Here is a 144,179-nt window from a genome sequence, read left to right as displayed (position 1 = left end):
TACCCAGGTTGGTTTGGGGCTCCAGTTGGGGACTCACTGACCGATAGAGTGACCACTAGTGATCCTGGGAATAGATCAAATTAGTCTGCGTTTTCCTGGTATCGATTTTTGGTTCTTGTAATAAGGCATTTTGTGTTGGCTACTGATTTGGACTTGCTGAACCATAGTGTCTGCGTGAAGGATTCTTGTGTGTGTGTGATCTATGTTGCATGGTAAAAATTCTATGTTGCGTGCAGGACCTTCTATGGTGTAAACGCCTGTGTCGTGAAAGCGTGAGTGAGTCTCGGGAATCCCAGCAAAGCTGTGACTGTGGCGCGAGGTCTGTCCAGCCGCCCCTAGCCACCCAGAGTCTTCTGAGGTGGGCTAGAAAGCAAGGGGACTTTCCTCTTTCTGAAGTTTATGGTGTAAACGCCTGTGTTGTGAAAGCGTGAGTGAGTCTCGGGAATCCCAGCAAAGCTGTGACTGTGTGTGGCGTGAGGTCTGTCCAGCCGCCCCTAGCCACCCAGATTCTTCTGAGGTGGGCTAGAAAGCAAGGGGACTTTCCTCTTTCCCAAGTTTCTTGTATGATTGTGTGACCACTATGAGTGTGTGGACGTTCACGAGAGTGTGAACACTGTGAGTCTATGTAAATTGTATTGTTTGTGTGCAAAGATTGAATTGGATCCAAAGTGTGTGTTTGTAACCGTGGTAGTAGTTTATTGTGTTCTGTCATTGTAGATTCCTTTGTTCCCTTGTGGTGGGACCCTGACGGTCCTGAATAGTGTCCTTTACACCACGGTAACTCTCGTAAACCTATATTTTGTTCTAGAGGGTAAGTGTTGTGGTGAAAAGTTGTGGGTAGAGTTTGGCTGGAATTTCGAGCATCCTAAGTGTAAAATTTAGACTGGGATAAGAAAGAAAGGGCTGTGTTTGTGTACAAAAGAAGGATAAATAATAAATCAATAAATATGGGAGGGGGTCAGAGTGGAGGAATAATAAAGAAAAGTCCTCTGGGTTGCATACTTGCTCACTGGAAAGATATTGCTGGGACTGGAAGTACGGAAAGTAAAAAGACCCTTATCAAATATTGCAATCAATGGTGGCCGTTGTATAAGCTAGAAGGTCTAATGTTGTTTTTAAGAAGAGAAAGAAAATGGGATGAGGTTTCGTATGCAGATATGTTTTTCACCCTCCGAAACCACCCGGAATGGCAAAGGGACTGTGGAATGGTGCCCCCACAGGACCCTATGGTACTCGCGCTTGAGCGAGAAAACAACAAGGAGCTCAGAGGTAAACTGAGGCGGTGTTGTTCGGCATGTAGTATCGGACAAAGATGTACTAAGGCAAGTAAGATTCATCAGGCGCCAGAACAAGATTTAACTGATTTGTTTAAGCCTCCCCCTCGACCACAGGAACAGGATGCGGACTCGGACAGAGCTTCGACTCCCCCGGACAGTCCCGTATCTTCCCGTACTAGGAAGAAATCCGCTCCAACAGTTTTGCAAGCACCTCTCCGGGAGGCGGTGGGACCGGATGGTGGGACGATGTTAATTAAAGTCAATCAGACAGAGCCCTTCCGAGTCCCCATCTGAATTCCTGGATCGATTGAGGGACGTGATGCGCCGTAGCACACCGCTGGATCCTGGGTCAGAGGTAGGAATACAACAATTAATCTCCCTATTCTTGGGTCAATCCACAGGAGATATAAGATGCAAACTTCAGAAGTTACGCCCCACAGAAAGCAGGAATTTAGAAGTGCTGCTGGATGAAGCATGGAGAGTGTTTAGTAACAGAGAGGAAGAATATAGGCAAGGGCAAAAGAAGCTGATAGCTATCATGCGGGAGGAAAGGGAAAAAGGGATTAAACGGAACCTGCCTCGTGTGGGTAAAAATCAGTGTGCTTTCTGTAAGAATTTTGGTCACTGGAAGAGGGAATGCCCAAAGAATAAGAAAGGGGGCCAAAGGGCTCACACAGGAAGAACAATAGCCCACCTAGGGAAAGACTGACGGGAACCTGGGGAATCTACCCTAGCGGATCCACTGGTTATAATTAAGCTAGGGGAAAAACAAGAAAAAGTAGAATTCTTAATAGATACAGGGGCAACATACTCTGTTTTGAATCAAGCCTTGATGCCCCTAGGGAATGATTATGTTATGGTAAAAGGGGCGACTGGCCAAAGTAAAAAGGCATATTTTTGTAAGCCTCTAAAATACAAATTGGGAAAACAATGGGGCATCCACAAGTTTTTATATATGCCCAACTCCCCAAAAGCACTTTTGGGAAGAGATTTGTTGGAACAATTGGGAGCAAAAATCACATTTGAAAAAGGAGAAATTACTCTGGAGGTAAAAGATCAACAATACGTTCAAATATTGAGTCTAACCTTAACCAGTCTTCCCTCAGAAGGAAAAATTAACGAGGAAATCCTAAATCAAGTGTACCCGGGGGTATGGGCTACCGACGTACCGGGAAGAGCGAAAAATGCTCCACCGGTCAAAATTAAAGTTAAGAAAGACCAACAACCGGTAAGAATTAAACAATATCCCTTAAAGAAAGAAGATAGAGAAGGAATCCAGCCGGTGATAGAAAAATTTCTACAATTAGGACTATTAAAGGAGTGTGAGTCTGAATTCAATACCCCTATATTACCTGTTCGGAAACCTGATGGGTCATATAGGGTGGTCCAAGAGTTACGGGCGGTGAATAAGATAACTGAAGACCTCTACCCAGTAGTGGCGAATCCATATACCCTGCTGACTGCGTTAACACCTGATCTAATTTGGTTTACTGTCTTAGATTTGAAGGATGCTTTCTTTTGCCTCCCTCTCCACGAAGCCAGTCAAAAATTGTTTGCATTCGAATGGGAAAATCCTAAGAGTGGTCGGAAGACCCAGCTCACTTGGACGGTGTTGCCACAAGGATTTAAGAATAGTCCTACCATTTTCGGCAATCAGCTTGCGAAAGACCTAGAATCCTGGGAAACCCCGTCTGAGAAAGGAAAATTGTTGCAGTATGTGGATGATATCCTGATCGCCACCAGGACAGAGGAAGACTGTATGGCATGGACGGTGAGTCTGTTAAACTTCTTAGGACTCCAAGGATACCGGGTGTCCAAGAAGAAGGCCCAGGTAATGCAACGTAAAGTGAATTATTTGGGCTATGAAATTAGTGCGGGGCAGAGAACTTTGGGGCAGGCCCGCAAAGAGGTGATATGCCAAACTCAGAAACCCCAGACAGTAAAGGAGTTGCGGACCTTTCTGGGAATGACAGGGTGGTGTCGACTGTGGATTTACAATTATGGACTGCTTGTTAAACCACTGTATGCGCTGACAGCGACTGAGCAGAAACACCTTGAATGGAATAAGGAGGCTGAACAAGCTTTTGAGCGACTGAAAAAGGCTCTGATGTCAGCCCCGGCCTTAGGACTCCCAGATGTGAGTAAGCCGTTTCTTCTTTTCTCTCATGAGAAGCAGGTCATTGCCCTAGGAATATTGGTACAGGATCTGGGTCCGCATCGACGGGCAGTTGCCTACCTCTCTAAGCAGTTAGACGCGACTGCAAAGGGCTGGCCTGGATGCCTACGGGCGGTTGCAGCCATGATACTGAACATACAGGAAGCCCGAAAGTTTACTCTGGGCCAGAAAATGACTGTTTTTGTGTCCCATGCGGTGTCAGCAGTACTGGAAGCAAAGGGTGGGCACTGGCTCTCTCCACAAAGATTCCTGCGATATCAAGCTGTGATAGTGGAACAGGATGATGTGGAAATCGTGGTCACTAACATTGTCAACCCAGCTTCTTTTCTCAGTGGGAACACAGGAGAACCGGTGCATCATGACTGTTTGGAAACCATCGAAGCAACATACGCAAGCCGCGCAGACCTGAAGGATAGCCCCATAAAAAACGGGGAAAACTGGTTCACAGACGGGAGCAGCTATGCCTCGGATGGCAATCGACATGCAGGATACGCCACCACCACCAGTCAAGAGGTAATAGAATCAGGGCCTTTGCCCATGAACACCTCCGCACAGAAGGCAGAAATAATTGCCCTAACCCGAGCCCTGGAGTTGGCCCAGGGCAAAACTGTGAACATTTACACGGACTCAAAATATGCCTTCGGAGTTGTGCACGCACATGGAGCAATTTGGAAAGAAAGAGGCTTATTGAACTCCCAAGGGAAAAATATCAAACATGCAGAAGAAATTCTGAAGCTACTAGAAGCTGTCCAACTCCCTGAGAAAGTGGCAATTATGCATGTTAAGGCACACCAGAAAGTGAGCTCAGATTTGGAAAAAGGGAATGAGCTGGCGGACAGAGAGGCAAAACAAGTGGCCAAAACGAAGGTAAAAATAGAAGGGGCTCTAATTCCTGATAGGCAAATCTCCCTACAAGGTAAGCCAAAATATACCAAAGAAGATCAGAAACTTATTACAGACTTAGAAGGGTCATATAATGAAGAGGGGTGGGCTTATACCCCACAGGGAAGACTAATTATTCCCTCTTGTTTACTGTGGCACTTGATACGGGAGGAACATAGAAAAAGGCATTGGGGAACAGAGGCTCTGTATAAACATTTGATAAGAGAAATCGCGGCTAGAAACTTATATACCACAGTGAGACAGGTGACTCAACAGTGTGACCTTTGCCTCCAGACTAATCCAAAAAATACTCCCAAACCAGAAATGGGCCAGATTGGGAAGGGCAATGGGCCTGGACAACAATGGCAGGTTGATTTTACAGAACTTCCAAGAAAAGGGGGGTACCGATATTTACTGGTGTTAACTGACACCTTTTCAGGTTGGCCAGAAGCGTTCCCAACTAGGACAGCCAAGGCTCGGGAGGTAACTAAAGTGTTGGTACAAGAGATAATACCACGTTTTGGGGTTCCGGCAACCATATCCTCTGACAGAGGACCACATTTTGTCTCAAAAATAGTGCAACAAATCAGCCACCATTTAGGTATAGATTGGCAACTTCATACCCCGTATCGCCCTCAGTCGAGTGGCCAAGTGGAGAAAATGAACCACTTAATCAAACAGCAAATTGTGAAATTGGGACAAGAAGCAAACCTGACATGGCCTCAGTCTCTCCCTTTAGCCCTTTTGCGTATACGAACAAGACCAAGGGCGAGGGAAGGACTGAGCCCCTTTGAAATTTTGTATGGACGACCCTATGGAATACAAAAAGGGATATCTATGCAAATTGGGGACGAAATTATGACTCCCTACATGGTGGCATTGAGCAAACAGCTCAATAAAATTAGAAAGCATGTAATTGGGACCCGGAGAAGAGGTCTAGATGAACCTGTACATGATATACAACCTGGAGATTATGTATATGTAAAGTCTCTTGCAGAAAAAACCCTGGAACCACAGTGGGAAGGACCGTACCAGGTACTCCTCACCTCCTTCACAGCAATCAAGATCAGAGAACAGAGTGCCTGGATACACCACACCAGGGTAAAAAGAGCACCGAAGTCTACATGGAGGGTCACACAAGTACAGCCTCAAAAACTTATATTATCACGACGCTAGTCGTTATCCTGACAAGTAAAGTCGGGGCATGGGAAAGTAACACATTTCTGCAGCTCCATGAAAAAGTTGCTAAAGTCATGAATTGGTCTGACTGTTGGTTATGCTCGCATCTGCCGAAAAACATGGGGAGTGGACACCCTGTAACGGCCATGGTCTTCCCAAAAGGTCTCAAGGCTTTCCTAGGCATGTCTCCCGAGGCGTATGCAGAGATAAAACGGGAAGATCTTAATTGGCAGATAAACTTAAATTTATGGGACGAAACCCAAGGTGTACCGTGCATTCAAGAGTGCAATTTAGAAACTGCCGCACCACTTGCGGGGGAAAATAGCGCTGATCCAAGGTGTAAGGGGAAGACATTCGTAGGACAGTACCCCAATTGTACCAACTATCTTCCATGGGCAGGAGCTAAATACTTATGGACAAAAGACCAAGTCCACATGAATAAAAAAATCAAACTGATGGGATTCCCTGCCCCACGTGGTTGGTACTGGATTTGTGGACATACAGGATATAAAATCTTACCATATAATTGGGCTGGCCAGTGTACTATAGGGATCATAATACCTAACATTACTGTTACACGGAACCTGACCTACCTTAACACACCAAAATTCTTACACACACACGAGACTTTTTCGGCAGAGGCGTGGTAACAACCCCCTGATAGACAAGCCCACTGGCTTTCATAGTTTTATACGATGGCTTATTCCAGGGTTGGGAGTGAGTGAGTTAGAAAAGGCTTTAGTAAATATTTCTGCTACTATGGAAAGTCTCGGTACTGCAACAGGGGATGCGATTCAAGCCCTCCAAGAGGAGACTTCTTCCCTGAAAAAAAATGGTCCTCCAGAATAGGCTGGGTTTGGATATGTTGTTTGCCCAGCAAGGGGGATTATGTACTGCTATAGGTGAACATTGTTGTACATATGTAAACCAGGAGAAAAGGATAGAGAAAGACTTATCTAAAATCTGGGAACAAACTAAAAGTTTTCATGAAATAACCAGGGACAACATTTCCTGGGGGTTTGACTTATGGGAAAAGTTAACCTCTTGGCTACCAAATTTAACATGGCTGAAACAACTATTTTTTGTAACAATTATAATTATAGCTTTGTTCATAATCCTTTTTATAACAGTTCGGTGTGGCTTCTGGTGTTTCCAGAGCACGGGAAATTCCTATAGTAATTGGAAGAAAAACCAATTACGACAGAGGCTTGAGTCTAACCAATACTTTGAGAAAGTGCTAAATAAATAAACATTGTGCCAGAATTAGGTATAGTAAAAGAATTTACTAATTCTCTAGAAAAGGGGGGAATGAGAAGAGGGGCTAAGGAAACTTTAATAGATATGGCATTTATTGATTATTGCTGTGCATGCTAATACAAATGGCGCTTTATGCTTTGCTAACTAGCTATTGTAAAAACTACCCGAGGGGGGGAAGTCTTGCATTCCCCAACCGAGGGGCCTTGCTTTGTGCTTTGAACTCTTTATCTGAAGTGAGAAGTCCTGCACCTCCCGCACAAGGACAGTCCTGATAAGAACCAAGGGGCCTCCTTCAGGAGCCAGCTAAAACTGGCCAAATGACCTCTTGGAACTAATTGTAATACCTAAATGACCTCTTGGAACTAATTTTAATACGGAGCGGGGATAGCTCATGCATATGTATAGGCGTGGTTTTTTAACTTCATGCATATGTAACACTTGGTTGTATAAAATTCAAAGTGAATTGCCGCGCCAGGCGCGCACGATTTTGGCGGGACTACCTCCCGTGCTGCCCGGCACCGAATAAACATACCTACTTTACAATCTTACAGATTGTGGAGTCTGCTTTCCGCACGTCAGTTGTTTTTTTCAATTCTGGCTCTTCCGGCAAGGAAGGCATGATACACGGGGGAATGCATCCAAATTCTACCATCCCTTTGCTATCCTTAAAGGCTGCCGGCCGAACCGGGCAGACCACGGGAGCGCCACCCCCCTTCCCCTCCGCGCCGTCTCGAGTCCCTTCGTCCCCCTCCCCCTCTGCCTCCGGGGGCCGCTGTTCTTTAGCTGCTGATTGCAGCTAAAGTTGTAAGCCACAGTTCACGCTCCTCACGAGCCTTAGCCAGCAGTCTTTTCACTGAACCTAACGTCTGCAGCCGCGTCGCCACACCCCTCGCTCCGACCTCCCCTTCTTTCTGTAACTCTTTCCCCGCCGCCTGTAACCGCGCCGCTTTCATCACCTCTCCCGGCTTGTTAATCAAGCCCCTTTTCTGCATCCATTGGATGAACTCCGTCAACGGTGCCGTATGCACCGGACAATTCACATCTTTACCCAACGCCTTTAATACCTTCACTGTATCAGAGATGGATGCCATCCTAACAGCAGGCAGGCACGACCGCCGCGCGGCCCCAGCTCAAAACCGTCCGGACCTGTCACACGTCGGGGTCACCACTTGCCGGCTCTCTTGCCAGCAAACCAACCCAGGACGCACCGGAGCCCCGCCCCGGGGAAAGCAGGGCATCACACGGATACCGTCAAGCTAAGCCTTCAATGTAATGCTGCGCAACACAGGGTTAAATACCCGCACACCCGCTACGCACGCGAACGCACCCGCCCCCCTGCACCCATGGACCCATCCATGCCCGCCACGCACCTACCCCTACACTCATGGACTTATCCGTGCCTACCACGTACATGGACACACCTGACCCCTGCACTGATGGATTCATCCGCGTCCAGTGCGTGAGTCGCCATGGACCGCCCCTCCAGCGTACGTGCATCCCTTCTAACGTTACCCCACAGAGAGAATTGGGAAGGAAGGAAAACTCGTGGGTTGGGATGAAGACAGTTTACTGGAATAGCCAAGGAAAATAACAATAATAACAGAACATAAGGATACTAAAATATACAAAATGAACAATGCACAATTTCTCACCACCCAATGACCGATATCAGCAAGCAAAGGAGCAAAAGCGAGCCAGCAAGGTAGAGGGGGAATGATGCCAGCAAGCAAGAGAGATGAGAAGGTGGAATAGGGATGCAAAGGAGACCAAGGATGCCCCCTCCCGTGGACCACTCCCACTTATATACAGAGCGTGACATTTATAGCATGGAATACTCTCTTTGGCCAGTTTGGGTCAATTGTTCTGTCTGTCCCAGCCTCCTGCATCTGCACATTAGCAAGAGCTGGAAAGCCAGACAGTGTCCTTGGTCTCATTAGCAACAACTTGTATCATCAGGCTGTTTTATCAACATTCTTTACATCCAAAATCCAAAACACACGGGCTACTGAGAGGAAAATTAACTCCATCCCTGCTGAAACTAGGACAGTATCCACCCCTTATTCCATACCATTTATGTCATGCTTATACATATATATACACACACACACACACAGAGAGATATCATTCCCTCAGTCTATGGGCCATCCCTCCAAAGTCTGTTGAGTTCACTTAGTCCATGACTTTGGGCTCCATCTGTCCTAACAGTCTCTCAGGGCAGGAGAGATGGTGTGTAGTGTGGGGTTGTTGCATGCTACAGCTGGTACATCTGGCACGGCTGGTGTGTCATGCCCATGAGCTGTGAGTTGAAGATGTTGATCTCAAAGAAGTTGTTGGGTGCCAGTTCTGGTTCCATCACCGCTGCACGTCGCTCAGTTTCATCTAAGCTCGTTCTTCACTGATCAGGGTGATTCTTGTTGCAATACCTTTGATATGACATAAAAGAACTACCGAAATGATTATATACCATTCAAATTATTGGCTATTTTCACCTCAAATCAGATCTCCTTGAGGTACACATTGGACTTCCCCATCCTCCCGCATCACCCACCAAGTGCATCCAGGTCCTTGAGCAAAAGCAATCCCACGGGTGGGTTTGCCTTTGCCCAGGGGAGGAATAACCCAGACTGTCTTCCCCAACACATTCCTTAGATGCACCACAGGGACTTTATCCCCTTCTACAGTAGGTAAAAGTTCTGACTGGGCAGGGCCAGCTCAATTGGTGGATCCCTGAGTGTTGGCTAACCAGGTGGCTTTTGTTAAATGTTTGTCCCAATGTTTGAAGGTCCCACCACCCGTTGCTCTCAGTGTAGCTTTCAGCAGTCCATTGGACCGTTCAGTCTTTCCAGAGGCTGGTGCATGATAGGGGATGTGATATACCCGCTTGACGCCGTGACGCTTGGCCCAGGTGACTATAAGGTTGTTTCAGAAATGAGTCCCGTTGTCTGACTCAATTCGTTCTGGGGTGCCATGTCTCCAGAGAACTTGCTTCTCAAGGCCCAGAACAGTGTTTGGGGCGGTGGCATTGGGCACAGGATATGTCTCCAGCCACCCAGTGGTTGCTTCCACCATTGTAAGCACAGGGCGCTTGCCTTGGTAGGTTTGTGGGAGTGTGATGTCATCAATCTGCCAGGCCTCTCCATATTTGTATTTCAGCCATCGTCCTCCATACCACAGAGGCTTTAACCGCTTGGCTTGCTTAATTGCAGCGCATGTTTCACGTTCATGGATAACCTGTGCAATAGTGTCCATGGTCAAGTGCACCCCTCGAGCACGAGCCCATTTGTATGTTGCATCTCTTCCTTGGTGGCCCGAGGTGTCATGGGCCCACCGAGCTAAACACAGTTCACCCCTGTGTTGCCGGCCTAGGTCCACTTGGGAAACTTTAATCTTAGCAGCCTGGTCCACTTGCTTGGTTGTTTTGATGTTCTTCAGTGGCTCGACTCTTGGGTACGTGGGCAGGCATCTACGTGACATACTTTTACAACCAGCTTCTCTACCTGGGCAGCAATATCTTCCCACAGTGCGGCAGCCCAGATGGGCTTGCTTCTGCGCTGCCAGTTACTCTGCTTTCATTGCTTTAACCACCCCCATAGGGCATTTGCCCCCATCCATGAGTCAGTGCAGAGACAGAGCACAGGCCATTTTTCCTTTTCAGCGATGTCTAAAGCCAGCTGGATGGCTTTCACCTCTGCAAACTGACTCCATTCACCTTGGCCTTCAGTGTCTTTTGCGACTCATCATGTAGGACTCCACACAGCAGCTTTCCACTTCCGATGTTTTCCTACAGTACGACAGGACCCATCAGTGAACAGGGCATATCGCCTCTCATTTTCTGGTGGATTATTATACGGTGGGGCTTCTTCAGCACGCGTCACCTCTTCCTCTGGTGACATTCCAAAATCTTTGCCTTCTGGCCAGTTGGGGTTTCCTATTCGCGCTCGCTGTGTGATCAGTGCGACCCACTTACTCCACGTAGCATCAGTTGCATGATGTGTAGAGGGGACCTTTCCTTTGAACATCCAGCCCAGCACTGGCAGTCGGGGTGCCAGGAGGAGCTGTGCTTCAGTACCAACCACCTCTGAAGCAGCTCAAACTCCTTCGTATGCTGCCAGTATCTCTTTTTCAGTTGGAGTATAGCGGGCCTCACATCCTCTATATCCCCAGCTCCAAAACCCAAGGGGTTGACCTCGAGTCTCCCCTGGTGTTCTCTGCCAGAGACTCCAGGTAGGGCCATTCTCCCCGGCTGCGGTGTAGAGCATGTTTTTCACATCTTCTCCTGTCCGGACTGGCCCAAGGGCTACCGCATGAACAATCTCCTGGTTAATTTGTTCAAAGGGTTGTCGTTGCTCAGGGCCCCATTTAAAATCGTTCCTCTTTTGGGTCACTTCATAGCGAGGGCTTACAGCCATACTGCAATTTGGAATGTGCATTCTCTAGAAACCCACAATGCCCAGGAAAGCTTCTGTTTCCTTTTTGTCAGTTGGTGGAGCCATAGCTGTTATTTTGTTGACCACATCCATTGGAATGTGACGACGTCCATCTTGCCATTTTACTCCTAAAAACCGGATCTCTTGTGCAGGCCCCTTGACTTTGCTCCATCCAAATTAAATCATTTATAAGATTGGACTGAATATACAATATTTTTTTCAGATAGGGTAAACAGAATGATAGTACACCAAAAGGTTTATTCATAAAGCGGCTGTCCTCTGTTGTACTTTCTTTGCAGATTGATCACTAGGGAAATTTATGCAATAGGATCCAACACTCCATCATATTATTACATATATTATATATCTGTGTGTGTTGGTTTTGTTTTGGGGGGGGGGGAGCGGACTATAGTGGCAACTTCTGCAAGAAGCTCTGTTATGAGCCCATTTGTATGTTGCATCTCTTTCCTGATGGCTTGAGGTGTCATGGGCCCACCAAGCTAGAAATAATTCACCCTTATGCTGCCAGTCCAGATCCACCTCAGCCACTTCAATTCTAGCAGCTTGGTCCACTTGCTGGTTGTTTTGATGTTTTTCTGTGGCCCGACTCTGGGGTACGTGGGCATTTACATGAGGTTGTTTTGATTTTGTTTAGTGAGGGGGGCCTACGGTGGCAGCTTTTTAGTTTGCCCTTTTGTCTAGTGGACTCGGCCGGGCCTAAGGCAGATCCACAGCTGGCCAGGGCCAAGCCAATTGGTGACAGAACGTTCCCTGATAATGCCTCTGTGATAACGTATTTAAGAAGGGGAAAAATAAAAAAAAAAAATGTGAAGAAACTGAAGCGGGGGGCAGAGAGGGGGAGGCGCAGGACTTGTGGGCCTTGTGGCCCTCACCCTCTGGCCTCCCCCCAGGCGGCCGACTGGGCCTGATCCAGCCTGGCTGCAAGAGGAGAGAGGACATGTGAAGAGAACCTGAGAGACGTCTGCCTGAGCCGGTTGTGAAGAATTTCTCGTGAGAGGAATGGCTGCAGATGCCAAGGTCAGTGAAGAAGGAAGGGGAGGAGTAATGCTGCTCCTGGCCGGAATTCCCCTGCAGCCCGTGGTGCAGCCCATGGTGAAGCAGGCTGTCCCCCTGCAGCCCATGGAGGCCCAGGGAGGAGCAGAGATCCCCCTGCAGCTCGTGGAGGACCCCACGCCGGGGCAGGTGGATGCCCAAAGGAGGCTGTGGCCCATGGAGGGCCCGTCTGGGGCAGTCTGTTCCGGAGGGACTGCACTCCATGGAAAAACGACCCACGTCAGAGCAGTTCATGAAGGACTGTAGTCCGTGGGAGGGACCCCATGCTGGAGCAGGGGAGGAATGTGAGGAGTTCTTCCCTCAAGGAGGAAGGAGTAGCAGAAAGCAACAAGTGATGAAATGACCATAACCTTGTCCTGGTTCTGGCTATGATAGAGTTAACATTCACCTGAGCTGGGAGAGGAGCTGGAGCTGGTGGCCCCTGTGGCTGGGGGACACAGCTGGGACAGTTTCCTAATTAGCCAACAGCTGGGAGAGTTTCCCCAAATTGGCCCAAGGGCTGTTCCATCCCATGGGCCATCATGCTCAGGGTATAAGTGGGGAGGGTGCTGAGGGGAGGCTCCTGCTACTTGGGAGGGAGCTGGGCATCAGGGTGTGCTGTGAGCTACTGTACTGTATTTGTTTTCTGTCTCTGTTTTGTTTTCTTCTGTTATTTCTCTTAAATTTATTTTTTTTTTTTTTTTAAGCTCAACCTGTGAGTGTTTTGCCTTCTTTTCTTTCCTGTTTCTCCTTCCTGTCCCACTGGAGGGTGGGGGGAGTGAATGAGAGACTGCGTAACCTCCATTCCTTATTCCCCACCACGTGCTGCTTGGGGGAGGGGAAGGAGGTAGAGATAACTGAATATGAAGTTAAGCCCAGGAAGAGAGAGGGATGGGAGGAAGTTGTTTTTGTTCTTTTCCATGTTATCCTGCTGTGGTTTTAATAATAAACAAATAGTTTTCCCCAAGTGGAGTCTGTTCTGCCTGTAATGGTAACTTTAAGGATCTCTCCCTGTCCTTATCTCAAATGTTGAGCCGTTTTCTTATATTATCTCTCCCTATTCTCTCAGAAGGTGAGCAAGAGACTGCATAGCTTGATCCTAAGCGGGGCTAAACCACAACAATATGTAATACATATATACACACACATGTACATATATTACATATAATTACAATGGATGCTGGAGCAGTGTGAGGAGCAGCAGCAGTGGCGGTAGTATGGTGACCATCCAGCAAAAAGCCATGTTCTCTGCTGCTCCTGAGCTTTTAGCACCTGGTAGAATCAATGCAGCCACACAGACAGAACTCCTGTAAGAGCGTGCAACCACCCAGGTTTCAGGCTGCAGGATGTGTGTGGGGCTACTCCCAGTGATGGAGTGCAGTAGCAAGCAAACCTGTGAGACCTGTGCCTAGGTAGATGAACTGCTCTGCCTGATGGCTGAGCTGCAGGAGGAGGTGGGCAGACTGAGGAGCATCTGAAAGTCTGAGAAGGAGCTTGACCAATGGAGCTGTGCTCTGCCATCTCTGATGCACACAGGCCAACTCACCATGGCAGCTACTGAGGTAGGCCCAGTATCTGTTTTGTGCCAGGAGGAAAGTAGCATTACGAGGGATAGGGAGGCGTGGAAGTGGGTTACTGCATGGAGGTGTAAGAGGAACCCATCCTTACCCTCTCAGCTACCTTTACAGAATTGGTATGGGGCTCTGGGTATGGTAAACAAAGCGCATGATGAGACAGAAGAAGAGGAACCTGTGTAAGCACTCTTACCACGGTCAGATCAACAACTCCTCACATCAAGAGCCCCATTAAGACTGGTGCTGAGAAGAAAAAAATGATGAGTTATGGTCATAAATGACTCCTTCCTGAGCGGAACGGAGGCACCCATCTGCAGACCGGACCTTCTTTTCAGATAAGTTTACTGCCTCCCCAGGACCCAAATCAGGGATGTCACCAGACAACTAACGAGCTTAGTACAGCCTTCAGTCTATTACCCACTCCTGCTCTTTCACATGGGTACTAATGGCATTGCAACAAGAAGTCTAAGGTCAATCAGAAGAGACTTCAGGGTCCTGGGAAGACAGCTAAAGGATTCAGGAGTGCAGGCAGTGTCTTCCTCAATTCTCCCAGTAATGGGGAGAGATATTGGAAGAAACAGGTGTGCCCAAGACATCAATATCTGGCTCCAGGACTGGTGCCTCCACCAGAACTTTGTTTTTCATAAGCATGGAAGAGTCTTTGAGACTATAGTGATTTAATCCCAGCTGGCAGCAAAGCACCACCCAGCTGCTTGCTCATTCTTCCCCATGTGGGATGAGGCAGAGAATTGGAAGAGTAAAAGAAAACTCATGAGTTGAGATAAAAACTGAATGGATTCGATGGCCTGGCACATCAGACCCACGAGAGTAGAAGGCTCCAGTAGACACTGGTGCACAGTGTACCCTAATGCCATCAAGCTATAGAGGGGCACAACCCATTTGTATTTCTGGAGTGACAGGGGGATCCCAACAGCTGACTGTACTGGAGGCTGAAGTGAGTCTGACTGGGAATGAGTGGCAAAAGCACCCCATAGTGACTGGCCCAGATGCTCCGTGCATCCTTGGTCTAGATTACCTCAGGAGAGGGTATTTCAAAGACCCAAAAGGGTACCGGTGGGCTTTTGGTGTAGGTGCTTTAGAGATGGAGGAAATGATACAGTTGTCCACCTTGCCTGGTCTCTCAGAGGATCCTTCCGTTGTGGGGCTGCTGAGGGTTAAAGGTGCCAATTGCTACCACAACTGTGCACTGGTGGCAATATCACACCAACTGAGACTCCCTGGTCCCCATCCATGATCTGATTCGTCAGCTGCAGAACCAGGGAGTGATCAGCAAGGCTCGCTCACCCTTTCACAGTCCCATATGGCCAGTGCGAAAACCTAGTGGAGAGTGGAGACTAACAGTGGACTATCATGGCCTGAATGAGGTTATGCCACCACAGTAGGTTCAATATGAGTAGACATGTATTATGTGGAGTGGCTAAGGACTCTGGACCCATCTAGTTTGGAGAAAAGGAGACTGAGGGACAACCTCATCGCTCTCTGCAGCTTCCTGAGGAGGGGAAGTGGAGAGGGAGGTGCTGATCTCTTCTCCCTGGGATCCTGTGACAGGATGCGGAGAAATGGTTCAAAGCTGCGTCAGAGGAGGTTCAGACTTCACATTGGGAAACATTTATTTACTGAGAGAGTTGTCAAACACTGGAACAGGCTTCCTAGAGAGGTGGTCACTTTAGTACACAAATTTGACAAGGGGTTGTTTTATGCAGCCTTGTTACTTAAACTGGAATTTTAATCTGTTGAAGTTCTAACACACTGAACTTGACAGTGACTTGCTCTTGTCAGAGATATCCCATCTAATTTGCATCTAACTAGGGTTGGTTTTCCTTTCCATCACTTTTTGTCATAACATCTGTATTAATTTTGCTGTCTCCATGACAGTACTTGAGATATACTGAGCCTTTCCCGACATTTCACTATAGGCATAGAAATGCCCCTGGGAACATCTGAGATACTCTTTCTCTTCTACTTCCTTTCTGCTTGTTTGAAAACATAAGTGAGCATAGCTCAGTTTTCAACAAAAATTAAAAGGACCAAAACTATGTTTTTCTAAATTATACTTTTGCAGCTGTCAAAGAGGAAACTTTGAGTACCATTGATACTGAGTCACATGGAAATGAACTAGGTCACTCCTCAGCTAAAGAAACATATCCAACTCCTCATATAGAACTAGCTTATAATCTTCATAGTGGTTTTACCTGCAATCAAAACAGAAGGAATAAAGAAAATAAGAAAACAAGAAAGGCTTAGTTCTGTTTCATTTAGCCTCTTACATGTATTTCTAGTGTTTGTATAAGCCTTCTTGCACTTTTTAAGGTATATACCTCTGAGAATCAGAAACTTAATATCTCTGGTTTATTATTTGAGTTATTTTATAGCCAGCATTCCACTTGCTTTCTCTCTTTGCTCAAAAACTTAAAAGCTTAAAATTGTCACTGTTAAGTCTGATGATGCCAGTTCCATCAGGATCTCATTAAAACAAACAAATCCGAGAGTTTACTCATCAGTTAAAAGTGATGCTTTCCATTTAGAAAAAGAAACTCTGAGCCTCTGAGTTCAGAGTCTTCTGCTTATTCCTTAAATTATAAAGGTATTCCTACTTTCTTAACTTCAATTTTAGAAAAAATCTGGTTGTTTTTTCCTTCTCTTTTTGCAAGATGCCTATCTTTGAAACGTCTTTAAGATAAGGTGTCGTGGTTTTGTTAGTGAGGGGGGGGCTAAGGTGGTAGCTTCTGTAGGAAACTGCTAGAAGTCGCTCCCCTTTGTTCAGTGGACTCGACTGGGCCTAGGGCGGACCCGCTGCTGGCCAAGGCCGAGCCGATTGGTAGCAGAATGTTCCGTGATAACGCCTCTGTGATAACGTATTTAAGAAGGGGAAAACAGAAAAAAAAAAAGAAGAGGAGAGAAGATGTGAAGAAGCTGAGCGGGGGCAGAGGCGCAGGCCTCATGGGCCTTGCAGGCCTCACCCTCTGGCCTCTCGCCAGGCAGACGACTGGGCCTGACTCGGTCCAGCCCGGCTGCAAGAAGTGAAAAGGAGATGAGAAGTGAATAAGATGTAAAAAAAGATCCTGAGAGACATCTACCAGCCTGTTGTGAGGAACGGCTGCAAACGCCAAGGTCAGTTCAGAAGGAGGGGGAGGAGTAATGCGGCTCCTGGCCAAGATTCCCCTGCAGCCTGTGGTGACGACCATGGTGGAGCAGGTTGTCCCCCTGCAGCCCATGGAGGTCCACGGAGGAGCAGAGATCCACTTGGAGCCCGTGAAGGACCCCATACCGGGGGAGGTGGATGCCTGAAGGCAGCTGTGGCCCGTGGAGGGCCCGCTGGGACAGCTGTTCTGGAGAGACTGCACCCGTGGAAGAGATGACCCACGCCGGAGCAGTTCCACGAAGGACTGTGGCCCGTGGGAGGGACCCCACAATGGAGCAGGGGAGGAATGTGAGGAGTTCTTCCCCCGACCATGAAGCAGCGGCGTAAAACAACGTATGATGAACTGACTGCAACCCCCATTCCCTCTTCCCCCCTGTGCCGCTCGGGGCGGGGGGAAGGTAGTAGAGATAATGTTAAGCTTGGGAAGAGGGAGGGGTGGATGGAGGTTATCTTGTTCTCTGTCTCATTCTCCTGCTATTTGTAGTAATAAATGAATAGTTTTCCCCAAGTCGAGTCTGTTTTGCCTGTGACGGTAACTTTAAGGATTTCTCCCTGTCCTTATCTCAAACCTCGAGCCGTTTTTCCTTATATTTTCTCTCCCTATTTTCTCGGAAGGTGGGGGGAGTGAGAGAGAGACTGCGTAGTCTGGTCCGATCGGGGCTGAACTACGACATAAGGATTACATCTTTCTTTTATAGCTTGTCTGAGGCTAAGTTAACAAATACCATAATAATTCCAGAGCGTTCTTTATGTCCTCCCTGCAGTCTGTAATAATAAAGTGATCTTTCTGTTTCAGAGGACCTGGCAGCCCTTCTGCCTTTGTCTCCTAACTAGTCCTCTTTCATTCATTTAGGCTTCCCTTTACAAGGACCACTCTTTTGTGGTGCTGAGTGATGTATGACCTTGTCACACCAGCCCCATGTATTTACTATATAAAATAGCTAGGATGCCAAGAACTACAAATCTATTTCAATACAAAGGACAGCAGCATCTCCAGTATATATTTATTTGCTTAAATTAATACAATACATACATACTATTGAGCCAGAAAGCCAGAAACTAAATGTTCACAGATAGTTGGTCCATTTATTTTTTGAGTTGGAGCTTTAAATAGGAATCCAGTGTTCTATGTGAAATAAATATACACCTGCCTTGGTTTAACCTCAGTCAGCAATCGAGTACCACGCAGCCACTCACTCACTCTGAGAGAATCAGGAAGAAAGGAAAACTTGTGAGTTGATATGAACACAGTTTACTAGGATAGCAAAGGAAGATGATAATAATAACAAAATATAGGGATGATAAAATATGCAAAATGAACAATGCGCAATTTCTCACCACCTGACTACCTGATGACCGATACAGCCCGTTCCGAACAGTAATCACGGAAACGAAACCAAAAAGCAATCCCAAAACGATCCGAAGCAGTGAGCAAAGGAGTGAGAGAGTTGCCCCCCAGCCAACTCCCACTTATATACCGAGCATGATGTCTATGGCATGGAATACTCTCTTTGGCCAGTTTGGGTCAACTGTACTGGCTATACCCCTCCCAGCTTCCTGCACCTGCACATTAGTGAAACCTGGGAAGCTGAGAAAAGTCCTTGGTCTCTTCAGCAACAACTCATAACATCAGTGTGTAGTATCAACATTCTTCACATACCAAATCCCATACTAAATCCAAAACATAGCAGCTACTGAGAAGAAAATTAGCTCCATCCCAGCTGAAACCAGGACAACACAACATCATTTGCAAAATCTGCTAGGAGTACAAAATGTTAACTCTGTTACATCTTGTTCAACTAAGCAGACATAACTTAGTTTCAAAACTGTTAATAATTATTAAAAACTTATTGGAATAATAAATATAGTACTTATATTACTTCTTAACTGTACACTCATAACAGCAGAGTACAGCAGCACCGTATGAAGAGAGAAATCAGAGAATAGCCACTAAACTAATACAGAGTTATAAAAATGTGAGAGTGGTAGCTTTCTGGTAATTTTCCAATAACATGTTTTATAGGACACAGCACAGGATAAATTTCTATTCTAATATTATGATGAAGCGTTTTATCCTTTGAGCTGCTGAACACATAGCACCTGTCTTTGCCTTCACAGACTGGAGGCTGTCCAGCAGTCAGGAGAACTCAGGTTCACAAGGAGATGGTGGCCAGACTCAAAACAGCTCAGTCCAAGATTACCTACAACTTCACTTTCTCAGTAAATACATTGTATTTCTTTACCTTCAAATTTTATTAACCCAACTTTTGACTTTTCATCAACCTACTCTGTTCTGTACAGTGTCTTCTGTATAGAATTATCCCCGCTGCCTTTTGCAGCAGAAAAGCCTCTAATTTAAAAACCATGTACCTTCACTTGCCCAGACTCGTTATAGTGTTGCAAATTTGCCATTCCTCAGCAAGGCTTCTTGAGCATGTTTGGAAAGCATCTCAGTTGTATGAGTTTGTGGTCACTCTTATTTGCTCTTATGCTCTCCAAAAGGATAAAGTTAGGCTTCATATAATAATGCAGGGAAATTGTATGGATGTGATTTATTATAGAGACTGGTCTTTAATTTAATATGTTATCACAAGCTGAAAAACCAAATAGCAGAGAACAGTCAGATACTTTTTTTTTCCACAATATTGTAAGAAAAAGATAGATAGACTCAGATTAGGAAGGAGAAAAAAAGAAAATGAGTGTCCCAAGGACACAGGCAATGTCTCTCTCTGTAGGACTTCTGGGCCTCTATTCAAAGCAAAATAAGGAAGCTAATCCTTAGAAAATGGGAAATAACGTGGTTATGAGAGCAAATTTCTATAAAGCATTTTCAAAGCTATTAAAAAACAAAGGCTGTTAGTATCTGTTCCCAAAATGGTGCCAATGTAAATAGTGTGAAAATAACTTATGTTTGAAAAGCAAGAGGCTTCACAATGAAGGCTGTTATTTCACTTTTAAACTGTCCCTTGGGGCCTCTTTATAAGTGTCTTAGACACAGCTGCATTATGTTCTGCAGTAGGGAGGACTATCATCTAATCCTTTTGCTTGGGTCACTTGGCACTGCCTCCTTATCTCAGTAATAGTTTTGTTTGCAATTCCTCTGGCTGGTCACTTAAAGTTTTAGGTGAATTCTTTACTACCCTAACATGAATTTGCTGTGGGTGCATGTGAATTACATTAGTGTGGCTATGTGACTGGGCACAATCTCAAGGCCTCATTGTAACAAAATATTCTCCAATCTCTAGGAAGAATGCAAGAAAAGGGATTTATATTATGAGTTATTCCCAAATAGCATTGCTATTCTGAGGATCTCTACTCCTTTCTACCTGGCTCTATGTTGTTGACAGTTGCTTTTGCTCCAATGAGAAGTGGGATTGTAGAAGTAGGTAAATTGGCTGCAGTGAAGGTGTAGTTGAAAGTGCTTGGGTTAACCATTCAGACAACACAGAATTGTTGGCAGTGAGTTCTTTTCTTGAGGAAATCTCTTACATGTTCCCTTATGAGGTCTGTGAGGGAATTCTGTACTGCATACTTCCAGTAGACATCATTTTTGTGGTTATGATGTTATCTGCTGGGAACTGAGCTCTGCTGAAAATGTCTCCTTTGTTCCATTTGCCTGGAATGCTCTTGATGTGTAACCATTTGTCTCTTTCTTGATAAGGATTCTCTAGCTGTCCTGTTACACTTTCCAATTTATAGACAGCAGAGCTATAGAAGGGCTGCATGCCTTTCTGCTCTAGCCACTGCAGAAGTGAAGTGACTTGCTAAGTTCAACTCATCTGCATGACCCCCACCATAGAAATTGCAACCAGGTTTGACTTTTATTATAAGAACTTATATGGCTACAAATGTGGAGTGGACTGATCTTGAATAGTTCACAGCTGGGAACTACTGAGAGACATTTCTGAGAGTCAGTGACTGACAGCTCTTGGCTGTATACGTTCTAAAATAGGAGGTCTTGTCAGGCAGAGGCAATATATTGCCTAGAAGGTAACTGAAGGACTTGTTCCCACTTCTAAAAGACAGTCTCCTAGACTGAATTAATGATTAATTTCTACCTGATCATTTCCTTTCTAGACTGAGAAAGAATGCGGTTGTAGACATTATTCTTGAAACTTTTTGATTTCTTCTACTTGACCACAATGTTTTCCTTGAAAGATGGCTCCTTTTTCAAGAGGAGTTATCTTGCAGTGGAAGCAAGGAAGTTGAATGTATATGGTAAAACAGTTCATAACTGAAAAAAGCATGGCTATGTACCTCTGAAATATACGTCATTTTGATCATTCATTCTAGTCCTAAAGTGACCTACATTCCATATCAACTTCATATATCCTTTTTATTTTAAAAAAGTATGTACATCAGCTGTAGAGTTAATTACATTTAGATGAGTGACTTGTACGTTAATGCTTCTTATATCAATATCTTTCTCTGCTCTTCAGTCAGAATCTTTATTATGCTGTGCTTGAGCCCTGAAAAATGAAAACATCTTCTGCAACCTTAGACTACATAAACTCATTTTTATATGATGAATAAGGACTATTGCCCTGTGAATGCTGATTAACTGGTAGGTGCAGAATTATTTCTGTAAGGGAAGGGGTTTCTTATAATCACAGAATCATAGAATGGTTAGAGTTGGAAGGGACCTTCAAAGATGATCTAGTCCAACCCCCCCCTACAAGGAGCAGGGACCTCCCCGACTAGATCAGGTTACTCAGAGCCCCGTCCAACCTGGCCTTGAACGTTTCCAGGGATGGGGCTTCCACCACCTCTCTGGGCAACCTGTTCCAGTGTTCTGGAAGCTCAACATGAGCCAGCAATGCGCTCTTGCGACCCAGAAGGCACAGGATAAATTTCTATTCTAATATTATGATGAAGTGTTTTATCCTTTGAGCTGCTGAACACATAGCACCTGTCTTTGCCTTCACAGACTGGAGGCTGTCCAGCAGTCAGGAGAACTCAGGTTCACAAGGAGATGGTGGCCTTTTGGGTCACTTCATAGCGAGGGCTTACAGCCATACTGTAATTTGGAATGTGCATTGTCCAGAAACTCACAACACCCAGGAAAGCTTCTGTAGATAGATAGATGATAGATAGTATTAGAAATAGAATGGAGTACAATGTGAGCAGTAAGTATTTAGGACCAAATCTCGACAGAATGTTGTAGTTGTCATATGTTGAAGAAAAGGCAATTTTGTCTCAGAATTTGACTCATACTCACCTTAAAGCTAAATTTCCCTATATCCAGTGGCATTCTGAAGGTTGTTTCATAAGTTCCCGCACCAGCAAAAAGCCTGACTGGAGACAGATTGTGCATTATATTTTAGAAATATTGAAAGTCTAGACAGAGGTTAAGTTGCAGCCAAAAATGTAAAGAGTGAGCAGTTCGTATGAATACAAATGAGCAGGACAGAGTAAAGCCTTTTATAAGTTTTAGAATTTAAAACACACAGACATGCAGATATTTATTAATTTGCTAGCTTGGATGACTAATAATTGTAAAGATAAACTTGTGAATTAACCCCATTCAACTTCCCCAAAAAGGAACTTAAGGTTCCATTATGGCCCCTGAGCAGTAATTGCAGCCAGAGCCAGGCAGCAGCTCCAAACCCATGTAAACAGAAGAAAAAAGCACATAAAGTTATAATTTCTGTTGAATTCTCTCTGTTATAGCTTTCCTAAGTAGTGTTAACCAGTAGAGCAATGTTTTCCCATTAAGTAATGTTGAAGATTGCAACTACTAGGAAAAAAAAAAACAGATTTTTTTTTTTATTAGGCTTACAACCATACTCAGAGTGACCATGATCCCTTCTTTGAGAGCTGCTAACTTTGTGGTTATTACATCCATCAACCTGAATCCTTCCTTTATGGTGCACGTATTTATTCCTTTTTGAATCAAAATAAATACAGCAGAAAAAATAATTATGAACTACATCTTTAAGGAATAATCTTGACATGCCATAACCATAGCTGTTTTACTAGAGAGAGATTGCTTATAATTAGAATAATTTGAATTGTTGAATTTGATCTCAGTTTAAATCAGCAAGCAAGAAACCTTAATTCAAATAAAATACTCTAATCATATTTCATGTTTATAATTTTATTTATCTTTCTAAATAAAGCCTTATTGTTGTTTTCCGGTAACCCTTTAAGTCATTTTGATTTTCTTTGGAATGATTATGTTGAACTTGGAACCATTTTTTACTGACCAAGAAAACCATCGTGAATGTACTTATAAGGTTAATGGGTATTTATTTACAGATTTAATTTATATATTTGATTATCTTCTAAAAAAGAGAAATGTATTTACCAGAATACTATTTTTCATTGATGTAGACCACTCTTGAGAAAGAAACTTGAATGAAAGTATTACTATTCTGAAAATGTACACATTTTAATGATTATGTAAATGTTAATTATATTATATATAATATAGAAAGCATTAATCAGAACATGTTTTGCATTTAAAACTTATGAACTACAGGAAATCTTGTTTGTATTTGGTGAAATTAACAGATTCTTGATTTCAGGATTTTAGTATTTATAGGTGCCAGTTTTTATTCTTTTATTTAGAAGAGATAAGCATGCATTCCTGCTGTTTTCAGTCACAAGTTACTCATTATTGAGCTGGACTAAACGTAACATAGGAGAATAAGGAATATATTATAATTGCAGTTGTAGAAGTGGAAACAGTGATTAAAAATTCTGGTTTCAGTTGCTTAGCTAGTGAAATTGTCTAGTCTATGGTATCTTGCTGGTAAAATTAGCTGTAAAATACATGTTTCTTGAGGAAATAAGATATTTAATACAGGTTCTTGAATTCAATTTTTTTTAGTGACCAGTTTATTTCAAATAGAAATTCTGTTGATTTTTTTTATTAACTTTAACTTACTGAGTCACACTACTCAGTAGCACAGGATTGTGATGTGAGCAAAAGTGAGGTGTCTGAGTTTCGACTAGGATGGAATTAATTTTCCTCTCAGTAGCTGATGTATTTTGGATTTCAGATGTGAAGAATATTGATAAACACACTGATGGTATGCATCGTTACTAATGAGACCAAAGACACTGTCCGGCTTTCCAAGTCTCCCTAATGTGCAGGAAGCTGGGAGGGATATAGCCAGAATAATTGACCCAAACTGGCCAAAGAGTGTTTCATGCCATAAACATCACACTCACTACTTAAGTGGGGGGGTGAGCCAAGAAGCTGCCTCTTTTTTCTCTCTCGCTGTTCAGAATCGTTCCGGGATTGTTTACAGTTCTTTTTTTCATTCCATGATTGCTACTCGGGATGGGCTGTATCAGTCATTGGGTCATTGGGTGGTAAGAAATTGTGCGTTATTTGTTGTTTTGTTTGTTTTGTTTTTAAAAATTATTGTATTTTTTCTCTTAGTATTATTATAATTATTATATATGTATATATTATTATCTTTTCTTTTGCTATCCTAGTAAACTGCCTTTATCTCAACCCAGGAGTTTTCTTTTCTTCCTGATTCTCTCCTCTATCCCCTGGGGGAGGAGAAGGGTGACTGAGCAGCTGTGTGGTACTTGATTGCTAACTGTAGTTAAACCACGACAGTTCTTTTGGCGCCCAACGCGGGGCTCGAAGGGTTGAGGTAACGACAGATCTGATCAGAGTGTGTTAAAGTTGTTACAAGTGCTCATTATTTTTATTTAAGAGTCCCTGGTCACAATGTTGTACTACGTGTTCGCACGGCTGTGTGATGTAAGTCCTCAGCTGCAGCACATCGTTCCTGTGGTGCTGTTTATCACTTCTCGGAAATGGATGAGAATTCTCATTTTGTTGTACTGGGCACTACTGGCTTATGGTATGATGACATCACTGGTCATGAAATCAGTCTGGTCCTTGTTTTTGGCATTGCTGGCAACTCCATACTTCAGATGCCATTTTGCAAGAATTATTAGTAATCGCACATTTTTCTTTTTCTCCTTGGAGAAACCAATCTATGGGGAAGTCAGGGGAGGATACCTTCCCCTACTCCTTTACCTTCCCTTTTTCCTTCAAGCGAGTCACATCAGCTGTTGAGAATTTTGAATATCCTAGGGATGTGCAAGCCAGCATACTCCTATTGCTATGTCTCCTGAATGTGTTCCAGAGTTTGGTTAGGATTAAACAACTATTTCAAAATATCACCCGGAGATCTGCCTCGAGGTTGGAGGGGCAGGGGTGGCATGGCATGTGGGAGAATACAGGCAGGTACCTAGAGAACTTCTCACCTCCAATGGTCTGGAACTTCACGCCCGAACAACTACAGAAGCCTGATGGAGTGATCAAATATTTGAAAGGAAAATGCCACGGCTATTGCCAAGAGGCACAACTTATCGCTTTGTGTTGGGCACTGGCTAGTATCTATCAAACACTGCTCAGCATTATGCAGCACCCTCAGGAAGAAGGGAGGAAAAATCAACCGACAGATACTGTGGCTACTCCAGCTCCTGTGACAGACACCACTGCTACCCCAACCCCAGCTACTGGCACTGCAGCTACTCCAGCCTCCGCAACAGACACCGCAGCTACTCCAACCCCAGCTACTGGCACTGCAGCCGAATCAGAGAACCAACACATGTCGGTATCGGTCGCCCCTATACAGAAGAATAAATCTTGGAAGCGAAAGTCAGCTCATTTAGTAAGGGATGAGGAAAGACCAGGACCATCATGAGCAGAGGAGGAGAAAGAGGAACTCATAAACGAGACTGAAACCACCTGATCACTATCCCTGAGTGAGCTGCAAGATATACGAAAAGATTTCAACCAGCGTCCAGGCGAGCACCTTGTCACCTGGCTGCTCCAAGTGCTGGGGTAGTGGGGCCAGTAGCCTGGAATTAGAAGGTAAGGAAGCCAAACAGTTGGAATGTCTTTCTAGGGAAAGGGGCATCAACAAAGCGATTGGAAGAGGTGCACAAGCTTTCAGCCTCTGGAGGCGACTCCTGTCAAGTATGAAGGGAAGATATCCCTTCAAGGAAGATGTCACCTATCACCCAGGCAAGTGGGCCACCATGGAGAGAGGTATCCAGGACCTAAGGGAATTAGCTCTGCTGGAAGTCATTTATAGTGACCTAGACAGTGAGGAGTCACCCCAAGATCCAGGTGAAGTCCGGTGCACACGGCTCATGTGGTGGAAGTTTCTACGGAGCGTACCATCATCATATGCCAATTCATTGGCAGTACTGAATTGGAAAGATGGAGAGGGACCAACAGTGGATGAATTGGCTAGTCAGCTCCGGCAATATGACGAAACTCTCTCTTTCTCCCTCGTCTTGGCTGTGGAGAAACTGTCTCGGGAGGTCCGGCAATTCAAAGAGGATAGGTCCAACTCCCTGCCCATACAGACCAGCATTTCAGCTACTAGGAGTAAACACGTCCCTGCTCAAGAGAGACGGTATATGCAGCGAGGTACCCTGTGGTTTACCTTGTGTGACCAAGGAGAGGACATGAGGAAGTGGGATGGGAAACCAACCTCGGCCCTAGAGGCATGGGTACGTGAGCTGCAAGAAAAAACAATCACAAAAAGAGGTTCTCCCAGGAAAATTGCTACTCCAGTTTCCAGTGGACAGGCGTCAATATCACACCAGTTGAAACTCCCTCATCTCCATCCATGAGCTGATTTGTTAACTGCAGAGCCAGGGAGCAATCAGCAAGACTCGCTCACCCTTTCACAGTCCCATATGGCCAGTGCGAAAATATAGTGGAGAGTGGAGACTAACAGTGGACTATCCTGGCCTGAATGAGGTTATGCCACCACTGAATGCTGCTGTGCCAGACATGCTAGAACTTCAGTATGAACTGGAGTCCAAGGCAGCCAAGTGGATATCGCCAATGTGTTCTTCTCCATCCCTTTGGCAGCAGAATGCAGGCCACAGCTTGCTGTCACTTGGAGGGGTGTGCAGTACACCTGGAATTGACTGGCCCAGGGGTGGAAACACAGCCCCACCATTTGCCATGGGCTGATCCAGGCTGCACTGGAAAAGGGTGGAGCTCCAGAACACCTGCAGTACATTGATGACATCATTGTGTGGGGAACACAGCAGAAGAAGTTTTTGAGAATGTCGTAGTTCAGCCCCAATGGGGACCAGACTACGCAGTCTCTCTCTCACTCCCCCCACTCTCCGAGAGAATAGGAGGAGATTTGACAAACAAGAGAAAACCAGAAAAAAAAAAACCAAACACGCGGGTTAAGATTGAACAAAAAGTAAATTTAACAGCAATGACAGAAGAAAACAAGAGAGTGATGGAACACAAATACAGTACAATAGCTCACAACAGATCTCCACACCCAGTCTCTTCCAAGTAGCAGGGAGCCTCCCTTCAGCACCCTCCTCACTTATATACTGAGCATGATGTCAGATGGGATGGAATAGCCCTTTGGCTAATTTGGGTAAATTAACCCCAGCTGTTAGCTAATTAGTTAACTCTCCCAGCCATAGGGGCTACCAGCTTCAGTTCTCCACCCAGCTCAGGTAAATATTAACTCTATCCTGGCCAGAACCAGGACAGAGAAAGAGGAGAAAATAATGAAAATCCTTCTGAAAGCCGGTTTTGCTGTAAAACGAAGCAAAGTCAAGGGGCCTGCACAAGAGATCCAGTTTTTAGGAGAAAAATGGCAAGATGGACGTCGTCACATTCCAATGGATGTGGTCAACAAAATAACAGCTATGGCTCCACCAACTGACAAAAAGGAAACAGAAGCTTTCCTGGGCATTGTGGGTTTCTGGAGAATGCACATTCCAAATTACAGTATGATTGTAAGCCCTCTCTATGAAGTGACCCAAAAGAGGAACGATTTTAAATGGGGCCCTGAGCAACAACAACCCTTTCAACAAATTAACCAGGAGATTGTTCATGCGGTAGCCCTTGGGCCAGTCCGGACAGAACAAAATGTTAAAAAACGTGCTCTACACTGCAGCCGGGGAGAATGGCCCTGCAGGCTTCTCTTGCTAGCTAACCTACCCCGCACGCACCGGAGCCCCGCTCTGGGGAAAGCAGGGCATCACACGGATACCGTCAAGCCAAGCCTTCCATTTAATGCTGCGCAACACAGGGTTAAATACCCGCACACCCGCTACGCACGCGAACGCATCCGCCCCCTGCGCCCATGAATCTATCCGTGCCCGCCACGCACCTGCCCCTGCACTCATGGACTTATCCATGCCCACCACGTACGTGGACGCACCTGCCCCCTGCGCCCATGGACCTATCCGCGCCTAGCACGCGAATCACCGCAGACTGCCCCTCCTGCATACATGCAGCCCTGCTAACATTACCCCACAATTCCCCCCCTCTATGCTAAATCATTCTAGTCTAATGGCTGGTACCCTGGGGTGGATGCCGCTATAACATAGTTGATCATGGATAGTCGCCTAGTGACCCCTCAATCATAGCATGCACGAAACGTAACAGTAACAGAAACAAACAAAGCATTATCAAAGCAACTACTAGGATTGTCAAACCTATAGACACAATATTTCTTAGCCATCTAGGTAAACCGAACAGGTCTGGAAACTACCCCCAGTCCTTTAGGGCTTTGACGTTGAATACTGACTGGGCAGCATGCGCATGCATCTTCTCCAAGGCCGAGGAGGTGTTCTTGCTGAAGTCCAAACAGCAGTAACCCTGGAGACCTAGGACTCCCTCTAGGTCGCTGCAACCAATGCCAGGCCTCGCAAGGGCATAATCTAATGCCAACTTCATTTGTGTCAGTCCTTCGTCGCGTGCTGAGTAAAGTTGATGTAGTTCGTGAACTGCTCCCAGAAATTAGTCGTTATCACTAGCACTGGAAGACTCACAATCAGGATCAATCCCACCAGGGTGAGCTGGAGAGTGCCACGCCGCTCGGTTACCCTGCTGATCCTCCAGCCACAGCTGTACCAACCAGGCTGGGATCCATCAGGTCCCCGCACCTGTGGAGATACAAGCATACCCTCGTCCCCATGTTAGCAAATCAGCGGGACCTTCCCAGCCTGGGTTTTCTGGCAGGCGGAACCAGACCTTTGGGAGTGCCTTGCCCCCAAACAGCGGCTGACGCGAGGAAAAATGGTTTTGGATAGGGGAAACGGATTGGGGGTTAGCGAAGGACATATGATTCAGTACCACAAGCGCTTCACCGACCAAGACCCCCGGAGAACCCCTCTTTCCCCCCTCTCTGAAGCAGATTAGCTGTGCTTTCAGGGTTTTGTGTGCGCGTTCTACAATCACTTGCTTGGTGCTGTTCAGAGGAATGCCAAACGTATGGCGGACTCCCCACGTCTGCAGGAAGTGGTGAGATACCCGTGACGGCCCACGGTCAGTCTTTATTTTCCGAGGTACCCTAGGCAAATAAAAGCCCAGCTCTGGTGCAGGATGGATTTTGTGTCGTGGACGTCGTGAATGGACACACGAAGAGAGCTCGGGAGCAAGTGTCGATCGCAACATGAATGTATTTGAAACAGCCAAATAGCACATAGTCTGTGATATCTAGTTGTCGTACCTGGTTCGGAGCATACCTCCGGGGTTAACGCCTGGGTAGTATAAGGCCTGGTTCGGGTTAGGTGCTTGACATGCTGGACAGGCTGGCACTACAGCCCAACCGTGTGAGATGGGCAGTTGGAACTGACGTCGTATGGCGTGTGCGTTCTGATGTATTATTCTCTGTATCACTTTTATAGACAGGTGACCAAGCACGGAATGTTAATGATTATACCTAGTATGATGCCTAGTATCACAATTTTTTAGCTAAGGATAGCAACCACCTAGCTATGCCCTACACAAGCTAATAAGATTACTAATGACACCTTATATATATATATATAAAAAACCCCTACATTTCACTATTTTCTACTAATTTTCTATTATGATATTTTCTATTACTACAAACATAATAACTTCAGTAACTTTCTTATCTACAAAGCCAGTGACTAATTTTTGCAGGCCTCTGTTGAAACAAGCCATAAATCCTGCTAACAATGTCTTGTATCTTAAAGCTTCCCTTCTCATTCCATGGCTTTCTTCCAGCGAGCATGATTGTATCCCTCTCCCAAGGTCAGTTTGCTTTCACTGACACCGTACTGGCTCAAGAAATACCCACATCTCTCTCTTCTTTGTTTATGAGAAGAGGCTTGTTTCAACGCTTTATCTATTGAAGTCTGCACATATTTCAACACACACGGAATACAGATCAAAACACATATATAAAAAGAATGAATAAGCATCCTACAGCTATTTGTAATAAGCTTATATCAATCCACCAAAAGATTTCTGAATATATCAAAATCATCACTTTGTTGCAGTTTTTTGTACTCCTTTTTGCAAGTTTTGAATACTTTTGTGAATAGATTCCGAATAATCAGACAGATTCATGCAGCAAAGCCCATCAAAATCCTGACAACCATGATTTTGTGCTAATAATAAAAAATCTACTACTGATCTATTCTGTTACCAACCCGACTACGCCAAAGACACCGCTGAGCAAGAGGATGTTTATCAGCAGGGTCAGAGCAGAGAAAGGAGGCAGGCGCAGCACCTTCAGGGCATCCCCTGTTGTTAATAAAGTGTGCTCTGGGTCCTCTCCTCTCTCCCCCGCTCCGAGTCACCCCCGTTTTATCCTCAGCAGATTCAGTGAAAGAGTAGCCACTAGACGTTGCTGCACGCGTGGCCAGCACATGCAACAAGGTCTGTCAAATATGTGCTCTGCAGGCTAACAGCGGTTCTGTTTTGTAAAATAGTATAGCGTATAGAACCTATATCAATTGACAGTGTTAATAGTACTGATATAATTGCATGTGTTTACTTAGCAAGCCAAAAGCCCAATTTATTTAGCATAGCTAATGCCTAGACACTTGCCACATCAAGTGCAAAGATTGAAGCAGCAATAATTTCACCTGGTTTCCAAAACTCTATATTATCTTGGCAATCAGATTTAAAGCTATGTGTACTTCGTTTAGGTCTTTTATGCTGTCTGGATTTTGATATGTGCTCGCGTGATTACACCATGCTGTATCGTTGCAATGTATAGGTCTTAAAGCATTTACAATCATTACCCCTCTAGTAACATTAGCTCCTGAATAGTTAAAGAAAATAGGCAGAAGTCCATCTTTAGGGATCCCAAAAGTTCCATCTTCTGTTATTTAGCACTCAGCACTCGCGGCTGCTGTTGTTTTACACAGAGTTGTCGTCCTACCGCTATCTGATCTGGCAGATTGACCAAGCATGTTCTGAAAGGCTTATTTGAAGATGATATAGACAAACAAATGATGTCCTGTCCTGTGGCATTAACCATAATTACCCACACATTTGTTCTTTCCGTAACTGATGTCCATGGAGCTGCCACACGGGTTGTTAACAATCCGATGAACGCAAGGCAGCTTGGAGAACTGGTCGTACCCATCGTGCAGGGATCCACTTGTTCACTGCTTCTGTAGAGACACAAGCATATCCTTTCCCCCACGTCATAAGAGGGAATGGTCCTTCCCAATTACCTGTTTCCAGATTCTTATTTTCACTTTTTTTTTTTTTTTTTTTTTGGCTCAGCTTCCTGCACCTGCTCATTAATGAGACTTGGAAAGCCAGACAGTGTCCTTGGTCTCATTAACAACAACCCTTATCATCAGAGCATTTTTATCAACATTCTTCACATACAAAATCCAAAGCTTCTAAGAGGAAAATTAACTTCATCCCTGCTAAAACCAAGACAGTATTCACCCCTTATTTCACACCATTTACTTCATGCTTATACACACACACACACAAACACGCCACCTCTATAACAAGGAAGCTCCAAAGAACGAAGGCTCCTTTTCTGGATCTATGGGACCTGGATCAAAGGGATTTTTCCGGCTCGCTGTTAGTCTTTGTTTCCATGGACGAAGGAGCGGACGGGGTAACGGGTGCTGTTGAATCTCCTTTCTGCATGTGATTCTTCAAGGCTTCAAACATTACACGCCACACCGGTAATAACTTTTGAACAGCAGGGTCACCCCGCGTTACACAGTCCCACAGTCTAATACCTATGGTGTTCCCAGAGCCCACCGTATAGATATTACAGAGGTTTGCGTTTGATACGTGAGCGGACACCCAAGTCAACAAGCTCTTCAGGTCAGTGTTATTAATAGCACAGTTCTGTTCTTCTAACATTTTTGTTAGACTCGTTAAAACTGATTTATGTTCCTTTGAAGCAGTGCTTCTCGTCGTTCTGGTCTGGAGGACCGCGGCTCTATCACCCGCCGCTTTATCCTTGATCTCGGGGACCGCGGCTCTTTTCCCCACCGGGAAAGCGCTAGGACCCCGCTCCGCGCCCCGCGACTCCTCGGGCACCACCTCGAAACTGGCTCCCGCCTCACTATCACCCCTCCGCGAATTTACAAGCGGTGGAGCCGATGGGGCAGAAAGAGAGACAGAGGGCATTTCTGTGTCCTCGTATTTGGGGGGGTTGTTCTTTTGGGTCAGGCTCCTCCGGCAAGGAAGGCGTGATACACGGGGGAGTACACCCAAATTCCATCGCCCCTCTACCACCATCAGAGGCTCCCGGCCAAACGAGGCAGACCACCGGAGTGCCACCCCCTGTCTCGACCCCGTTCATCCCCCTCCCCTTCCGAGGGCCACCCTTCTTTGATTGCAATTAAAGCCGCAACCCACACTTCGCGCGCCTCTCGAGCCTTAGCCAGCAGTCTTTTCACCGAACCTAACATCTCCAGCCGCGTCGCCACACCCTTCGTTCCGACCCCCCCCTTCTTCCAGTAACTCTTTCCCCGCCGCCTGTAACCGCGCCACGTCCATCACCTCTCCCGGCTTGTTAATCAAGCCCCTTTTCTGCATCCATTGGATGAACTCCGTCAACGGTGCCCTATGCACCGGACAATTCACACCTTTACCCAACGCCTTTAATACCTTCACTGTATCAGAGATGGATGCCATCTTAACAGCAGGCAGGCACGACCGCCGCGCGGCCCCAGCTCAAAACCGTCCGGACCTGTCACACGTCGGGGTCACCACTTGCCGGCTCTCTTGCCAGCTAACCTACCCCGCACGCACCGGAGCCCCGCTCCGGGGAAAGCAGGGCATCACACGGATACCGTCAAGCCAAGCCTTCCATTTAATGCTGCGCAACACAGGGTTAAATACCCATACACCCGCTACGCACGCGAACGCACCTGCCCCCTGCGCCCATGAATCTATCCGTGCCTGCCACGCACCTGCCCCTGCACCCATGCACTTTTCCGTGCCCACCATGTACGTGGACGCACCTGCCCCCTGCGCCCATGGACCTATCCGCGCCTAGCGCACGAATCACCACAGACTGCCCCTCCTGCATACATGCAGCCCTGCTAACGTTACCCCACAGGCCCTACCTGGAGTCTCTGGCAGAGAACACCAGGGGAGACTCGAGGTCAACCCCTTGGGTTTTGGAGCTGGGGATATAGAGGATGTGAGGCCCGCTATACTCCAACTGAAAAAGAGATACTGGCAGCATACGAAGGAGTTTGAGCTGCTTCAGAGGTGGTTGGTACTGAAGCACAGCTCCTCCTGGCACCCCGACTGCCAGTGCTGGGCTGGATGTTCAAAGGAAAGGTCCCCTCTACACATCATGCAACTGATGCTACGTGGAGTAAGTGGGTCGCACTGATCACACAGCGAGCGCGAATAGGAAACCCCAACTGGCCAGAAGGCAAAGATTTTGGAATGTCACCAGAGGAAGAGGTGACGCGTGCTGAAGAAGCCCCACCATATAATAATCCACCAGAAAATGAGAGGCGATATGCCCTGTTCACTGATGGGTCCTGTCGTACTGTAGGAAAACATCGGAAGTGGAAAGCTGCTGTGTGGAGTCCTACATGATGAGTCGCAAAAGACACTGAAGGCCAAGGTGAATGGAGTCAGTTTGCAGAGGTGAAAGCCATCCAGCTGGCTTTAGACATCGCTGAAAAGGAAAAATGGCCTGTGCTCTGTCTCTGCACTGACTCATGGATGGGGGCAAATGCCCTATGGGGGTGGTTAAAGCAATGAAAGCAGAGTAACTGGCAGCGCAGAAGCAAGCCCATCTGGGCTGCCGCACTGTGGGAAGATATTGCTGCCCAGGTAGAGAAGCTGGTTGTAAAAGTATGTCACGTAGATGCCTGCCCACGTACCCAAGAGTCGAGCCACTGAAGAACATCAAAACAACCAAGCAAGTGGACCAGGCTGCTAAGATTAAAGTTTCCCAAGTGGACCTAGGCCGGCAACACAGGGGTGAACTGTGTTTAGCTCGGTGGGCCCATGACACCTCGGGCCACCAAGGAAGAGATGCAACATACAAATGGGCTCGTGCTCGAGGGGTGCACTTGACCATGGACACTATTGCACAGGTTATCCATGAACGTGAAACATGCGCTGCAATTAAGCAAGCCAAGCGGTTAAAGCCTCTGTGGTATGGAGGACGATGGCTGAAATACAAATATGGAGAGGCCTGGCAGATTGATGACATCACACTCCCACAAACCTACCAAGGCAAGCGCCCTGTGCTTACAATGGTGGAAGCAACCACTGGGTGGCTGGAGACATATCCTGTGCCCAATGCCACCGCCCCAAACACTGTCCTGGGCCTTGAGAAGCAAGTTCTCTGGTGACATGGCACCCCAGAAAGAATTGAGTCAGACAACGGGACTCATTTCTGAAACAACCTTATAGTCACCTGGGCCAAGCGTCACGGCGTCAAGCGGGTATATCACATCCCCTATCATGCACCAGTCTCTGGAAAGACTAAACGGTCTAATGGACTGCTGAAAGCTACACTGAGAGCAACGGGTGGTGGGACCTTCAAACATTGGGACAAACATTTAACAAAAGCCACCTGGTTAGCCAACACTTGGGGATCCACCAATCTAGCTGGCCCTGCCCAGTCAGAACTTTTACCTACTGTAGAAGGGGATAAAGTCCCTGTGGTGCATCTAAGGAATGTGTTGGGGAAGACAGTCTGGGTTATTCCTCCCCTGGGCAAAGGCAAACCCACCCGTGGGACTGCTTTTGCTCAAGGACCTGGATGCACTTGGTGGGTGATGCGGGAGGATGGGGAAGTCCAATGTGTACCTCAAGGAGATCTGATTTGAGGTGAAAATAGCCAATAATTTGAATGGTATATAATCATTTCGGTAGTTCTTTTATGTCATATCAAAGGTATTGCAACAAGAATCACCCTGATCAGTGAAGAACTAACTTCGATGAAACCGAACGACGTGTAGCAGAATAGGTGCCCATCAACTTCCTTGAGATGGACAACATCTTCAACTTGCAGACCATGTATGTGATACACCAGCTGCGCCAGAGGTACTAACTAGGAATTCCAGATGCAGTATGTAACGATTTCACACTACATTCCATCTGTCCTGCCCTGAAAGACTGCTATGATAAATGGGGCCCAAAGTCATGGACTAAATCAACTCAACAGACTTTGGAGGGATAGCCCATAGATTAAGATGATGATATCTGTGTGTATACCTATAAGCATGATGTAAATGGTATGGAATAAGGGGTGGATACTGTCCTGGTTTTGGCAGGGATGGAGTTAATGTTCCTCTCAGTAGCTGGTGTGTTTTGGATTCCATGTGTGAAGAATATTGATAAAAACACTCTGATGATACGAGTTGTTTTTAATGAGACCAAGGACACTGTCTGGCTTTCCAAGTCTTGTTAAAGTCTCGCTAATGTACAAATGCAGGAAGCTGGATGAAAGACAGACAGAATAATTGACCCAAACTGACCAAAGAGAGCCTTCCATGTGTGTGAGGGATTTCAGCGATGGTCCATGTAGGGCCACTGTGGGAAATTACAAGCTGCACACAGCTGTGAGAATGCGACCTTGGAGAGGGGAGCTAGGAGGGTTGTTATCTCAGAGAGGGGAACTAGGAGGGTTGTTATTGAGCAGGATGGTGCTGCTATCCGGGAACCGCTGTTAGCCAGCAGGGCACGTACTTGGCAGGCCTTGTTGCATGCGCTGGCCACGCGTGCATCAACACCTGGTCAGTACTCTTCCACTGATTCTGCTGAGGGTATAAACAGAGGTGGCTCAGAGCGGAGGGAAAGAGAAAGGACCCAGAGCACACTCTATGAACAACAGGGGATGCCCTGAAGGTGCTGTGCCTGCCTCCCTTCTCTGCTCTGACCCCGCTGATCATCATCCTCCTGCTCAGCGGTGTCTCCGGCTTAGTTGGGTTAGTAAGACTCTCAGAAAGGGAAAACAATAGGCTAGTAACTGCTTATGCTAGGAACTGTAACTGCTTATGCAAGGCTATAACAGAGCAATAAATACTGTTGTGCTTTTAAATATCATATGTTGGGTGAACTTTGTGCATAGGAATCCTACGAACCAGTTACACCATGCCATAAACGTCATGCTCAGTATATGAGTGGGGGTTGCCCATGGGAGGGGGCATCCATTCCATTCGGGCATCCATTCCATTCTGGCATGCACCCTTGGCATCCTTTTCTTCTCTCTTGCTTGCTGGCATCGTTCCCTCTACCTTGCTGGCTTGCTCGCCTCTCTTTGCTTGCTGCTCAGTGTCGTTCCCGTGATCGCTGCTCGGGCTGCGTTGGTCACTCGGACATCGGGTGGTGAGAAATCGTACATTGTTCATTTTGTATATTTTGTATATATTAATATCCTTATATTCTGTTATCTTTGTAGTTTTTAGTATTTTTAGTAAACTGCCTTTATCTCAACCCATGAGTTTTCCTTTCTTCCCAATTTCTCTCCCCTGTCCCACTGGGTAGGGGGAGGGTGAGTGAGAAACTGCGTGATGATCCGGGCTAAACCACCACAGCCTTTATCTCAACTCACAAGTTTTCTTTTCTTCCGGATTCTCTCCTCTGTCCCCTTGGGAGCACCTGTGTGGTACTCAATTGCTGACTGTAGCTAAACTACGACGCTGCTGCACCTCCACAAAGCAGGCATCGCAGTGTCAAGATGTCCTGGTTTTATTTAGTGAGGAGGGCTACGGTGGCAGTTTCTGTAAGAAACTGCTAGAAGGTTCCCCTTTGTTCAGTGGACTTGGCCGGGCCTAGGGTGGACCCACTGCTGGCCAGGGCTGAGCCAATTGGTAGCAGAATGTTCCGTGATAATGCTTCTGCAGTAACGTATTTAAGAAGGGGAAAACAGGAGAAAAAAAAAAAAAAAAAAAAAAAGAAAAGATGTGAAGATTCTGAGCAGGGGGCAGAGGGGGGAGGCGCAAGCAAGCCCTGCTAACGTTACCCCACAAAAACCATATCTGTATACGAAACCTCATCCCATTTTCCTTTTCTCCTTAAAAACAGCATTAGTTGTAACAGAGTACTATAATCCATTGACCCATTGAGTGGCTACTTAACCTCGCCTTCTAACTTATACAACGGCCACTACTGATTGCAATATTTGATAAGGGTCTTTTTACTTTCCGTACCTCCAGTCCCAACAATATCTTTCCAGTGGGCAAGTACACTCCCCAGAGGACTCTCTTCAATATATCTCCTTGTGCATTACTCATCTTGTAAGCTCTCCACGCAAATCACTTCCTGCAAACCCCTATAGTTTTCTCCCAATTTTCCCACACATCCCAAACTTCTGGACAAAACAGGGGATATTCCCCAGGTATCCCTACTCCAAGGAATTTGGGGGAATCCAGTAATGTACATGTATTCCCACGGTTCAAGTCCAAACCACCTCAGGAATGTTTCTCTCCGTCCCGACATACAAGGACATTTACTAAATTTGGATGAGAGGAAGGCCCCCTTGCATTCTAGCCAACCTCAGACAAGCTGGGCGGCTATGGGTGGCTAGGCCAGCCTCTCACACCACACACACAGAGTTGCAGTCTCGCTTGAATTCTTGGGACTCAATCACTCTCTCACAACACAGGTACTCCCACAGCAGAACGTTCCGCATACCACATAAAAGGTCACACACACACATGAATTTGTCCGGACGCTTAATTAACACTCCAATTGACATCCCTTTTAGCAGCTGCAAAATATAGCCTTTAAAATTGCAAGAGGCCCGCTTACCCTTCTCCTGCTTCTCACATACCGATCATCAGCAAGTCCATCCTGGCTCCCGACAATGGGATGCAGCAGTTACCTCGTACTCACTCGATCTACTCCCAAGATCGCTAGCGGCCGCTCTATCGGTCAGCGAGTCCCCCTCTGGTGCCCCAAACTAAACTGGGTACCCACCCAACGGGGACTATGCTGCACGCCAGACGTCTCTGCACGATTTACCAGCTGCCCCGGCCACGCGTGACAGGCCCTTCAGTAAAACATACTGTTTGGTCTGCTCCCGCGGTGAGCGGCTGGCAGCAGAGGCTCCTCCGAGAAAGTGCTTGGAGCGCGCCTAGGGGCGTCCGCTCCACAGTCGATCCCGCAGCCAAGCAGAGAGCCTCCTGCCTGGCTCGCCAAACTGACGTGCGGAAAACGGACTCCACAATCTGTAAGATTGTAAAGTAGGTATGTTTATTCAGCGCTGGGCAGCACAGGGGGGTAGTCCCACCAAAACCGTGCGCACCTGACGCAGCAACTCACTTTACATTTATATAACCAAGTGTTACATATACATAAAGTTTCACAATACACCTATACATATGCATGACCTATCCCCGCTTCGTATTAAAATTAGTCCCAAGGGATCATTTTCATAAACTCCTCCTGTCTGGGCTTGCGCAGTGCCTCCTGGTGGTGGTCGTCGGGGGTCGTGGGGATGAAGGCAGGTGACTCCTCTTCGTCACCGCTAGTAACCTTTTGTTCTTGCGCAAACTCAGTTATCCCTTGGCTTTCATTCAAGCTGCAGGGTCGGTTTTAGCTGGTTCTTGAAGCGACCCCCCTAGTCCTTACCAGGAACTGTCTTTCGTGAAGAATTGCAAGACTTTCTGCTTCAGATAGTTTGCACAACGGTTAGCAAATTATTAAGCAAGTAGTTAGCAAAACACTAAGCACTATTTATCAACTTGATTCCTTAGGATGCACAGCAATAATTAATCAATGCCATATCTACTAAAATTTCTTTAACTCCTTCACTCAGTAGTCTTGCAGCCTTGCTAGTGCTGTCAGTAATGATAGCAGTGTCAGTTTTGACTAAGAGCAGGCTTTGGAACACATTCAAAAGGATCACTTTAAAAAACAGGAAAAAATAAGTGTTCCTGTCATAGTTCAGCCCCCATCGGGACCAGACTACGCAGTCTCTCTCTCACTTCCTCCAGCCTCCGAGAGAATAGGGAGAGATAATATAAGAAAAAAGGCTCGAGGTTTGAGATAAGGACAGGGAGACAATATCCACTTTTTCCCATCTAAAATCACAGGTGTAAATCAGGAGTCAAAACCAAAGAATATGTGAGAGAGAAGTATTTTGGGAAGAAACAAAACAGACTGACAAATCTAGAAGGGTGTTACTTCATGCAGTGGTTTAGGAAGACAAAATCTGGTATTGAAGTAATTCAGCTTTTCTACCAAACTGTACTGAAGTCCATTTCACCAGCCAGTGCATCAAAGTGTTTTCAGCAGACTTACAGCTGAGGTCTTCCTCTTCAGGGTTTGAATTTTATTTTGTCTAAACTAGAGAGCCTAACAAACACTCCACGAGTAAACTATGTCATTCCTGCTATCCCAAGATCTCTTGCGTGAGCTTTGCATCTCCCTGAGTGCTAACGTGCTTTGTGGTGACTTCTGCTGGAGCTCCCTCCCATGCAACTGGCTCTTGGTTATCTTTGACACTCTGCTGATCCAGTGCTCACACCCCTGTCCTGTTACAGAGGAAGAAAAACTTGTACATCTTCCTAGTTTGGTCTGCAGACTCAGGCTTTTGTTTAAGCACTAGAAGTGAACTCCAGCTAGCTCCAAGTTGTTGTCTTTCAGCATGTGAGCCTGCTCCCTTCGCCCTGTGAATCATGGACATTAATCTGAAACTTGTCTTGTGCCTTTTGAAAGGGACATCTTACCCAGATACCATGCCACACAGAGACATGGTTCTGAAAAAAACAATTTTCATATCTGCATTTCTTTCCTTTTCCTGCCACACCTCTCCACTCTGGTACCTTTTCCTCATGACTCCAGAGGAGATTTCAGAACAATAACACATTACACATCCCTAAGACTGTGCATGACTTCAGAATTGGAAAACCTACCCCCTTTATTCAGAGCCACAAAACTTTTATTCTATAAGGAACTATCTTTTAGGAAGTCTCCTCTCTTTTCATTATGAAGAAAGAAATAAATGTTGCCTTGACAGAAAAAAAAAAAAAAGCTCATACCAAACCTATTTTATTACGCAATACGTTATAAAGATATAGATTTGCATGAAGTATTCTAGCCATTTACCCATTGTCGTAGTTCAGCCCCGATCGGGACCAGACTACGCAGTCTCTCTCTCACTCCCCCCACCCTCCGAGAGAATAGGGGGAGATAATATAAGGAAAAACGGCTCGAGGTTTGAGATAAGGACAGGGAGAAATCCTTAAAGTTACTGTTAGGGGCAAAACAGACTCGACTTGGGGAAAACTATTCATTTATTACTACAAGCAGCAGGATAATGAGACAGAGAACAAGATAACCTCCCTCCACCCCTCCCTCTTCCCAAGCTTAACATTGTCTCTACTACCTTCCCCTCCCTGAGCAGCACAGGGGGGAAGAGGGAATGGGGGTTGCAGTCAGTTCATCATACATTGTTTCACACCGCTGCTTCATGGTTGGGGGAAGAACTCCTCACATTCCTCCCCTGCTCTGTTGTGGGGTCCCACCCATACACCACAGTCCTTTGTGAAACTGCTCCGGTGTGGGTCATCTCTTCCACGGAGTACAGTCTCTCCAGAACGGCTGTCCCAGCGGGCCCTCCATGGGCCACAGCCTCCTTCAGGCATCCACCTCCCCTGGTACGGGGTCCTTCACGGGCTCCAAGTGGATCTCTGCTCCTCCGTGGACCTCCATGGGCTGCAGGGGGACAACCTGCTCCACCATGGTCGTCACCACAGGCTGCAGGGGAATCTTGGCCAGGAGCCGCATTACTCCTCCCCCTCCTTCTGAACTGACCTTGGCGTTTGCAGCCGTTCCTCACAACAGGCTGGTAGATGTCGCTCAGGATCTTTTTACATCTTATTCACTTCTCATCTCCTCTCCACTTCTTGCAGCCAGGCTGGACTGAGTTGGGCCCAGTCGTCTGCCTGGCGAGAGGCCAGAGGGTGAGGCCTGCAAGGCCCATGAGGCCTGCGCCTCCCCCTCTCCACCTCTGCCCCCCGCTCAGCTGCTTCACATCTCTCCCTCCTCTTTTTCTGTTTTCCCCTTCTTAAATATGTTATCACAGAGGCGTTATCACGGAACATTCTGCTACCAATTGGCTCGGCCTTGGCCAGCAGTGGGTCCGCCCTAGGCCTGGCCGAGTCCACTGAACAAAGGGGAGCAACTTCTAGCAGTTTCCTACAGAAGCTGTCACCTTAGGCCCCCCCTCACTAACAAAACCACAACACCCATTCAACTTGATTTTCCTTGATTATCAGTTTAAACAGAGGAATAAAGACCTAGCTATCAGAAAGCAAAAGCTGGTGAGAACACAGGTCAGCCAAGCAGATAACCAGAAGCCTTTTGCTAAGAGGTATTAGAGAGGTATTATTATTGGCATTCTTATAGTCAGAGAAATATTGGCACATCATAAATCATTCCAGCAGTTGTCAAGATATATTTGGCTGGTGTTCTTCCTTGTGAATTTTCTGTGTTCATCAGTGCTTCTTCATGTGTGAGGGATTTCAGTGATGGTCCATGTAGGGCCACTGTGGGAAATTACAAGCTGCACACAGCTGTGAGAACGTGACCTTGGAGAGGGGAACTAGGAGGATCATTATTGAGCAGTATATTGTTGCTATCCGGGAACCGCTGTTAGCCAGCAGGGCACGTACTTGGCAGACCTTGTTGCATGTGCTGGCCATGCGTGCAGCAACACCTGGTCAGTACTCTTCTACTGAATCTGCTGAGGGTATAAACAGAGGCGGCTCAGAGTGGAGAGGGGGAGAAAGGACCCAGAGCACACTCTACAAACAACAGGGGATGCCCTGAAGGTGCTGCACCTACCTACCCGGTGTCTCCGGCTTAGTCGAGGTGGTAAGACTCTCATAAAGGGAAAACAATCTGCTGGTAACTGCTTATGCTAGGAACTGTAACTGCTTATGCTGGTAACTGCTTATGCAAGGCTATAACAGAGCAAAAAATACTGTTGTGCTTTTAAATATCATATGTTGGGTGAACTTTGTGCATAGGAATCCTATGAACCGGTTACACTTCTCCTCTTTGTTTCCTCCCAGAAATTTCAGAAAGTTTTTTTTGTGCATTCATTTCAATGAATACAAATCATCCAGCAGATTAGCTTTCTTTGAATGCAAAAGAGAGACAGTCCTTTTTCCTAAGTGGATGAATGACCCTTGGAATCTGATCTCTTACTTTTACAAATTAACAACTCATTTTCAGTGGCCATTCTTTTTTTCTTTTTTTTTTTCACTTTGCTGATAAATTAATTTGCTAGAATGTTAATTTTAGCAAAATCAGAGAGAGCAAATCACAGAAGAGAACTAATGCAGCTGAAGTAAACATTTTTTAAAAGCAAGTGAATATTTCCAGATTTTTCCTTTTTGCAACATTGACTCAGCTCTAGTTTTTATTTAAAAGCAATACCACTGCAAATTTTTATATTAGTGAACTGCTTACATTTTCCCTCAAGAGATGGTTGAAAAAGCAAAGGATACAGTACTTCTTCACCGAGGATCATTCCACTACCTAGATTTCAACCAGATATTCCAGGTGATGGCTTTGTGAATTTGAAACAAAAAGTACTGTAGCAGACCTCCTATACTACCAAAATAAATTAAATCAGAAGTCAGATTGGACCAAAAATTTGGTGGAATCTCAGTACTTGATTTTTAATAATTTTCTTCCAGATGAGTACACTGCTTGATATAAGTTTTGGTTACTCAGTAATGGTGATTCTGGCTCACGTAGTAATAAAGATCATAAAATTAAAATACTGATGGGTAAAAGTATTTGTCTAAAAACATCCCCAAAAAAAAGAGCTTAAGTAGACAGCAAACACAGAAGTTTGCAGAGGATGGAAATAGCCACTTGAATGTGAATAAAATTATAAATCCTGATAGGGAAAGACCAGAAGACAAGTAAGACGAGAAACTTGTAATAGTGATGTCAAACTCTGATGTCTTGAATCACAGAATCATAGAATCATTTAGTTTAGAAAAGACCCTTAAGATCATTGCATCCAACTGTAAACCTAACACTGCCAAGTCCACCACTAAACCATGTCCTTAAGTGCCACATCTACATGTCTTTTAAATACCTCCAGGGATGGTGACTCCACCACTTCCCTGGGCAGCCTGTTCCAATGCTTGACAACCCTCTCAGTGAATAAATTCTTCCTAATACCTAATCTAAAGCTCCCCTGCCACAACTTGAGGCCGTTTCCTCTCATCCTATCACAAGTTACTTGGCAGAAGAGACCAACACCCGCCTCCCTACACCCTCCTTTCAGGGAGCTGTACAGAGCAATGAGGTCTCCCCTCAGCCTCCTCTTCTCCAGACTAAACAACCCCAGTTCCCTCAGCCGCTCCTCATAGGACTTGTGCTCCAGACCCCTCACCAGCTTCGTTGTTCTTCTCTAGATGCAAAAATATATTTTATTTATTAGGGATCAGACTAGAAAAGGACCCATCAAGATAAACAACAAAAATAAAAAACAATGGTTATTGTTTCACCAAATGAAAACCTGCATGATCAATGTCTCGAGCTGTCAGGAACATGCTTCAGGGAAAGCTGAATCATTCTTGCAGCCCCATGACTGTTTAAATTCCAACTTACTCACCAGAGACACTGAAACACAGAAGCTGGTAAACAGAAGATAAAAGGATCAGAGAAAAATGGAGGAGCAAGAAACAAAGAAAAAATAAATTTATTTTTTCTAGCTTTAAGCAAAACATACAGCCATTTAATTTCCACTTAAGGAGAAGAAATATTCTGCTTGATTGTTTCACATAAATCCTTCATTGCTTTTATCTTGTATCTCCATCTCTGCTTGACATTGATTAAAGACTAGATGTATAAACTACAAATCATAGAATCATAGAATCATAGAATGGTTAGGGTTGGAAGGGACCTTCAATGGTCATCTAGTCCAACCCCCCTGCAAGGAGCAGGGACATCCCCAACTAGATCAGGTTGCTCAGAGCCTCATCCAGCCTGGCCTTGAACGTTTCCAGGGATGGGGCCTCCACCACCTTTCTGGGCAACCTGTTCCAGTGTTCTATAACTCGCATCATAAAAAAATTTTTCCTAATTTCTAATCTAAATCTACCCCCCTCTATTTTAAAACCATTACCTCTCATCCTATTGCAACAGGCCCTACTAAACAGCCTTTCCCCATCTTCCTTGTAGGCCCCCTTGAGGTACTGGAAGACCGCTATCAGGTCTCCCCGGAGCCTCCTCTTCTCCAGGCTGAACAGCCCCAACTCTCTCAGCCTGTCCTCATAAGAGAGGTGCTCCAGCCCTCTGATCATCTTCGTGGCCCTCCTCTGGACCTTCTCCAACTGGTCCATGTCCTTCTTGTGTTGGGGGCTCCAGAACTGGACACAGTACTCCAGGTGGGGTCTCACCAGGGCAGAGTAGAGGGGCAGAATCACCTCCCTCGACCTGATGGCCACACTCCTCTTGATGCAGCCCAGGATGCGGTTGGCCTTCTGGGCCGCAAGGGCGCATTGTCTGCTCATGTTAAGCTTCTCATCCACCAGCACTCCCAAGTCCTTCTCCTCAGGGCTGCTCTCAATCCATTCTCTGCCCAGCCTGTATTTGTGCCTGGGATTGCCATGACCCACGTGCAGGACCTTGCCCTTGGCCTGGTTGAACTTCATGAGGTTGGCACGGGCCCACCTCTCCAGCCTGTCAAGGTCCCTCTGGATGGCATCCCTCCCTTCCAGCGTGTCGACGGCACCACACAACTTGGTGTCATCGGCGAACTTGCTGAGGGTGCACTCTATCCCACTGTCCATGTCACCGACAAAGATGTTGAACAGGGCCGGGCCCAGCACGGACCCCTGAGGAATGCCACTCGTGACCGGTCTCCACCTGGACATGGAGCCGTTGACCACCACTCTCTGAGTGCGGCCATCCAGCCAACTCCTTATCCACTGAGTGGTCCGTCCATCAAAGCCATGTCTCTCCAGTTTAGAGAGAAGGATGTCATGTGGGACAGTGTCAAAAGCTTTGCACAAGTCCAGGTAGATGATGTCAGTTGCTCGTCCCTTGTCCACCGATGCCATCACCCCATCATAGAAGGCCACCAAATTGGTCAGGCACGATCTGTCCTTGGTGAAGCCATGTTGGTTGTCACCAATCACCTCCTTGCTCTCCATGTGCCTTAGCATGGTTTCCAGGAGAATCTGCTCCATGACCTTGCCAGGCACAGAGGTGAGGCTGACCGGCCTGTAGTTACCTGGATCTTCCTTATTCCCCTTTTTAAAAATTGGGGTTATGTTCCCTCTCTTCCAGTCATCGGGGACCTCACCAGACCGCCACGACTTCTCAAATACGATAGCCAGTGGCTTGGCAACTTCATCCGCCAGTTCCCTCAGGACCCGCGGATGGATCTCATCAGGTCCCATGGACTTGTGCACCTTTAGGTTCCTTAGATGATCCCGAACCTGCTCTTCGAGTACAATGGGCAGTTCTTCATTCTCGCAGTCCCTGCTTGCACTTTCTACAGCTTGGGTGGTGGGACAGGAACTCTTGTCGGTGAAGACTGAGGCAAAAAAGTCATTGAGAACCTCAGCCTTCTCCATGTCCTGGATAACCAGGACACCAGTTCCCTTCTGGAGGGGGCCTACATTTACCCTGGACTTTCTTTTGTCCCCTACGTACCTATAAAAGCTCTTCTTGTTGCATTTTATATCCCTGGCCAGATTCAGTTCTGCCAGGGCTTTGGCCTTCCTTACCTTATCCCTGGCCACTCGCGCAGCCTCTTTGTAGTCCTCCCAGGCTACCTGTCCCCACTTACACCCTCTATAGGCTTCCTTTTTCACTTTCAGTTGGTCCAGGAGCTCCTTGCTCATCCACGCGGTCCTCCTGACCTTTTTGCCCGACTTGTTTTTCATCGGGATGCACCTCTGCTGAGCTTGGAAGAGGTGCTCCTTGAATATAGACCAACTTTCCTGGGCCCCTCTTCCCTCCAGGGCCGCCTCCCATGGTACTTGGCCCATCAGGTCCCTGAAGAGGCCGAAGTCTGCCTTCCTGAAGTCTAGGGCAGAGAGCTTGCCATGTAGTTTCCTTGCTGCCCCGTGGATCTTGAACTCCACCATGTCATGGTCGCTGCAGCCAAGGCTGTCCTTTAGTTTCACATCCCCCACCAGCCCCTCCCTGTTGGTGAAAAACAAGGTCCAGCATGGCACCCCTCCTTGTTGGCTCCTCTATCGCCTGCAGGAGGAAGTTGTCATCCACGCATTCCAGGAACCTCCTGGACTGCCTGTGCCCTGCCGTGTTGTCTCTCCAACAGATGTCAGGGTGGTTCAAGTCCCCCATGAGAACCAGGGCTTGTGACCGTGAGGCTGCTCCTATCTGCCTATAGAGCGCTTCATCTGCTCTGTCCTCCTGGCCAGGCAGCCTGTAACAGACCCCCACCGTAACGTCCCCTGTCCATCCCCATCCTCTAATCCTGACCCATAAGCTCTCTGTCAGCTCCTCCTCCATCCCCAGGCGAAGCTCCACACACTCCAGCCGGTTGCTGATGTAGAGAAATGGTTCACCAGGGCAGAAAGTTACACTTTGAATTTCACTCAAGTTAAGAGCCTTTCAGGTTATATACTTAAGTCTTTCCCTTCATTACAATAACATTCCCTGATTTTGGGGAATCCTTGAGTGTGTGTCTCTCCTAGTCACCAAATTAAAAAAAAATGGCAGCAGTGCAGAAGACCCTAAATAGAGCAAACTCAACCACATATTCTTCTCTGTAGGTTTTTCTGCCCGTATCTTTGAAAAACAAATAGCAGTCAGAAGCTGCCAGGGTTCAAGTTGAGAAGGGCAGATTCTATTTCGTTTTAAAATGTTCTCCTTGGAAGTATCCCTACAAACAAATAATTTTCATTTTTACTATTTTTGACAGCTGTGTGGAAAGGAATTTAACAGAATGCACAATTTAATGGGACACATGCACTTACACTCAGACAGTAAGTCTTTCAAGTGCCTCAACTGTCCCAGCAAATTCACCTTGAAGGGGAACCTAACCAGGCACATGAAAGTCAAACACAGCATCGTGGAAAGAGGATTTAATTCTCAAGGTAAGATTTTTCAGTTATTCTCTGAGAGGTTTGAAAGTGCATATCAATAAACCCAAATGGGCTTTGTACTACAGATCATAGAATCATAGAATAGAATCATAGAATAGTTTCGGTTGGAAGGGACCTTTAAAGCCCATCCAGTCCAACCCACCTACAAGGAGCAGGGACATCCCCAACCAGATCAGGTTGCTCACAGCGCCGTCCAACCTGGCCTTGAACGTTTCTAGGGATGGGGCATCCACCACCTCTCTGGGCAACCTGGGCCAGTGTTCCACCACCCTCAGCGTAAAAAAATTCTTCCTAATATCTAATTTGAATCTACCTCTCTCTATTTTAAAACCATTACTCCTCGTCCTGTCACAACAGGCCCTACTGAAGAGTTTCTCCCCATCTTTCCTGTAGGCCCCCTTGAAGTACTGGAAGACCGCTGTAAGGTCTCCCTGGAGCCTCCTTTTCTCCAGGCTGAACAGCCCCAACTCTCTCAGCCTGTCCTCATAGGAGAGCTGCTCGAGCCCTCTGATCATCTTCATGGCCCTCCTCTGGACCCTCTCCAACTAGTCCATGTCCTTCTTATGTTGGGGGCTCCAGAGCTGGACGCAGTACTCCAGGTGGGGTCTCACCAGAGCAGAGCAGAGGGGCAGAATCACCTCCCTCGACCTGCTGGCCACGCTCCTCTTGATGCAGCCCAGGATGCAGTTGGCCTTCTGGGCTGCAAGGGCTCATTGCCGACTCATGTTGAGCTTCTCGTCCACCATCACTCCCAAGTCCTTCTCCTCGGGGTGCATTGCCAGCACTTTTCTTAGGTTTTTTTTTCCCCTAAATATCTCATTATACTGATTCTTCAAATTCTGATGAGTAATAATATACTTTATTTTCCTGCATACATACAGCCTACTGTATATCCACCTACTTCCCAGTTAAGGTAAGCAAAGCAATAGATCTGTTTTTCAGTAGAAAACTTCTGTTAAAATTTCAGGGTGGTTAGACAGCTCTACGAAATTATATTATTTTACAGAAAGTCATTCTGAAGATAAAACTCAGAAACAGAGAAATGTGAAAACAATTTTGGGAAGTAATACACATTTTAATTTAACTCCTGTTTATAACAAAACATTTTTGCATGTACTTTTTTTAAGACTGACAGAGACATCTAGCTTCTAGTATTGCCAACACTGCTGGGGCTTTTTCTCTGCATAAAATTCTCCTGCTGGCAAAGGGCTAGCATGAGGCTCTATAGACTGATTACCTTTTTTTCCTAGGAGGTATGTGTATCTTTAGTAGTCTGTGATCCTTGTGCAGTCCTTCCAATGCAAGGTGACAGTGCAACTCATGATGACTTACCTTGTGAGTTAGGGAGTGTTGTTTGAGATGGTGAGGCTGCACAAGCTCCATGCTGCATTCAGTGCAGATATACGGATGGATGTCCTTGTGCTTCATCATGTGGTTTTGCAGCTGACTCGGGTACTGGAAGGTCTTATCACATTCAGTGCAATTGTACTGTATAGGGCCACGGTGGGTTGTTAAGTGTCTCTTCAGCTGGGCCAAAGTTGGGAAGTCCAGACCACACTCCACACGAATGCTCTCTTGGCCACTCTCATGCTTAGACTCATGTGCTTTCAGCTCACTGGGATAGGCAAAACCTTTGCCACAGATTCTGCAGTTGTAAGGCTTGATGTCACTGTGTTGCATCATGTGTCTCTTAAGGTGACTGGTTTGAGTGAAAGCCTTGTGGCACATCTGGCACTTATGTGGCCTAGTGCCCTGGTGTGTCAACATATGCGTGTGCAAGTGTCTCAGCTGCTTGAAAAGTTTGCCACATTGGGTGCAAGCATGTGGCTTAATGCCACTGTGCCCCAAGATATGAGTGACCAAATTGTACTTGGATGTATAGGACTTCTCACACATGGAACATTGCCAGCGTTTCTGCTCACCCCCCACATCAACATAGTAGCTGTCGTCTATCTGAAGATTGACATCTACTCTTTCCACTTTCTGTTTATTTTCACCACTTCCTCTTACTTCAGCCCTCCTGAAGGGTGGCTCTGGAGGCCTTTTCATTTGAAAGGGCTTCCTGAAATGAAAATTTGAGGGCACAATAAAGGGAACTTTAGGATAATGTTGCAATAAGGGCATGGACTCCGTGGATAGTGTACCGGAGACATTTTGTCCGTCAGCATCAGTCTTTTATATCTTTTCTAAGTTACACGCGAAATGCACGCGCTTAATCATCTAATTCAATTGGTAGCAATATACTGTTCACGCGCCTTAAACTTCATTTGGATTGGTTATAGATTTTTAGTTGTCTTTACTATTTTTGCCTTAGGTATTTACTTATCTTGTTCTAATTGCTGTTTTTTGTTATTGAGCAAGTGGTGTTCAAGGACATAGCTCAAATTCTTCAATATCAGACAGCTGTGCTGCACTCTCTGTTCCCACATTTCCCCCTTTTTGTTTTTCTACTATCAATATCTGATGTAGTATTTTCTGTATCATTTTTGTAGGCAGGTGAATCAAACACAAAATGTTAATGATTATGCTTACTAAGATACCAAATATCTCAATTCCGATTTCAGCCAAAGATAGCAACCACCCTGTTATGCCACACAGAAGTTTAGTCAAGATAATAACTGACCACACGTTATACATATTAATGATTACTTAAGCAAAACTAAATTTCACTACCTTCTAATAATTTTCTACTACAGCATTCTTCTACCATTATAAATATAACAACTCCAGTAACTTTCTTATCTACAAGGCCAGTGTTCTGGTTTTGTTAGTGAGGGGGGGCCTAAGGTGGTAGCTTCTGTAGGAAACTGCTAGAAGTCGCTCCCCTTTGTTCAGTGGACTCGGCCGGGCCTAGGGCGGACCCGCTGCTGGCCAAGGCCGAGCCAATTGGTAGCAGAATGTCCCGTGATAATGCCTCTGCGATAACGTATTTAAGAAGGGGAAAACAGGAAAAAAAGGAGAAGATGTGAAGCAGCTGAGCGGGGGGCAGAGAACAGTCAGAACAGCCAGTGACTAGTTTTTTGCAGGCGTCTGTTGAAACAAGCCATACATTCTGCTAACAATGTTTTGTACCTTAAAACTTCCCTTCTCATTCCATGGCTTTCTTCCTGTGAGCATGATTGTATCCCTCTCCCAAGGTCAGTTTGCTTTCACTGACACTGTACTGGCTCAGCGAAATACCCACATCTCCCCCTTCTTTGTTTATGAGAAGAGGCTTGTTTCAACGCTTTTTATATTAAAGTTTACACACATTTTAACACACAGAATATAGATCAAAATAGGAATGAATAAGCATCCTACAGCTATTTGTAATAAGCTTATATCAATCCACCAAAAAAATTTCTGAATATATCAAAACCATCACTTTGTTGTAGTTTACAGATTCATGCAGCAAAGCCCATCAAAATCCTGACCGCCATGATTTTGTGGTAATAATAAAAAATCTATTGCTGATCTATTCTGTTACCAACCCAACTACGCCAAAGACACCGCTGAGCAAGAGGATGATTATCAACCAGGTCAGAGCAGAAAAGGAGGCAAGCGCAGCACCTTCAGGGCGTCTTCTGTTGTTCGCAAAGTACGCTCTGGGTCCTCCCTCTCCCCCCCCCCCGCCCTGAGCAACCTCTGTTTATACCCTCAGCAGATTCAGTGAAAGAGTACTGACCAGACGTTGCTGCACGTGTGGCCAGCGCACGCAACAAGGCCTGTCAAATATGTGCTCTGCAGGCTAACAGCGGTTCTGTTTTGTAAAGTAGCATAATGTATGGAATCTACATCAGTTAGCAGTGTTGACAGTACCAATGCAGTTGTATGCATTTTCTTAGCAAGCCAACAGCCCAATTTATTTAGCGTAGCTAACGCCTGGGCACTTGCCACATCAGGTGCAAAGATTGAAGCAGCAATAATTTCACTTGGTTTCCAAAACTCTATATTATCTTGGCAATCAGATTCAAGGCTATGTGTATTTCACTTAGGTTTTTATGCTGTCCAGATTTTGATGTGTTAGTGCTTGTATGATTATACCATGTTGTATCGTTGCAATGTATAGATCTTAAAGCATTTACAATCATTACCCCTCTAGTAACATTAGCTCCTGAATAGTTAAAAAAAAATAGACAGAAGTCCATCTTTAGGGATCCCAAAAGTTCCATCTCTTGTAGTTCAGCGCTCGCGGCTGCTGTTGTTTTACACAGAGTTGCCGCCCTACCATTATCTGGCAGGTCGACCAAGCATGTTCTAAAACGGGTTATTTGAAGATGATACAGACAGACAAATGGTGTCCTGCCCTGTGGCATTAGCCATAGTTACCCACACGTTTGTTCTTTCCGTGACTGATGTCCATGGGGCTGCCACACAGCTTGTTAACACTCCGATGAACGCAAGGCAGCTTGGAGCGCTGGTCGTACCCATCATGCAGGGATCCACTTGTTTACTGCCCCTGTAGAGACACAAGCATATCCTTTCCCCCACGTCATAAGAGGAAATGGTCCTTCCCAATTACCTGTTTCCAGATCCTTAACCATCACTGGAGCTTGCCCTCGGATGGCCTCATGTACAGTAGATGATTCAAAATGTTTCTGTATTGGGGAAGAATTGTCACTCCATCAATTTAGAAAATTGAGCACATACATTGTTTTTGCTAACTTTTTGTTTGCAGATTTTCCTTCCATTTCCCTGGGGTGTTTTTTTTTTTTTTTTTGGGTAAGCTGCCCCCACCTCGCCAGATGGGGAGGGGGGTGTGGCGCCTGGCGGCAGTCGTAAAAACAAGAAAATATCCTTAAAGCCACTGCCACAGGCAAAACAGACTTGACCTGGGGAAAACCGCTCATCTATTACTAAAACTAAAGCAGGACAATGAGAAAGGGAACAAGACAACGTCTCCCCACCCCTTCCTCTGCCCGGTCTCAACACCATCTTCCTACCTCCTTCCCTCGCCCCCTGAGTGGGACGGGGGGGGTGGAAAGGAAGGGAATGGGGGCCACGGTCAGCCAATCACACATTACCTTATGCTGCAGTTTACTAAGAGGAAAGCTACAATAATAACAAAATATAAGAACATTAATATATACAAAATGAACAGTGTACAATTTCTCACCACTCGGTGTCCAAATGACCGATACTCTGTTTTTTGGCTCAGCTTCCTGCACTTGCTCATTAACAAGACTTGGAAAGCCAGACAGTGTCCTTGGTCTCATTAACAACAACCCTTATCATCAAAGCATTTTTATCAACATTCTTCACATACAAAATCCAAAGCTTCTGAGAGGAAAATTAACTCCATCCCTGCTGAAACCAAGACAGTATTCATCCCTTATTTCACACCATTTACTTCATGCTTATATGCACACACACACAGACTGCCTATACCTGTCTAGGAAATTTTTTACTTTCCTCCAGACTATAATCTGTTAATTTCTCTGTTTGCACTGCCTGTCCGTTTCCTATTAAAGATCTTATAACTTAACACTGCGCCTTGTACGCAATAGTATCAATCTGGATGTATCACTTGTTCTAACGGGGTCGACCTGTGACACTGCACACACCAGAACACTAAGCTATAGCACAAATATAAATCAGCTGGAATAAGCTTACGTCCACACCAACAACACTGAACAGTAACAAAAATATGACACCATTGACACAAAAGACACACAAACACACACAGAAAAGCACCATACTGTTGACACGAAGAACACACACACAAACACGCCACCTCTATAACGAGGAAGCTGCAAAGACTGAGGGCTCCTTTTCCGGATCTATGGGACCTGGATCAAAGGGATTTTCTGGCTCACTGTTAGTCTTTGTTTCCATGGATGGAGAAGCGGACGGGGTAACGGGTGCTGTCGGATCCTCTTTCTGCGTGTGATTCTTTAAGGCTTCAAACATTACATGCCACGCCGGTAATAATTTTTGAACAGCAGGCTCACTCCGCATTACACAGTCCCACAGTTCAACACTTACACTGTCCCAGGTGCCCACCGTGCAGATATTAGAGATGTTAGCATCTGCTACGTGAGCGGACACCCAAATCAACAAGCTCTTCAGGTCAGTGTTATTAATAGCACAGTTCTGTTCCTCTAACATTTTTGTTAGAATCGTTAAAATTGATTTATGTTCCTTTGAAGCAGTGCTTCTCGTCGTTCTGGTCTCAGGGACTGCAGCTCTATCACCCGCCGCTTTTATCCTTGGTCTCAGGGACCGCGGCTCTTTACCCGCCGCTTTTTCCTTGGTCTCGTGGACCACGGCTCTTTACCTGCCGCTCTCTCCCGGTCTCGTGGACCGCGGCTCTTTACCCGCCACTCTCTCCTTGGTCTCATGGACCGCGGCTCTTTTCCCGCTGTTTTTTCCCTGGTCACATGGACTGTGGCTCTTTACCCACTGCTTTATCCTTGGTCTCGGGGACCGCGTCTCTTACCTCCGCCACTTGCAACTCTTGTCTCCGTTGCTTTTTTGTTCAGCCTGGGCTGCCACCAGTTGCTGTCTTTCCGCGAGTCAAGGTCCCTGTTCGGGCGCCATATGTTGCAATAAGGACACGGACTTCGTGGATGGCGTACCGGAGACCTTTATTGTTAGTCAGCTTCAGTCTTTTATATCTTTTCTAAGTTACACGCGAAATGCACGCGCTTAATCATCTAATTCAATTGGTAGCAATATACTGTTCACGCGCCTTAAACTTCATTTGGATTGGTTATAGATTTTTAGTTGTCTTTACTATTTTTGCCTTAGGTATTTACTTATCTTGTTCTAATTGCTGTTTTTTGTTATTGAGCAAGTGGTGTTCAAGGACATAGCTCAAATTCTTCAATATCAGACAGCTGTGCTGCACTCTCTGTTCTCACAGGATAATAAAGGTAAGTAGCCTGCATGAATGCTGGGCTACTGGGCCATGCCATCTTAGACTTCACTGGTTCTTGCTTAATGGGCTTGGCTTCAAAGTGCTCCAGAGTTCTGTAGAACTGAAAACCAAAGTTACAGAGGTCGATCATCTGGGAACTGTATTTGGGCTGTGCTGGCTGTTGAAACACCAAGGGGAGACTGGAAGAGCCTATATAATTGTGATCTACAGGTCTGTCTGGTGGTGATGAGGAACCCTCAAGAGCAATAGAAGGAAGTATTTTTGTTGGTATGCTCTTGCGTTTCCGAGACCTTCCTTCCAAGGACCCCTGGAAAGTTTCCATGTCTCCAAGAGGAGGAGAACCATAGTGGAAATGTGAGAGATGTGGTCTGAATACACCAAATGGAGTTGTTCTGTGTGGCTTTGTAACAGGGCTCAGTGGTTGCAGGCAGCAGGAAAAGGGAGAGGCTCGTGTGCTGTCCACATTAAAACTCATTTCTTCATTCTTCATTTTACTTATTTTTTTCTGTATTGCCCAAATTCCTTAAAACAAAACAAACAAACAAACAAAATATCTTTTTTTCTTCCTGTACTCCTGGGGTTAACATTTTATTGTCTAGTTTATTGGTTTGGAGGTTGTTGGTTATTTAATTAAATGCAGCTAAGTGTGTTATAGGCCCATATAAAACAAACACCTTTTAAAGCAGAATTAAATTGGCTAGCGGAGAACAAAGAAACTTTGGTCTTCCTGTGGTAGAACTGATGTTTTAAATCAAGTTTGACCCATACAACATCTTTGCAACATAAACATGACACACTACTTAGCAGATGAATCTGTATGGCAATGTTTCTGCTTGATTTAATTCAGCCAGGCTGTTTGTGGGCAAAATCCTGTCCTTGACTGTGCATGCACAGGCTCTAGAAATTGGTGGTGCATTTAAAGTATATGACAATACAAACAATAATATGCACATTTATTTTGGCTGTGATATGAAAAGTCAAAGCCAAAAAGTTTTAAACTTCTTTGTATCATTAACATGTGCTGCTGTGAGAGAAAACAATGGCCAAGTGATCTAAGGACACCGTGTACCATCAGGTTTTGTGCCGTGTTTCCTGCCTTCTCTCACTTTGTATTGTAATATGAAGGCAGAGATTAATTAATTTTCTTTATTTTAATCCCAGAGATATTTACTTAGCAGATTTGAGGGAGGAAAGGCCGCTGACCACTCTCTGAATTACTTTCAGTTTTATAGACATAACCTAGGGGATTTTTTTTGTTTGTTTCTAAACTAGTGGTCAAAACTCACACTTTAAATATAGAATTAATATCAAGAAGCCCCTCAGGTCTCCAGAGTAATTGGCACCTAAGAATGCTCCAATCCTTTCTATGGTATAGTGTGACAAGACAGATTAATAATTGTCCTCTGGCAAAATTGTATATTCCAGTGATTGTACAGGGAGCTTCTCCTGAATTTGGAGTTCATAAAAAATATGAATTTTCATTCATCTTAAATATGACTTCTACCTTTTACCTTGGCTCTCTAGGGATGCGCTTATCTGAAAGTGTTTGTGTGTATGTCTGTGTAGATACATCTGTCCAAACAGGCAGAGATTAGGTTGGAAAACTAGACATATTTTCCCTCTGTTACCTGTGACATCTTGATGATATTTATAAAACAATTCTTGGAAATATTGGGTGGAGAGCATTAAGGTAGTTAGACACCTAAGGAGTGTAATAAAGACACTCCTGTTTCATTTCAGGAAGCTCTGTGCTGGACAAATCTGCTTCTAAAGATAGATAAAAGCACATCTCTGACCTAGTTAGGCTGTGGACAAGAGAAGGCATCTTAAAAATCTGCTTGCAAACAGATTACTTCCTTCTAATAGGTTAGATTGTGGAATTATCTTTGAGATACTGTGTGAAGCCAAAGGCTCAGTGACAAAACTTAAAGATGGAAACTTTAGAAAAAGGGATATATCAATGCACAAAGAAGGAACAGTAATTGAAGTGAAAATTGTAGGATCTCTAAAATGATGATTCTATAAACATCTGTGATACGGCAAAAGCCTAAAAAAAATTGCTTCAAATGGAGATAAGTATCTAATAATTATACCAGGATGTGACTTTGAGTCCCTAGCTCATTGATTGGCAGTAGTGTGTGTGTATATATATATATACACACACACAATATACACAAATATATACGTATGTTTATGAGTGTGTGTCTTTGATCAGAGAATTGTTAGGAAGCATGCATTTTGTTATGTTTCCTAACTTTCTGGGAAAAATAAGGAACAGTTAGAGCTTGAAGACTCTTTGGGTACAAAGGACTCACTTACTAAAAAGGGAGAAGGGGAAGAGGATCCTCTGAATACCAAAAAAGACTCCACTTCTTTTCAAAAGGGAAAAAAAGTTTTCAAAAATTTATCTTGAGCAATGTTAAACTCGCACAATTTGAACAATTGGAGAGATGTGGATTTGATGGATGGACTGTTCGATGGATAAGGAATTGGCTGGATGGTGACATCCAGAGGGTAGTGGTCAATGGCTCGATGTCCAGATGGAGATCAGTGATGAGTGGTGTCCCTCAGGAGTCCGTACTGGGACCAGTACTGTTTAACATCTTCATCAGTGACATAGTGGGATAGAGTGCACCCTCAGCAAGTTTGCAGATGACACCAAGCTGTGGTGTGGTCGACACACTTGAGGGACAGGATGCCATCCAGAGGGACCTGGACAGGCTGGAGAGGTGGGCCCATGCAAACCTCATGAAGTTCAACCAGGCCAAGTGAAAGGTCCCACATACAGGTCAGGGCAATCCTATGCACAAATACAGGCTGGAGGATGAAAGGATTGAGAGCAGCCCTGCCAAGAAGGACTTGGGGGTACTGGTGGATGAGAAGCTCAACATGAGCAGGCAATGCGCCCTTGCAGCCCAGAAAGCCAACTGCATCCTGGGCTGCATCACCAGCAGCGTGGCCAGCAGGTCGAGGGAGGGGATTCTGCCCCTCTACTCTGCCCTGGTGAGACCCCACCTGGAATACTGTGTCCATCTCTGGAGCCCCCAACATCAGAAGGACATGGACCAGTTGGAGAGGGTCCAGAGGAGGGCCATGAAGATGATCAGAGGGCTAGAGCACCTGTGAGGACAGGCTGACAGAGTTGGGGCTGTTCAGCCTGGAGAAAAGGAGGCTCCAGGGAGACCTTAGAGTGGCCTTCCAGTACTTCAAGGGGGCCTACAGGAAAGATGGGGAGAGGCTGTTCAGTAGGGCCTGTTGTGACAGGACTAGGGGTAATGGTTTTAAATTAAAAGAGGGTAGATTTAGACTTGATATAAGGAATTTTTTTTTTATGCTGAGGGTGGTGGAACACTGGCCCAGATTGCCCAGAGAGGTGGTGGATGCCTCATCCCTGGAAACATTCAAGGCCAGGTTGGATGAGGCTCTGAGCAACCTGATCTGGTTGGAGATGTCCCTGCTCCTTGCAGGGGGGTTGGACTGGATGGCTTTTAATTGTCCCTTCCCACCCAAACTATTCTATGGTTCTATGATTCTATAAAATGTGCCTGTAGACCAAAATCTGCCCTTCAAAGTATGGATCTGTCTTTCAAATTTCTTTCATCTTGTCTATCTGATGCTTTCCCAGCAAAATGAGTATAAAATGCTTCAGAAAGCCCATAGCAATTGAGAATCCAGTTATGTTCTTTACTGGCTTTGTTAGATTATTGAAATGCTGCCAAAAATACACAGAAGTGACAGTAAGTTGTGTCTAATTGCTCTCTTGTCTCTTGGCTTGCAGTTCCTCCCTTCTTTCACATCCTGTTTCATGCAAAATTTCAGTCTATCTGGAACATAGATTTATGGCAGAGGCTGTTGAACTGCTTGAAATTACTAGAAATAAATCAATTCCTTTGGTTGCTTTCACTGAGCATATGGTTTTATTCCACTGTCCATGGTTACATACATCATGGGACCAAGCCTACAAGGGAAAGTAATTAAACAGTCAGCGATCAGCTCAGGCAGAGAGGTGCTGTATAATCTGACAAAAGAGGAGGGAAAGTACAGATTTACAGTATAAATATGGATCACCTTGCTGCTTTTTTCCTTTCAAACTGCCAAGCCCCATGATGTAGAAATTCATTGAGGAAAGATTAAATCTAGCCTCTCTTCTCATCTACTTTCATGCTGGTATCACTCTTGCTAATTTGAATTTGAGGCATTATGTTAACATTAATTCCATAAAAATGTAAGTCCTGAGGAAGCTATATAAGAGACTGCAGATTTCACCACCATGTGAGATATAGTTAAGGAGCAGTCTCTTCTTTAAATAACTTCAGTAGATAACTTTAAAGCTTTTAATAGCATAGTTCTTAATTAATTTTGTTCTATCTGACTCTGGAGTAGCTGATCTCATTTTAGTACTCAACAACAAATAAGGAGGGATAAAGTAAAGGTTTTTTGTTTTAAATATTTCTTAGGGACTTTTTGTCTTTTCTATGAGCACTTTAAAACTTCTTTCTTTCTGCAGCACCTAGTTATTTAAGATGGAATGGTACCTAGTACAGCAGTGTGTGATTCCAAACATTTTGTTTAAACCTGGATAGACATGAAAAATTCTAGCTTTTATCAGCTGTATTTCAGCTTTTCTCTTTTGAAAACTTGGTCTGGAAACCTCACTGAGACAGATGTTTCCATGCCATGTTGGTACTTAAACATAAAAAAACCCCTAAACCTATGTCCTGGTTCTGGCTAGGACAGAGTTAACGTTCACCTGAGCTGGGAGAGGAGCTGGAGCTGGTGGCCCCTGTGGCTGGGGGACACAGCTGGGACAGTTTCCTAATTAGCCAACAGCTGGGAGAGTTTCCCCAAATTAGCCCAAGGGCTGTTCCATCCCATGGGCCATCATGCTCAGGGTATAAGTGGGGAGGGTGCTGAGGGTAGGCTCTTGCTACTTGGGAGGGAGCTGGGCATCAGGGTGTGCTGTGAGCTACTGTACTGTAAATTACCTGCTTCAGTATTTTCTGTTGTTGGGTTGGTTTGTTTGCTTTCCATCTCTGTTTTGTTTTCTTCTGTTGTTCTCTTAAACTTTTTTTTTTAATCTTAACCTGTGAGTTTTGCCTTCTTTTTCTTTCCTGATTCTCCTTCCTGTCCCACTAGGTAGGGGGGGGGAGTGAGCAAGCAAGCAACTGTGGGGTGTTTTAGCTGCTGAGTGGGGCTAAGCCATGACAACCTAGCACTCCAGAGCCTATTAAAAAGTTAATTTTTTTAGAACAGTTAAGCATCCTCGTAGTTTCTTTCTTTATGTAGCTAAGTATATTTGGAGATACATTATTTAGTAAAATAGAACCACAAATAATCTCTCTCCCTGCTCTTTTAAATAAGAAAATGGCTACAGTGAGTTCAGATAGCTGTTGAGATATTTCCAAAATAGAATATTTGTGCAACAGCTAATAATGTTGTTAAATTACATGAAAGGGGAAGAGAGTTTAACACAGAATAGGAGTTGCTGTTTGCTTTCTTTATTCCACTCATCATATTTCTACAAAGGTTTTTTTTTTAAAGTGTGTAAATAATGCTCTTCACTCTACAAGCATACACCTTGTTATAGTTCCCAGTTAATATTCCATAATCATGTCAATAGCAACATTTCTTCAGACTTCAGTAGAGCCAAGGTTTGTTCTGCTTTCAGTATGTAAGTGTCTTCTATCTACAAAACAAATATAAGCTCAGCAATCAAAATTGATGTTATGAGCTTGCTCCACTTTAAATACTGACTGCTATTGTTCTGATTTTTGCTCTTGGACAACACAGTAGTAAAAACTGAAATGATACCAAGATGAGTGTAAGTTATATGTACCCTCTGACAAAGAATACTTTATTATGAGGTTTGCACTTGTGTTTTCTGGTTCAAAAGAATATGAAACAGGACAGTGTAAGAGGGCTAAAGGTGGCTGAATAGGCTAAACAGCTGCTCTTAGCTGGAAGAGAAATTCCACATTTAAATGAACATATAAGACTGTAGAAACTGTGCACTCTAAGAGTATATTTCTGCTCTCATCTTGAGGTATCATATATTGACATCTATAAGAATGAAATCTAACGGCTGTTTCTGCATAGGATGTGATGAGGATAAGTGACAAATGATACACTATTGCATTTCTTCACCTAAAGTTGAGCAGTTGGAGAGCTCTAGCCTCATCTGTTTTTTTCAGTTACTGACTCTTGTAAACTCTTATTATATAGGTGATTATGCTTGTCTTAACAGGTTTAATGGGATCTCCTTCAGTATAATTTTTTGTTTTAAATGTATTCAGTCATATAGCTGTTGAACTAAACACTGAAGTCTTTACTTAGTTTTCACTCAGTTACTATTTATGCAAAACTTGCATTTCTCTTTCACTTGTTTTCATGTCGTCTTTCATGCTGCCTCCTGTGTGTGAGTGAAGTCTCATAATAATGTTACTGTTCCCTACTTCCCTTTCTATTGGGAGTTTCTTAATTTTGGAGAGTTGGAAAATAATCAAGTGGATTTTTTTCACCTCTAATTTTCAAGTGTATCTTGTCTGTTTTGCTGGTTGAGCCTGTATTGAGTAAAAAATTGGACTAGATGATGATGATGTTCCATATCTGTAAAATCCATGCATCTGCTTGTCATTTGTACAGTCAGATTCTTGTTTGTAGGTGCTGCCTTGGTGGAATTTATGCAGAAGTTGTAAATATGCTCAAAAGATTGAAAGGTATTTCAATACTAGGCTCTCTAGATATTAGTTCAAACTGCCGTTGCTATTTGATAATGAGTTATTTGTACAGTTCTTATCAAATTAAGGCATTTTATTTACTCTAGACTTGAATGACTACAGTTATTAGAGGACAGGAGGTAAAAGATCATGTTCAAATCCATACCAGAACTCTAAAATCGGTGTCAAGCCTACTCTTATCCTTTAAAGAAGTTCGTGCAAGGTGTGTTTTCCATCTGTGTTCTCTAGGCATCAATAGCCACGTTTCAAGTGCACACATTTGAAAAATGGACTCCATTAACATATACTGAGTGTATGTTAATATATTCAAGCTGAGTATGTAAACTAAGTGTATGTTATATATAAACTAAGTATATGTTAATATACCCAAATCAGCCTTGAAGTCTTTATGCTCTTTATGCTACATTATTTGAAGTAAACATAAATGATTTACATTGTAAATTAAGAGAGCAATTTTTCTGCTACAGTGTGGAACTGGGAGAAGGCAGAAATTCAGACTACCTTGCAAAAATAAACATGGATTTAGGGAAAGTATCCAAAATCAATGAGTGTGGATACTGATTAGAGAGACACAAATGTTGGGGAGGCTTTAAAAAAAAAAACAAACAAAAAAAAACAGGCTTAAGCTGGGAATAATAGACTGTGGAGTTTAGTCAGATCTTTTCCAATACCACTTCTAAAAACATTTTTCTCTCACATGCATGTAGACCTTGTGTCAAATGAAGTCTGTGATTTAATCATTAGCTTAATTGTCTTCTGAGAACTTCTTGTCACATACCTTTTATGAGACAGACATGTCTGCTGAAATGGAGAATGTTATAATAATAAAGGTAATTCTCTTCCCCTTCTGGATTACCATCATTAATAGAATTGGAAACAAGTAAACAATTGTTCGTTAAAATGGTCTGGAATGACTGTAAACAAGAAGTGGACCAAATCAGGTTTTTGTTTTTTTTTTCTTCCTACATTAGTATGATAGTACTGAGGAGCTCGGTGTCTTTTCACTTTTTCCTGGGAAATTACCTTCATCTGCTGATTTCAGACTATGGGATAAAACTTCTTTCCAACAACAAACACTTTTTCTCAGCAAATGCTTGGTGAAGTAAAACTCATAACTTTGGTAACTCTTCCTAGGGCATTGTTCAGGGCTCACTAAGGCTTATGGAAAGACTTCCAATGAACTCTGAAATTAATCCTTCACAAATTTCCTTGTAATTTGTTATGGTTTCTGTTGTCCAATGAGATATGATCATATCTATGCTATGACCAAAATTTGATAATTTTGACAAACTTGTTGTATAAATATGGAAAAAATACCTTGTCCTGTGACAACATGTTAACAGATAGTAACCTTTGCGGACAAATTTAATGGAAATCGTACCATTACACATCTAAGAAGCTTAATTGATTAAAAAATCTGAAATGTTTAAACACCTTAACATGACACAGTAGTCAGATGCAACAAGCAATTAACTCTCAAATAAATCTCATGTATTAAATAATCCTTTTTTCCCCTTGCTACATGTTTGCGGTTCGATCATTTTAGATACTTTATCTGCTTTAAGGGCTTCCTATGCAGTGTAGCTCCTATTGTCTAGATTATACCAATATGAAGAAATGGGTCTTCTCTCAAAAAGCTGTGCAAGAGAAATACCTTCCTTGCATTGTCTCTGTTATTCCCAAATGTTAATATTTTAACTTACATTACTCCTGTTTTATTTTAGCTGGGAAATACAGATGTTTAGGAAACATACCCACTTGCCTGTACTGCTTATAGAGTGGCTTTTGGAATCATCTTGGATAGATGTGTAACTTGTTTTTCTACTCTATTTTCAGGGAGCAAGACACTATAAGCACTTTTACAGGAGTATAGTTATTTAGTATTTCTTGTAATAGAGAAAATGCTTAAAATAATATAAGAAATGAAAGGACACTCACTTTTCCATAACTTACAGATAATGTTTGTTCTGATAGTTATTGAAAATATTAAACTAGATTCTGAGACTTCCTCCACTGAAAACTTAGAGCAGTCCTGTTATATGACATAAAATGATTAAGCAATATAATTTTAGAACAATATGATTTTTGAAAATGGTAGAAATATTAGGCAGTTGTTGCTATCCATTATAACTGCAGTCACATAGGCTAGATGTAATCTATTAATCCTTAGAGAGAACTGGTAGTTTTAGGGTTGTCAGGAAAACTTATTATTCTGTTTGTTAAGTTAGCCCAGCATATCTGGGGTGATTAAGAGGGATGGTAGAACAAAGGTAGGCCTTGAGGATGGAGTGTAAAACAGGCCCTGAGCCAGCACTTTGGAGGCAGAGAAGATTGAGGAACACTGTGACCTGTTCTCAAGACCATATATGGAGATTTTTAAGGACAGCTCAACCAGCGAATTCGAGGAGGGGGCGCTCTGATGACCCCTGGGACCACCAGAAGACCCTTGACTCAAAAGACTGAGCATGCGCAAGTGGATGGGGAATATGATAATGATTTCTAGGAAAACTGATAATTATGTATTAGTGTTCTGGGAATTATTAATGATTATGCATGAAATCACTAAATATATTCTGTCCAGATTGCCAGACTGGCATACATGCTAGGTGGAAGGATTCCCTGTGCATCTGGTGCCACAATAAAAAATGCCTGCTTCTTAATGCTACATTGGTGTTAAGGAGTTTGATTCCTGATTTCAGTGACAGTCCCACCACCTATGCTGCCAAAAATGGGGCACTGTTGGTGGCATGAGATGTGCTTATAGAGTGGATTATGGCTTAATTTGTTTTTTCAATGGTGGCATTTATTAATTTTTTTAATTGCTTGGTGCTGTAGTGAGGTAGCTGTAGATACTTTTCATCTCTCCAGTATGAGTATTCTTTCCTCAGTTTAGTATAATGGTTTACTATCCCTCTTGCTGCTTTTGTGTGCTCTGTCCTTAGTTTAGCAAAACCTTTGCTAACATTTTCATTACTTTTGTTACCTAACAAAACAGTTGAGTGTTTCTTCTTAAAGTACCCTGAAACCCATATGTACTTATGTTGGTTTTCTTTAGTGGGGGGGGGCTAGAAGTTTCCCCTTTGCTCGCCACCCCCCCCCCCCCAGTTGCCAGAACACAATTGTGCCAACTCTATATGGGGTTAATCCATGCAGTTTGTGCTCTCAAGAATTATGGCAATCTAACTCATGACCCGTCATTGGGCCGACACAAATATGTGCATGTAACTATTGATACCCATTCCAGCTTATTGTTTGCCTCTGCTCATACAGGAGAACATGCTCGAGATGTTTGCCAACATTGGACGTCAGCGTTTGCTTTCATGGGGGTTCCCATGCATATAAAAACAGATAATGGGCCAGCATATGCTTCTTGCGCAGTCCAAATCTTTCTTGCTCTTCGGGGCATTGAGCATGTTACTGGTATTCTGCATAACCCCACTGAACAAGCCATCATTGAACGTGCCCATGGTACACTTAAAAATGTGCTGTTAAAACAAGAAGGGGGGATGGAAGGGAAGTTTGCAAATAGAAAGATAGCAAAAGCAATGTATTTAATTTTCTAAATCATTGGAGTGACAATTCTTCCCCAATACAGAAACATTTTGGATCATCTACTGTACATGAGGCCATCCAAGGGCAAGCTCCAGTGATGGTTAAGAATTTGGAAACAGGTAATTGGGAAGGACCATTCCCTCTTATGATGTGGGGGAAAGGATATGCTTGTGTCTCTACAGGAGCAGTGAACAAGTGGATCCCTGCACGATGGGTACGACCAGCGCTCCAAGCTGCCTTGCGTTCATCGGAGTGTTAACAAGCTGTGTGGCAGCTCCATGGACATCAGTCACAGAAAGAACAAACGTGTGGGTAACTATGGCTAATGCCACAGGGCAGGACACCATTTGTCTGTCTGTATCATCTGCAAATAAGCCTTTCAGAACATGCTTGGTCGACCTGCCAGATAATGGTAGGGCGGCAACTCTGTGTAAAACAACAGCAGCCGCGAGTGCTGAGTGCTGAACTACAAGAGATGGAACTTTTGGGATCAGTAAAGATGGACTTATGTCTATTTTTTAACTATTCAGGAGCTAATGTTACTAGAGGGGTAGTGATTGTAAATGCTTCATACATTGCAATGACACAGTGTGGTGTAATCATGTGAGCACTAACATATCAAAATCCAGCACTACTCCAGTGGGCCTCCCTGATGGTATGTTTTTCATATATGGAGACCGTGCATGGGCAGGGATACCCTCCCATATAAAAGGGGGCCCCTGCACCATAGGAACCTTAGGGGTGTTTATACCCAATAATACAATGATTTTACAGCATAAAAGATCTAAATGAAGTACACATAGCTTTGAATCTGATTGCCAAGACAATGTAGAGTCTTGGAACCTAAATGAAATTATTGCCGCTTCAGTCTTTGCACCTGGTGTGGCAAGTGCCCAGGTGTTAGCTATGCTAAATAAATTGGGCTATTGGCTTGCTAAGCAAATAAATACAACTGCATTGCTACTATCAACGCTGCTAACTGATGTAGATTCTATACACTATGCTACTTTACAAAACAGAACCACTGTTAGCCTGCAGAGCACACATTTGACGGGCCTTGTTGCATGTGCTGGCCACGCATGCAGCAACATCTAGTCAGTAGTCTTCCACTGAATCTGCTGAGGGTGTAGATAGAGGTGGCTCGCAGTGGGGAGAAGGGACCCAGAGCGCACTCTACGAACAACAGGGGACGCCCTGAAGGTGCTGCGCCTGCCTCCTTTCTCTGCTCTGACCCGGCTGCTAATCATCCTCTTGCTCAGCGGTGTCTTTGGCGTAGTCAGGTTGGTAACAGAATAGAGCAGCAATGCATTTTTTATTATTAGCGCAAAATCATAGTTGTCAGGATTTTGATGGGCTTCACTGCATGAATCTGTTTGATCATTCGGAATCTATTCACAAAAGTATTCAAAACTTGCAAAAGGAGTACAGAAACTGCAACAAAGTGATGATTTTGATATATTCAGAAATCTTTTTGGTGGATTAAAAGCTTATTACAAATAGGTGTAGGATGCTTATTCATTCCTTTTATATATGTGTTTTGATCTGTATTCCGTGTGTGTGTTGAAATGTGTGCAAACTTTAATAGATAAAGCGTTGAAACAAGCCTCTTCTTATAAACAAAGAAGAGAGAGATGTGGGTATTTCTTGAGCCAGTACGGTGTCAGTGAAAGCAAACTGACCTTGGGAGAGGGATACAATCATGCTTGTTGGAAGAAAGCCATGGAATGAGAAGGGAAGCTTTAAGATGCAAGACATTGTTAGCAGAATTTATGGCTTGTTTCAACAGAGGCTTGCAAAAAACTAGTCACTGGCCTTGTAGATAAGAAGGTTGCTGGAGTTATGTCTGTAATAGTAGAAGAAGGCTGTAGTAGAAAATTACTAGGAAGTAGTGAAACTTAGTTTTACTTAGCAGTCATGAATATGTATAACATATGATCAGTAATTTTATTGGCTAAGCTTGTGTGTGGCATAACTGTTGATTGGACAAGGAAGAATAAGGATGGATTATGTTATTGTTGACCATGGCATGTGTTCTCCCTTGTATTTTATGATGTCTACAAGAAGCCCTCACAAGAACTTTTGATAGAAGCACATATGCTGTGCTGTTAAAACAAGAAGGGGGAATTGTTGGGGACGACGAGTATCAGAAGCCCTGGGTATGAGAAACAAGAAGCCCTGGGTATGAGAAACAAGAGACTTTCCAAGAGAAGGAAAACAAGATAAAGGACACCTGGTGGTGGTTGGGTGATCGGAGGGTATATAAGCTTAGCATGCAGCAGGGGTCCATGACTACGTTACCACACAGTTAGTCTTCAGCATGATCAAGATTTTGCTTTTTGTGTTTAGTTTGCTTTCAATTCTTTGTTTTACACAATTCAGAATTCATAGTGAAACTGAAGGTTGCTGAAGTGGTAGGTATCATGTGTTCCAGTAAGACATGATATATCCTACAAGAACTGAAAAAGAGGATTTCTTCCAGAAATGGACAGAATTGGGTAAAAAAAATGTATCTGCTACTGAATACTTTTCTTGGTGTTCCAGTTCCTTAAAATTAATTACCAGCTGATGCTTTCTTAGTCATTTTGGAAAGATGAATACATTTGGTTTCAGCTGAAGTTTGAGCAGACTTTTTACTGAAAACGCTGCTTGGCCGAAAAGACTAATTAATCCCTATTAATCATTTGCAATTAAGCTGTCTCAGTAATGACTTAGTAATTTCCCTCTGAACAGAAGTTCAATAGGAAACAGAGCAAAAGAATTAGAGATGTCAGTGCCATTCCTAGGACACCGCTGTGTTTATCCTGTTGATACTCAAAGAAGAGTAGAAAAAACTAAGAAGCATGGTGTCACGGCCCACTCGGAACTTGTGATGGTTCTTTTAATGCGATCTCGAAGTGCAAAATTACGGCGAACACGCCAAAGGGGTTGGTTTCAATCAAACAGCACAAACTTTATTATTTTGCCCGTAAAGCGGCGCGCGATAGGTGAAAGGGAGTGAAAAGGAAAAGTAAAGATAGGGAAGGGAAAAAAGAAGATAATAGCTACTACCACGGGTCCAAGGCGTCCCTATGGTCCCAGATCCAGGCAGCGTCCTGCCGGCCCTCACTATCAATGTCGATCCTTGGTGGGGAGAGCTCTTCAGGGGTCTCGTTGTTAGGGGTCGACCTTTTATGCCAAGTGGCAAACCTTGCTCCTCCTTACTTCGGGGATCTCCGCCTGTTCTCGGCCCTTAGGATAGAAGTGTGTTTTTTGTACATTATAATTAGCAAAGTTCTGTTAAAGGGCACTTTCTCACCGTTGTTTTTGAGACAGCAGTTGTGATTCATCCTCCTCGATAGCAGCTGCATGGTTATCTCTGCCAGTTTTGACAACAGGGATGAGCCGTGGCACCTCTGCGCCACTCCGTCCGCCATTTCAAGGATGTTGTACATTTTGTTGTTAGGCCAGAGTCGGCCTTGTCCATAACAGTTCCGTTCTGTTCCCGGGAGGAAAAAAAAAACAACTGCATCTCAGGCAGGCTGCTCACAGCAACTCATGTCAAGTTGTGAGCCTAACTTTTAGGCCAGATCAAGTCCATAGTCCACCTGGAAGTCCTCGATGACAAGGTTGAGACAATACTGATTTTCTGACCGACCCTCACACATGGGCAATGAGACAGAGTTAAAAATGGTTCTTAAGGCAAATTACTGGGGCATTGGGAGGAAACTACTTGTGATATGTCTGCACTGTGATTAGGGAGCTCTGCTTTCCAGACCAGCACAGCATAAAATATGTCTTAAAGCATTCAAACCATGTTGAACTAAAATATGTTTATTGTTCAGAAAAAAGATCACCTTCACATACATCTCTCAGTTGCATTCAAATGAGGGTTTATTTTTTAAAATAAATTTATTTTGTATAAGAGCAATGTGCTTAGTTCTTCATTTCCAGCATAAAAATGGTATTTTTTGACTGATAATATGAAGTGCCCGCAAGGAAGTAATTTAAGGTAACTTCCTCTCTGGCTTTGCCCTTCACCTGTGATGCCAAACTTGAATCTTCTCATTGACTAAACAGCAAGAAACAAATGCTTTCCCTCCATGATCCTCAAAATGCATCCTGTATACAGCACTTAATTATTCTGTTAACTTCTAAAAAGTTTTAAAAATAAGCATTAGTTTGTTGCAACAACTAAAGGAAATAAGAAATTTAAAACAAATTTTATATTGCTTCTGTGAATTTGATCACTTGGAAAACAAACCTCTATGTAAATCAACTAACAGGGAGAAATTCCTGAGATTAATTATTTTAAACTGAAACAGATTAAAAAATGCCATTTTTATAGAATTCAATAAACTAGCACACAGAGTGGAAATGGCAAATCAGACTTAGCCAAATGTCATCAGCAGATACTGGAATAGAGACTAGAGCTACAAACAAATAAGAAATTACTTCCCGCCCACCCCCACGAGAGAAGAAACTGAATATAGTTTGAAATCTGAAATTCTGAACATTTCCCAAACCGCTCTAGTACTAATCCTTCATCATTCATGATGCCAAAGGCTTGTTCTGGATACTAACTCAATTCAGATTTTCATCACAAATAAAAGGAAACCAAAAACCCATCAAACCACTGTGACTTTACCCCCCATGTCTAAGAATGGCCAACCAGCAATATAAAATAAAGTTTTGTAAAAAACATCTTATATATTAATATAACTCTCTCTCTTAATCTCCCCCTGTCATAGCTCAGCCCCACTTGGGACCAGACTATGCAGTCTCTCTCTCACTCCCTCCACCCTCCGAGGGAACAGGGAGAGATAATATAAGAAAAATGCTCAAGGTTTGAGATAAGGACAGGGAGAGATCCTTAAAGTTACTGTTATGGGCAAAACAGACTCAACCTGGGGAAAACTACTTGTTTATTAACAAAACCAAAGCAGGATAATGAGAAAGAGAACAAGATAACCTCCCCCCACCCCTCCCTCTTCCCAGGCTTAACATTATACCTACCTCCTTCCCCCCACCCCCGAGCGGCACAAGGGGGAAGAGGGAATGGGGGTTACAGTCAGTTCATCACTTGTTGCTTTATGCTGCTCCTTCCTTCTTGGGGGAATAACTCCTCACATTCCTCCCCTACCCCAGCGTGGGGTCCCTCCCACGGGCTGCTGGTGGATCTCTGCTCCTCCCTGGGCCTCCATGGGCTGCAGGGGGGGACAGCCTGGTTCACCATGGGCTGCTCCACAGGCTGTAGGGGGATCTTGGCCAGGAGCAGCATTACTCCTCCCCCTCCTTCTTCACTGCCCTTGGCATCTGCAGCTGTTCCTCTCACAAGAAATTCTTCACAACCAGCTCAGGCAGATGCCTCTCAGGTTCTCTTCAGATCTCATCTCCTCTCCACTTCTTGCAGCTGGGCTGGGCCAAGTTGGGCCCAGTCGGCCACCTGGGGGGAGGCCAGAGGGTGAGGGCTGCAAGGCCTACAAGGCTCGTGCCTCCCCCTCTCTGCCCCTGCTCAGCATCTTCACATCTTCTCCTCCTTTTTTTCTGTTTTTCCCCCATCTTAAATACGTTATCGCAGAGGCGTTATCAGGGAACATTCTGTCACCAATTGGCTCAGCCTTGGCCAGCAGCGGGTCCACCCTAGGCCCGTCCGAGTCCACTGGACTGCCACCATACCCCCCCCCCCAATAAAACCAGAACACCCCTCCACAATGAATAACTAACTAAATAAATCAGTCTATTCAGAGCTTTTTCCCTGGAAAAATGCCAAGTGCCATGTACAAAAACCTAGAAGATGTGATAGAAATTATTGCTGTGTTTTGGGAGGAATGGCAGGCAAGGCTGTGCTGTGGGCAGGGGGATGATACCCAAGGATAAACTGTCATGTGAATTCTGTTCTGACTTACTGGCCTAACCATGTTTAGTGCCTTCCACTGGGTGCTTGTTCATGGATATTTTTTTTCCTGTGTCTAATAGTGAACAAACTAGTGAAAATCTTTGCTGCAGTCATTAGAAGGAATCCAAAGTCTTGACCATTTGCCTACAGAATCCAGTGACATCTGTTCAATCACATTTCTTTACCTGTGGCTTAAGCTTGGAGAGGGGGTGTCCCTTTTTGTGGGACAGGAAAAAAAGAAATTAATGTATTTGGGGTTAAAAGACTTTAATTAGTATTTTGATTTCTCTGGCAGAGAGAAGAGGAGATATGGAGGAGGATTCGGTCAGCACCATCTCTCTGATGCATGTGACTGCTTCCATAGCATCTTGACAAAATGCTACCTACAGACACATAAAATGGTTCTGGAAACCTTAGTGACTTCATATTGTGAGTGGAGCATTATGCAGAAAAACTGTTTGATATAACATTCATGCTGATGTGTTTCCTTGCTGTGGTGCTGCAGAAAAAAAAAAATATATTTTCCTGCACCTTTATAAAAGGATGGTTTTAGTTTTTGGTAAACCCATGAGCACATTCTTGTCAATTTGCTTTTTCAGGAGATTCTCTTCATGACTTCAGAAACATGCACTGGAGAACCAACCCAACATGAGCTGGTGCCTACCAGATGGTTCAAACAAGTTCTGCTGTTCCTTAGAAGCTGATTGATGCTCTAAAAACAGGTCATCCCTTTCCTTTTCACCTCCTGATATTGTTTTCATTACACATATATTCTAAATACTTTTAAGAAAAATTAGACAGGTAGAAAAATATCCTGCTACCTGGAAGTACTATATGAAAGACACTTCCTTTTCAAATAATTTTATCTGGAGCTCAAACACCAAAGAGTTACTTGCGTTAGAAAACACCTCAGAGAGAGGACTAAACCTGAAATAGTGACTATAAACCACAATGTGTTCTTCCCTGATATCTTTAGAATGGGTATATTTAAATTTGGTTTAAATCTAGTGTATTGGATGTTAGTAAGAGAGAGACTCATTCCAATTTAGAGAGACCTTAGGATTTTAACCATTTCCAGAGAAGCAGTAGCAGATCCAGCATAGAGCCCTCCACAAAACAAAAGGTCTTTCATCGCTACAAAAAGAGTCTAACAGTTACAATGCAACCCTGATCAGAGAAGGCTAAAGCATAAGCAGCTTTTGTACAGTTGAGGAAGAGAAAGAGTAAGACTGGAAGTAATCTTGTCACTCCCAGCCAACACACTTGTGACTTATCAGAGGACTTGATGTCAGAATAAGCTGCTCCCTGGTAAGGGGTAAAGCCACGTGCTCCCATCCCAGAGCTGTCACACCTGGCCCTCCATCCTGGGAACACCACCCCATGAAATTCTTACTATGCAGCGAAATTAGGTGGTTTCTGTTCTTCATCAGACCTCCAAACAGAGGACTGTGTGGTTAATGCCTGCTTGCCATGCATTAGTATTCCTTGCAGTACAGCATTGTCTAAGAATAACAACTAATAATGTATGACCCTTCTCATAGCCTTGCTTTCAATTTCAAATCAGTTCCACCTTTCTCTAATTCATTAGAGAAAAGTGGTGTTATCAATGTATGAGACTCAGTTTACCTCGTAGCTTTTTGTAATTAAATTAACCTTCAGATTCAATGGCCATTTGTGTTTTTCAGTGTTCCCAGAATTCTGGTGTTTCTAATAAGCATAAGCAGCTGGAAAGTTGGATATTTTTTAGTTTACTTTTTATAAATAGTGGCAAGGGGAAAATAAATTTTCACGAAACACACTTTTTATCCAAAATTTGTTCTTTTAAATCAAACCTCTACATTTTTTCTTTTAAATAAAACTAAAATTCATGTACATTGTGATGGTTTAGCCCGAATTACCACATAGTTTCTCCCTCCCCCTCCCCAGTGGGATGGAGGAGAGAACTGGGAAGGAAGGAAAACTTGTGGGTTGAGATGAAGACAGTTTACTAAAATAACAAAGGAAAACTACAATAATAACAGAATATAAGGATACTGAAATATACAAAGTGAACAATGTATGTTTTCTCACCACCCAATGTCCCAATGACCGATACAGCCCGTCCCAAGCAGCGATCATGGAAACAACACCCAGCAGCAAGCAAAGGAGCAAAAGGGAGCCAGCAAGGTAGGGGGAACGATGCCAGCAAGCGAGGGAGAAAGACAGATACCAGGAAGGCAGATACCTGCCCTGGCCAGCCCCCACTTATATATTGAGCATGACGTTTATGTCATGGAATACTCTCTTTGGGCAGTTTGGGTCAATTATTCTGTCTGTCTTTCTCCTAGCTTCCTGCAACTACAAATTAGTGAGACTTGGAAAGCGGGGCAGTGTCCTTGGTCTCATTCACTACAACTGGTATCATCAGGGTGTTTAGCAACATTCTTCACACACAAAACCCAAAACACACCAGCTACTGAGAGGAAAATTAACTCTATCCCTGCCAAAACCAGGACAACATCCACAAAGTAGAAGGAAAATGTGTCAGTGTTTTAGCTTTCACAGTAGAAGAGGGAGGTGAGATAAAGTAAGAATAATAATTTTTCATCCTTCATTCAAATAATTAATAATATGTCTTTCTAACATATGAAGCAGGAAATAAAGAGTGAAAGTAAAAAAAAATGCTAATATTCATATAATTTCTTCCCGTGATGTTGCCGTGCGACAACTAACCGACCCCCGCTACCGGGATCCCATCCCGGGGAGACAGACACAGACACGGATGCCATGGAGTCAGCTCTCAATTTACTGCTGCGTCACATCGCAATATATACCCGTATGCCCACTACACAAGCCCGTACACCCGCTACGCACACGAACGCACCCACCCCCTACACCCCTGTACCTATCCACGCCTAGCACGAGGCAATGTGTCAACAAGTGCGCGAATCGTTGCGGTCCGTTATTCCTGTGTACGTGCAGCCCCGCTCGTAGCCTTGTTGCTGCCTTGCAGGGCCCCACACCGTGACCTCCAGAGCATGAAAATAGTTTCTTTTAACATTTTATTATTTAGCTTAATTGCTTCCAGTGTCAGTGAAAGCCTTTACAATACATTAAGCATTGTTGTTTTAGAAGGAAAATGCTGTGTTTTGCTTATCAGCATCATGGTAACACTAGTATAAAACCATCTGTTGAACAAAAACAAGTCACAAAGATATTAAGTTTAGAAGGACCTAAACCAAAGATTAAATAATATTTTTCATTGGATTTTATTTTAGAAACCAGGCAAGGACTGGTCCCTGCTAGATCGACATAAAGAAAAATCATACATCTAGCATGCAGTTCAGTGCATGTTTTAAATAACTAATAAGTATTAACTTAGATCTCTTTACTGGATGAAAATCTGAATATCATCCATAAAATTTCATTGAATTTTTTTACAGCAGTGGAGACCTGCAGTCTCAGTTTCAGAATATTAGCTATTCAGCAAGAAAGAGGATAGCTATAAGTCATCTTTTTTCAGATTTATTTCTTTCTTTTGAAAGGCTTACTGCATTTAAGAAGAAAATGTTCATTTGGTTTTAACAGTTGGTCTATTTTTAAAAAATGGTTGAGGTATAAAATTAGTCCATCAAAGAAATGAATAATTTTACAACTATCTGTAGCAGTCTACATGGTACTTGCAAGGTCTATTTGAAGGAACAGTTTGTTTCATTAGATCACTTACTACTGGAGAGCATTCATTAGTGCTCAAAAGCTATAGATTATTTCTCATCAACTAATAACAGGCTACCTATCCTTGCACACCTTTGCCTCACTTGTATCCTCAAACTATCAGCACACAAAAGTCCTATTATCTTATCCAGCTTTTATTTACTGCTTTAGTTTCTCAGGGTAATATTCTGCTGACATATTGTTCTGGTTTTGCTTAGTGAAGGGGGGCTATGGTGGCAGCTTCTGTAAGAAACTGCTAGAAGTTGCTTCCCTTTGTCCAGTGGACTTGGCCAGGCCTAGGACAGACCCGCTGCTGGCCAAGGCCGAGCCAATTGGTAGCAGAATGTTCCCTGATAACACCTCTGCGATAACCTATTTAAGAAGGGGAAAACAGAGAGAGAAAAAAAAAAAAAGGAGAAGAAGATGTGAAGAAGCTGAGTGGGGGCAGAGAGGGGGAGGCGTGAGCCTTGTGGGCCTTGAAGGCCTCACCCTCTGGCCTCCTGCCGGGTGGCCGTCTGGGCCCAACTCAGCCCAGCCCAGCTGCAAGAAGTGGAGAGGAGATGAGATGTGAAAAGAACCTGAGAGGCATCTGCCAGCCTGTTGTGAAGAACTTTTCTTGTGAGAGGAATGGCTACAGATGCCTAAGTCAGTGAAGAAGGAGCGGGAGGAGTAATGCTGCTCCTGGCCAAGATTCCCCTGCAGCCTATGGTGAAGACCATGGTGAAGCAGGCTGTGCCCCTGCAGCCCATGGAGGCCCACAGAGGAGCAGAGATCCACCTGCAGCCCGTGGAGGACCCCACGCCGGAGCAGGTGGAGGCCTGAAGGAGGCTGTGGCCCATGGAGGGCCTGCACTGGGGCAGCTGTTCTGGAGGGACTGCACCCCGTGGAAGAGATGACCCATGTCAGAGCAGTTTCACAAAGGACTGTGGCCCGTGGGTGGGACCCCACAACGGAGCAGGGGAGGAATGTGAGGAGTTCTTCCCCTGAGGAGGAAGGAGTGGTGTAAAACAACAAGCACCATTAGCCTCTTATTGACATGAATACCACATTGAAAATCATAAGGTGCCTGATGGTGCTCAGAATTTTCTAGTAAAGCTCTCTAAATGAGGATTTTGGATCCTCAGTTCCAACCATCAGCAATGATTTAAATACATAAGACCTTTGCTGGGAGCCAGAAGACAAGGTTTCCAAAAGCCAAAATAAGTGCCTTTTGGAAAATTCAGAATCAGCTGAACACATAATTTTATTGCATAAATGCTTTTGAAAATATGACTATTCTGTTAATTAGTAAAAAAAACATAATAATTTTAGAAAATTTTAAATTTAGCAAAATTTGTATGACAAGGAGTATGAGGGAAAATAGTTTTTCAAATACAGTCCCCAAAGTGAAAGCATCAGGAAAGAATGTCTATATGTCAGGGTTAATTCTTTGTTTGGAGAGTTTTCATTCTTGGTTTCATTTTAAACAGAAACATTAAAGTGATAAAGGAAGTAACAGAGAAATCTGCATTGTTATGTTTGTGACTAATTGGGAGACTGGATCTGGGTTTTTTTTTTTAAAAAAAAAAGGAACTTCTTGAAATGTTCAAAAAGACAAGAACATTGTATATGCTATAAGAAGAGATGATAAAAAAATAGTTTGAGATGCTTAATATGAGAGGCAAAAAATGGGGAGAAGATCCTAGAATGTCTGATGTTTATAGAGAAATAAAACACAGACAGGAGACCTAGTTTTGCTATATTGCAACTGAGTTGGTTGCATATATGCTTATGCATATATTTATACTCAGATACACATACCCAAGTGTATCTTGCACATTTAGGGACATATATTAGCCAAAACCCTCTGCAGGCTGGAGCAATTTACACCAGTATAATAGCAACTGTAGTGGCTCGGCTGCCATGTATTTTGAATGCAACTACACTTGGGAAGGGGAAAGAGAGAATGCAGCAGGGTTACCAGTGCCTTGTAAATGAGCCATTAATTTGTGTTGTATTACAGGGGTATTTATCACGCCTTTCCAATTTCTGTGCAGATGATATAGTTTTTGCCTACTAGTACAGCTGTGAATATGCATACTTCTTATTTTTGTCTGAGCAGTATTTTGTGCTGTAGACCTGGTTTCACTGCATAAACTATTGCTTCCTGCAGGTGGTTTGGTCGTGCCGCAGAGGAGCCGCTTGGCCAGGTATGTTTGACATACAGAGCAGGTGGTTATGGCTGGGAAAACTTTGCAGAGGCCACACACTACTGGGCATCTATACTGAATTGTGCAGCTGTTGTCCAGAGCTTGTAGTGCAAGAAAACCAGCAAATTAGAAGGGAACATAATTGTACAGACTTGAAATTGCCACAGCTGTTCTACAAATTCAACCTAATAAATTAGATGTGGAGCTCCTTGTGGTTCCAGCACCAGCAAATTCAGTTCATGGAGTTATTCTAACTAACAAATTTCTTGATATTTCTAGAAATTGTTATCTGGACACCTCCTACCCCAGATTTTGCACCAGTGATTTAAGCTCAGAAACTTGTTTATGAACTTCAGAGATCAATATGTCAGTATAGATGTAGTACTACTAAGTCTTTCGAGCCAGTAACGTCCTTCTAAATAGCAGAGAAGTCAAATGGGTGATGTATATCTCAAAATACTCACTGTTAGATCTGCAGCAGCTTATTCATTATACTCTGTAGGTACGTCCATATCAACACAGGCATTGGAGCAATGGCAGCTAACAGGAACTAGGTATAAAAATGGACAAAACAGGGGCTACAATGGAAGCAAAGAAACAAATTACATGACTAAAGAATATTGCATAGAAGGGGATAGATACAGGGCAGAAAATCAAAAGCTAAGCAGGGTAACAGAGGACCTGTACAGAGAGCAATATCTGTGTAGTGTGCCCAAGAGTAGAAGAAAGCTAGCTGGGCAAGAGAGGTTCAGATTTAAACTCAGAGGATGTCATAAGATAGTAGCTGGTAGGGAAAAGGATGTAACATAGAAAAAGAGCATTAGTGGGACCATTCTGAAAGCCAGTGATTGACTGAAAGGGAAGGATATAGTGAGAGCAGAGTATTAGAGACAAGAATGGTAGAGTATCAGAAATCTCTTAGTTACCTCAGACTGTAAAGTAAAAAGACACATGCAGGACCTGACCGATCATCTGATCATTCCAATATTTGAGAACAGATTTAATACTAACCCTTTTTTTTTTTCTTTTTCCAATCCTAAAGTCTTTTTCTTATGATAAGTGAGATGTGTACACATGCAGTTGTACACACTGCCTCACACTCTCTACATCTAAGCATGACCCAGAAATACAGTATAATATTTTGCATTTGTTCAGATTCTTGGAAAAATACTCAAGGGAGGCAATGCAGATCTGATATATGGATCCCAATTTGTCCCTCTGTCTTAACAATGCTGCCAAGGTCTGACCTTCTGCAGCATCCAGGGGTTTCTGAGTAGAGGAAAGGGGGAAAAAAAAAATCACCGGACTGTTATAGATGAAAAGAGCTCTGCAAATGGAAAGATGTTAATTAATATGTCATATATCTGTAACATATTTGGATTTTTAGTTACCTTTCTTGTCTTAACATATTTGGATGAGGCACTGGAATTATACATGCTTATAAAGAAACGTATATACATACCTGTAAAGGAAGGTGCAGTATATATTTTTTTTCCTAATCAGGAGATATTTAAATGATTTTAAAATATCTTTTCTGAATCACTACTAAACAAGGTGGCAACTTCTCAAGCTTTAGGAAAAAAGGAAACAAAAGAAAAGCCTTTAGATGCCCACAGTAGGTGGCATCAGCTACTGACCTACCTACTAATAAGGCAAATGAAAGGAAAACAGCCTGAGAGGAATTAAATAGCAGAGAGCCAAAGTCTTGAGGGGAGAACAGGCAAAAGAGGCATACAGTGCTTAATTCACCCTGAGTAAAAAGCTCTGTCAAACCACAAGTTGAAGATGCTACCATATATAACAGCAAAAAATATTTAATTGTATTATAGTGCTTTGACTGGAATGCTGCTGATATGGAATTGGTGAACATGGCTAAAACCAGAAAGTCTAGTTAGAGTCTTTAAGAAAGTAACATATAGCCTGGGAGCAATCACTAGGGCTAGTCGGGCTTCTGCTTACCTCAATCCTAGTGGATAATCTATGGGAAACAGCTCTGAAATCAAGTTAAGCTAGCAGGTTTGACTTCAAAATCAGCACCTTACGCAGTAAATAGAAGCATGGGACAGAATAAATTAAACAGAAATGTCAGACTCTTAATTATAAAAGCCTTCCTCAGCTGCTTTGGAAATGTGTAATGTTTATTAGAGTTTCTAAACCTGTTTCTGTCCCTTATAGCCTCCCTAGAATACCTAGAAACCGTATTTCCTTCAAACCTGAATACTTGTCCTGCACTCATTTCTAACCAAATAGATATGTTAAACCTGTTTTTAAAAACAATAAACTTTGCTCTTAAGCAGTTCATTGTTCCTTTTTTACATTTACCATAAGATCAGCATTATGGGTTTGATTAATTATTTTATATATTTAATACCTGGGTTGATATATTTGGGTTAATTATATACAGTATTAAGTTTATATATATGTATTTAATATATAGGTAATATCTGGCTGAAACACTATTCTGATAAGCCTTTTATAAAACTTCCTCAGCCACTGGATAGTTCTGCTACTACTGGTACAATCCTATGTTATTTCTGGTTATTTATTTTTCACTTTAATGTGTTGCAGAAATTAACCCTAGTTATTCTGGCATTTGACTCATTTTAGGTTTATAACAAGCCAAATTTGGTTTGTTTCTAACTCTGAAATAATATAGGAAACATGATGAAAATCTTTTAAAAACATACATGTATTTTTATTGGCTTAAGGAACAAGCGCATTGAAGTATCAATATTTTCTTGCAAGTTCCCCAGAAGAAAAAAAAAAAAAAAAGCAACACCTATACAGAATTCTTGCCTTTTTGTTTGGACAGATTCCTCCAATTTCTTCCCATGGCTTTAGTGACTCCTGAAAATTTCTCATATAGTCCACACCATCAGCAGGATTCTTTCCCAGATTTCTCACTCTTTTTAATTTGTATCCCTTAGTTACCTACTCCATCCCTTCCTTCCCCCTCCCTTCTACTTCCACACTAATAGGCCTGCTGGAATCCACCTTCTAAATGAAATCAGTCAAGTCACCTCCGCTTTGATTGCTTTATTCCCGGCTGTAGAATGAAAGCACTCTGTTGAATCAAAAATGCTCTATATTCAATTGTCATAAATAACAATGCACAGCAAAGAACTTAAGCTATCAACATAAACAATACAATAGGAAAGCGTGCTTCAAACCAGATGCTGCTTTATTTCTGCCCAAACAGTTTGAAGAGCCTGTTAAAATGCTTCAAGTTGCTGTTTACAGAGGGTCAAATGAACATTTTTCAATGAAATATGTCCCTTCTGGTTCCTTAATGATTAAATACAGTGGAACAATAGCCATTTAAAATAGCAAAAGAATATCCGATGATTTTTTATTGTTAGGATTGTTAAAATAGGAGGAGTTGAAAAGCTTTGTGTGAGGTGAGAGAAAAACGCTCTGACAGCATCAGAGCCACCTCAAAGATTTTGACAATTTGTCAAAAATCACTGCACTTTTCAAGTAGCCTTTTGCAGGACTCCTGGGAAAATAAATAGCATCTTTCCTTCACTCAGACTGGCAAACAGTTTTTCTCACAATCTCCCCCAAAAATGTTGTTTTGTGTGTCCCCCACAAATGAGCATTTCCAAACAGATCTTCCCTCCTGGAGGAAACAACCTACCCAATTAAATTCTGTGTACTTGTGATTTTGGAAGAGGGTTCTCTCTAATCCCCAGTACTCCCAATTTGCCTCCTGGATCTTGCTTCTGCTCACCTATGTCAGGATTCAGCCTACTGTAGGTATTCCATTTGGCTGCATGTCGTTAAAATTGCAGTTGTTTTGAGTTTTGTTGGTAGAACTTAAAACTTTAGAATCCACTTTCATCTATAAAATACAGCTGAATTTCACTGAAAATAGGCTGCCTTTGTGCAAAGACACTCATGCATTCAGAATGTCAAATGTTGACCTAAGTAAGATTGAAGCTGATCTTGTTTGATAAGAAATCCATCATTTTTCCAAAAAAAAAAAAAAAAAAAAAAAAGGGGAAAAATAAACAATGCTTTTGTTCTAAATGGTCTGAACAAAATTGTATTTCTTTTCATGTTTGATCAAAGCTTTGGTAACTTGTCAGGATTTTGAAAATCAGAGCTATCAGGCTGTTACTGCATCTCTATTGCAACTCTATGGAGGAATACCACTTGGTATTTGTGACTTGTACTCCATCCAGCTATCCATACTTACACCTTGCAGAGCAGTATCTTGCTGTACAATGAAAATGAAGTCAGTATAATTTCTGTTAAATTCACATTATAGTGTTGGAGAGCCTGACTTTTTGTGTAAACATACACAGCATGTGACCATCAAAATAGCCAAGGAACAGCAATAACAGGTAATAAGTTTGTGCTTGTGAACTTCTGTACTTACTTACACATAACTTCCTCATGTGCCAGGACCTTTATAAGGCATATAACTAATAAGATTAATGAGATTCTTATTAAACTAGATCCATTTAGATCAGGTATATAATTGTTTTCCTTAAGAAACTGTAAGTTTATGATTAAGTATGGTACATTTCACAGTGCTTCTTTCTAGGTAGAATGCTTCTTTCAAGAGATAAATCCTTAAAACTCTTCTTCCCTCCACAGACGTAAGTTTATACTCTGCTTGGCCTTTATGTACGTGTGCAGGGGGGCAAGGAAATATAGGGAGCCTTCTTCCCCACATTTAAGCCATCTCAGACAGGACAGAGCTCCAAAATCCCTACTTCTGGTGAGAATAAGATCTGCTTTGCCATACTTGATGTCCTAAAAGGGCCATGAAGGGGGATATTAACTATAAATCAATCTGCAAAACTGGCAAAAGCTAAAGTGGTTTATGTATACTGATAGGGCTATTCTCACCCGGATTTGACTGCAGGGGTGTTGCAGTATGTACAGGACTGTTGTGGGTAGGCAGAGCTGAGAGGCACAATGGGAAATGGTATTCACGCTAAGGCAGCATGCAAAGGTCTCTGTTAGCCTGTTAGCAGATCTACGGCAGTTTCTATTTATTTGGGAGAGAAATAAGAAAAGTGTAGAAAGCACTATGTGTATATACGCACACATATATGTATAAAAGCATAAATAAAAATCTATACAAAAATGTGGGCGCTGCTTGGGTGCATAGGTCTTTCAGCAGCTCGCCTTGCTCCCCAGCCCCAACTTGATGTTTGCAGACTCCTCCTCTTCTCCCTCCTGCTTCTCACTGAACCATCACCAACGGGCTTAGACTGCACAAAAATTGGAGTTGGGTGGGCTGGTCAGATGATGGCTTTTATTGGACGAAAATTTGGCAAAATGAGTAAGTAAAGGTCACTAGCGTAATCAAAATCCCACTAGCCCTCACAGATGAGTACAGTAGCCAGGCTGCCTCTAACATACTCCATGTCCACAGGTAACAACCGGCGCCCATTAGGCCCGGCTCAGCTGCACACATTAAGCTCTTTGCACTGCATGAACTCCCATGCTAAGTGAAGTGCATCACTGTAACTGATTTTCCACACCTCTAGCTTAGCTTCCTTCAGGAATTATGGCAAAAATGACAGTATTTGTTCATTATTATCCCTGCTTTAGTGCTCTTTAATTACATATATATCCATCCCTGCAATTCTGCCTTCAAGAACAAATTTTAAAAGTACACAGGAGACAAAAAAATCTATTGGTTTTACATTATAGCAAAAGAGTTTCCTGTCCTCAGGTACTGCATTCCAGCTTTAGTGGAAATGTGGAGTAAAATCCTTGCCTTCAAAGGAGTTATGCCAAGCTTACACCATTAAAGTGAAGAGAAATTTTGTCTAGGATCCTTTGATACGTAGAGTACAAGCCATATAATTTTAGTTAGACTTCTTTCCAAACTCAAAATGACCTAGTGAGAGGGAAGCATATTAAGGCTGTGATGGACCCCCAATATTTGCCTTATATTCGTTCTAGCCTAATGATGTCATTCCAGGTGCAAAAATAGTAGCTAAGCACTGGAATTCATTGCTTAGAGGATAGTAACAGGTGCTATTACTATTAAAAATAATTTAATAATTTAAAAAATAGAGTGACAGAAGGCTATCAGAATTTACTTAGCTGAAGTCAACCCTGCCTTCAGGCAGAACAATGGGCCAGATGACCCCCCTTTCTGACCATTTTTTTATGATTCATTCTATGATTTTCTGATCCACTTTCTTCAGTTTCTTTTTGAAATTTATCATGTGTCCTTCTGTGAATACATATAAGGCACTAAAAAAGTTTCCTCACAACTTTCTGAAGCTTCCAGGAAGAGGACAGAAGTGCTGGACCATCTCTCTTCCCCTTGCACAGAAGGCTGTACAGTTAGGGACCAAACAAAATGCAGTATAAGCTTCTTTCATCCATCCTCCTTTTGACCCTTTGCCACCCTACGCAGACCTTCTAGCGAGCACTGTCTCAACAAAGAGGCTCAATGGAAGAGAAGGTGATGGTAGGTTTTGCTTCCCTTTAGGAAGGTTACAGTTCAGTACTTGTGTGCACACTTGCCTTTCTCCACTTAAACTGAAAGCCACATTCACATGATGAATTCACATTCGGGAACATTTCACCTGTCCACAAAACCACTTTTCTCCTTGATGTTATTTGGGCTCATGGACTTTTTTGTTAGATATCTTTAGTACAGAACTGATAATTACCTCTCCCTAGTAAATTTATCTGAGAACTACACCAATCCTTTCTGTAGGTGCTCAGAGGATTTGTACTTTTCTGCACTGTGCATATCTCTGTCAATAACTTTATTTTCCCCTATGTTTCACAGAACTTTTAGTAAGATAATAAGTAGTGGCTTGTTGCCTCAGAGGTTTGAAAACATTGTCATCAGCTGAGTTTTGGACTTCATTAGCTTAATTTGAGCATCATGAGTTTCTACTGCCAGCAGTCAATTATTGTCTTCAGGATGTTCACTTAAGAGCATCCTGAAGATACTCACATCAAAACCAAATCCCCCAAATTGACCATATTAAGTAATAATTTCATAGCTGATTTTTAAAAGATATTTGTGTAAGAATGGTTGGCCCACCCACACACTATACAGAAAAAAAAAAACAGTGCATGCATCACTCACTCTGCCTGAATGGGCTGAGCTTTTGAATGAGCTCCATATACATGGACTCAAAAGATCTTCTATACACGCAAAGTCAACCGGTATCTTTGGCAGCTCCAGCGAAAAGTGGAATACGAGCCTGAACTGAAAAACTTGCACATACCAGGGGGAATCCAGTTTTCCGTTTGCTAACACAGATGTAAATCAGGAGTGTGCCTCTGACAGCCAGGGGTGCTGCACTGCACAGGCACTGTTATCAAGCCAGGAATTGGGGCCAGGATAGAGATCTGGAATATTGCCAAGTTGAAGCAATATTAGGTTGATACCTGCTCTGAAATCCTATAGAAACCCTCACCTCCAAGTTTAGCAACCCACGACTACAGATGCTTAAATAAAAAAGAAAAAGCCCCTGTGTGTTAATGAATTCTGGCCTTTATTTTATATCGCTCATGACAAAAAGTGTTAGAAAAATGTCTTAAACCACTACTTGGGGATTTCCTCTGAGCACTATGCCAGCTGCTCTCAGTCTCCATTGTGAAATGATAGGCTGCTGTCATAGCCAAAGTACTTTACACTCCAGCAGCCACTGGATGCATAGCAGCCCTTTGGGAATCATTACCAACTGGTGTAATTTAGGGCAGCCCTGAGGCAGCCCTCAGGCAGCTCTAAGTCACAGTCTCCAGGAACTGGAGGCTATAAAGGTGGCATAACACCTCTCCTCTAGGTCTATAATCTGCAATAACATTTACAATACAGACTGCATCATATTATTTCTATGTTTAATTAGAGTAAAGAATATAAAACATTTTACTTTAACGCTACCTCATGTGCTGTTACCAGCTCTGTATGCGATTTAATGGGTGATCAATCATTCACATATCAGTGGTGATGTAAACCTGATGTTCCTTTGCTCTTTTTCACTTCATGCATGGATCTCATGTAACAAGAAAAGAAATATCTACCAGGAATGTGGTAGTTCTGCATTGCTATTAAATCTCAGCAACCCCTCCTAGAATCCAAGAAATAAGGTAGCATCAGTTTACAGACCAACTTTTCAGTGGCATCGTTCCAAGTCTGAGCTATTGACCAGCATAGCTTATGCTTTGCTTTCATGGCCAAATATGTGATGCTTGACATGTCAAGTCAGCTGCTATTTTTTTAAAAAAGAGTAGATATTGTTGATACAGCTGTGAAAGGATCCTTTCTCCTTGTGAAAGAATTGTTGCTAAATCGCATTAACCAGAGACCCTCTTCATTGCTTAACCAACACTCTAAAATGAAAAGGTTGAAGATGTTGGGATATTTTTGCCCCATCATTTTCCTTTCAGTCTCTTCTCACTACCCATCTGATCTGATGGTGCTTGTCCACTTATATTTCAAATGGATATTATCCTGCCATTTGTCTTCAGATATAACTTCTGTTGAAATCAACAGGAAAATTGCCTTCATGAAATCTGAAGGATTGGACCTCTTAAGGGAAAAATGGTGAGATTTATTCCACTGTTTTAGGACAGTGAACAGAGCCCAGCTGAGCTCAGGAAGAGATGGGGCCAAAGACAGTCAGGGTTGGCGATGTCCCGTGCTAGAGGACGGAGGAGCTGCAGTGTGTGCAAGAAGACGGATACCTTGCCGAGCTGTCCCAGGGCCCAGCAGCTGGCATAGCGTGCCAGTGCTTGTGTGCCTGGGGGCTGAGGAAGGGGCTGGGGTGCCCCAGATATGCCAGGCATGGAGGACACGCGGGTACCATTCCTACCTCTGTGTTGCTCTGCACGTGTTTCCATGTAACTCTGAAGGACAGCTTCCAAACGCTTCTCTCCAGGAGCAAGAGCAGGAAAAAAACCTAAAACCTGCCAGGGAAAACGGCGTAATTATTTTGCCAGTGATAACAAGACAACTTTGTTGTAATCATAGCAATAAAACAAAAGCTGACAAGTGATGACTTCTCTAAGGTGCTTTTAACCTTAATAAGAGCTCCATTAATTTTTCATATTATTGATAAAGCAAATTAATATGTATTTCAAAACAAGCAAAACATAAAAATGCATCAATACCAAACTGAAATAATTGAATCTTATTTGTAGAGAATCTCATTAAAATAATGTAAATCTCATTCTGTAAATTAACTTCATGCATAACTAGAAATTATTAGCATGCATATATACCAACCTCTGTGTTTGTAATTTTGACACACATCCTAACAAAGTCTGGGGTTTTTATTCTCTTACACTCTGAAAATATTACTCGATATGAATGCACAGTAACTCTGAGAAAGAGCTAGCTGGAAGAAGTGAAGCTGGTGGAAGCAGAGCTGTCACTGAGCCTCCTAGTCCAGAAGGGAGGATCTCCCTCCCATGGCAAAGAGAAGTGGGGAGAGATTAGCCATTCCATGAACTTGGGAGTATCTGGGAACACCTGAAATCACAGGCAGTGAATGCTTATAGACATCTGTAGCAGTGGAGTTCATGACCTAATCCTATGGCAGCGGGGAATTTTCCTAAGTCCAGAGAGGGAATAGGAACCCATTTTAACCAGTATTATGGCAGATGGAATAGGGGACAGTCTCCACAACAAAAAACATGATCTTCTTTAGTATTACGTTGTGAGGGACAGTGTGGGAGCAATCACCGCAAATAAATATCACTAAATAAACATGTATATTTTATTGGGGCAATTTTTGAGACCATTCTAGCAAGTACCTAAAATTTGCATTTCAGTGATTGATAGGAAGTTGATAAAAAAGTGGTAGCAATTAAGTTAATTTTTTCAGAGTTTTATGGTAGATTCTCAAGGAAATGAAATTAAAACAACCCCAATTTGTGTAACAGCTCTCACCTGAATCCACAAAAATATGTGTTATCTGCTTCCTGGAATGAAGACAAACAGAAGTCTGATGTTCTGTTACTAACATATCAGTCCCAACAGGAACACAGCCCCAAAAAAGAATTAAACTGTAACAAAATATTTGATATTAATTAGTTAATTAAAATAATTTACTTGGTGTTCAATAGTTAGCACCTTAGAAGCTCATAAATGCGTATCTGAATGCCATCATAAGTAAATGGGGAAAAAGACTCCCTACTTTGAATACCTGAAAAAGTCTGAGGAAGAACCTAGACAAGACCCCATTCACCAATATCCTCTACCTGCTCTGCTGACTCCTGGTAGTCAGAGCAGATGCTAGTCAGAAGCGCAGGCCTACCATACACTGGGGAATTTAGCAAGCTCGCTATAGGATATTTCTTTCAAAACTGGGAATAAAAGGCATTGTTAAAAACCTCTGCCAAGCTCTTGGTGTCTTAAGAGCCCAAAAGAATTAAATCCTCCCTCAAATGTGTTCATGACAGGCTTTGTTTTAGTTCTTGTTCTTGTACCCTCTGAAAACAATAACGTTTATGAGCTAGGAACGGGCATTTGGGAATAAAACGATAAACAAACAGGAATATTCAATACTGTTTTTTAAAATTTCTTAGATACAGAGATAAAGTCTTTTTTTTAATTAAGCATTTTCTAGTTCTGCCTGCATCAGTATTAAAGTTGCAAATTTATACAGGGCAATTTAGCGTTTGACCATAGAGATAATAACCCACATTTTCTGAAACTAGCCAAGAGGGTAGGCTCCTGCCTAGAATTATTTACATTCTTTGACCCTTTAGGCTCAACTCTTTATCCAACCAAATTTATCTAGCAGAATTTGGAGCCTAACTTGTTTGTACTTTACACATTTGGCATTAAGACTGCAGCAGAATTTTACATGGCATATTCTTGATAGCACATCTGGTGAGTATGGATGCTGTTCATTAGTTTTGCAAACTGATAACATGCCAAAGCTTTGACAAAAGTACTTATGGTAAATGTCAATCATTTTTCTTTGCCAGTTTAAACATGTACCCTTCTGGGAATAGTTTTTATCTATTCCGGCACATAAAACATAATGAACAATATCTTCAGGCTTTGCAAATGAATGCAAGTCCCCATATTATGTATACTACATGTGGATCACTAAACAGCTATAACAGAAGGGAGGATGATAATTATATATGTTATCAGCAAAAATCTGTGAGAAACAGCAGGCAGGGTAAGGCAAATAAGGACTGTATAAAGGACAATAGTCCTAGAGTACAGCAGTCACTAGCATTACCCACATATGGTGGTGACACTGGACAGGTTTTTTCTCCCACTGCCAAAGCTTCCCTCTACCTAATGAACTTATCTTACAAAAAGATAACAAGTATCATAGATATGGAAGGACTATACGAAAAAGGTTATGAAAAGTTAGAGAGGCTGAATTTGTGCAGCAAAGAGATATAGCTATGAAGTAATCATAACCTAATTTCTGATACTTGTAGAGTCTTCCATTATTCCTCAGTTTGTTCTTGTCTTCTCCAAGGAGAAGGGACTTCTAGTGTGAATGAAAGAGCCAGAAATTGGCCCTCCAAGATGGATGAGATATCTTTCTGATCTGAACTTACTGGGGGATCTCATGTGTGACAGACTTAATATAGAGTCTCCTCCTTTCATTCCTGTAAATTTTCACTTGTGAATTTCCTAAGCTACATTTCAATAGTAATTACATGTTAATACTGAAGTGGGAATAAACAAAAATTCAAAAAGAGCTATAAATCTTACTTTTGTCCAGTAAGTTGCATAAACAAAGTACAGACCATTTTGGTCTTTCACACGAACACGTTGAGTCTCTCTTAAATATGTACTGGTAGAACATTTCAGATATGCTGAATATAGTAGGTACTTATGCTTTTATTTTAAATGGGGATTACAAATTATTCGCCTTTTGTCATGCACAATATGCATATTATGGTGTGGATATTGTGTTACCAATTCACTGTAACTAAGTACTTCGGCACTTAAAAAAAAAGCCATTTTTGACCCAATAGACCATAATAGAGCCTTTCAAGCTTGTTTGAGGCAGCTGCCATGAACTGAAAAAGTCATACAAAACACGCTGTATATAGAGCAATTTAATATGTATAAACATGCATTTTCACTAAGATATGATGGCTGGTTCAGACTCTTAAATAAATGAAAATACTGGTCCTCATTAGCTTCTGATGGTAAGGAAGACTTCAGATTAGTCCTGTCAATAGCCACTAAATAGCAGGTGAAGTTACTCAACTACGTTCCCTCCTTACTGGTGAGGGTGGTACCATGTATGCCCAATGTGAGCTTTTACGGACGTGTGAAAGCAACACTGCAGCACTGAGAAAATCTGAGAGCCAGACAATTCAGCCAAAAATGTATTTTAAAAGTATTTTTAGTGGTTTAAATAAAAACACATTCTTTTTTTTTAGTGTGGTTTTCAGTATGTTCCATCTTTTTAAATTTAGCCTATTGCGTCAATATTTTATATGCCATCATGAATGTTGTCCTCTTGTTAATGAAATAATGATTCAAGCCACAAAATTAAAACCAGTTGGATTGTCAAAATCTGAGCTTAAAAACAATTCTGTAAGATGATTAGGGAGAAAATATACGGAATGTTGATAATCCATTATCGGTAATTAACTACTAAGGGTTCCCTTCAGTCACCCCAAACCAGGACCCTGATGCCATCTGGCAATGCCTGGGAATGCCACCAGGCCTCATACTGCCAATTCAGAAGAAAATAGGTCTCTTATAGACTCTGTCACATTTGCCAGTCCCACATGGGTGTTGCAGCTACCTTATAACATCTCAGATGCCACTGGACACTCCTGTTTCGGTCAATGTATCAAACCTTAGAGGTTTGTATCTTAAATTCTTAATATGATTTTTATGAGCATGGAAGGAGTGTGTTTGTTTATACGTATTGTGCAAGTACGTATGACTCCCTATAAATATTCATATTTGTGTATGTGTGTGTTGATGTACACATGTATTAAATAGCAGAATAATTTAAACTTGCTATACAAATGATAACTTCCCCTAAAAAATTATTTCCTTATATATTTAATTTTATTTTTAGCAGGAGGACTGCAATACCCGAAACTTACAGTATTACCCCTTCCACTGAATAATCATCAGAGTTCTAAATAAAGAATCAAGTGCCAGAGCCAAAGCACACTGAAGTCAATAGGAGTCTTTTCATTTACTTCAATGGGCTTTGAATCAGAGTCCAAATGCTAACTGTTGCTGAACATATTTATAACCACAACATTTTGTGTGGTACTCTCTGTGGGAACAATGGTGGAATTTACTTGGGAAAACAAAGGGGAACGTATTCTTAGATGTGACCAGTAATATTACATATTTGAAAACTAGGTCTTGTTAACCTCGGTTATATCACTAAAAATTAATCGATCTGTGCATGTGAAGGTGTATAGCTAGATAATGTCTCTCCAGGCCAGAAAACAATTCATGCTGATGCTTCTGGAACCACTGCCAAACAGGAAGAGATGTTGTTAGTGTCAGTGTATTCACATATCAAAATTAGAAACAGCATTATTTTAAGCATGTTCTTACGAATTATAGCTGCTGCAAAACTTCTAAGCACAGTGAATCGGTGTTTGTTTTTTTCCAACACAAATTAATCAGTGGTAGTCACACAGGACTTAGAGACCATACTAGTATCCATATATCTGATTCCAGTTTTGGATACTACTGTGAACTTACTATGTAATTTGCCATTTTGTAATACAGAGTGCCTAAGTAATATACAGAGTGTTTCCAGCTAAAAGCTATCCGATGCCTGTGTTTCGTAGGTAAGCTGAGGATGTCTTTCCTCATTCCCTACCTCAGATATGTAATACAATAACAGACATTACACACTACAGTGACATTCCATTATGTTGCACAGCATCATATATTCTTAGCTCCTGAGGGAAAAAACGACCAGTGGAAATTGAAGCTAGCCTGTGGACTTAGCCAATAATTCACTGGATCTCAGCCAGGTTTCTCACCCAGATACATACATATGTACATACACCTACACAACCACAAATTTAAGTGATTTTTAGTAGATTGGTGTGCAATTAAAAATACATTTTGATCCTGTTGCAATAGTGTAACCAAAAATTACACAGTACCCATAAAAAAGAGACTAATTTCAATGGCCCCCCTTTGAAACCTTTGAAGACATTACCAGTTCTCCGAGCATGTTGACTATCTGGAGAATGAATTATTATATCCTCGTAAAATTTTAAATATCATGCTGTTAAAAATATTAGTCACAGGAGCTGTTTGACAGCAGTGTCACAGTAAAGTTCTCTTAAATATATGAACATGGATAACCTGATACATAAAACCATGTCTCAGTTGGTGTATAGCATCCAGTGGTAAAGGCTGAGCACTGAAAGTTTCCTCGGAGCATTGGCAATACCCTGCCAATAGATATACTGTACATGCCATTTAAGCCAGCTGAGTACTGCTTTTCCTCTCCCTCCCTCCAGTTTTTCCATTCCCCAAGGGGCAATCCTTTGGTGAAGAACCCATTTAAGTCAAACAGCTATGATGTAAAAGTGAAGATGAGCAACAAAGCGCATCCAAGGGAAGCAAGTTAAGATCTAGGCCCCGAGGTTCGAGGGAGGGGGGGCTAAAGAAATCGAGCCAAAGAAATTCTAAAAAGGCACTTTTTCAGCTTATAAAAATAAGATTAGAAACTGGCTTGTATGAGCCCAACTGTGATTAAAAAAATAAACCTTTTATAGTTAAGACAGGATTTTTTTTCTTTTTGTTCTTTGACTTTTCCTTGCAGAGAAAGAGGCTATCTTCACTTAATCAGAGCAAAGAAAGAGTGGCTGAGGCAGAAGCAGCATCATGTGGGTGAAGGTCAGGCCAATTTTCACCCATGTGATGCTGCTTTATCACTCATGGAACAAAGATTAAGGCCTTTCTTTTCTTTATCCTTTTGTGCTTTCCCCCATTACTTTAACAGATCTGAACAAATCCCAGGCAGTTCATCCAAAAGTTCCTTTTAGCTACATTTAGTTCAGATCCTCTAAATTCCACATAAGACTTCATGCTATACCAACATGAAGAGGATATAAAACCCACATGTGTAGGGAGAAAAATTTTATAGAAAAACACAAAAATCTTTGCAGAACATGATGACAGCAAAGGTCTTTTCAGCTGCAAGAAACTAAGCACATCCATGAATCAGAATGATCGGTATTACTATTCCCTTATTTTTAAAGGAATGTGCTTTCCTGCTATTCCAAAATGATGCATGAATATTGATGTTCAGTTAAGATGAAGTTAATGTGATAAACCTCTAGATGAGGTCTGAGGTTCTGGAAAAAAAAAACCCTAAACACTAGAAATGTCAGTTCATTGCTCATGAGTAACGGTAAAAATGTTATATCACAAAAAATTAGCTTACAATGCATATGTTTACACATCTTGTTGGTAGCCAGCTTAATCAAACATATTATTCCATAATTGCATCAACTGCAGAAATAGGACAGGATGTAATTTTATACAAAGTACCCAGAGGACTGATTGTCGGATCTTACTGTGCTTTTCAGTCCTTTGGTTTTATTCAGGTAGGGGCAACAGCCCTTCACAGCTCGCTATTTATCTCTGTTTCAAACAGGCTTAAGGAATGCCTGTTGATTAGAACATTTATTTCATTTATCAATCTCGTGGTATTTTAAAACAATGAGTACGGTATGTTGAAATAAAATAATAGCAATCAGTTATGTAACTGCATTAACAAGAAGGTATATTTATATTTATGTGACAGGTGCCAGCTATCCGTAACGTTTGCAGTTTTGCATACAGTGACTCCATAACATTTAACATGTTAAAATATATGGAAAAGAAAGCAGTTCAGTATTCAATAAGCAGGACAGATATCTTAATACGGTTCGTAGCATTATGTCATTGGTGCTAGTGCCAGTGCAGTGACCAGAGTGTCTTTCCAGAGTTCAGATTCCCTGCTTCTCCTCCATTAGTGCAAATGCTGCTCTTCCCCTAACACGGTTTCAGAGGAGTGGTGGGAGCCCTGCATAAAGCATCATTTGAGGCATGGAAACACTGCAGCTTTTCACACAAGGTATCAAAAAAATTGGCTTATCCTCCTGTATTATATATTATAATGTATCAGTGTTCCTCAAATTTTGTGTAGTTTTCTACTATTCAGGTCTACTAGACTAAAATATTGGCCTCACTGAAGTCGACAGAAATGTTATCTTTGATTCTGATGAGTCCTGCTTCCATCCAGTGTGTTCAAGGAAATGTTTCAGAGGTGGCTTCTTTTTATGTCGAGTAACACTAATGTAGGTGTGAGAAGTCAGTCAGAAGTCAGTAAAAACTGCTTAGATAGGATAACATATAAACGCACTCTTACGGAGTGTTAATAAATGTTGTCATCCATACATTTCTTAAGAGCCCTGTATTCATATTGTTTATACCTGAAAACATCTTCCTGTGCATAGTCAAGATTTCTGATGCAGCCCAAAGCATTCTCCTCATCTTATAATACCATAAGATAACTTTTTTGGACCACTTGGAGCTTTAGATAGCTTTAGACAGCAAACGCAACAAAGTCCAGAAAGTCTGCTTCATGCACTCTGATAAACAATTTGGGTAACAAAAGCTGCAAGAATCTTCTCTGTGCCAACATAAATCCCATGTCCCTTCTTCAGAAAAGAGCTTTGAAATGTGTTTCCTCTGGCTGTTTTGGTAGGCTATCATTATTTTACTTTCATCAGGTGACAATTTATTGCTCTCACTGAGATTCCTTAGTTTGATATTTGTACCAAAGATTAAACATCTTTCAAAGTAGGTAAATCTAGATGGAAAATTCTAGATATTTCTTAGTTTCTAAAAGCTTTGATTTTCAAGCAATGTATTTTGTCTCAATGCAAGTGAAGGGCTGAGAGCGCTGGCTACAGCCAATGAGACATGACAAACTCTGGGAGCAACGCTTAGCTGCTCTAAAGATGTTTCTGCCCTCAGTCCACCCGTTTGCTGTGTGCTTTTCATTCTCTATTGGAGGAATATGAATTTGAATAAATGCCATGTGACAGTGCGGCTGCTGTGGAATTTATTCATTTTTCTTGAGTAGGAGATCAATTAGTAATTACTTAAGGGCAGTCCTTATAGGCCATCTAGGTTGGCCCTTAATTAAGCAACAAGACATGACAGGCAATGTATTTCTGGGCAATTTAGCACATCTCTTAGGGAGTTTTTAAGGCATGAGGCCAAAGGTCAAGTGACTTTAACCACCTGAGAAGTGCAAAAATCCCTTAGAAATGCACTGTCTAGAGTGACTTATTGCTGTTATTAAATGGAATTTGTGAATAAAAATAAGAAAGACTGTCAGCCCCAGGCATGAGTAGGGCATTATTAACATGGATATGACATTGTTGACAGCTAATCTAAAGCTCCATTTGTGTCCTGAGCTCTAAAGCGAATTCTTTATATTGTATATTAATACAAGGAAGATACATTACGTTCTTCATACACAGAAGCTGTCCAATAGGAATGAGAGACATAGTTTTCTGAAATTTTCTTTGCACATTACTTTTTTTTGGGGCTGAAATACAGCAATTAAACCTTCTATGCGTAACATCTCCTTTTCGGATTATAACATAGAAGTCTCCTGAAAGAACAAAGTATCCTTCCTAGGATGTACCTGACATGCTCTCCCCTGCCATCCTGAGATCTGCCCTGAATTTGTCTCCTCCTTGGCCCAGCTGCTTCCCCCGTCCCCTGCTGCTGGGCTCAATGTGCCTGGTTGTCTGTACACGTCAGCGTGTCCAGGTTGCAGAAGAGCACCAGCAGTATTTGCATGTAGAATCAAATGAACAGAGCCAATTCCAGCACCTTCATCTTACCTATGTTTTTCTGTTTGTATTTTTCTCTTATTTTAAAATGTTTTTCCCCCCACAATATCAATGTCAACTTTTTAAAGTGCATACATGCTTTCTAAATATCTTGCATTAAACACGTACAGTAATATTGCTAAAGTTGAAATTTGGAATAGAAGAAAATGGACAAGAAGCTGAACATCTGTTGTAAATATTATCTTTCCCTAGACTGATTGTGTATAGATATAGATATTTTTGCTTTGCTTGTTTCTATTGGCTTAACTCATTCTTGGCTTTCTTGATGTGCTTGTTATTACCCTTAGGCTAATGCACGTTCTAACCTTTGTCAGTTCTGTTTGTTGATTTACGGTAACACCCAATTCCAAAGACCAAAGTCTTCTCTTGAGAGAAAAAACGGCTGGGTCAGATCCTAACCTTACTCTGATCGGCACAGCTCCATCATTTCTATGGGAATTACGAGCAGGCTGCACGCATGTGATCTTGCATTTCCAGGGGGTTTCCAGCTGCCTGAGGGTTTTCCTGTTGCTGCTCCTCAGTCCCAAAACGCAGTGCATGGTGGTGTTGAGGAGCCGTTCTCTTTCCTGGGTGTCTGGTAGCCTGTGTAAGCGTGCAGTATGGAGCACTGTGCTGGGAGGAGTAGGTTGACTGACTGGTGGGACAGTGATGCTGCCTTCAGCCTGAGGACTCCAGCAAGCGCTGGATTGCACTGCCAGGCGGTTCCGACACTTACAGCATGTCTGCGTTTTCCAGGAGGCATAACAGCTACTTAGCATGTGGCATCCAGTTCTGCACATTCACAAGTATGTCTGACATGTTAGGAAAGTAATGGATTTACTGTGCATAGCTCAAATATTTTAAGGGTATGTGAACACATACTTTTGTCTGGGAAATCCTGGGCAGAAATATGGAAGTACTGATGTGGATTCTTTGTTTAGGCTCACAGGAACTAAAGTGGGTAAATCTAGAGCTCTCCAGGCATGCAGATAATTTGGGGGAATTGTTGTAGGGTTAGAATGCAGAACTACTGTGTTTATCCCCTGAACCCATCCTAACTACAAGGGAGTGTTTCAGTTTATCTTGGTATTCTTGGTGCAAAGAAAGATAAAACAGTTAAAGCCCTCAAAGAAATGAGGGCTTTAAAGAGACATTTTGAAAATAATATTTTTTTAACAGCAATAATCCACAAAGCTGCATTAAATCAGTTTTTTTTTTTTTAGTGGGCTGAGTGCACTGCAGTTTTTGAAAAGCTCCACAAACTGCAGTTTGAACCAAGTAACGTGAAATCTAAAAGTAGTCTGTACTAGTCTAGTACCACTATACTAAAAGAAAATTTCTTAAAATTGCTAATAGCAAAAAATGCTGATATAATCTAGGCACAAGGTTATCCTAATAAGTCTGAGCTGAAGAATCCTTTGTAGTGCAACTTTGAAAGCAAATTTTCCTGACATTCTGACTGCCCTGAACCTGGTGATTTACTGTAAAACAGCAAGAGTCTTTATGGCATCACAGAGCAGATAATTCCGTGTTATGGAAAAATTGAAAGAGCAACAAAAATTTTAAAATGTACATCATGTTCAGATATCAATGAAGAACAAATTTTACTTTTGTGCACCTGCTAAAACAAGTAATAAAAATTTTAAAATAATAAATACCATAAAATGCTTAATTCTAACGAAACAAAGGAAAGATAACTAGTGACTCACGTTTGTGGTTTGGATCATGCTGAAGGTGATATTGAGCCACAAGGAATGAATAATGAGTTGCAATTCACAATCCAAGATTTCCTGGAAAAAAAAAATAAACTATTAGCCCTTATGGTAGCAAAATCCCCCAAAAAAGTCTGTACCTAGAGCAACCCTTATCATCCCACATGTTCTAAGACATGTAGGAAGTATTGTCATTTATCTGGATTCACCATTAACTAGCAGTTCTCAACTATTTTAGAAATGATCAAAAGCATGCAAAAAAACCCCAAAACCAAAGGGAGGTGAAGAGAAGAACATACACTTCAGAGCTCCTCACATTTTACTGTGCATTGCCTCCCTGCTGTGTGATTTCTGTGTTTTAGCTTCAGTACTGCTGCAGCTGCTACCTATCTTGATGTAAAGGTTTACATGTTTGACTAATCCTGCATCAAACCTGTTTCTGCCCATATTTGATCAACCACACTAGACTCTGAGGTGTACAAGAGCCCTTGGCAGGCATAATGTCTGCTTAATCAAGCAGAAATATAAAAAAAACCTTTTCTCTCTCTTTTTTTTTTTTTTTTTTTTTTTTTTTTTTTTTTTTTACATCTAAATATTTTCTTTAGTGGGGCTCACAGCTATTGCTGAGCACCTGCCTTGCAATCTCAGCTGTTGACTCCTCTCCTTGTCTCTTTTGGCACGGAGTGCAGATAGCACCTAAGTGCATGACTGGCAGCTAAGGGCTGCCAATGCGGGCAAAGCTAGATGACTTTCTGCTGTTTTTCACTACAGAAAGGTGTGCTAACACAATACAGCTGTTCTCATTAAAGGGTATTATTCACAAGGTGCTTATTTAAAAGAAAAGGTCTTAATGAGTGGTTGAAGGATTTTAGACCATGGTGTTTACAATAAAGCTCAGCTGTTTTTATTATGAAATCTAATGTAAATTCTCCCCCTTCACTTGTATGATTCCCATTCTTTTCAAAAGTAAATTGTAGAACTATGGTGGACAGAACTATGGAAAAAGAAAAGAAAGGAAAAAAAAGTAGAGAAACCCAGTACAATGTGGAAAGATATTATACTCATAGTTTGAAAGAGAGAAATGAATTAAGATATGCTATGGAAAATAAAATCAATAAAACTATAACATAACAGAGAACTAGTGAGAGGAAGGGAGTTAGAGAGCAATGAAGAGCAAGTTAAAAACAGTTTGTAATTCTCACAAAGTTGGAGAAATAAAAACATAATGATTATTTTTATTATATGATAAAATGAAGCCTTCTTTTAATTATTTGGCCTTGCAAAATTAGACTTTCTGCTATCAGTGAAGACATTCAGCATGAATATCTGCTACGTGTTTCAGTATTGACACATCTCCTATACCCGGAAACTTTCAGTTGCAATGCATCCAAACTATAATCCAAATAATACTAAAAGAGGCTTAGCACACTTTATCAATCCTGGTTTACGTTCATTTCCTTAGGAAAGGCCTATCCTAGCTCATTTCTTAGAAAAATAATAGAACTACTTGCAATCTTAGAGGGAGGACTAGGTGAAACATGAGCTAAACATCAATACTATATGGAGTAAAGGACACAAAATCTTGTTTGTTGGCAGCTTAATGCAAAGGCTTAATAAAGCATACATACACACTTCTATATATTTGACATTTAATACCCTAGGTAGTGTACTGACATATCTACCATATCATAGTAATTTTTCTGTGAAAGACTTTCCATGAAAGCAACATTGAGTGTGCTGGTGATTATAGAAGGTACTTTCATTCACCTGCCATAGCCAGTTCACTGGATACGGGATAAACTTGTGGGAAGGCACACATATGTGACAGGAATATGCTTGTGAGCGCTGGCATGAAGGTTAGGGAGGATGTACAATTGAAATTATAGTCCACTCATTATGCCTATTTTCTTATTCATTACTTATTTGAATCAATTTTGTGGCCATGTTGCTAGGTTTGTTTCCTTGCACTGGATTAAGGTGCTAAGAGAAAAATTGGTTCATTACTGTGGGAAGAAAGAAAAAACTCCCAGCAATCAAAGATGGTTGTTGCCATGATTTTTTGCTAAATTATATGAAAGACATAACTCTTTGAACTTGTATTTAGCTACAGAGAGTTTGCACAGCTTTTAAAGATTTCTTTTTTTTTTTAATAAAACAACTCATGCTCCTCTGACTTCAATGCGCACCAATTATTCGGACTAACTCTATTTCTCCTTTGAAACATGAGCCATGTTCAGAAAAGACTTCCTGTCTTTAAAGACAGCTTGTTAAAAAACAATTGAAATGCACTGAAATTAATTATTTGACACTTCTTTTCCTGCTATTTCTAAATCAATTTTTCACCGAGTGATGTAGTTTTGTATATTAACAGCAATGTATTTTAATGAAGCAATTGCTGTCAATAAAGAAAAAGTCTATATTTTTTTCAGGTAGATCTGGGCATCTTGGCCTTTATTTCATATAGAATTTCTGAAGACTTTCCATTGAGGCAACATTTACTTTTGAGGTATGTAATTGGGACTCAGCATGCTTTATGCTGTACTCTTTGATGTTCACCAGTGCTGTTTAAGAAATGAGTTAGAACTGTGAATCTGGTATCTGCTAGGGAAATTCTTAAATTCACAGGATGACCACCTATTTTTAACTACTCTTTTTTGTGTGTATTTATAGCCCTTTTCTTTAGGATTCCTGAATTGACATGATACAAGCAGGGTCCCAATTAGCTGGATAAGCAAGTCAGTTTTTTTCGTGGGATTAAAAACACATCATAAAGCCAGGCAGCCAGTTGGTTAAATTCATACTCAAAGGAGCTGTGGTGGTTTTGGTTTCATTGTTTTTTGGCTCCCCCACCCAATTCCTTTCTTTTTTTGTTGCTTGACTGAAAAAAAAAAAAAAAGTGTCTTGTGAGATATTGATACCTCAGAGAATAATACCACATTATTTTTTCTGCCTCTGGTGTAATAATTTGTCTCTTTAAATTGACATCAGCTGAGGCCACTAAGACCCTCACACCAAAAAATTTGTGACCCTCTGCACTGCCTTCAAGGCTTATTTTATACTTCCTGGTCTTCTTGTTTTTCATGTGAGGCATCATACATATTTTGGGGGCAATTTCACATATTATGGCAACCTAGTCATCTCTATCCCTTCTACTGGCCCCCTTTAAAATGCTAGAACAAGCCCTTTTTGGACAATAAATTTTCCTCTGGGTAAGTCTTTCATGATCATAAGAGAAGAAAGTGATGCAGTGCAGAAGCAGTAGTTGACAATGGCTTTCAGTCAGGCTTCTTAGCTGCTGTTTTCTTTCTGGGAGAGGTTTCTTAGGTTGTGTTTCTGTACTCAGTTTTTCTCCTCTATCTCATCCCAGGATTGTCTACCATACAGCTTGGACTGTAGTAGGCTCTGGGGAATAATCTTCTGGCTTTATCTCACTTACTTAGCTTCTACTCAAGACTACTGTGCATCTTAAGTTATCCCACAAGATCTACATTCTTCCTCTGCAAAACGTGCTTTTGCTCCTGCATCACAATCAATCACAGATCTGGGGCCCCTTGAGAGGTACGTCTTTTCAGAATACTCAGAAAATGATAAGGGGAGATTGCAGACGAAGATCACCTTATCCATCTGTTTTACACAGATGTTCTCACAAGGGATGGAGGCCCAATACAACAGAAACACAGTGGTGAACTTGGCAAGAAGTGTCCCTAGGAGATTCCTCAGGAAGCAAAGTTTAGAGAGCGCAGTTTCCCAGAGTAAAGTTGCACTCACACATTACACAGGAGATGGCCATTACTGAGATGGCATTGCCATGCCGATGCTTGAGCAGAAAGAGAAAACACAGCCCATCTAATTTGATTTTTTCCTGTGGTAACTCATCTAATCTGATTGAGATAGTCTCTCCATCACCACAGAGAGTTATTTCAAGTCAAGAAGCAAAGATACCTTATACACTTACCTCTTGAAAGGATGATATCCTTAAACGCAGGCACATACTAGTCTTAATAGTTAAGCCTAGCAGAATTATTGTGTTGATAAAGCAATATAGAAATGGTGAATTAAGGTGGAAGGGAAAAAACTGTACACAAAATATATGGATCCAAATTCAATCTCAGACACTGTTCCAGGAGGCTGTATGGTGTAGAGCATCCCATGGTGTCCCTGCAGGACTGCATTCAGCAGCAAGATAAACTTTTCTTGCAGCTGGAGGAATGGCTACCTCTGTGGCATTTAGCAAGGGACAGAATGTCTCCCAGGTAATTTCCACTGCCCACTGGTCAGTGATGTGCCCGTGCAAAACTTTATATGAGACCTACTTACACAAAGGAATACAGTGAAATCTGCTTGGCCTCTTCTCATATCAACATGGTGTTTCTGAACATGGCCACTTCACTCTCCTCTTGGCACCACAAGGAATACTTTCCATGGAGAAAATTATTTAAGAGTTTCCACATCACTTTCAGGAAACTGGTATAGAGAAACGGTGCCTGGCAGGTGGATCTACTCTCCCCAGGTCTTTACCTTATCATATATTTTGCATTTTGGAAGCATCTGTAAATAAATTTATATAGTATTTAGTGCAGTGTTCTCTACAAGAGTTAATATTGTATTAGTTGTGTTATACAAGTTATAACATTTGTTATAGTGTCATATATTTTTTTAAGACTGAATTAGGACTAAATTGTCTACTAGAGTCTACTGGTTGCAGTGCATAGAGACAGCCCCTCACCACATAAAATGCCATGACTGTTATGGTTAAATCTGCAAGGAGTTTCCATTTTAAAAAGTTTTGTTTTTTTTTTTTTTAAATGGCTGTACCTTTCCAAAACGTTCCCCATTTTTGGTTGTAGGTCTGGCCTGCCCAGCTGGGGATATTTTGGAAAGTTTGAACAAAAACAGCTTAGCTGCTAATAGATGAAATATAAGTAAAAATAAGCTTCCTGCTTCTTTAAAAAATGCAGCTTTTGGTAAAAACAGAAATTCAGCTGACGTGACTCTGGTATGAAAGCTGTGTTTGGAAAGGAAATAGTCTTCACCAAGGGGTGTGAACAGTCTCATTCCAAAGGAAATGGTTTTGATTTGTCTGAGGTTTTAAAAAAAATGCTCAGGATCTGATCTGAAGCCCATTGACGTCAAAGGAAAGATTCACAGTGACTTCAATGGGCTTGGGATCAAGCGTGAACTGAGCGTGGGCAGCTGTTCGAGCCCTTTACATCACCACTTAGAGTGATTTTTGACTTGTTCTCTGGCTTTGGGATAGCAGATATAATTGCATCTCCAAAAGTAACTGCAGGTGTAAATCAGTGATGAATTATTTTTTTTTGTCCTTAGATGAAAAGCTCGATCTCAAAATGAAGCCTTACTGACAAATTCTGTTACATAGACAACAGAGAATGTTGAGAATTTAGAGATTGTTTCAAACTCTTATTGGTGCCCTGGGTAATTCCAGATTATTAATTGTCATAGCAACTGTTGGTCCATCAAGCCACCTCAGATTTCACTTGGGCAAAAGCTTTGATGAGGCTACTGAACTGGACTTCTTTAAGATGCCCTATTCTGAGTTGTAGAGTTCGTTTAGATGAGCTGAAGAGAGGACATTCCCACAGAGGGGCTGAAGGGTATTATACTTTAGATGACTATGAATGTGTGAGATAGCAGCTGGGATAAACAGGATTGCTTTCTACTAAGAAAAAATAAAGACAGATAGACAAAAATACCTACTTTTACTGCCTATTAATGAGCTCAAATGATGCTTTGCTGTGAACACTTAATCCCTGGTCTAGAGTTGTGTCAACGTAAATTAATAAAATTACAGATACACTCTGCTGGCCAAATGTGAGCAGAAAGGACTGCTGAAATATCTGTTTGGCTATACATGTTTAGTATCTAAATGTTTTCAGGTGGAAAGTGTAAAAGCACTGGAATCTCCACCTAGGATAAAGCTGTGTCTTCAAGTGCAGGAGCACATTAGCTGGATGGGAGTAGACAGATAGGCAGGAAAGAGACTGTTGACTGAGATCCAGCATGAATTTTTTCATGCTATAATGTGGTCTGGGGGCGACAGCCAGCTGTCCTAAGTTTGATCAGCCAGTTAGCTGCTCTAGTTGACTTATGAGGCTGGGTGCTGGGAAGGAGAGCAAGCCAAGAGCAGGAAACTATGCTTTTCTCCATGATGGAAAACTGCTGAGTATATCTTTTCAGTAAAAGACATAACATAGGGAAGACATAGAAAAAAATAATCACCACATCCCATTATGATTACTAATTTTTTCCAATTAACTGTCTAAACTATTTAGCTTCCTTTAAAATCTCTGTAGTTCATTGGTACCAGCAATGACCACACTTAATCAGCTGCTGGAAAGAATGTACTAAATTTCTCTTAAATAAAATAAACATTATCCAACTGACCGGAAAGACAAATAAAACATTTTCAGTTATTTCCAATCAAGCCTTGATATATTAAAAGAGCAGTTAGAATTAATTAATGGTGATTGCTGAAGCATAAAATTAAATAGCACTGAACACTTCCTCATTATGAAACTAATAATGATTTGCTATTTGGATTTCTAGTACTGAAACATGAGACTGAACTGAGGATAAAAAAAAAAAATGTATCAGCTAAGTACTACAGATCTAAGCTATGAAAAGTTGCTAAGTATATATTTCTTATATTATTAGACTTGCCAATCTCATTGTTCAAACAAATAATTCTTGCACAGCTTACTTTTATAACATTTTCTTAATCTTGCCTGCTTATTTTATTTTACTCTATACAGATGTAGAATCTCTACAAAGGACCTTGGATCTGCACTTGTTCCAGATCAAATATACTTTATGAAATGTTGTTTCTTGTATAGTAACAGTGAACAGGTTCTTATGAAACAAACACCTGCTGGTAAGGAAAGAACCTTGAACAGCTGAATTTAAGTTTTTCATTCTATTCTTCTATTTTCTTTATTTTCCTAAACTTTTAACAATGGACCTGCTTTCTCTTGAGACCAATAGTGACAATGACTTATCAAAATTTTTTGACATTATTTTTAAATTTTCCTTTTAGACATTCCTTGCTATCAGTTTCCTCTAAGTGGATGTCATCTATAGATCTATGTTGGATTGTGGACTGAGAGTGATACTGTTTTCATGTTGCATATATAGATAGTCTAAAGCGCTATATGTAGTCACATTTTGCTGTACAGATATGAAAATTCAGGTCACAAGTTCTACTTGAATTGCACATAATGTACAGTTGTTCCAGATCCAATAACCAATTTAAAATTGAAAGTTAATACATTACATTACTAATATCACACTGCCTATGAGACCGTTTGTCAATGTTACCATAAAAGACTGATGATTTGATAACTGAAGAGTATTTATTATAGTGGCAATTTGTACTATTATACTATAAATAAGAGTGTCTTGGCATTTCTATAATAAATCCTATTTTCAGTGGTCTATTACTTGGTCATAAAAAATCACCCTAGGCTGAAGCAGATCTATTAGATGTACAATAACAATAATACATTACCAAAACGTACATTTAATCCAGTGAGTAATATGACCTTGAAAAAACTGTAAATGTGCATTAAATTAATCACAGGCATTACTTACTTAAAGACTGGAATAGGTCCTTTGGATACTGTCAATATTTTAACCAAAGGTCTATGGATCTGATGCTGATTTTATTTGCACAGGGGTAAATCATATCTAAAACTTCATTGGTGTTAAGGGAGCTACCCCAGGGAAAAATGATCCCTGATGAAAAATATCAAGGAGAACAAAATCAGATGCCTGGTATAGAATTACTCAAGATCAGATATATGGGATGGGCTCAGGTAAGATGTAAGAAGCTGTCAAGCATCATGCACACTGTCAAGACTTTAAAAGACTTGTCAATGAGCAAAAAGAGAAACCATGTCTAGGGAATGACTCTTGGCAATTACTGTTTATCCTTGGCCAGGTTGTATCCAGCTGCTGAATAGTTATCAGCAACGATAAGGATGTCAGCGCTATCTCTCCCTTGGCATGCAGGGATCAGTCAGGAGTGGCAGGACTCCATCTTCCTGGTGCCCAGGAACCCCAGCAAAGTAGATAAGGAGGTGTGGGAAGTAGATGGGCCCACAGAAATGCTGAGCAACATTAACGCGGGTGGTGCACAGCATGTGCATTTTACTTACATGCTGCGGTGCACTGGAGGCATTGTGCCTCTCTAAGGTATAATCCCTTCCAGAGTTCCCCTCAGAGTGGTACAAATCCATGTCACCCTTTAATTAACACTGTGCCTATGAGGCACAACTGAGCCTTTAGTATAGCCACAGGCTTTACATACACCTTAACTTGTAAATTGCAGATAAAAGTAGTTAATTTAAGTATAAACTGCCTCCTTTTTTTAAGAAAGACCTTGATTTACACATAGAAGAGAAAGTAATTACATTTAACAGATGTCACAGCTCTTAAAGAATATATGATAATTAATCACTAAGATAGGAAAAAAAAATAAAAAGGAAATTCAAGTCAGTTCAGAGCTGTGGTCAAACCCCCAACCTCTGAAAGAAAATTTTACTCTGTTCTGTGCTATCCTATTCTTTCCCAGCTTTTACACTACACATATTGTAACATCAGAGCATCTTTCCACCATACATTAAATAATGTGATTACATTCTATTGACTGTTCCATCAACTATATTCCATGAAGTCAATCAGAGCTGTGACTGCTCAGCATCTTGCAGGACTGCCAAGCATCTTCCACAAGTCTTTAGACACTGTATTTATTTTTTAATGTAGATTTCATGAGAGTTTATTCTTATCACAGCGTTGAGGGACTGAATCCTAAGTAAATTTAATCTTGACATGTCTCTACCCTTCCCTCCACCATCAGCATGTCAGAGTACTGGGCTTCTGTACATATAAATGACATTTGTCCATTTTTCTTAACTACTTTTTTTTTTTTTTCCGCAGAGTGCAGAGAAGCAGAAGCAAGATGCTCACAACAAGACCTCTGCTTGAATATCCTGCTCATAATCTTAGGCAGACACCAGGGCATTAAGTGACATTTTTATGTTATGTCAATGCATATCGTGTGTACCTACAGTCATAATCCAAACTGTATGGTATTTCCATGAGTTTGAAGACTGCCTGTTTAGTTGTTATTCATTTTGTTTGCCTAACATTTTTATTCTTCTACATGTTCTTCTCTTTCATCTAATAGTTATTAGCAAGTTTTGGTTTAAATGGGATTGTGGCCTGAAACACAAAACTTTCTTACTCTGCTATTCAATGTTTTTAATCTTTTAAAACACGTACACCCAAAGATGAAAATGTCTTTTTTGGAGTCCACATCAAAAGAATGTTAGAAGTCATCAAAGAAAGTGGAGAGCAGAGCATATGCTTTTCTAAGGATGGCTTCAATCCTCTAAATATTAGGGGCCAGATTCTGCTGTCACTCATATCAGTAGGAAAATTTCCACTAACTCCAGAAAGTGAACAATCAGGGCCTGTAATACTAAAACACTGACAGATATTGCTAAGGGAAATGTGCAGGACATTTTTAATAGACATTAAAATATAAATGCACACAACATAAACCTAAAGGGCAGGTGACTGTGTTTTCTTATTTTTCTGAGAATAAACTAATGAATGAATCAGACTTTGCAAAGATCATACCATTAGCTCTTTAACCTTTCTGAGCATCAGGATGCATTTTGCTTCATTGCTTTTATTACAGGAAGGTTCCAGTTGTAATGTTACTGCTACAGATGCTCAGGGTACCTGGCATTTCTTTACTCCATTCATTTATGGACTTTTACAAAATGCTAGCTGGTTTTGGTGTTGTTTATAGTTTGTTTATTGTAAATTACAATTTAGTAGAAGACGTACTTCACTCAAAAAGAGTGAAGAGCTATGGGGTTGCTAACTCAGAACTTTCTTTCAAATCATGATGTCAGCGAAGCAAGTAACAGCCCATTTTCTCTCCCTCTCCCTCAGTGGGGCCAGGCACTGAGCCTGGTCTCTCCCTCTGAACACAACTTAACTGTTATTCCTCAACATGCAAGAAATCAGCTGTAAGCACAACGTGAGTCATTCAGTACATCCCAAGCTGTAACAGAGGCAGCAGTGATGCAGCCAGGCTGTTGGCCCGTTTCTCTGTACAGGACACAGTTCTTGATATTTTTTTCACAGCAGCAGCAGAGAAACCTCTATGTTCCAGCCTACTTTCCACATAATTTACTTCATTTTCTTTTCTAATGCAAAAGGTAATCTTAGTTTAAACAAGATCCTTGGACCAGGCAAAGATAGCCATTGGATGGTAAAGCCAGGTTCTCCTTCCTACAACAGCCCACCCAGAAGGCCAGTCATGATACCAGTGCAAACACTCAGCAGAGTACAGGAATACGTCCCCCTCTGCCTCTCAGGAGGCATCTTCTCTCAAGGATGTATTAGAATCAGCAGTCACATTCTTTCTGCAGATATACATGATGATCTACGAGCAGAGGTTGTCCCACCTTAACTGATGGGAAGCTGAAAGTGAACTTGTATCTAATGGGGTTGCAAGTGAATGTGTAGCTGCCTTGAGGCAGCCCATCAGCTGGAGTTGAATCAGTCATTAATAGCTTAGAAACCACAACCAAGCAAACAAAGACTAAATGAGCACAGCAACAAAGAACAGAAAAATGAGCTTTTGAAAGCAGAACTTTCTTAAGTTCGTGTGCCACTGATTTGACACATTTTCCATCTTGGGCCCCAAATGACTGGGTAAGATGGTGTATGTTCAAAACCAGGAGAGTCACACATTCATCCAAAAACTGAGTAGAAAAAATGAAATCAGGTTATTTCACTGATGCTTCTTACTAGGAAGACTCTACATATTTGTGAGGGGAATGTTTTAATCTTCCATCTAAAAAAGAAATGATCTCTCATGGCAAGCCTGATAGTTTAGAGTTTTCTCAGGTTTTTGAATTATCCTACTGTATGTAGCTGAAAATTGTTTGATAAGCATCACTAAGTGGTCTGGCTTTAAACCAAGCCTGTCATCTAGTGGAGTGCTATGCTATTCCAACTTTAATCTAGATAACTGGCACACACAAAATAAGGAAACACAAATGTGACACAGCTGCAGCTAGTCTGGCAGAGCTAAAATGCTTAACAGTGTTTTATGCCTGTAATATAAGACTGCTTACTAATGGGAGAATCCTATGTGCAAAAGAGTGACAATCAGATTGCCTTTGATATAACTGGTTATAAAAATGTTGGAGATGTAGTATTTATGGTGCCTGCAGGTTATAATAAAATGCTTCTTGTGTTATGATTTTAACAGACATTAGAAATGCTGTATAACTATGGCCCAACTTCACAAGTTACTGCCCAACACACGTAGCAAACTAGTTTTGCAGCAGAGAACAGGTTGATGATCAACAGTTTACAGAAGGGCTTGTGACATAACTTAGACATAGGGGTTTGTTGTGCAATCCATCTGCCCTTTCTGAATAACGTATCTGAATGTGCCAGGAAAACACAGGATATGTATTAAGTTTACTAAATGAGAGTCAGGGTAGTAAATTAAATAAATAGTGTGTGTTCCAAGTGCTTTTGTCAATAATGCATTGATTATAATGCCACATGCTGTACTAAAAATCTAATAAATACAGAATGTCAGCTGAATAACTAGAACATAAGTATGTTAAGTTCTGGCACTTGAGGCAAATATAAACAACCTTATTTGTGCTCTAGGAGTAAAGGATTTTCCCCTCAGGAAAAAATACACTATCACTTACCTACATTTCAAAACAAGAAACAGGTGCTTAGAAAAGAAATAGAGATATCTGGTCCTTTAATTATGGACCAAGATATTAATATGGGGAAAAATCAATTCTGGCAGTAGAAGAGACAGATGAACAGAAACATAAACCAGAAATTATTTGTCCAGCCAAGACATATGATACACCTGAACCTGTATGTACTAGGACATATTATATACTTGGTGTCTCAAGAAGTACCTCTGCAAAGATGTAACACGCAGTTGTGATTACAGCACTGCATGGAAAGCACTGAGGTAGCTGCCTGATATAACGTGACAAGTCACTGAGATGCTAACAGACTGTGGCTTTGGCTTCTTGCTTTGCACTAAACTTAAGAATATTGTACAAAGTTGAGTATGCACAGGTTTACTCTCTTGGGACAGTAGCACCCTGTTGTCCATGAAATGCTTGTGGAGGTTTTCAGAGACTAATGGTCCAACCTGGAGGCTGATGTAACCTCTACAGCTCACACCAGACTGCACAGAAAAACTCAGGCTGGGTAGACTTGGTGCGACCAGCAGATGAGAAGGATTTTTCCCTGTCTGTGCAAATAAAACTGGGTAATTTACTCAACATACTAATAGCTGGCACAGACCTGTGAGCTAGTGAAGACAAAACAAGGAAAAAGTACTGAGGGTGGCTGCTGGCAAAGACAGCAGATTCCAGCACTGTCAGCAGCTAGCTGACTTATTCTTGAAAAGATTGTAACTTCACACGGAAGTTCTCCCTGATATTTTCTCTTAGCTGTTACGCAGTGTCACCAGATAGGAAGGGGGAAGGGGATAAAGCCAGGCCTGCTAGAGATCGGCCTGGGGAAGTGGTATTGGGATTAGGAGAGAGGCGAGGGGCTCAGCTGAGGTGCGTCTACACTAATGCATGCAGCATGGGGAACAAGCAAGAAGAGTTGGAAGCCATAGTGCGGCAGGCAAACTATGACCTAGTTGCCATAACAGAAACGTGGTGGGATTGCTCCCATGACTGGAGCGCTGCAATGGATGGCTACAAACTCTTCAGGAGGGACAGGCAAGGAAGGAGGGGTGGTGGTGTGGCTCTCTACGTTAGGGAATCCTTTTCTGCTACTGAGATTGTGACTGGGGATGATAACATTGAATCCCTATGGGTAAAGATCAGAGGAAGGGCTGACAAGGCAGACATCCTGGTGGGCGTCTGTTATAGACCGCCAAACCAGGATGAAGAGACAGATGAGGTATTCTACAAGCAGCTGGCACGAGCTGCACGGTCGTCAGCCCTTGTCCTCATGGGGGACTTCAACTTCCCTGACATATGCTGGGAGTACAGCACAGCACAGAAGAAGCAGTCTAGGAGGTTTTTGGAGTGCGTAGAGGATGCCTTCCTAATGCAGTTGGTCAGAGAGCCCACGAGAGGAACTGCCCCACTAGACCTGCTGTTCGCAAACAGGGAAGGTCTGGTGGGAGATGTGGAGGTTGGGGGCTGCCTTGGACAGAGTGACCATGAAATGATAAATTTCTCAATTCATGGTGGAGCTTGGAGGGGGAATAGTAAAACTGCTACCCTGGACTTCCGGAGGGCGGACTTTGAATTGTTCAAGAGACTAGTAGGGGGAGTCCCCTGGCATTCAGTCTTAGCGAACAAAGGGGTCCAAGAGAGCTGGTTGCTCTTCAAGAAGGGAGTCTTAAGGGCGCAGGAGCAGGCGGTCCCCCTGAGCCGCAAAATGAGCTGGCAGGGAAGAAGACCGGCGTGGATGAATAGGGAGCTATTCTTGAGGCTCCGGGAGAAAAAGAGAATCTACCGCCTGTGGAAGGAGGGACGGGCAACTGAGAATGAATACAAGGAAGTCGTTAGGATGTGTAGAGGTGAAATCAGAAAGGCAAAAGCCCAGCTTGAATTTAACCTGGCCACTGGGGTGAAAAGGAATAAGAAACTCTTTTATAAATACATTAACAGTAAGAGGAGGACAAAGGAGAATATCCACTCTTTGCTGGATGAGGCTGGGAATGTGACCACTGAGGATAAGGAAAAGGTGGAGGTTCTGAATGCCTTCTTTACGTCTGTCTTTAAAGGTCAGACCAGTTATCCTCAGGGTACTCCTCTCTCTGACCTGGTAGTCTCGGCTGGGGAGCACGCTAACCCCCCTGTGATTCTGGAAGAAACGGTCAGAGACTTACTACTCCAACTGGACTGCCACAAGTCCATGGGGCCGGATGAGATCCACCCAAGAGTGCTGAGGGAACTGGCGGAGGTGATAGCCGAGCCGCTTTCCATCATCTATCAGCGCTCCTTGTTGACTGGTGAGGTCCCGGAAGACTGGAGGATTGCCAACGTGACTCCCATTTACAAGAAAGGTTGTAAGGAGGATCCGGGGAACTACAGGCCTGTTAGCCTGACCTCGGTTACAGGGAAGGTTATGGAACAGATAGTCTTGAGGGAGATCATGCGGCATGTGCGGGATGGCCGGGGGATCAGGCCTAGCCAGCATGGGCTCATGAAGGGCAGGTCCTGTTTGACCAACCTGATCTCCTTTTATGATCAAGTGACCCGTCTGCTGGATGAGGGAAAGGCTGTTGATGTGGTCTACCTAGACTTCAGCAAAGCCTTTGACACTGTCTCCCACGGTATTCTCCTGCAGAAGCTGGCAGCCCATGGCTTGGATGGGTACACTCTTGGCTGGGTAAGGAGCTGGCTGGAGGGCCGGGCTCAGAGAGTGGTGGTGAATGGAGTTAAATCCAGCTGGCTACCGGTCACAAGTGGTGTTCCCCAGGGGTCGGTGCTGGGGCCTGTCCTCTTCAATATCTTTATTGATGATCTGGATGAGGGCATTGAGTGCACCCTCAGTAAGTTCGCAGATGACACCAAATTGGCTGGGAGTGTGGATCTGCCTGGGGGTAGCGAGGCCCTACAGAGGGATCTGGACAGGCTGGAGAGCTGGGCAGAAGCCAATGGGATGAGGTTCAACAAGACCAAATGCCGAGTCCTGCACTTCGGCCACAACAACCCCAGGCAGCGCTATAGGCTTGGGGCGGAGTGGCTGGAGGACTGTGTGGAGGAAACGGACCTGGGGGTACTGATTGATGCTCGGCTGAGCATGAGCCGACAGTGTGCCCGGGTGGCCAAGAAGGCCAACGGCATCCTGGCTTGCATCAAAAACAGTGTTACTAGCAGGAACAGGGAGGTAATTGTCCCCCTGTACTCGGCACTGGTGAGGCCGCACCTCGAGTACTGTGTTCAGTTTTGGGCCCCTCACTGCAAGAAAGACATTGAGGCCCTGGAACGCGTTCAGAGGAGGGCTACGAAGCTGGTGAGGGGTCTGGAGCACAGGCCTTATGAGGAGCGGCTGAGGGAGCTGGGATTGTTCAGTCTGGAGAAGAGGAGGCTCAGGGGAGACCTTATAGCTCTCTATAACTTCCTGAAGGGAGGTTGTAGTGAGCTAGGGGTCGGCCTTTTCTCTCGTGTAGACAGTGATAGAACTAGAGGCAATGATTTCAAGCTGTGCCAGGGGAGATTCAGGCTGGACATTAGGAAATATTACTTCTCGGAAAGGGTAGTCAGGCACTGGAATGCACTGCCCAGGGAGGTGGTGGAGTCACCGACCATGGGGGTGTTCAAGAAATGTTTGGATGTTGTGTTGAGGGATATGATTTAGCTGAGAAGTATTGGTGATGGTTGGACTGAATGATCTTTTAGGTCTTTTCCAATCTTGATAATAATTCTGTAATTCTGTAATTCTGGAATGGGTTTAAAAATAGCATTTACTGCTCTTGACCACCTACTATGAATGTGAACACATATATTCGTATTTATGTATTTCAGACAGTTTCTCAGAGAAATAATTTATCATATACATGGTCTAAATCAATAATATATTAATGTTTAGTATCTTCAAACCCAAAATCTATACCTAAATGCTGCAACTGGCTCTTACCTATATGGTAAACTGAACATCTGAACTAATCAGATCAAAACTTCCAGGTGACTGCAATCCAGGCTAACACTGCAATTTCAGCAAAATACCACAACACATACAGACCTTAAATATTTTTTAATGTTCAGAAGACTCCTCTACTTCTCACTTGAAGTAAAAAGTGTTTTTCCAGATGTTTGACACATAACTGTCAGAATAGCTGTCCAAATCATCTACTTAATTTGAATGAGTATTTAGTCATGTAAAATATAAACCCAGGTATCCTGAGCAAAAGATGTGGCAAGTGGTTTTCATGGCAACATCTTGAATTTTCTTGCTATTAGCAGAGAATTCTTTGTGGGTTAAGGATCACCTATCACCAAGTGAATCTAATAATTGGTTCCAAACTAGACTAAGCTGCAACATTAAGCTACTGAGTTAGAGAAACAAGTTCTTTCCACCTACTTTGGCAGAACCCATGTGCTGCTCTTAAAGCGAAGGGAATTTACAACTTATCCAGAAATTGGCCTGAATTTGAGGTAGATCACTCCTTCCTATGTAAAAACTTGCAGAAAAGCACTAAATAGAGGGGGAAGAAAATTAATTCTACTAGTGCAGCTCAAGCCGCCTGCTGGCCCTCTGTAATGCCTTTCTACCATTTGGAGCTGCTCTGTCCAGGCTCCAGGCATCCTGTAGAGGACCTTGCACTTCAGAGAGCCATGGCTTGAAGAAATGTTGGGTCAAAGATGACCAAGCTCTCCCTTTGCAGAGAAATGATCACCTATCCTAATTCTTCCCCCCACCTCTACATTCTGCTTTAATAAAAGCATGGGAGGGGAATTTTCTCTTTCAGTATTTGAAACATACTCTTACATTCAATCATTCATTTTATGCACCACTTCTGATCATTCTGATACATCTATGCCTAACATGAAAAATATTATTGGTATCTACAACAATGTAAATGACAAATAAACAGACAACATTTGACTCCATCCTATTACTGATGATGATGATCAACCTTGGTGTAGTTACATACTATGCAACATGAACTTCTTTTTCTTTTTGATTCAAGTGAGAATCTGGAACTGTCTTAGCATGTCTTAAATGTCACTTTTCCTAGACTACTTGTATACACAGTTGAGCAGAGATAAGCACATGTAATCATAAACACAATACTATCTGAAGGAAAAAAATCCCACAAGTAATTTTTCTCCCACTATAGCACAGTTTGGTGCAGACTTCAGTAGTATCAGATGATATATGAAATATATCAATTTGCATATGAAACAGCTTCTCTCTTTATTTGAGCAATGGCCCAGTGAAGCTTGCCAAAACATTCAGAATAAAGTTAGTGAAGCCTATAACACGATTCTATTAGGAGAAGCTCTATATGCAAAATTCACAGCAGATTATGTTATGAATATTATCATCCTCACTGGAAAACATTTTCTTGTCTGCATTGGTTAAACCACATGCTATTAGCACCAGTATATAAAAATCAGGCTATAGATATCTATAGCATAAATATACTGCTTGTCAATGCATATGGTTATTAGATTTTTATCAATTAAATGTGTATCTGATAAATGCCTTTTCTTAATTAAAAACATATATATTGCACTTCTAAAGAGTTAATCATAAAAGCATTTTTACTTAACTTACCAGTTATTGAAGCTGGAACGAGTCTTGCCCTAAACTCTCTACCTGCTCTCATGCTGGTAATTGATATATGTCTCTCTCCCCTCCACTCTGTGTAGAGATTGCAGTAAACTTAGAAAACTAGCAAGGACAGTGTTTCAAATTACTTAAGAAAGAGAACAGGAACAATCATTTTGTTCTCTTTTTTTCAGATGAATACAGTACCTTCAGAAAGAAGGAAGGAAGGAAGGGAAGGGAGAGGAAGTCAACAACCCTTTGCTTTCTTGCAAAAAAAAAAGGAAATAGCAGATAGCAATCTTATTTTCTCTCAAACAAAATGTTTGGAAAAATAAATATAACCAAACCAAAAGGAATTCCTCAAGTATTACATGTGCATTATTGGCTTCATAAAACATACTTTACAGTTTATTATGTGCAACTACATTAATGCAATTTAATTTCTCATGTAGTGGCTAGGAATAGGACACCCATATGCAGAACGGTTAGCCATAAGCTTGTCCAGATAATGCAGGCTTCTACTCTAGACAAGGAGTGATCATACATGTATATACATATCTTGTTTCCATGGTGACATTCCTAAAACCCCTCTTTAGTGTGATCATAAGAAAATGACAGATTGGATATTTACAGAATACCGTCAAATGAAAAGGAGGATAGAGGAGATCACAAATATGGTAAGCATCATAGCTTGATATTGGAGTTACAGTAACAAGTAATTTATCTCAAAGACTTAAAATATGGAAGGCTTCCTGATTCATCCAAACAAAAACTATGTACTATGTTCTAAGACAGATTTTATACTTTATTTTGTTTCTTTCTTTCCCTATTAAACATATGTAGATGAAGAATTCTACAAGCGGCTGGCAGAAGTCTCACAATCGCTAGCCCTTGTTCTCATGGGGGACTTCAGCTTACCGGGCGTCTGCTGGAAATACAACACAGCAGAGAGGAAGCAGTCTAGGAGGCTCCTGGAGTGTCACGAAAAGCCGAGAAGGAAGACAGGGACGAGAGAATAGGGGGGCTACCTCGAGCCCTTTGCAATTTGATCAGCCTGCTAGTTTCCCAAGAAAGATGAGACCCTTGTGTCCGATCTGCCTACCACACTCCAGTTAAAGAGAAGGGGGGTCTCCTCAGACCCTTTACAACTTGGCCAGCCTGCCAGGCTCATGCTAGCAGCGTCACTGAAACCAAAGTCCCTCTTAGTAGCCCACAGGATCGGAGGATATTTGCCTAACCTATTCAGGGACTCCCACGAGCAGCGACACTGAGACAAATCCCTTAAGTCCCCAATGTCAACTATTAAAGTTCCTGGAAACTTATACTAATTAAATCAACAACAACAATTTATTATATAGGTTCGTGACAAATGCAGATTCGAGTGATACCGGTGATAGATACTGACTGCAAAGGTGGATTTAAAGTAATAGATAAACTTAAACATATAAACAAACCTAACCAGTAGTGATTATTAATAGCTATCTTGATGTTAGTATTTGGAGTGATGGTGGACGAGAAGCTCAACATGAGCCGGCAATGTGTACTTGCAGCCCAGAAAACCAACCGCATCCTGGGCTGCATCACCAGCAGCATGGCCAGCAGGTCGAGGGAGGGGATTCTCCCCCTCTACTCTGCTCTGGTGAGACCCCACCTGGAATACTGCATCCAGCTCTGGAGCCCCCAACATCAGAAGGACATGGACCAGTTGGAGAGGGTCCAGAGGAGGCCACAAAGATGATCAGAGGGCTGGAGCACCTCTCCTGTGAGGACAGGCTAAGAGAGTTGGGGCTGTTCAGCCTGGGGAAGAGGAGGCTCCAGGGAGACCTTAGAGCGGTCTTCCTCATCTCCTCATCTCCTCTCCACTTCTTGCAGCCAAGCTGGGCCGAGTCGGGCGGGAGACCAGAGGGTGAGGACCACAAGGCCCACAAGGCTCGCGCCTCCCCCTCTCTGCCCCCGCTCAGCATCTTCACATCTTCTCCTCCTTTTTTTTCTGTTTTTCCCCCATCTTAAATACATTATCGCAGAGGCATTATGAGGGAACATTCCACTACCAATTGGCTCGGCCCTGGCCAGCAGCAGGTCCACCCTAGGCCCGGCCAAGTCCACCTTTGAAGGTCCCTTCCAACCCTAACCATTCTATGATTCTATTCTATGATTCGATGATTTACGTGCACATAACACAGAGCTCTTACCCAACAGATGTCCCCGTGGGGGGGAGGAAGATAGGCTCAGCCCATCGACCGATCCCAAAGTTTTGATGGTGGTCTTCTTCCCTAATTCCCCCTTTCATTCATAACTTTTTATAATGTTTCTGTACTTTTAGGTGGAGCTTGAGGGACTCTAGTCATACATATGTTTGTCAGGACTGGTGTAAATTTTCCTCACTTTCCTTTTAAAGGTATAGACTAAAAGAAATTTAAAACGCATGCTCAGTGAGTTTTGGGATGGAGGTGTGTTTTGGTATTATAATGACATTATAATGAGCAAAGTTCAGCTACAGGACACAATCTCACCATTGTTATTGAGACAGCAGTTGTGATTCATACTCCTCGATAGCAGCTGCACAGTTATCTTTGCCAGTCTTGACAACAGGGATGAGCTGTGGTACCTCTGCGCCACTCTGTTCCCCGTTTCAATGATGTTGTACATTCCATTAGGCCAGAGTTGGCCTTCTCCATAACAATCACATTCTGTTCCCACGAGAATCAACTGTGTCTTAGCGTAAGGACACTGGAGCCTATGTCAAGATGTGAGCTGAACTTTGGGGAACGGTGTTCTCTCAACCCCCCCCAATGTCCGTTGTTTTCCCACATGTGGAAGATAACTTCTTGACACAGTTGGTGAGGGAGCCAACTAGGGAAGGTGCCCTACTGGACCTGTTGTTTGTGAATAGAGAAGGACTTGTGGGTGATGTGATGTCTTGGGCACAGCGATCATGAAATGATAGTGTTCGATTCTCAGAGAAGTAAAGAGGAGAGTTAGCAAAAGTGCTACTGTGGACTTCCAGAGGGCAGACTTTGGCCTGTTCAGGACACTGGTGGACAGAGTCCCCCGGGAGGCAGCCCTAAAGGGCAAAGGGGTCCAGGAAGGCTGGACACTCTTCAAGAAGGAAGTCTTAAAGGCGCAGGAGCAGGCTGTCCCCATGTGCCGTAAGATGAGCCAGCAGGGAAGAAGACCGGCCTGGCTGAACATATAGTTTTGGCTGGAACTCAGGAAAGAAAAAAAGAGAGTTTATGACCTTTGGAAGAAGGGGCAAGCAACTCAGGAGGACTACAAGGATGTCATGAGGTTATGCAGGGAGAAAATTAGAAGGACCAAAGCCCAACTAGAACTTAATTGGGCTACTACCTTAAAAGACAATAAAAAGTGTTTCTATGAATATATTAGCAACAAAAGGAGGACTAAGGAAAATCTCCAGTCTTTATTGGATACGAGAGGAAACACAGCAACAAAGGATGAGGAAAAGGCTGAGGTACTTAATGACTTCTTTGCCTCAGTCTTTAATAGCCAGACCAGTTGTTCTTGGGGTACCCAACCCCCTGAGCTGGAGGACAGGGTCCGGAAGCAGAAAGAAGCCCCCATAATCCAAGGGGAAAATGTTAGTGACCTGCTGCACTACTTAGGCATACACAAGTCTATGGGGCCAGATGGGATCCACTCAAAGGTCCTGAGGGAGCTGACGGAGGAGCTTGCCAAGCTACTCTCCATCATTTATTAGCAGCCCTGGCTAACAGGGGAGGTCCCAGTTGACTGGAGGTTAGCAAATATGACGCTCATCTACAAGAGGGGTCAGAAGGAGGATCCAAGGAACTACAGGCCTGGCAGTCTGACCTTGGTGCCAGGGAAGCTTAGGGAGCAGCTCATCTTGAGCGCCATCACACGGCACGTACAGAACACCCAGGAGATCAGGCCCAGCCAGCATGGGTTCATGAAGAGCAGGTCCTGCTTGACCAACCTGATCTCCTTCTATGACCAGGTGACCAGCCTCGTGGATGATAGGAAGGCTGTGGATGTGATCTACCTGGACTTCAGCAAAGCCTTTGATACCGTCTCCCACAGCATTCTCCTGGAGAAGCTGGCTGCTCATGGCTTGGACAGGTGAACCCTGCGATGGCTTAAAAACTGGCTGGATGGCCGAGCCCAGAGAGTTGTGTTCAATGGAGTTAAATCCAGTTGGTGGCCGGTCACAAGTGGTGTTCCCCAGGGCTCAGTGCTGGGGCCAGTTCTGTTTAATATCTTTATCAACAATCTGGACGAGGGGATTAAGTGCTCCCTCAGTCAGTTTGCAGATGACACCAAATTGGGCGGGAGTGTCAATCTGCTTGAGGGGAGGAAGGTTCTGCAGAGGGATCTGGACAGGCTGGACCGATTGGCCGAGGAGAACTGTATGAGGTTCAACAAGGGCAAGTGCCTGATCCTGCACTTGGGTCACAACCCCATGCAACGCTACAGGCTTGGGGGAGAGTGGCTGGAAAGCTGCCTGGCAGAAAGGGACCTGGGGGTGCTGGTAGACAGCCACCTGAACACAAGCGAGCAGTGTGCCCAGGTGGTCAAGAGGGCCAACAGCATCCTGGCTTGCATCAGGAACAGCGTGGCCAGCAGGAGTAGGGAAGCGATCGTGCCCCTGTACTCAGCACCTGGAATACTGTGTGCAGTTTTGGGCCCCTCGGTACAAGAAGGACTTTGAGTTGCTGGAGCGCATCCAGAGAAGAACAATGAAGCTGGTGAGGGGTCTGGAGCACAAGTCCTATGAGGAGCGGCTGAGGGAACTGGGGTTGTTTAGTCTGGAGAAGAGGAGGCTGAGGGGAGACCTCATTGCTCTGTACAACTCCCTGAAAGGAGGGTGTAGGGAGGCAGGTGTTGGTCTCTTCTGCCAAGTAACTTGTGATAGGATGAGAGGAAACGGCCTCAAGTTGCGGCAGGGGAGGTTTAGATCAGGTATTAGGAAAAATTTCTTCACTGAAAGGATTGTCAAGCGTTGGAACAGGCTGCAAGGAAAGTGGTTGTGTCACTGTGGCACTTAGGGACATGGTTTAGTGGTGGACTTGGCAGTGTTAGATTAACAGTTGGACTCGATGATCTTAAGGATCTTTTCCAACCTAAATGATTCAGTGATTCTTTCATTCTATATTTTGACAACCAACAACATATTTTGACAGCTGACCAGCTGGTTGGAGTTATTCTTGGGATAAGTTTAGTCCATTGTGCTCCACTGTGTTTTTGTTTACTTGTATGTAACAAACAGGGTGTGGCGTGGCAGTTTGTGTGGCAGTTCGCGAGGGCAGGGCGCATGAGGGAGGGCGCCGACCCAGGGCATTTGCTGTTCCCGACTCTCAGGGCAACATGGCAAACACTCGCCTGAGAGCAAAGGCTGTAGCTCCGGCCAGGAGGCCTGCACCAGCTACCCCTGTGGCGGTCGATGCCTCCGTGCAGACGGAGCAGCCAAAGGGAGAGGCTGCAGTGCAGACCTCGGGCTGCAGGAAGTGCCTGGATCCTGCTCCTAGGGCAGGAACAGGTGGCAGCCCTGACTGCAGAAGGTGTGCCCAGGTGGAGAAGCTCCTGTGGCAGGTGGCTGAGCTGCAGGAGGTGGTCAGGAGGCTGTGTGGCATCAGGGAGGCTGAGAGGGAGCTGGATACTTGGTTCCAGGCACAGTCTGCACCAGAACCACAGCACCCAGTCAACCAACCAAAAACCCCGCCACTGACACACAAGGTAAGTAAGCAGGCAGAAGATGCCAATGAATGGAAAGTTGCAAGGGCAAGGTGCAGCAGGAGGAAGAAGCAGCTTCCCATGAACCCCGAGGTGCCCCTGCAGGACCGCTTTGCTGCTTTGCAGACCGAAGAAGTAAGACATGGCACCTCAGGGGAGGCACTGGAGCCATGCAAGGTAGCCCGACCGGCTCACGTGATAACTAGTGCTACCAAGAAAAGGAGATGCGTGGTAGTAGTGGGTGACTCTCTCCTGAGAGGTATGGAGGCACCCATCTGCCGACCTGATGTGCTCTCTCGGGAGGTGTGCTGTCTCCCGGGGGCTCATATCAGGGATGTCACCAAGAGAATACCAAGCCTCATATGGCCCACGGACTACTATCTGTTGCTGGTGTTTCATGTGGGTGCCAGTGACACAGCCAGCAGCAGCCTGAGAAACATCAAAAGGGATTTCAGGGCCCTGGGTTCAACAGTCAAAGGCTCTGGGGCGCAGTTGGTCTTCTCGTCAATCCTCCCTGTTGAAGGGCAGGGGCCTGAAAGGGCCAGAGGTATCTGGCAGGTCAACTCATGGCTCGGGGAGTGGTGCTACAGCCAGGGTTTTGGGTATCTAGACCACGGGGCGTGCTTTGAGAAGCCTGGTCTACTAGGGGCGGACAGCGTGCACCTAACTGAGAAGGGGAAGAGCGTGCTTGGACAAAGGCTTGCCAGGCTCGTCTGGAGGGCTTTAAACTAGTGTTCCTGGGGGAGGGGGAGCACAGTCCAGCCCACTGTTGTCAGCATGGCACCAGTGCCAACACCGAGTATCCAGAAGCCGAGGAAGGATCGCAGGTAAGTGCGAGAGAACTTAAACTGCGGTCCAAAAGAATTCCAGCTGCTCCAGCCAGCAAGTCGGCTTTGCTTGGGGCCCAGCTGAAGTGTCTATATACCAATGCACGCAGCATGGGAAATAAACAGGAAGAGCTGGAGATGTGCGCACACCTGCAGGGCTATGATCTTGTTGGCATCACGGAGATGTGGTGGGACGACTCGTACGACTGGAGCGTCAACATGGAGGGGTATAGGCTTTTTAGAAAGGACAGGAACGGGAGATGAGGAGGGGGTGTCGCTCTCTATGTCAGCAACCAGCTGGAGTGTGTGGAGCTCTGCCTGGGGATGGAGGAGGAGCTGACAAAGAGCTTATAGGTCAAGATTAGAGGAAGGGCAGGGAGAGGGGACATTACAGTGGGGGTCTGCTACAGGCCGCCTGGCCAGGAGGACAAAGCGGACAAGGCGCTCTATAGGCAGATAGGAGCAGCCTCACAGTCACAAGCCCTGGTCCTCATGGGGGACTTGAACCACCCTGATATCTGTTGGAGGGACAACACGGCAGGGCACAGGCAGTCCAGGAGGTTCCTGGAACGCGTGGACGACAACTTCCTCCTGCAGGTGATAGAGGAGCCGACAAGGAGGGGTGCCTTGTGCTCAGCAACAGGGAGGGACTGGTGGGGGATGTGAAACTCAAGGGCAGCCTTGGCTGCAGTAACTATGACATGGTGGAGTTGAGGATCCACGGGGCAGCGAGGAAACTACATGGCAAGCTCTCTGCCCTAGACTTCAGGAAGGCGGACTTCGGCCTCTTCAGGGATCTGATGGGCAAAGTGCCATGGAGGGGAGAGGGGCCCAGGAAAGTTGGTCCATATTCAAGGAGCACCTCCTCCAAGCTCAGCGGCGCTGCATCCTGATGAAGAGCAAGTCGGGCAAAAAGGCCAGGAGGCCCGTGTGGATGAGCAAGGAGCTCCTGGACCAACTGAAAGTAAAAAAGGAAGCCTATAGAGGGTGGAAGCAGAGGACTGCAAAGAGGCTGTGTGAGTGGCCAGGGATCGGGTGAGGAAGTCTAAAGCCCTGATGGAATTGAATCTGGCCAGGGATGTCAAAAACAACAAGAAAGGCTTCTATAGGTATGTAGGGGACAAAAGAAAGTCCAAGGAAAATGTAGGCCCCCTCCGGAAGGAAACCAGTGTCCTGGTTACCCAGGACATGGAGAAGGCTGAGGTGCTCAATGACTCTTTTGCATCATTCTTCACCAATAAGGGCTCTTGTCTCACCACCCAAGCTGTGGGAAGGGAAGCAGGGACTGGGAGGATGAAGAACCACCCACTGTACTGCAAGAGCAGGTTCAGGACCATCTGAGGAACCTGAAGGTGCACAAGTCCATGGGACCTGATGAGATGCATCCACAGATCCTGAGGGAACTGGCGGATGAAGTTGCCAAGCAAATGGCCATTGTATTTGAGAAGTCATGGCAGTGTGGTGAGGTCCCTGATGACTGGAAGAGGGGTAACATAACCCCCATTTTTAAAAAGGGGAACAAGGAAGACCCGGGCAACTACAGGCCGGTCAGCCTCACCTGTGTGCCTGGCAAGGTCATGGAGCAGATTCTCCTGGAAACCATGCTAAGGCACATGGAGAGCAACATGGCTTCACCAAGGACAGATCATGCCTGACCAATTTGGTGGCCTTCTATGATGGGGTGACGGCATCGGTAGACAAGGGATGAGCAATGGACATCATTTACCTGGACTTGTGCAAAGCTTTTGACACTGTCCTGCATGACATCCTTCTCTCTAAACTGGAGAGACATGGCTTTGATGGACAGACCACTTGGTGGATAAGGAGTTGGCTGGATAGCCACACTCAGAGAGTGGTGGTCAACGGCTCGATGTCCAGGTGGAGACCGGTCGCGAGTGGCGTCCCTCAGGGGTCCGTGTTGGGCCCGGCCCTGTTCAACATCTTTGTCAGCGACATGGACAGTGGGATAGAGTGCACCCTCAGCAAGTTCACCAACGACACCAAGCTGTGTGGTGCCATTGACACGCTGGAAGGGAGGGATGCCATCCAGAGGGACCTTGACAGGCTGGAGAGGTGGACCCATGTGAACCTCATGAAGTTCAACCAGGCCAAGTGCAAGGTCCTGCACCTGGGTCATGGCAATCCCAGGCACAAATACAGGCTGGGCGGAGAACGGATTGAGAGCAGCCCTGAGGAGAAGGACTTGGGAGTGGTGGTGGACGAGAAGCTCAACATGAGCAGTCAATGCGCCCTTGCAGCCCAGAAGGCCAACCGCGTCCTGGGCTGCATCAAGAGGAGAGTGGCCAGCAGGTCGAGGGAGGTGATTCTCCCCCTCTACTCTGCCCTGGTGAGACCCCACCTGGAGTACTGTGTCCAGTTCTGGAGCCCTCAACATCAGAAGGACATGGACCAGTTGGAGAAGGTCCAGAGGAGGCCACGAAGATGATCAGAGGGCTGGAGCACCTCTGCTGTGAGGACAGGCTGAGAGAGTTGGGGCTGTTCAGCCTGGGGAAGAGGAGGCTCCAGGGAGACCTGATAGTGGTCTTCCAGTACCTCAAGGGGGCCTACAGGAAAGATGGGGAGAGACTGTTCAGTAGGGCCTGTTGTGATAGGAGGAGGGGTAATGGTTTCAAAATAGAGGGAGGTAGATTTAGATTAGATATTAGGAAATTTTTTTTTACAGTGAGGTTGGTGGAACATTGGAACAGGTTGCCCAGAGAGGTGGTGGATGCCCCATCCCTGGAAACATTCAAGGCCAAGTTGGATGAGGCTCTGAGCAACCTTATCTAGTCGGGCATGTCCCTGCTTCTTGCAGTGGGGACTAGATGACCTTCGAAGTTCCCTTCCAACCCTAACCATTCTATGATTCTATGTTTTCCTCTAACTTTATCTGTCATTTGTAGTCCGCTTAGAGTGAGTAGATGCTTCCTTTTTTCCTCACTAATTTGTTTTCATTCTAATATTCTTGACAGTAAACACCTTCACACTGTCACTGGGGCTGCATTTTCAGTTAGCCTTGTAATGTGGTACCTGAGACAGTTCTGCTCATCAACGAGCAATTCAGTGTTGCATTCTGTGAAAGACAGTAAAACAAAAAGTCATTTCAAATGGCCCTCTTCTATAAATTGTGCATCCAGACTTTGCTGTAGGAGCAATAGCTAGATGAATGTTGCTGAAGTAAACTGAGTTATTGCTATAAATCCAGTGTTAATGGGAGGACAAGTTGGTACACTATCCCATAAAGATTAGTATTTATTTTATTGTACCGTAATGAGGATTGATAAGCTGTAAACCAAACAGAGGTAGTAGCTCTTTGCACTTGTGTTCCTTCATGCAGTTCCTGATGCTATTTCCCGAAGACATCTAGCAATGATTTGACTGGAGAGGCTTTCATTTTAATATTCAGCAACTAAAAGCTTGATTATGGACATCAGTCGTTGACAGAGCAGTGCAGGTGCTACAAGTGATCTCTGGACTTACATCACCATCACTGTTTCCTGGAATGGGTGAAAGCTTAACAGAAGCGTGAATTTTAAAAGCAAAAGAATGCAATGCACTTAGGATATATACTGTAAATGTACTTGATACTTGTCACGGCCCACTCAGGACTCATGATGGTTCTTTTAGTGCAATCTCGAAGTGCAAAATTATGGCGAACACGCCAAAGGGGTTGGTTTCAATTAAACAATGCAAATTTTATTATTTTGCCCGTAAAGCGGCATGCGATAGGTGAAAGGGAGTGAATAGGAAAAGTAAAGATAAGAAAAAAAAAAAAAAAAGAAGATGATAGCTACCACCGTGGGTCCAAGGTGTCCCTATGGTCTCAGATCCAGGCAGCATCCCGCTGGTCTTCACAATCGATGTCGATGTCGATCCTTGGTGGGGAGAGCTCTTCAGGGTCTCGTTGTTAGGGGCCAAGCTCTTATGCCAAGTAGCAAACCTTGCTCCTCCTTTGCTTTGGGGATCTCCACCTGTTCTCAGCCCTTAGGACAGAAGTGTGGTTTTTGTACATTATAATGAGCAAAGTTCAGTTAAAGGGCATTTTCTCACCGTTGTTTTTGAGACAGCAGTTGTGATTCATCCTCCTCGATAGCAGCTGCATGGTTATTTCTGCCAGTCTTGACAACAGGGATGAGCCGTGGCACCTCCGCGCCACTCTGTTTGCCATCTCAAGGATGCTGTACATTTTGTTGTTAGGCCAGAGTCGGCCTTGTCCATAACAGTTCCGTTCCGTTCCTGGGAAAAACAACTGCATCTCAGGCAGACTGCCCGCAGCAACTCATGTCAAGTTGTGAGCCTAACTTTTAGGCCACATCAAATCCATAGTCCACCTGGAAGTCCTTGATGACAAGGTTGAGACAATACTGATTTTCTGACTGACCCTTACAATACTCCCTTGGGAACAGAGGCCTCAGTCAAACAGAGTTCTAGTGCATACCAAGCACAAATAAAGTAAAGAGGCATGGGAAGCCACCAAATTAATGTATTGTGCTGTGGGGTCAGTTTAATAGCTGAAAAAAAATTGATTTTTTTTTCTGAAATAGTTTTTCTAGTGTCACCACAAGTTCTTAAAGATGATAGAAGCTACCAAGCTTTTAAAGTTTATTTTATTTATTTATTTATTTGCCAGGCATGCAAGGTTAATGAGACCCTTCAGACTGCCATGAAATATAATTTTGGTTTTCTCCATTGGAAACACATTGCAGAAATTTAGTTGAAAACCTATACTGTCAAAGTTAGAATCATTCTTATATGTCATTGCAAGTATGCGATAGTCTGTGTCATCCTCTATGAAGGACTTCATTGTCACAGATGTTACTTACTTCTTCAAATAGCAGGTTTCACTTCCTTGAGGACTGCAAAGCTAAGAAGCTGGCCACAAACATCCATGTGGCAGCTTCACCAGGTTATAAGACACTGATGTTCTGATTGAAGGAGACTGTGATAGCCCCCCTACTTCAGCAAGGAGAGCACGAGATGTAAAGTCTTTGCTAATCCCGCCTCAGGTCCTATTGTCAGCAGCCTTTCCACCACCCAAGTGCTCAGGAGGTACTTAGTTGCCCCATTCAAGGCCAAGTAGAGTAATCTTGCTTCCCAGGGTGCAGCCACTGTAGTACTTGACTTGCTCATACTTCTGCCCATTTCTCCCAATTGTTGCCAGAAAATCATAACCCAAGGAGGAAGAGGCACTGAAACTGTAATTTTCATGCCAGAAAATACTTTGCAAGGTCATTGCCTATGCAATTTCTGACTGTGGAGAAATAAAAGCATAGTCAAAATCATTAGTATCCAGAGACATGCAAACTAAGTCACAACAGATGCCACTATTTATGATATTTAACCAGGTTTGTAAGGGACAAACTCATCTGTTTTTTTCAGAACATGTTTCTGGAAGGTTTTATCTTTTTTTTTTTCCCACCTTTTCTCACTGTGCTGTTACCAAAATGAATCTACAGATGCAAATTATGAAAGGTACAGTTCCAGCCTCAATGCAGATAAGTGAACAACTTCAAGTGTAAATGCTTCCTTGGTTCAGTAGTCTTTGTAAGGCAGAAGAGTGGTCAGGAAAAACATATTCGTGGTCATGGTCAGGGTAAGCACTGAGGAGCGGGAAGGTTCCACTAGTGCCAATCTGTATGATCAGGGCCTGTTGTTTAGAAAGGCCTGTTGTGAAAGGACAGGGGTAATGGTTTTAAAATAGAGGGAGGTAGATTCAGAGCAGACATCAGGAAAAAATGTTTTACGCTGAGGGTGGTAGAACACTGGCCCAGGTTGCCCAGAGAGGTGGTGGATGCCCCATCCCTGGAAGCATTCAAGGCCAGGCTGGACGGGGGGCTCTGAGCAACCTGATCTGGTTGGAGATGTCCCTGCTTCTTGCAGGGGGGTTGGACTGGATGGGCTTTAAAGGTCCCTTCCAACCCTAACAATTCTATGATCAGACAGGTCTTCAACCAGACTAACATCAGCTGATGAGAACTGGGCGGAGTGAGGGGCACCAGTGGCCCAGCCCATCTCCACATATAAAGGAGGCCCTTTGGGAACACTAGTGACTAGGAGTGCCAGTGAACTGGGTAGGCAAACAGGGAGTGGTGCAGCAGTTTGCCCCACAGTTTGCCCCACAGTTTGCCCAGAAGGGCATGCAGGGAGTGCACCTCTGTGTCAGCCTCACCTCTGTGCCTGGCAAGGTCATGGAGCAGATCCTCCTGGAAACCATGCTAAGGCACATGGAGAGCAAGGAGGTGGTTGGTGACAGCCAACATGGCTTCACCAAGGGCAGATCGTGCCTGACCAATTTGGTGGCCTTCTATGATGGGGTGACGGCATCGGTGGACAAGGGACGAGCAACAGACATCATCTACCTGGACTTGTGCAAAGCTTTTGACACTGTCCCGCATGACATCCTTCTCTCTAAACTAAAGAGACATGGGTTTGATGGACGGACCACTCGGTGGATAAGGAGTTGGCTGGATGGCCACACTCAGAGAGTGGTGGTCAACGGCTCGATGTCCAAGTAGAGACCGGTCACGAGTGGTGTCCCTCAGGGGTCCATGTTGGGCCCAGCCCTGTTCAACATCTTTGTCGGTGACATGGACAGTGGGATAGAGTGCACCCTCAGCAAGTTCGCCGATGACACCAAGTTGTGTGGTGCCGTCGACACGCTGGAAGGGAGGGATGCCATCCAGAGGGACCTTGACAGGCTGGAGAGGTGGGCCCGTGCCACCCTCATGAAGTTCAACCAGGCCAAGTGCAAGGTCCTGCACCTGGGTCATGGCAATCCCAGGCACAAATACAGGCTGGGCGGAGAATGGATTGAGAGCAGCCCTGAGGAGAAGGACTTGGGAGTGCTGGTGGACGAGAAGCTTAGCATGAGCCGGCAATGCGCCCTTGCGGCCCAGAAGGCCAACCGCGTCCTGGGCTGCATCAAGAGAAGCGTGGCCAGCAGGTCGAGGGAGGTGATTCTCCCCCTCTACTCTGCTCTGGTGAGACCCCACCTGGAGTACTGTGTCCAGTTCTGGAGCCCCCAACATCAGAAGGACATGGACTGGCTGGAGAAGGTCCAGAGGAGGGTCACAAAGATGATAAAAGGGCTGGAGCACCTCTCTTATGAGGACAGGCTGAGAGAGTTGGGGCTGTTCAGCCTGGAGAAGAGAAGGCTCCGGGGAGACCTGATAGTGGTCTTGCAGTACCTCAAGGGGGCCTACAAGAAAGATGGGGAGAGGCTGTTTAGTAGGGCCTGTTGCGATAGGGCAAGGAGTAATGGTTTTAAAATAGTGGGGGGTAGATTTAGATTGGAAATTAGGAAAAAAATTTTTATGATGCGAGTTATAGAACACTGGAACAGGTTGCCCAGAAAGGTGGTGGAGGCCCCATCCCTGAAAACATTCAAGGCCAGGCTGGATGAGGCTCTGAGCAACCTGATCTAGTTGGGGATGTCCCTGCTCCTTGCAGGGGGTTGGACTAGATGACCTTTGAAGGTCCCTTCCAACCCTAACCATTCTATGATTCTATGATTCCTCTTTGAAGGAGGGCCACTCCACTGGGACAGAGGGAGACCCGAAGCACGCACAACCCAGCATCTGGGCACCGGCCTAGGGCACTCATCCTACCCGACCCTCAAGGCAGAATGGTGGTGTGATGGTTTAGCCCGAATCACCACACAGTTTCTCGCTCACTCTCCCCCTCCCCAGGGGAATGGGGGAGAGAATTGGGAAGGAAGGAGAACTCGTGGGTTGAGATGAAGATAATTTACTAAAATAAAAGGGAAAACTACAATAATAACAGAATATAAGGATATTAAAAATATACAAAGTGAACAATATGTGTTTTCTCACCACCCGATGTCCCAATGACCGATATAGCCCGTCCCGAGCAGCGATCACGGAAAACAAAACCGAGCAGCAAGCAAAGGAGCAAAAGGGAGCCAGCAAGGTAGGGGGAACGATGCCAGCAAAAACAAGCAGGAAGGATGGATGCCAGGAAGGCAGATACCCACCCTCGCCTGCCCCCACTTATATACTGAGCATGACGTTTATGGCATGGAATACTCTCTTTGGCCAGTTTGGATCAATTATGCTGTCTGTCTTTCTCCCAGCTTCCTGCATCTGCAAATTAGCGAGACTTGGAAAGCAGGACGGTGTCCTTGGTCTCATTCACAACAACTGGTATCATCAGGGTGTTTATGAACATTCTTCACACACAAAATCCAAAACATACCAGCTACTGAGAGGAAAAATTAACTCCATCCCTGCCAAAACCAGGACAGGTCGGCACTTGCCTGAGAGCAAAGGCTGCAGCTCCGGCTGGGAGGCCTGCACCAGCTACCCCAGCGGTAGCCAATGCCTCACACAGACGGAGCTGCTAACAGAGAGGCTGCAGTGCAGACCTCAGGCTGCAGGAAGTGCCTGCTCCAGGGGCAGGGACAGGTGGCAGCCCTGCCTGCAGAAGGTGTGCCCAGGTGGAGGAGCTCCTGCAGCAGTGGCTGAGCTGCAGGAGGCAGTCAGGAGGCTGCGTGACATCAGGGAAGCTGAGAGGGAGCTGGATACTTGGCTCCAAGCGCAGTCTGCACTGGAACCACAGCCAACACACGCAGAAGGGAAGGGAAGGGGGCCAATGATGCTGTTACAACCCAGGGCTGTAGCAGGTTTGTGATTCCCTTGGACTAAATTAAGGTGAAATGACACCAAACGATCGATTTAGGATTTTATTTAACATTTGGAGGAAGGACTTAACTTTGAAAATTTGGAAAGCATAAAGGGGGTTGGTAGCCAGGGCTCTTAGTGGAATATTTCTAAGAAGGAAAAGGAAAACAGAAAAGAGAAAGAGGGAAAGAGATATCACCACCCTTGGATCCAGAGATGACGATGACGGGCAGTCACGTGGATCCTCCGGTGGGGTGGCGAGTGATGGTGGGGGGCTCGCCATGGGGCTCCCTTAGGCTGTGTCTTTTATAGTCTAATCCCCGCCTCCAGTTATGCCCCTTGAAGACTGGTATGGCCTGGTTCCAGAGAGTTCTGAGTCCTCTGTGCAGGTGCAAAGCAGGCGCTGAATGTGAGGGGTGGTCAGAAGCCCTTTCCTCAGATGACCGCTGTGTGACCCCTGGCCATGTATGGCAAGTCGTTAACAGGGGCCTGGGGAGTTGCACATCCCCCATGCGGCCTCCACCTCCCCTATGCAGACTGCACCCTGGCCACAGCCACAACAATGTTTGAGATGTTAACTCTTTCAGTCTCTAACAGATGCCGAGGAATGGAAGCTTGCGAAGGGAAGGGCCAGCAGGAGGAAGAGGCTTCCCCTGAAACCTGAGGTGCCCCTGCAGAATCGCTTTGCCGCTCTGCAGCCTGAAGAAGTAAGACCTAGCACATCAGGAGAGATGCTGGAGCTGAGCACGGCAGCCTGACCTGCTCCTATATAATGACCAGTGCAACCACAAAAAGGTGATGGGTGACTCTTCTGAGAGGTACAGAGGCACCCATCTGCCGACCCGATGTGCTCTCTAGGGAGGTGTGCTGTTGGCCGGGGGCTCGTATCAGGGATGTTACTAAGAGAGTACCAAACCTCGTACGACGCACAGACCATTATCCACTGCTGGTGTTTCACGTGGGCGCCAGTGACGTAGCCAGGAGCATCAAGAAGGACATCAAGAGGGACTTCAGGGCCCTGGGAGCAACAGTTAAGGACTCTGGGGCACAGGTGGTCTTTTCATCAATCCTCCCAGTCAAAGGGAAGGGGCCTGAAAGGGCCAGTCAAATCTGGCACGTCAACAAATGGCTACGGGACTGGTGCCACAGCCAGGGCTTTGGCTATTTAGACCATGGGACTGGCTTTGAGAAGCCTGGTCTACTGGGGGCTGATGGGGTCCACCTAACTGAGAAGAGGAAGAGCGTCTCTGGTCAAAGGCTTGCCAGGCTCGTCAAGAGGGCTTTAAATGAATGTTGCCAGGGGAGGGGGAGCACAATCCAGCCCACCACTGTCAGTATGGCGCCAGTGCCAGCAATAGGTGCCCAGAACCTGGGGAAGGATCACAGGTAAGTACGAGAGCACCTAAGTGCAGCTCAAAGGAATGCCACCCGCTCCAGCCAGCGTCAGCTTCATCGGGGGCCCAGCTTCAGTGCCTCTATGCCAACACATGTAGCATGGGGAACAAACAGGAAGAGCTGGAGATGTGCGCATGCCTGCAGGGCTACGACCTTGTTGGCATCACGGAGAGTGGTGAGATGACTCCTATGACTGGAGCATTGGGATGGAGGGATATAGGCTCTTTAGGAAGGACAGGGAGAGGAGATGAGGAGGGGGTGTCGCCCTCTATGGCAGCAACCAGCTGGAGTGCATGGAGCTCTGCCTGGAGATGGAGGAGGAGCTGACAGAGAGCTTATGGGTCAGGATTACTGGAAGGGCAGGGACAGGGGACATTACAGTGGGGGTCTGCTACAGGCCACCTGGCCAGGAGGATGGAGAGGACAAGGCCCTCTACAGGAGAAGCCTCATGGTCATAAGCCCTGGTCCTCATGGGGGACTTGAACCACCCCAACATCTGTTGGAGAAACAACACAGCAGGGCACAGGCCATCCAGGAGGTTCCTGGAATGTGTGGATGACAACTTCCTCCTGCAGGTGACAGAGGAGCCAACGAGGAGGGGTGCCATGCTGAACCTTGTTCTCACCAACAAGGAGGGACTGGTGGGGGATGTGAAACTCAAGGGCAGCCTTGGCTGCAGTGACTATGAGATGGTGGAGTTCAAGACCCTTGGGGCAGCAAGGGGGTCGTGCAGCAGGGTCTCTGCCCTGGACTTCAGGAGGGCAGACTTTGGCCTCTTCAGGGATCTGATGGGCAAAGTGCCATGGGAGGCAGCCCTGGAGAGAAGAGGGGCCCAGGAAAGTTGGTCCATATTCAAGGATCACCTCCTACAAGCTCAGAAACAATGCATCCTGATGAAGAGCAACTCAGGCAAAAAGGCGAGGAGGCCTGCATGGATGAACAAGGACCTTCTGGACCAACTGAAAATCAGGAAGGAAGCCTACAGAGGGCGGAAGTGAGGACAGGTAACCTGGGAGGATTACAGAGAGGTTGTACAAGTGGCCAGGGATCAGGTGAGGCAGGCTAAAGCCCTGACAGAATTGAATCTGGCCAGGGACATCAAGGGCAACAGGAAAATTTCTATATGTACATCAAGGACAAAAGGAAGACCAGGGAGAACTTGGGCCTTGTCCAGAAGGAAATGGGTCACCTGGTTACCCAGGACATGGAGAGGTGCTTAATGACTTTTTTGCCTAAGTCTTCACCAATAAGGGCTCTTGTCGTGCCACCCAAGCTGTGGAAAACACAAGCAGGGACCCGGAGAATGAAGAACCACCCACTGTAGCAGAAGAGCAGGTTCAGGAACATCTGGGGAACCTGAAGGTGCACAAGTCCATGGGACCTGATGAGATGCATCCACAGATCCTGAGGGAACTGGCGGATGAAGTTGCCAAGCTGCGGGCCATTGTATTTGAGAAGTCATGGCAGTCTGTTGAGGTTGCAGCTGACTAGAAAACCAATTCCAAAAGCACATGGAATTTAAGGAGGTGATTGATGACAACCAATATGGCTTAACTAAGGGCAAATAGTGCCTGAATATCTTCCACTAAGTTAGATTGCTCAAAGGCTCATCCAACCAAACATTGAACACTTCCAGAGATGAGGCAGCCAGAACTTCTCTGGGCAACCTGTGCCACTGACTCATCACCCTCAGAGTGTAATAGTTTTTGCCCATAGGCAATTATTAAGATTCAATGCTGTGTCTGATAAGGAAGGAAGCCAAAGGAGTTTTCCTTCAATTTCCACATTATTTAAAGCCCTTGCAAGCCACATAAATGCATCATCTTTAGCAGCCACAGTCAGACACAGAATACAACAGTTACTCATTCTGTATCAGCCAGCAATATCTTCTTGGAGTGGGGGCTCGTCATAGTTCAGCCCCAATCGGGACCAGACTACGCAGTCTCTCTCTCACTCCCCCCACCCTCCGAGGGAACAGGGAGAGATAACATAAGAAAAAGGCTCGAGGTTTGAGGTAAGGACAGGGAGAGATCCTTAAAGTTACCGTTACGGGCAAAACAGACTGGACCTGGGGAAAACTATTTGTTTATTATACTAAACTATTTGTTTGCTCTTCTCCCAATCCAAATATCTTCTACTGATCAGAGGCAATTCTGACTGGCAAGCTTTAAGTCTCAGGAGTTTTAAGCATTCCAAAATGGCAGGCACTCACAGTTTCCTCCCTCTCCAAGAAGAAGAAAAGAAAAGAAAAAAAAAAAAGGATTGATGAAGCCTTAGGTAGAAACTGAAAAATAGAGAGACTGAAGTTGGATTTCAAATGACTCTGAAGAGGAAGAGCAGCACTGTCACACACCAAAGCTTCTTAAATATAGTCTCATTTTCACTAGTACTCTTGAGTAGCAGAGGATCAGTAAGAACTAGTAACAACTCTTGTGTAGCCAAATACTAGAAAAAAAAGTTAAATTTCTAAAATAATAATAAAAGATGAAATTTTATAAAGGCATTGTCCTGGTTTCGACGGGGATGGAGTTAATTTTCCTCTCAGTGGCCAGTGTGTTTTGGATTTCAGGTGTGAAGAATGTTGATAAACACCCTGATGATAGGAGTTGTTGTGAATGAGACCAAGGACCCTGTCCGGCTTTCCAAGTCTCGCTAATGTGCAGGCACAGGAGGCTGGGAGAGAGACAGCCAGAATAATTGACCCAAACTGGCCAAAGAGAGTGTTCCATGCCATAAATGTCATGCTCAGTATATAAGTGGAGGTTGCCCATGGGGGGGACATCCTCTTCCTCCACCTCTCTCTCATTCGCTGGCATCGTTCCCCCTACCTTGCTGGCTCCCTCTCCCTCCTTTGCGTGCTGCTCGGTTTCGTTTCTGTGATCGCTGCTCGGGATGGGCTGTATCGGTCATTGGGACATCGGGTGGCGAGAAATCCTGCATTGTTCATTTTGTATATTTTAGTATCCTTATATTCTGTTATTATTGTAGTTTTCCTTTGCTGTTCCAGTAAACTGTCTTCATCTCAACCCATGAGTTTTCCTTCCTTCCCAATTCTCTCCCCCATCCCGCTGCGGAGGAGAAGGGTGAGCGAGAAACTGTGTGGTGACCAGGGCTAAACCACCACAGGCATATTGAATTAAAAGCAGGTACACATTCTCTATTTTCTTATCGTAACTTGATGCACACCTGTTTAGGAAGAACACCTCCACTAGTGCCAAAACTCTACTCTGCCATTCGTTAGAGTGCAAAATACTATTGCTAATTGAAAATCTGGTTATAGTGTAAAGTCAGCCAGGAGGGGAGGAAGAAAAAAACAAAACAAAACAACAACAACAAAGAAACACACTGAGTCACTGAGTACAGGCTTGGGAAATAAAAATTAGAAGGTTTTTGTCTTGATTAATTGTGCATTATAAAGGAGGAAGCCTTACTGGCAAGGAAGCGTACCAGTTAGAGAAACAAAGTAGTCCAGCTTTATACCAAGATCTACACATGCATGTCAACATGCAACTTTCTGTTAAGCTATACCCTGTAGGATGTAGACAGGAGAAGAAACTTCCAATGTATAGCACCCTATACAACACCAATGTTGGTGGGTGTCCTGTGTCTCGTGCTTCCCAGTACTCACTTAGCAGCCTGAAGAGTATTCTTAATTACTAAATTTGATAACACTGCCTCATTTAATTAATCCTTGCGTTCCAACCACTACTCACATGATATTGTCAGTTTTAATATATAACATTCACCTTTGATCTATTCAGAGTGACCAAACTTCTATTCATCTGATCATGTAATTTCTTCAGATAAGAGTTGTCGTGGTTTTGTTAGTGAGGAGAGGCCTAAGGTGGTAGCTTCTGTAGGAAACTGCTAGAAGTCGCTCCCCCTTGTTCAGGGGACTTGGCCAGGCCTAGGGCGGACCCACTGCTGGCCAAGGCCGAGCCGATTGGTAGCAGAATGTCCCGTGATAACGCCTCTGCGATAACATATTTAAGAAGGGGAAAACAGAAAAAAAAAAAAAAAGAGAGAGGAGAGAAGATGTGAAGAAGCTGAGTGGGGGCAGAGGCGCAGAGGGGGAGGCGCAGGCCTCATGGGCCTTGCAGGCCTCACCCTCTGGCCTCTCGCCAGGCAGCCGACTGGGCCCGACTCGGTCCAGCCCAGCTGCAAGAAGTGGAGAGGAGATGAGAAGTGAATAAGATGTAAATAGATCCTGAGAGACATCTACCAGCCTGTTGTGAGGAACGGCTGCAGACGCCAAGGGCAGTTCAGAGTGAGGGGGAGGAGTAATGCGGCTCCTGGCCAAGATTCCCCTGCAGCCTGTGGTGATGACCATGGTGGAGCAGGTTGTCCCCCTGCAGCCCATGGAGGTCCACGGAGGAGCAGAGATCCACTTGGAGCCTGTGAAGGACCCCGTACCGGGGGAGGTGGATGCCTGAAGGCGGCTGTGGCCCGTGGAGGGCCCGCTGGGACAGCTGTTCTAGAGGGACTGCACCCATGGAAGAGATGACCCACGCCGGAGCAGTTCCACGAAGGACTGTGGCGTAGGGGTGGGACCCCACAACAGAGCAGGGGAGGAATGTGAGGAGTTCTTCCCCCAACCATGAAGCAGCGGCATGAAACAACATGTGATGAACTGACCACAACCCCCATTCCCTCTTCCCCCCTGTGCCGCTCAGGAGGGGAAGGTAGTAGAGATAATGTTAAGCTTGGGAAGAGGGAGGGGTGGGAGGAGGTTATCTTGTTCTCTGTCTCATTATCCTGCTGTTTGTAGTAATAAATGAATAGCTTTCCCCAAGTCGAGTCTGTTTTGCCCGTGACGGTAAGTTTAAGGATTTCTCCCCGTCCTTATCTCAAACCTCGAGCCATTTTTCTTATATTTTCTCTCCCTGTCCTCTCGAAGGGTGGGGGGGGGTGAGAGAGAGACTGCATAGTCTGGTCCTGATCAGGGCTGAACTACGACAAGAGTAATTACTCTCTTAAAAAAAAAAAACAACAAAAAAACAAAATAACTCCACTCAAACAAAAAACCCACAGACCTTACCCAACGCTACCTGAACTTCAGAGGGCAGCACAGAAAACAAAACCAAACAAAAAGTCTGATAACCTTAAGAATCAAGAGAAAGCCTGAAAGCTTCTGTCCTTTCTGACCACAAGCCACTTGAGAGAAAACATATTTCAAGACTCACCCTCAAAATGAATTTGCTTACAGTGAACAGCACCTTTGAAGAACCTAAACCAATATGATTAAGTACATGAAGGCACTAGGTTAGTAAGCGGGTACTATGATCAAGAACCTTGTTATCATACCTGCTCTTTTTCAATGCTTTCCTTCTATGGGCTTCAGGGATCGGGAAAGAGATAATGGAGATACCATACTCCACTCATTCTGGATGCTCAGAATATGGAGTTTCAAGAAAGTATTCCTGAAGCACTGAATCACATAGCATGATCCACTGGATAACTTCAAAGTTTCTTTCAAGACTCTTAAATTAAATTAAGAAATAAAAATCTGTCACTTCTCACATGTGGTATATATGCCATAGAACTATTAGGAGAAGCATTTTCCTTAAATCTGCATTACAATATCTGTACAGAAGCATAGAAAGAAAGAATGAATTAGCCATCATCAGGTGAGAAAAACAAAACCCCATGGAATTTTTAGTCGTCTGATCTGACAAAAATACGTTCTCATAACTTGGTTTCCCTCAAGATATTTATGCACCTCAACTACTTCATGCATTCATTACTAAAAATTAGTTGGGCTTAATTTCTTTTTGAAATTCTTAATGTATCTGAATTTAAGGGAAAAAATGTTTCGCTTTTGTTTAAGTAGGACACGACATATGTTACGCAGCATTTTAAAGTGTAAGGGCACATTAACCTGACTTTATTTCTGAAGTGTAATTCAATCAGATTCACTCCTTGGCAGTTATAGAGTATTTAATAATCACATGATGTGGGATGATGGTATTGGGGGTGGTGGTAATAGGGGGTATTTGTTTTAGTTAAACAGTTTAAGCTGCTGAACCACTTTTCAGGATTCATCCTACTTATCAAAAATACCTTCCTGAAACTGGGAGTTGGTTAATCAACACCTGACCTCACACAATGGTCTTTTTCTTGCTCAAAGATCTTTCAACACCAACACACCAAGAAAGTTCATAATGGAATGGACTCATGAAAACTGCTGTCCAGATAAAATTCAAAATGCCAACACTCATCAGAAAACATTCACATCAAACCCATAAGACTGCTTTGGATCTCAGTAATAGTTTATTAAAAGCCATTTCAAATTCTGCTTGCAGAGACAGATGGATTGTTAGTGTCATTATTACAATATGGTAATATTTTATGTCAAAGTAAGGTACTCGGAATGACTAAGTCATCATTTGAACAAGATCAAGAGTTGCAGAGACACTGCCCTATCTTCAACTGGTTTAAAAAAAATCCAAGCCATTCTGGAAATAAAAGATAAACCTTAAAGCTAAGGACAAAGGCAGTACTCAAGCAGTGTTCTCAATTCCAGCTCATCCACTTTCAGACTAAAAGTTCATCTTGAGGATTCTGATCCTTGAGTGCGAGAGCCTCACACCAGGCCATGATCAATCCACTAAGATAACACTCTAGTAAGACCAAAGACTACAGTTCCCACATTAGGATTAGGTGAAGAATCAGTCACTAAAACATGATCCAAGATCAGGATCACGAGGACTTTGTATAGCAGAAAAAGGATTGGTAACTATGGCTATATGGGCCAGCAGAAAGTGACCAGGAACATCATGCATTTGTCTCAAGATGTGTAGTAGTTCAGCCCCGCTTGGGACCAGACTAGCGGTCTCTCTCTCACTGCCCCCACCCTCCAAGGGAACAGGGAGAGATAACATAAGAAAAAGGCTTGAGGTTTGAGATAAGGACAGGGGGAAATCCTTAAAGTTACCGTTACGGGCAAAACAGACTCGACCTGGGGAAAACTATTAGTTTATTACTAAAACCAAAGCAGGATAATGAGACAGAGAACAAGATAACCTCCCCCCACCCCTCCCTCTTCCCAGGCTTAACATTACCTCTGACACCTTCCCCGCTACACTGAGCGGCACAGGGGGGAACAGGGAATGGGGGTTATGGTCAGTTCATCACATGTCACTTTACACTGCTCCTTCCTCCTCAGGGGAGGAACTCCTCACATTCCGCCCCTGCTCCAGCGTGGGGTCCCTCCCACGGGCTATAGTCCTTAGCGAAACTGCTCCGACATGGGTCATTTCTTCCACGGGGTGCAGTCCCTCCAGGACAGCTGCTCCAGCACAGGCCCTCTACAGGCATCCACCTGCCCCAACATGGGGTCCTCCGGGTTGCAGGTAGACAGCCAGCCTTACCATGGGCTGCAGGGGAATCTTGGCCAGGAGCAGCATTAGTGCTCCTCCTTCACTGACCTTGGCATCTGCAGCCATTCCTCTCACAAGCAATTCTTCACAACTGGCTCAGGCAGATGCCTCTCAGGTTCTCTTCACATCTCATCTCCTCTCCACTTCTTGCAGCCAGGCTTGGCTGAGTCAGGCCTGGACAGCCACCCAGCAGGAGGCCAGAGGGTGAGAGCCACAAGGCTCATTCCTCCCCCTTCCTGCCCCCACACAGTGTCTTCTCTCCTTTTTTTTCTCTCCTGTTTTTCCCCTTCTAAAATACATTATTGCAGCAGCATTACTACAGAACACTCCGCTATGAACCGGCTAGGCCCTGGCCAGCAGCATATCTGCCCTAGGCCCAGCTAAGTCCACCGAACAAAGGGGAAACTTCCAGCAGCTTCTTGCAGAAGCTGCCACCATAGCCCCTACCCCACTACACAAAACCAACACATTCCACCTCTCACCTCTGCAAATAACATAATTAAAATTCATCATTTAAATACACAGACATCAACAAAAAACAGAATTCCCCACACAAAAAACCAAATATCATCACAACACTGAACAAAAGTGGACAATTACACACAATCTACACATGAGGACAAAGCTATGCAGTCTCTCACTCACTCCCCCTCACCCTCCAGTGGGACAGGAAGGAGAATCAGGAAAGAAAAAGAAGGCAAAACTCACAGGTTAAGATTAAAAAAAAAAATGCTTAAGAGAACAACAGAAGAAAACAAAACAGAGATGGAAAGCAAACAAACCAACCCAACAACAGAAAATACTGAAGCAGGTAATTTACAGTACAGTAGCTCACAGCACACCCTGATGCCCAGCTCCCTCCCAAGTAGCAGGAGCCTCCCCTCAGCACCCTCCCCACTTATACCCTGAGCATGATGGCCCATGGGATGGAACAGCCCTTGGGCCAATTTGGGGAAACTCTCCCAGCTGTTGGCTAATTAGGAAACCGTCCCAGCTGTGTCCCTCAGCCACAGAGGCCACCAGCTCCAGCTCCTCTCCCAGCTCAAGTGAAAATTAACTCTGTCCTAGCCAGAACCAGGACAGTATCCACCCCTTATTCCATACCATCTACATCATACCCAGATCCTACACCTTCCAATTAAACATCACCTTTTTTTTCTGTCTTTGATATACATATATATATATATACACACATACACACAGATACAATTCCCTCAGTCTATGGGCCATCCCTCCAAAATGTCTGGTGAGTTCATTTAGTCCATGACTTTGGGCTCCATCTGTCCGGACAGTCTCACAGGACAGGACATATGACACAGTGTTTGCTCAGTTGGTGTATCTGGTGCGACTGGTTTAAGTTCATGTTCTGCAGGTTGAGGATGTCGATACTGAGTTGCTGGGCGACAGTTGCTAAAGCCAGTCCTGGTTCTGTCACTGTTGCATTTTGCTCGGTTTTATCAAAGTTCATTCTTTGTTGATCTAGGTGATTCTTACTATAATACTTTTGATATGACATATAACAGCTAGAGAAGTAATGGCATACAGTACTATATAGTAGTTAACACCATACAGTTCAATTTGCTATTTTCACCTCAAATCAGATCTCCTTGAGGTACACATCGGACTTCCCCATCCTCCCGCATCACCCACCAAGTGCATCCAGGTCCTTGAGCAAAAGCAGTCCCACGGGTGGGTTTGCCTTTGCCCAGGGGAGGAATAACCCAGACTGTCTTCCCCAACACATTCCTTAGATGCACCACGGGGACTTTATCCCCTTCTACAGTAGGTAAAAGTTCTGACTGGGCAGGGCCAGCTAGATTGGTGGATCCCCAAGTGTTGGCTAACCAGGTGGCTTTTGCTAAATGTTTGTCCCAATGTTTGAAGGTTCCACCACCCGTTGCTCTCAGTGTAGCTTTCAGCAGTCCATTGGACCGTTCAGTCCTTCCAGAGGCTGGTGTGTGATAGGGGATGTGATATACCCGCTTGATGCCGTGCTCTTTGGCCCAGGTGACTATGAGCTTGTTTCGGAAATAACTCCCGTTGTCTGACTCAATTCTTTCTGGGGTGCCATGTCTCCAGAGAACTTGCTTCTCAAGGCGCAGGACAGTGTTTGGGGTGGTGGCATGGGGCACAGGACATGTTTCCAGCCACCCAGTGGTTGCTTCCACCATTGTAAGCACAGGGCACTTGCCTTGGTGGGTTTGTGGGAGTGTGATGTCACCAATCTGCCAGGCCTCTCCCTATTTATACTTCAGCCTTCATCCCCCATACCACAGAGGCTTTAACCGCTTGGCTTGCTTAATTGCAGCGCATGTTTCACGTTCATGGATAACCTGTGCAATAGTGTCCATGGTCAAGTCCACCCCTCGATCACGAGCCCATTTGTATGTTGCATCTCTTCCTTGGTGGCCTGAGGTGTCATGGGCCCACCGAGCTAAACACAGTTCACCCCTGTGTTGCCAGCCTAGGTCCACTTGGGAAACTTTAATCTTAGCAGCCTGATCCACCTGCTGGTTGTTTTGATGTTCTTCCATGGCTCAACTCTTGGGTACGTGGGCATTTACATGACGTTGTGTTGGTTTTGTTTTGTCAAGGGTGTCTACGGTGGCAGCTTTTTGTTTTTCCCTTTTGTCCAGTGGACTCGGACGGGCCTAAGGGCAAATCCGTCGCTGGCCAGGGCCGAGCAAATTGGTAGCAGAATGTTCCCTGATAACGCCTCTGCGATAACGTATTTAAGAAGAGAAGAAATAAAAAAAAAAAGAAGAGAAGATGTGAAGAAGCTGAAGCAGGGGCAGAGAGGGGGAGGCACGAGCCTTGTGGGCCTTGCGGCCCTCACCCTCTGGCCTTCCGCCGGGCGGCCGACTAGGCTCAACTCAGCCCAGCCCGGCTGCAAGAAGTGGAGAGGAGATGAAATGTGAAGAGATCCTGAGAGGCGTCTGCCTGAGCCGGTTGTGAAGAATTTCCTTGTGAGAGAAACGGCTGCAGACGCCAAGGTCAATGAAGAAGGAGGGGGAGCAGTAATGCAGCTCCTGGCTGAGGTTCCCCTGCAGCCCGTGGTGCAGCCCGTGGTGAGGCAGGCTGTCCCCCTGCAGCCCATGGAGGCCCACGGAGGGGCAGAGATCCACCTGCAGCCCGTGGAGGACCCCACGCTGGGGCAGGTGGATGTCTGAAGGAGGCTGTGGCCTATGGAGGGCCCGCTGGAGCAGCCGTTCTGGAGAGACTGCACCCCATGGAAGAGATGACCCACGTTGGAGCAGTTTCACAAAGGACTGCAGCCCGTGGGAGGGACCCCACGCTGGAGCAGGGGAGGAATGTGAGGAGTTCTTCCCCTGAGGAGGAAGGAGCGACGTAAAGCGACGTGTGATGAACTGACTGTAACCCCCATTCCCTCTTCCCCCCTGTGCCAATTAGGGGAAGGGAAGGAGATAGAGATAATGTTAAGCCCGGGAAGAGGGAGAGGTGGGGGGAAGTTGGTTTTGTTCTCTCTCTCATTATCCTGCTTTGGTTTTATTGTTAATAAGTTGAAATAGTTTTCCCCAGGTCGAGTCTGTTCTGCCCGTAACGGTAACTTTAAGGATCTCTCCCTGTCCTTATCTCAAACCTCGAGCCTTTTTCCTTATATTATCTCTCCCTGTTCCCTCGGAGGGTGAGTGAGAGACTGCGCAGCTTGGTGTCGAGCAGGGCTAAACTACGACAGATGTACTTTCACAACCAGCTTCTCTAGCCGGGCAGCAATATCTTGCCACAGTGCGGCAGCCCAGATGGGCTTGCCTCTGCACTGCCAGTTGCTCTGCTTCCATTGCTTTAACCACCCCCACGGAGCATTTGCCACCATCCATGAGTCAGTGTAGAGACAGAGCACAGGCCATTTTTCCCGTTCAGCGATGTCTAAAGCCAGCTGGATGGCTTTCACCTCTGCAAACTGACTCCATTCACCTTGGCCTTCAGCGGCTTCTGCGACTCATCATGTAGGACTCCACACAGCAGCTTTCCTCTTCCCATGTTCTCCTACAGTACGACAGGACCCATCAGTGAACAGGGCATATCGCCTCTCATTTTCTGGTGGATTATTATACGGTGGGGCTTCTTCAGCACGCGTCACCTCTTCCTCTGGTGACATTCCAAAATCTTTGCCTTCTGGCCAGTTGGGGTTTCCTATTCGCGCTCGCTGTGTGATCAGTGCGACCCACTTACTCCACGTAGCATCAGTTGCATGATGTGTAGAGGGGACCTTTCCTTTGAACATCCAGCCCAGCACTGGCAGTCGGGGTGCCAGGAGGAGCTCAAACTGCTTCTGAAGCAGCTCAAACTCCTTCGTATGCTGCCAGTATCTCTTTTTCAGTTGGAGTATAGCGGGCCTCACATCCTCTATATCCCCAGCTCCAAAACCCAAGGGGTCGACCTCGAGTCTCCCCTGGTGTTCTCTGCCAGAGACTCCAGGTAGGGCCATTCTCCCCGGCTGCGGTGTAGAGCACGTTTTTCACATCTTCTCCTGTCCGGACCGGCCCAAGGGCTACCGCATGAACAATCTCCTGGTTAATTTGTTCAAAGGCTTGTCGTTGCTCAGGGCCCCATTTAAAATCGTTCCTCTTTTGGGTCACTTCATAGCGAGGGCTTACAGCCATACTGCAATTTGGAATGTGCATTCTCCAGAAACCCACAATGCCCAGGAAAGCTTCTGTTTCCTTTTTGTCAGTTGGTGGAGCCATAGCTGTTATTTTGTTGACCACATCCATTGGAATGTGACGACGTCCATCTTGCCATTTTACTCCTAAAAACTGGATCTCTTGTGCAGGCCCCTTGACTTTGCTTCGTTTTATGGCAAAACCGGCTTTCAGAAGGATTTGGATTATTTTCTCTCCTTTCTCAAAAACTTCTGCTGCTGTGTTGCCCCACACAATGATGTCATCAATGCACTGCAGGTGTTCTGCAGCTCCACCCTTTTCCAGTGCAGCCTGGATCAGCCCATGGCAAATGGTGGGGCTGTGTTTCCACCCCTGGGCCAGTCGATTCCAAGTGTACTGGACGCCCCTCCAAGTGACAGCAAACTGTGGCCTGCATTCTGCTGCCAAAGGGATGGAGAAGAACGCATTGGCGATATCCATGGTGGCGCACCACTTGGCTGCCTTGGACTCCAGTTCATACTGAAGTTCTAGCATGTCTGGCACGGCAGCACTCAGTGGTGGCGTAACCTCATTCAGGCCACGATAGTCCACTGTTAGTCTCCGTTCTCCACTAGATTTTCGCACTGGCCATATGGGACTGTGAAAGGGTGAGCGAGTCTTGCTGATCACTCAGACATCCAAATCATGAATCTGCACTACCAGCAAGTACTAAGTGGAACCTCGGCTTTCCCTGTGTGCATACCATCACCCTAATCCTAGTCTTCCTACTTCACCATGTCTTAGTCCTCTTCCTATATCCTGAAGCAGAAGTGCAGGTCTACTTGGGGGCAGCAGAGCTGTTCATTATTTTTGGATGCAGGTGGTGGCTGCAGTGGTTCCTGACTGTGTTTACAGAGGCTTTACAGGACCTAGTTAGTAGGCAGTTACTCTGCTGCCTGTATAAGAGCAGTAGGAGCCAGGATCTGTGGCTCAGTTCAGCATTGAGCATATCACAAAAGCAGGACATGAGTGGTATGTGCACTACAGTTTGGCCGCCTCTTTTACAGAGAAAGAAGGAAAGTCAGTAGCAGACAAGTGTGGAGAGACAAGAGTCTAATTCTCATTGGAGAATAAAAAGCACAGGTCTGCGTTTTAAACCAAACAAGATAAACCAATGCAAAAGTCCAAATAGATGCCTCTATTTCAGTCTGGTTTACATCAGTTGAGCTTGAGTCCATTCCTTTAAAATAAAACAAAAAAGCATAAGCCAGCCTTAAATTTTAAAAAATTATTTCACATAGGATTATGCAAATTGATGTATAGGCAAGTTTAAGCTAAATTGGTATAACTTTCTTGTGCAATCAAGCCCTGAGCTATGTGTTTGGAAATCAGGAGGGACTTCACTGCACTCTGTTAGGTGTAATGTAGATTAGTGGAGTTAGCATAAGAGGTGAAAGCTTCAGTTATTGAATCAGGCCCATAAGTAGTTTAAACCAAACAAGATCAGGTTTGAATGGACCTTTTGAACAAATGGGAACCAATTGCATTAACAAGAACACTAGAATAATGTAATTACATTCTTCACTCCTGTGTGAGAAACTAGTCAGCACTAGGTTGAAAACACTGGAGTCTGAAGTGGAGATGCTTTTGGAGCTCCATGGAATTAAAGTAGACAAACTGATGAGAGGAAATTATTGGTTTTTTTTTTAAAAAAAAAAATTCTATGTTTTTTTCGTGTTTTTCTCTAACACAGAAGTGTATACACTAGTGCAAGTATATGTGTGTTTGTGTATCGCATCTTCAGATATCTGCTTATCATAGAATCCCAGGATGGTTAGGGTTGGCAGGGACCTTTAAAGCCCATCCAGTCCAACCCCCCTGCAAGGAGCAGGGACATCTCCAACCAGATCAGGTTGCTCAGAGCCCTGTCCAACCTGGCCTGGAATGTTTCCAGGGATGGGGCATCCACCACCTCTCTGGGCAACCTGGGCCAGTGTTCCACCACTCTCAGCATAAAAAAAAAAATAAAATAAATTCTTCCTTATATCTACCTCCCGCTATTTTAAAACCATTACCCCTCGTCCTATCACAACATAGCTTTACGTTTCATGTAGTGGTTACACTATTATTTTAAGAGAAAGATGATGCATGGAATGCCGGCAAATCTGTTTAGTAGAGATGGTGAAACTATTAGCAACAGATTTTTATTAAAATAGCCTTGAAGTTATTAAATGAACTGTGCCTTTAAGGTAAATTTAATTATTTAAATTACAATTTCCCCACAATTTAAATTTCTTTTACCTTTGGGCGAGGAAAAAACCCAACCTTTAAAAACCTTGAAATATTTGGCTTGTATTGATTGCATTATTAGTCACATTTTAAGGGAATTACTTAACATCTCTAGCTATTTAGACTAACAACTAATCACAGCTAAGGATCCTCTCTGATTCTGATACCTTTCACAAACCAACTTTTGAAAACTTTCAACTCAAGTAAGAATGACAATGAAATTCCTCATTGAATTACATTTTTACATGTTCAGATTCCTTAGGTTTATCTGGTTTTTCTAAATTGA

At 43.9% G+C, this 144,179-nt stretch overlaps 1 protein-coding gene and 1 long non-coding RNA gene across 2 annotated transcripts; one reads left to right on the top strand and one right to left on the bottom strand.

Annotated features, from left to right (window-relative positions):
- The first annotated feature begins 35,495 nt into the window (after positions 1 to 35,495).
- On the top strand, positions 35,496 to 132,647 carry LOC147596721 (uncharacterized). The gene is made up of 2 exons (XR_015261333.1): positions 35,496 to 35,555; positions 132,551 to 132,647. It is a non-coding gene; the product is annotated as an uncharacterized LOC147596721 (long non-coding RNA).
- LOC147596722 (zinc finger protein 366-like) lies at positions 48,289 to 54,658 on the bottom strand. Its single transcript, XM_086769434.1, has 4 exons — positions 54,131 to 54,658; positions 52,091 to 52,112; positions 48,621 to 49,384; positions 48,289 to 48,303 (listed from the first exon to the last, which is right to left on the bottom strand). Exons 1-4 carry the CDS (start codon positions 54,635 to 54,637, stop codon positions 48,289 to 48,291), a joined length of 1,308 nt encoding a protein of 435 aa, XP_086625560.1. The 5' UTR covers positions 54,638 to 54,658.
- Positions 132,648 to 144,179: the final 11,532 nt, after the last annotated feature.

This window comes from Chlamydotis macqueenii, chromosome W (assembly GCF_036417535.1).
Source record: "Chlamydotis macqueenii isolate bChlMac1 chromosome W, bChlMac1.mat, whole genome shotgun sequence".
Taxonomy (NCBI): domain Eukaryota; kingdom Metazoa; phylum Chordata; class Aves; order Otidiformes; family Otididae; genus Chlamydotis; species Chlamydotis macqueenii.
This window is presented reverse-complemented; position numbering and strand designations above follow the sequence as displayed.

Bases quoted from the DNA above. Each gene is read 5' to 3' on its own strand.
- LOC147596722 (XM_086769434.1), bottom strand. From the start codon at position 54,637: ATGAAGAATGAAGAAATGAGTTTTAATGTGGACAGCACACGAGCCTCT. The intron at 52,113-54,130 runs GTGAGAACAGAG...GTAATAGATGAG, and splicing joins CTACTTACCTTTATTATCCT to CGGTTTTCCCCAGGTCAAGT. The intron at 49,385-52,090 runs GTTTTGCCTGTG...ATTATCCTAAAG, and splicing joins GTTTTCCCCAGGTCAAGTCT to TTCCCTTTATTGTGCCCTCA.